The 144,179-nt window shown below is 36.8% G+C and overlaps 2 protein-coding genes across 2 annotated transcripts in view; both read left to right on the top strand.

Annotated features, from left to right (window-relative positions):
- Positions 1 to 59,751, top strand: part of LOC121313010 (copine-4-like) — a 124,422-nt gene extending 64,671 nt beyond the window's left edge. The window contains exons 4-16 of the mRNA XM_041245096.1: positions 2,233 to 2,307; positions 5,338 to 5,421; positions 10,023 to 10,112; positions 27,221 to 27,319; positions 29,016 to 29,102; positions 32,682 to 32,741; positions 38,091 to 38,224; positions 44,595 to 44,649; positions 45,375 to 45,386; positions 45,897 to 45,948; positions 53,856 to 53,989; positions 54,589 to 54,825; positions 59,244 to 59,751. Of these exons, the coding sequence (XP_041101030.1) occupies positions 2,233 to 2,307; positions 5,338 to 5,421; positions 10,023 to 10,112; positions 27,221 to 27,319; positions 29,016 to 29,102; positions 32,682 to 32,741; positions 38,091 to 38,224; positions 44,595 to 44,649; positions 45,375 to 45,386; positions 45,897 to 45,948; positions 53,856 to 53,989; positions 54,589 to 54,825; positions 59,244 to 59,375 (1,251 nt within the window). The 3' untranslated portion in view covers positions 59,376 to 59,751. The remainder of the gene's footprint in view (positions 1 to 2,232; positions 2,308 to 5,337; positions 5,422 to 10,022; positions 10,113 to 27,220; positions 27,320 to 29,015; positions 29,103 to 32,681; positions 32,742 to 38,090; positions 38,225 to 44,594; positions 44,650 to 45,374; positions 45,387 to 45,896; positions 45,949 to 53,855; positions 53,990 to 54,588; positions 54,826 to 59,243) is intronic.
- A 13,950-nt stretch (positions 59,752 to 73,701) lies between these two features.
- mrpl3 (mitochondrial ribosomal protein L3) lies at positions 73,702 to 139,398 on the top strand. Its single transcript, XM_041245095.1, has 10 exons — positions 73,702 to 73,948; positions 74,935 to 75,113; positions 89,009 to 89,100; positions 89,657 to 89,755; positions 103,197 to 103,296; positions 104,017 to 104,077; positions 119,253 to 119,364; positions 123,591 to 123,668; positions 124,942 to 125,019; positions 138,996 to 139,398. The coding sequence occupies exons 1-10, from the start codon at positions 73,860 to 73,862 to the stop codon at positions 139,143 to 139,145; spliced, it is 1,038 nt and encodes a 345-aa protein (XP_041101029.1). The 5' UTR covers positions 73,702 to 73,859; the 3' UTR covers positions 139,146 to 139,398.
- The last annotated feature ends 4,781 nt before the right edge of the window (positions 139,399 to 144,179 follow it).

Raw genomic sequence — 144,179 nt, 5'->3', positions numbered from 1 at the left:
ATAACATTTCATGTAATGCAAAGGAAGTGTTGATGTTGGGAAGAAATGAGTATTGATTGCATGGATATTATTTTCTAGGCATCTTGATACAGAGGACATTGAATAATATTTAATCCAGTCACTAAGTGGTAGGATGTACAGTACCCTTCTTTGCTGGTGATGAAATCAAAGGAAACAGTAGGAAAATTCTAAGTAGCTCGGGAAAGCATGAGGCCACTGGTACAAGTAAGCCTCATGTGAGTGATTTGACAGTGACACTTAAGAAAAGGATAATATTATGTACACTGTCTGCAAACGTTTTACCAATTCATATATATATATATATATATATATATATATATATATATATATATATATATATATATATATATATATATATATATATATATATATATATATATTTGTATGAGCTTAACATGCAGCCTACAGCACTCAGTATTCCCAGGTGGTCTCCATCCAAGTACTAACCAAGCCCAACATTGCTCTGCTTAAGCATTGCATGGTAAGTTCTATTTGAAGAGCTTTTTGCCATGAGAGACGTTGCCCAGGGGTCACTACAAGGAAGTTGCTCTTCTTGACTCCCTTACCAATTCATAATAAATACAAATAATGATGTAAATGTAATACAATTCATAATAAATTTAACGCTTTATTAATTGGGGGTATTTATCACTCTTTCGTGACATTAGCGGTGAGATGTATGTTGGATCTAATTAAATAAATATTGGTTTAACAGGCAGATGAAGGAACAGTCATAAAGGAATTCCCTAAGTGGATCCTTAGCTTGCAGGGGTGCTGTACCTATTGCTGTGTGGGCTCTATCAACCCATCCTGTAAAAACTCAATTTAGATCAGTGTAAAAAGATTAGTAATGTAACTTATCTACTGTACATAGCTCAGTTTCCTAAAAAGGAACTTGTCTTAGAAGCTACATGAAAATCACTTGATGTACTAAACAGAGGAAATAGGGTAAAGTTACAACAGACCGTAGCAGAGTAGAATGAGATTCCTAGCATTCATGTAAACCTGTTGTTGACTTACATGTAAATGTATATGCATCTAAAAGTAGACACATCAAACAACAAATATTTATTTTTAAATAATGTGACATTTGAAAGATTAGCCTGAACTTAATTTGAACAAAACACTACATTCCAATTTAATTACAAATTGTATTACTCTGTGTACAATCTGAAAATTGTACAAGCACTGTAAATAAAAGGCATGTAATTCTGAAGCTGGGTGCATTTATTAATTTGCATTTTGTTGCATTTTTATTTGTTTAATTGTTAAAAATGCTAGGAGTTAAATCACCCCAAACACCAACAAGACAAACAATTATTATTAAATATGTTAATAAGTAAATGTCTGCCTGTTGGAACAGAGATGATAAGTCTTTTGTAGAGTGTAAGTTTCTAACGCTGTTGCCATGCCTTTCCTAGTGCTAACTTGTGGATTAACATTCTGATAAGCATGATAAATCCAGTAAACATGTGCCTTTCATTTTAGCATGAAAATGTCTCCATGATGTTTCCTCTGATGATATGCAAATGGGTCAGCTGGAACTATGTAGATTTTGGGTCGTGGAGAATTAAGTTATCACACTGATCTTGTCACTCTGATTTTTAATGTGAGAATGGCAGCATATGGTTAGGTCATTAAACGTAATATTTTTACTGCATGGACTCTACTTTAATGAAGGAAACTGAGACCGAGCAAGAATATAATTCAATATTCATAGTCAGGACATAAACTCAAGCTTTGTTGCCAAAGTCTTTCAAAGGGTGAAGTCATGAAAGCACTATGACAGGATGACAAAATTGGACTTGCACTGTAACCCTCATTCCTGCTTTATTTAAACGTTAATGCAGTCATTGATAGTTAACTGACAAAAGCTACAGTCAGGTCCCCTGAGTCGAAGGTGAGGGCGTTTTATGAAAGGCCAATTATTTATCAAGTAATGACTGTTGAGAAGGCCAGTAATGCTATCACAGCAAATGTTTTAGTGTATGACGTCATTTTTAAAAATCTGTTTTTAGGTTTGCTTAGGCTTCTTGCCTTTATGAGTTGGGTGCATGCACAGTAGAATTATGAGGCATGTATTTAGTCTTGTTCTGTTTTTAACGCACTTTGAGATAGCTACAGTATATCACAGTAACCTTGGAGATTGATTCTGGTCATCTGATCATCATCATGGGAAGAATTAAACGTTAAGCACTCTTTCTCATTTAGGTGATTGCAGAAGAGCTATCGGGGAACGATGACTATGTCGAGCTGTCATTTAGTGCAAGGAAATTGGATGACAAGGTAAGAGATTATACTATGCCCTAATCACCTTATTCAAACCCATTATGGAGGGTTTAATCAAATTCCCTTGCTGTTAATTATTGCTAAAGACATTTTAAGACCAAAAGGATTAGCAGTAAACGGTAGCTCAATAACGCAGAAAGACATTCTTAATTAAATATATTATTTAAATACATCAAGCAGCTTAAATGAGCTTAAAGGAGACAAAATGTCTACTCAATGTGGAATTTTATCCAGTGTAGCTGATTTTGTTTTACTAAATCCTTAATCAATTCTTTACGTGAAAAATATCCCTTTTGTAGCCACATCCCTTAAACACTTAAACACCTTGCAGATGTTGCACTTTGAATCAGTGCAGTCCTGACTGGAGTCCTAATAAACTGCTGACTGCTCGGCAGATTGTTTGAACATGGCAACACAACTGGCAAAATATTGCCTATGGAAACAAGGTGTTAATGGTACAGCTGTTTGAATTTGAATTTGAATTAATATCTTTTCAAAAAAAATCACCGATCATTTAATATTTTTTATTTCTCAATGGTCACTTCTAGAGCAATTAAATGTATTTGAAGCCTTCAAGGATTCATGAATAATTGCTAATTAAAAATCAACACCTGGGGATCCCCAGGTGGCTCACCTGGTAAAAGCACAGCCGCATGGTGAGTCGTACAGCACAGGCTTGTGTCTTTGCTATGCAAAGTCACCAGTCTACACTGGGGATTCTGAAAGAACCATCGCATTGGCTCAGGTGCTCCCGTGGGTTAGTGTCTCCTCATCATGCTACAGCAAACACCTGCAGGGCTGGCCTTTGTCCTCTGCAGTTTGATAGATGCCTGATATCGGCTCTCGAGTTTAAAAGAGGAAGCTGGCCCGGTCATGGGACCGGAGGACGCACACTGAACCATCAGTTCTCTTGAGCTGTGTGGGGAATTGCTGAGTTGAGGGGGAAAAATTAGTGGACATTCCAAACTGGGCAGAAAATCGGGGGTAAAATAATTGGGCACACTAAAATTAAAAAATACGTAATAATAAATTAAACAAATAAATAAAATCAACCTCTGCTCCCAATTATTACCTGTAAGTTCTCTCCTGACGCCATTGGCTAAAAGAAGAATTCTGTCTTTCAGGGGGGGTTTAGCTCCTCAATTAGTGGGTCTGCTACTCTAGGTAAACACTGCAGGCCATATTGTTTGTCCACAGGGACCATGTTGTAGTGCTTCCAGGCAGTGTGTCGAAATAAGGAAGCAAATATACTGCACACACTGTATAGAATGTTGACTTGAACAATTCTTAGAATGCCTCAATACATCAAAATTCCTGAAGAGTACATGTGGGCAATAGCAGAAATCAACTCCCTTGTTGAACAGTATGACAAATAAAAGCCCTGTTTTTGACCATGTACAATCAAGAATTAAAAAAAAAAATTAAATGCTGCAAAGATCCTGTAGTATACATATATTTTTGTAATGTTTACAATACATTAGGTTTGTCTTATAATATGAAATAATGATCTGGTTCAGCCTCTAAACGTGGCTTAGAAATGCTATTTGTCTAAGTATAGATTATTAGTGTGACATGTGCCTCTCTAGGGACATAACCTGAATATGATGTCCTACAGTTGCTCCGATGTTTCCTAAATAAGATACTGTAATATCAGCTTAAATTTCAATCCCTTAAACCCTGAAGGTGGCTTTCAGATAAGTTTGTTGAATAAAAGTATACATTGTCAAGGCAGGGTCCCTGATTAGAACTGATTCAACGGTTAGCTTCATTGATTGAAAAGCAAGCTTCATGTTTCCTTCAAAGCAGTGGAATGAATAATTCAGCGGAGCATAAGTGACATCGACCTGTCATATAGCAAAATAAGAAAGTTCACTGATCTGTGACAGCCATTACATAGCAGATCAAGAAGAGTGACAGGGCTGAGAGAAGTGATACAGGGGCTGGTTAAGCCAGTTAGAGAGTTTGTCATATCAGCAATGTATTATATTTAAATGTGCAGTTCCCTTAGTTTACCTTGCTTAATCTGCACAGCAAGTTTGCAGCTTACTATGTTTCAACCATGCTTATATCATCTCTTTATAAGGATTGATCTACATGTGTATATACAGTTCAACTTGGCAGATGCACTAAAATACCTTTATGCAAAAAAATCAATTTCCAAATAGGTTGTGTGAGGAAGACCCATTTCCTATTAATATCTGACAGAAACACTTTATTTTACTGTAAAGGATATCTTATTTACACTGTAGCTAACTACATGAGTGTATGTACAGAGGTTTGAGTGGTTTTATTAATCAGAGCCAATGCTTTTACATTTTGGTAGCACCATGTTTCCTATTCTGACATGGTAACTATGGGTGGATTAAGTATGCAATTTCATGGAAATGGCCCAGGCTGTGGTATTATCATTTAATTACTTACAAGTAACTAATTGAGAAGTCCATGTAATTAGACAGTAGTTAATGTGTAAGAACAGGGGCACTGCTAGTTACATAGTTAACACATTGTAATTACATGTTTATCCATGAGCTCCCAAGCTTTTTCACTATTTTTCAAATACAGTGGTGTTTGATTTCCAGAAGTTTTATTTAGTAGAGGTATGAAATCTGAAAAAAAAAAACACTGGAGATGTTTTTTGTATTATTTGGATCTACCCCTTAGTCTTAAACCATACTCTCAAAAGCTTGTGTGAACTGTTTGTAGAATAGCAAGTCTTCTCCATAAGTATGGATCTAATCTATGAACTGGGTCAGATACAGAAAGATTGCTTGAAGAAAGGTTACTGCATATGGAAATAAATATCTGAGAAACCCATAATAAAAAAAGAACAATCTAGTTTTCTTTAAGGTGGACTGCACTTTAATGCAAAAACAGAGAAATATCAGATTAATGCACCCTTCCATTAGGTGTGATAGAGAAAGTTGTTTTTGTTCAAATAACTGTTGGCAAAGGCAAGAACCGCTGTCACTGTTCTTGTCGTCTAGTGTTGTATATTCTGTAAAATCACTCTTTCTGTTTATTCTAAAGGACTTTTTCAGCAAGTCGGATCCTTTCTTGGAAATATTCAGAATGAACGATGACGGCACCCAGCAGCTTGTGCACAGAACTGAGGTATAACAGCAGCTTTCAAAACATTTTCAGAGTTTACATAGCATACTTCAGTAATTTTCTTTTCTTGGACCCCAAATTATTTGGCAAAATTGCAAAAAGCCATGAGACAGAACATTTAGGGTAAGTCATAACAAGTAATACTAAGCTTTCAAAAAGCCAAAAAGGAAAGCACCATGTTTAAATATTTAAACACCTGTCATTTTGTTGATGCCCTCTAACTCTTACTCTGTATTCTAACTCAGCTGGGTCTTGCTAAGTGCTACTTTAGGTACACATAATGTATAGCTGTGACAGGAGTCAGACAGGAGTGTGTAGTGGTATATACAAAGTGAATGTCCAGACCACTTCTCAAATGCAAACATCTTTGTTTATTGGAAAACTCAGGATTTTTAAATAATAAACACGCCCCTCTGTCAATGTTGGTATCAGGGTGACCACAGCGGGTATACAGTCCCAAACAAAACAATAAACATTCCAGTACCCCACAATCTGCCTGTGAATGAAACTGCGCTCTTCGAAAGGGTGAAAGTGGTGTTTGTCCATGGTGTGCAGTGAGAGTAGTGCTGAAGGGGTTATGCTGGCTCTGTGGTGGCAGCTCCTTGCAACTAATCCTCCTCTGCAATACAAACAAAACGCTGAAACACAAAACAGAAACACAACACTCTGGCTCGAGTTTACTTCCAGTGTAAGGGGCTGTACTCACACAACTGCGTCCCCTTTGTACCACCAAACTCCTCCCTGCAATCAGCCTGTTGCCATGGTTTATCCAATTGCTGCCTACCCGTATATGATCGCAATGGAGTTGTTTACAGCACTTGAAGCTACGCGTGTTCCCCAAGATGGCCGACTTCCGGTTTCCACCTACCGTCGAGTCTGCCAGTCGAGGGGAAAACATACAACCAACCTTACACAGTGCCTTTAATGGTCGGGAAGGAGATTTACAGCTCAAATACCTTTGCTCTCTGTCACAATAGCCAACAAACAAACATCTCTCTTACAAGATAGTACAGTATGAACGTGTTAAAAAAAGGATATTTAGTCAATGTCAGTTGTAAAGTTATATTATTATAATGTTTTCTTTTTACGTATTTGTAATTAATTCTGATTACAGAAAACACAAAGAGCAGCATGTTATCATCCTGCTTTCCTACCTCGATCGTACCGCTATAGTTATGGTTTCAACTTTCTTTCAATGTCAGATGCTGTTTTTCAACCATTAACATGTGCCCATAACACAATACGCCATGTGAGAACGCTGCCAGCTCGGTGGGAGTATTATCTCTCTGCTGCCAACATCAGGGAGTTCATTTCAGGTTGCAGGCCTCCTGGTGTCCTCCCGTTTAGAAGTTATTCAGCATCGTAATTAAACCAGATTTGATGTATTATGTTATTTACAATAAAGGTTATCCATTTAATCACATGCAGATCAGTGTAATATAAAGCATCCAGGGATGATAAATAACAAAAGCAATATAAGTATAAACATTAGGATTAAATACCAATAAAAGACACAAGAATCACAAAAACTGTGTTCTTCACGGTGACTCATTTATAAACTCACGTGACTCATCTCTCTCTCCATCTCTCTCTCTCTCTCTCTCTCTCTCTCTCTCTCTCTCTCTCTCTCTCTCTCTCTGCCTGCCACACCCAGTATCATGCCATTTTTGCCCAGACAGTCTCACTGCTAATTGGTTCCCTGAAAGACATAAAAACATAGATGGTCTGAATACTTAAGCATGGACTGTTTGGGTAATGGGGCCTGAGACAAAGTGAAGGGTCTTATTGCTTTTATACTCTTATGTCACAGCACAATTAATTATAATATGTATGTATGTTAACTGCATTTATTTAGTTTTTTGTTTTCATTTTGGGTAGCGGCCTCCCGTCCACCCAGCCTCCCGATGTGGACTTCTGTTCCCATTAATTTCCTATGGCGGCATTTTCTCCTGAACCCATTCGTTGTTGTAATTTTAATGCAATGGTACATCAGCTGATACAATTATATTAATTTTTCCTCTATTGACATTACAAACTTTACGGAATAACAATACATTCAAGACGCAATATAAAAAATAAATTAGTGTGCATATTTACAAAGATAAATGATCCATTAATTCAGCAGTAATAAGTTTTTCAAGCCAGTTTTTAAAGAAATTCAAATTCTTATTGTTTTTTGTTTTCTTTTCACAAAATAAAAGAGCCATTTTATAAGAACAATAACCCACAATCGGGTGTGTGGTAAGACATATCTTACCGCACATCTGGGTGGTTGAAAGCCAAGGGCCTCACAACGCACCCAGGTGTGCATCAAGAGGTCACACACTCTGTTGTGACTTATTGCTTACATAACAAATGCTAGTATAACTGCTTTTTTACATGTCAGAAAATTCAATACAAAAAACAATGAAACTAGTTCTCAAGATATACTGTAGTTAAAACAAACATACTGATGTTTCCCTTGTATACCTGTGTCAGATGAGAAGAGTAAGTGGAAATGTTACTGAAACTAATGAAGTAGTTAAAAAAAAAAAAAGTAAGCCCACCCTTAATAAAACATATAAACAATATTCAACAGCAGATGATGAGGGAGCAGTGAAAATGTAATTGAAAATAGGTTTTCACTGCCGCCCTTATAATTGTTTAGTGGAACTTTTCCTTGTTAAAGGTGTTGTTGCTAAGATTTTAAAAATAATTATCTTACTGCTCCCCTTATCATTGAACACTACCCTGCCCATCACACATCAAAATCTATGCTAAAAGTATAACCTGGATGCAGCTTTATGGGTGGTATGGCATTTCCTGACATTTTTTGGCTTCAAGCTTAAAACCATGACTACTTTTTAATTATGTTTTTTGCAATGAATTTTAAAAAAGTAATTGCATTTCAGTTTGGCCACCCGAGCACAAACTAGCTTTGTCATCAAGTTATTAAAACAATGACAGAAAATTAAGCAAAGCAATATTGATCTGCAACACAATAATGAAATACACACATAATTCGTGAATCCATGCCCCCAGACTGCAAATTAATCAGCACTCAAGTAGATGTGAAGTGCTTTAGGAAGAAGCAGATTAGTACTGGGAGAAGCTGACAGCTTTGATCGTTTAAGGTTATTAAGGGCACATGACGAGCCAGTGGCAGGTTCAATGGCCCATGTAATGCCTGTTATTATCCATTTGGCTGCAGCACTGCTTTTTTAGCAAACCATTTAGAACCTGAGCCACTGTGAGTAATTGATTCAGATAGCTTAAAACAGTGGAATATAACACCTAGAAAAACAACAATTTCTGCTGCTGCAGAGTTTTACTGAGAAGCTAATGAGTTCAACAGCATACTGTTGCTGTTCCCTTTTAAGTATGTATTCCTAGCTCACATATTTTGTGATCACTTGCCTCTAAATCAAACAATGCTGTGGGTTCAGTCATATATTTTGTAATGAATTTCCCCATGCCTGGAATGGGCGTGAACCTTGGCTGTCGGGACTTCACATAAATGTGAAACTGCTGCTTTAAAATATCCAAGCTCCACCAGTGCAGCAGTGAGACACGCCTTTAAAGCAGGTTCATCCATTACTAAATGCTTCAGAAACATTCACACTTTGAATAGCATCTGTTGTGTAGAGAGTAATATTGTACCTCTTGGTAATGGATAGCAATTTTGCAATCTGATAGCGACTTTAAGGTAGGGATTGAAGTAAAGGTTTGGAATAGCATTGTGATTTAAGGCTTGGATTAGGTTTATGTAGAAACGAAGATGTTCTGGGAGCATTTGGCTCATGTTAAAGAATGCACGTTTTTAACATATCACTCACTACATGCTCCAGAAACTGTTACAATCTCCACAGAATTACTAAATGTTTCCTTTGTTTACATGTGAAAATGCAACCCAATACTGTAATCATTTTAAAAAAAAGATTAAAAAAATATATATATATATATATATATATATATATATATATATACACACACACACACACACACACACACATATATACATATATATATAATATATATTATATATATATATAGTACATCTACACACACACATATATACAGTATATATATATATATATATATATATATATAGATATATATATATATATATATATATATATTGTTTGTTTTTAAATGGTTTAGCTATTACTTACTTAAGTGAAACCAAGGATTGTGCACACGCTATAGATTCTAATGAATAATACAAACACCTAGGAGTGAAACTAGCTTTTTAATGTGTCTATAACACAACCCTTTCAGAAATGCAGCAATCCAGCTGTTCAATTTCAATGGCTTTGTATTAGAGGAGAGTACTGGAGGCAGTTACTAAGGGAAATACAGAGGTTGGTCTGATATAAAAATATCGGTAATAAAAAAAACAATATAAAATAGGTAAATAGGTACTAAAGAGAACTAACCAATATGCATTACAATTTTCAAACAAGTTTAAAAAAAATTACAACTTACAAAATAATGCACTAGATAATAATTAACTAATGATGCAATATATCTTCCTACTGTTGCTTGGCTTTTATTGACATACTCTTATTTAAACCTCATTCAAACACAGCTACAAGTAACCATCTCCCTTTTCTTGCATTTTCCAGACTGTCATGAACAATCTAAACCCAGTATGGAAAACCTTCAAAGTCTCATTGAATTCTCTGTGTAGTGGAGATCATGACCGCGAACTGAAGGTAAGGAGCTCAGATTGACTCGGGCCTTCTTCTTTACATAATTTTTTTCCCCCATGTACTTTTTCCACTTTTCTCCTTGACAGTACTTTTTTTTATAATGATCTATAAATCAGTTTGAAACTACAAGTTGACAGCCTTAGAAGGCAGCCTGGAAAGACACTGTAGGTTGATGTTTGTCTAGTTTTATAACACTGTTACACCACAAGAGAGGTTTAGGATCATTACTTAGGTCTTGGTCTAGTGAATACTGGTACTTAGTCTGAAGATTAAATTCAGTATTTGCTGATAAATTGTTGGTGCTAAATCTTTGGCACTGCCCAAGCTTTGAAAGACATATCTGAAGACCAACATAATGACAGTAGACTGTTCTTTTGTAACAAATAAATGCACCCAATACAATGATCAAAACTCTCTTTTAGGTGATTTTAAGTATTGTTAAATGGTTTATTATGTTTTTGAATTGTATTCAGTGTTTTTTCCTTTTACAAGACAATTGTGAATCTAGCGCTTTGTAACAAAAAGTTATGCAATAGACAGTTAAAGGGGAATCTTCAAGGGCATGTACAACAGTATTCAAAACCCCTTGTACTTAGTTTGCCAAAAATTAATTGCTCTCTGCTAGAGACAGTAATATCAGTTCTTGATGCGTTTGACTGGTAAATATCCGTATCAATTACAGGTTATTGTGCATGCTGTTGCAGGTTGTGTCAAGTTTAAACATGTACATGCTTCAGCTTAGTTTACTACTGCTATCATTATCTAAACAAATTCAAAACTGTCTAAGCAATATAGAGTTAAATTACACAATTTCTGAATGTTAGAGCAGCTTTTCCAGTGGTCACATGGTTCTTAGATGCTAGTTCTGTTTTTTTTTTGTTTTTTTAATGAGGTGCAATCAATGAATGCCTAGGTACAAGCGGTGGAGTTTATTTTTCTGCAGCTATGTAGATTCACAAAAATGTGTTTCTATAAAAGGAATGAGTCCTCTGATTTGGCATGGCAGGGTTGATGTGGATTTCAAAAGTAGTGATAAAATATCACATGAGAAGCATTGGGATGATGATCCTTTTGACTTGCAAGTCTTTAGTCAGAATTTGGATTTTGTGAAAGTTTTAAAACAATAACAAACACAACCAATATTTCTGGAAGCTCTCCATATGCACAGGAGTGCTTTACATAATAGGGGACGTGCTTGCACTGTAATAACTGGGTTATTACCAAAGATTCTTGTCTAAAGATTTGTCATTGAAAGTTTTTCTATATGATTTCCGTACAGCTCGTTCACATTCCTATTGTTTACCTTTAATTACCACTCCACTCAGGCAACAGTGTGTAATGCAGCTGCTCAGAAACAAAAGTTGTTCCTATATCTGTATGGGGAAATCTAAAATGCCAGCTAATCAAAAATGGGATGGCATTAGGTTTAGGATTACATGTAGGAGTTTTTATAGCTACATCCTGCTACAACTACGTATCATTTGGATAGCATTATAGTACCAGTATTTTACCCTGAGGAAACACAAACGACAGAACAATAATCAATCAACTAATCAACTTTCTGACAAAAGGGAAAAATCCCAACAGAGACCCAATGTTAAAGCTTATTACTATACAATTTACCTTCTCACCTTGCAGTGCATTTGCTAGATGTTAGAACTATACTCCTTTCTGGTAGAACACATGCTGTGACATTCTGCTTAACTAAGAACATTTTAAATTCACATTCCTAATTTGCATACTGAGAATCTAGAATATACAATCTATTTAAACTGAATATACTGCAAATATGCTACTTGCAGAATATAAATAGGATTTAGGATTTCCTGCCATGCACACCTTTTACAAGTGCTCAGTACTTAGAATACTACCAAAGGTGCATGTAAACAGTGAATTCCAGAGGAATTGCATATTCCATTTCATATAATAATAATAATAATAATAATAATAATAATAATAATAATAATAATAAATTTATATCATATAATATAATAAAATATATTGTGGAAAGTATTTCATTATAATTTCACAAAGTGCTTACAAATAAAAAAAGGACAGATAAAATTATAATGCGCTCATAACAATTTACAGATAATACCAAGGTAGAACTTGTTATAAAAACAGTCCAAATATCTAAATATATATATATATATATATATATATATATATATATATATGATCTATATATAATATATAATATATATATTTTATATATATATATTATATATACAAAAATCCAATAAATTTTTATATATACAAAAATGCCAATTTAAATAAATTAGTTTTTAGGTGAGATTTAAAACAGTCCAGGACTCAAAATCTCTGATCTCAGTTGGAAGTGTGTTCCACAGCCTAGGTGCATAATAAGAAAAAGCCCTGCTGCCCACTGTTCACAATGTAGTCCGAGGACAACCAAAAGTCCAGCATCAGAGGCCCGCAGAGTGCGACTAGGAGCGTAATTAAGCAAGAGGTCGGAGATATAAAGGGGAGAAATTCCATTGTAAGCACAATAAACATAATACATTTTCTACATACATACATGTAACATACTTTGTATTTATTTTATTTTACCTTTATTTTATTAGGATAATCCCTTTAAGATTAAAGTCTCTTCCAATGGAGACCTGGTCAAGAAGGTGGCATATAATACAAAAAAAAATAAAAATAAAAATAAATTCTAATGTGCAAAACCAATTTAAAAAGTTTATTAAATGACAGAAAAAATGTCTTAGCTACATATGAATTAGCCATATCAGTGTTATTTTTAAGTCCTTTAAAGGTATCAAGTTTCAATTCTTCATGAAAAAGTTCTGCTGGATGTAATTAGCAGTTTATTTATATAATTTGGGATTTTGCCAAGTCTAGCCTTATAAACAACCTGTGGCAAAAACGTACTCAAAATCAGTTATTTTTTAGTTTGTGATGATAAAAATAATCACATTTCAATTTGAGTTTGTTTTTTTGAGAGCATATCAATATGTGTTGTAAAATTACCTAACTATACTCCCACATATATAAAAAGAATTACATATGAAGATATTTATTTTTTTGTAAAAAAAAACATTGGTTTTATTTATGAGTTTAAGACATGTTTAAAATCCAGCAAATATTACTGAATAATAATAATAATAATAATAATAATAATAATAAATAATAATAATAATAATAATAATAAACCTTTATTTATATAGCGCAATTCATGTACAATACAATTCAAAGAGCTTTACATACAGAAAAAAATACAAAGATACAATAATAAACGGTAAGAAAAGAGTACAGTTATTAAAAATAGAAGTATAAATAAAACACAGAATGAAACATAAAAATGTTCTGGAAAAGCTATATTAAAAAGGTATGTCATTCATAATATGTTCAGGAAAAGCTATATTAAAAAGGCATGTTTTTAATCGAGATTTGAAGATTACAAATGAAGGTGAATCTCTGATAAAAGGGGGTAAGGAGTTCCAGTGTGTGGAGGCAGCCTCGCCCATCTTTTTACCGTTCACCCTTGGAATACATAAAAAGCCAGCATTTACAGATCTCAGAGTGTGTTCAGACTGATAAGGAATTAGAATATCATGGTATTGAAAGTTTCCTGCAAGTTTATATTAACCTGGTTAAGAGAATACAATAAAGTATCATCTGCATACAAATGTAATTTAGAATGTCCAATACTTATGTGTAAACAAGACTGGTCTGAATATAGATCCCTGAGGAACCCACTTTATTAATGTAATACTCTCTGAAATAATCCATCTACTTTTATAATCCAATCACCTTATCAGTCAGCAGCTGTGTGAAAAGCCTTAGAAAGGTCATAGGTACACATATGGTAACAAAACAATATCAACCAAAAACAACAGGATCCTTAATTTTTATCCAGAGCCAAGGTAATATCATCCATAACTTTTAGGATTTCAGTCACTGTACTAGGATTAGACCCAAAACCAGACTCCTTTTCACTATGAATGATATTACAATTTAGGCAGTGCATTAACTGTACATTAACTATTGACTCAAGGATCACAGCCTTTGTAATGATGTTGTACTGCACATGCATGTGTTTCAAAGTTAAACTACAGTAGTAAGAGGGCTGTGAAAACGTTTAGTGCTATTAGATAGCAACATGAATATTAAACCTTGGTTGCCACTATACCTCTAATAATGCTATTGAAAGATTTACCTTGGAGATAAAAAAAAAATATATATATATATAATTGCTGCAGGAATAAAAGGAAAATTCAAGAAAGAAAACGACTGCAGTACGCTTATTAACAGTAAACACTGCAGAAACAATTCACATCCATCTTAATACCTTGCATTGATGGAGCACCAAATTCACTGCTATTATTTGCAGTTTTATCTGAACCCAGGCAATGATGGAGTAACAGTTCTCACTAATAAATGCACAAATAAAACACAACTACACCATTAGCTTTCTGTAACCATGCCTTTTGTGATTTATTTTATTTATTTTATTTCACACATGATGGAAGTCATGCACAGGCAACAAACAGCGAGGTGGTCCATGGAATCATTCTGTGGCTAATGTCGAGTGTCAGCATGTGACAAAGTGCCCGCCCCTGTGTGTATTTTCTGTTATATGTTGCGTGTGATGAGCTAAATGTTGGTGTATAGTCATTGGTACACGGGATATAAACGGGTCTGTGTAACACGAGTGTTTAAAATGTATATTTGTATTTAGGCATGAGGGATTGCACAGCACTTCACTTGCAGGTAAAATGTAATATGTGAGCACGGGGAATTGCAGTTTATTAATTCACGTGCAGCTGTACCGAGACTCCAATTGAATGATTGATTAGCAATCGAGTCTTGGTACAGCTGCATAAAAACAACATGTTTTCACCCACTCGCGGTTGGGTGCTCGGTGAGTGTAGAAAGGGATAGGAGACAGAGGTAGTAATTGTAATTATAATAAGAATAGTAAAATATCTGCTCACCGTATTTTTGTTTAGTATTAGTCCGTTTTGTTTGTCTCTTTGTTTTGGCAACTTGTGCTGTGTTTGTGTTTGTTTGTACAACCTTTTTATTTTCTGTTCTGTTTATTTAATGCTGAGCGAAACATTCACTCAGCTCCACCAAACCACACCTCTCTGTGGTTCATTCTTTTTCCTGGTTCTGACGCGGCCCACTTCGGTCGTCTCTGTGACACAGCAACACTAGAGAGAGCAGATTTAGAGACTTAGAGCAAGAGATTATTAATACATCACAGATCCGTAACTCACTTTTGGTAGCAATTGACATTAACAGTGCAATTATTTTTGTCAGTAAGAAGTGTCTATTTTCCATGGAATATTGATCTCCAAACACCATCCATGTGCTTGGACTTTTTTTCTCGTAAAATCCCTTTTTTTATTTCTTCATAAATCACGAAGCAACTACAAAGTCCCAGTTCCCAAACATTCCAGTACATCTTATTTTGCAAATGTTCTTTGCAAACTTTCCTTTAAACTATACTAGTTAAAGTTTTACATTATACTCATCTTCTATCTAAAACCAAGCTTGGGTGTCATATTGTTCTTTTAAAATAAGTTAATAGGTACAGTTGATCGGTCTCATATGGTATAAGAATGTATTCTTGTGAGCACTATGGGTGCCAGAACTGCTCAGCTTTGCTTTGTGATTCTTTTACCCACCTTGTGTACACAGAACAGAGAAATGTGTATGAATCTGATAAGATCTGTTATCTTGCATATAGGCAACAGCTCAAAAACTTGTAGCATAAAACTCATGGTTTATTCTAAAGAGCCACACTTTGTGGATGTTGGTTGGTTGGTTACTATTGTTGCTTTGGAGTAGGGATGGGTATTCCATATATTTTAATAATTGAATACATGTAATTTACTAAACTATTATACTTTACATTAACATGCCACTGACTAAAAATAATGATAACAAAATACCAACATCGAAGTAATGTGTAAAATAAATAACAATCACGGTATTATTTGACAGTGCTTCAATAGTTACAAACAGGAAGTGTATACAAGTATAGTACACATAAAGCCCAACTTTTTCATTATTCACAAACAGCAATTAAAGGCAACATAATAAAGTATGTGTATCAATAAATTAACAAAAAAATATAAATAAAAGTTTACATTAAGTAACATAGCATATTAAATATGCTACTGTGGTGGGGTTCTCACCCCTGTGTGTATTTTGTGTTATATGTTGTATGTGGTGTGTTAATGTTGGTGTATATATTATATATATTATATATATAGATATATATATTATTATATATATATATATATATATATATATATGCCTAGGACATAAACTGGGCTATGTAGCATGACTGTTGTAATATGTATTTAGGCATGGGGATTGCAATCACTTCATGTGCAGATAAAGTATGTAATAGTATGTGAGCGCTGGGAGTGCACAGATTAGTTCACATGCTGGGGTTCAAGTGAATGATTAATTAGTAATTGAATTGCGGCACAACTGTATGTATAGATGCACGTTTCAATCACTTGGGCTTAGTGTGTTCGTGAGTGGAGAACGGGTGTGGAGATAAAGGAGAAAAATAATAATAATAATTAATATCAAATGCTACTCGTGCAGGAGAACTCACACAATACTTGTTTTGGGGTTTGTCTGTCTATTTGTTTTGGCCACTGCACCATTTGTTTTGTTCAGTGTTTTGTTCAACCTTTTTATTTTGTTAATAAATGACCGCAGCACTTTTTATTACCCCAGTCTGTTGTGGAATCCATTCCGTTCCTGGTCTGCCATCACCCCTACAGCCATCCTTGTGACAGGTACACACCTCCCGGTCCTGGTATACGTTCAGCTACGTTAAGCCTTATAAATAATGTAGTACAGAGTAGACGTTAAACTGTGGCGCAGCTTGATATCTACCAGCAGACCATCGGGAGTCAACAGCACAGAATGGAGCCTACTACTGTGCAGCTGCGCACAGTAACTGGGGCTGTGAGGCCAATGATGGGGAAGCGGGCCATGGAGATCAGGTCGGGGGGATGATTGTGAACAAGGAAGTCTGGGTTGCAGCCATCCAGGCCCCTTGCAACTTTGGCCTAGACTTTCAGCAGCAGATCAGCAGCCAGCTGGACCTGCAGAAGGGGATCCTCCAGTTCCAGGGGGGCCCGAGCCTGGATTTACTATTTTCTTTAAACAAGACTTCAATGCTCACATTCCTCACTGGCTGTCTTAGAAGCAGACTTTTTCAAAAAATAGTCCATGTTATTGCACAACATAGTTCGCGAATACTGAAACTCATACACAAAAAAGCTTGTCTTTGTAAAATGGTCACTCAGTTTATTGCCTTTTCATATAAGATGAACTCGTCTTTGCTTCATTGATGGACTCCTCTCTTTTATGGTTACCAGAAAGTCGTTGTGAAATGTCAAGGAAAGGACCACATGATTATCATACCCAAATTTAAAGAGACTGTCTGGTCACACTTCACAGTTAAGCGCGTAACCTCCAAAAACGTATCTGTAACTAAGTCAATTCTGGTTATGTTAAGATATAGCTGGGACCCACAGATATGAAGAAAGGAGAAGTACACATAACATACTAATTAATAGTAATATAGGGAGGGCCTTGCTGTTTTTGTAAGTCGATGTGTACAAAGGTAAAAAAAATAAATAAATACAAAAAATAATACCTAATCCTTTGTGACCCCCTTCAGACATCCCGTGACCCCAAGTTTAAGAACCTGTGATTTAATTGAACCGTCACTGCCCAGTTAGCTATCATCACCACCGACCACCAGCGGGATTGTCCATCACCGCTGACAATACCGCATTGTATGATATCTCTTTTTTGTAAAATGCCTCTATTTTGTAGTCTGTATTAATTAAATTGAATAATTTAATATAGTTTTAATATGGGCAATGGTGCATTCCAACCATCTGTTTTACCCATAGCTACAGTATTGGTATCACCCTGCACTTCTAAGAATTCCTCCTTTTTTGTCAGGAGCTTGAATAATTTTGAGCTATAGAAAGAAATAATGATTTATTTAATATTTATATGTTGGGTTGCAATGGCAGGCTTAGTGTGGTTAATGGATCTGCTCAGACCATTTATATTTGTTGCAATACAAGACAGAGTATATGATTAGTAATTTTCTAAATGATTAACAATTTTCAAATTGATTGTTCAAATAAACGATTACATGTGCCATCTCTATTTTGCAAATGAAAATTAGTTGCAATCAGTACACATTTGTTCTATCAATTATCTTAAGAGCTGTTTTGTAATACTTTGAGGAAATAATATGTATTTTGTCATTCTCGCCACCAGTACAGCTGTCACTTGAGCAACACATCCTGACACTGATGACTGATTGTGTCAAAGTGGTTTGCAGTGTGCAGGTGTAGAGTTGATGTAGTGCTCAAGATAATGACAAACGACAAAGCACTGGTGAAACGGTGGTTTTCAGCAGTAAATAAAAGGAGGGCTGGCAATTCGCAACGATGTGTATTGTACAGTTCAATAAACAACGGGTTGCAGTCCTGAAATAATAGACACAGTTATTAGACACACACACACGATCACAAGTCCACAGTAAGTGATAATGTGTAAGTGGTGAATATACAATTAATCTGTGAACAATGGTGCATTGTTGTCCTGGTTTGTGCTGGCCATAAGCGACAGCTCCGGGTTGTGGTAGCCGTCTAATAAATAACAAACAGTACAATTAGACTCGACAAAACAAACTAGATATATTTCGCTCGTGCTTTAGCATTCTCTTAATCATAATCATAAACATATCATGAACAGATCACCTGGCCACGTCCCCTCTTGTACCTTCAGTCATGCCCTCTTGGTTATCGAATGCAGTCGTTTCTCCTCCAATCCACGGTTGCCACATTGTTTTCCTTCTGGGATGATGACTTAATGTACCGCAGCTGCGCCCCCTTTCTAGATGTCCAACTTCTATCTAACCCTGGGAATGAATTGTCAGGCTATCCAGTCCAGGCCACTCTGTTCCCTTTATACTGCAACCTCACAGGTTGGGAGAGAGATTTATCACCAAGAATCATTCTGTCTCTGTCACATTGATTTATAACCTGAAAGTGCCAGCAGGGATTCGAATGACCCCATTCAGGAAAAGCCTGAGAGACCCTTGCAGTTATACAAGGAGTGGGATAGAGTGCATGCCACGAGGTGGGGGTTTTGGTATCCTTAAATAGTTTTCATATTTCTCAGCTCTTCTAATCTATAGAAATTATTTTAATGAACAAGCATTCAATTTTTTAGGAAGAACATACAACTGGGTTTGGGGCATTTGATGCCTAAGTAACCCCAATCCACCCCTTGTTCTGTATATATCATGGCATCCCTGAATCTACAGTTGAACTCTATTTAAATAAAATAAGCAAGCCGTCCCACAATTTATGGTTCTGCTACGTTGATTTGAAAACACATTATATTATTCTAGGCTATGTACCAACAACATGCAGTACATTATAATGTGTAATACAGCTGTATGATTTTTTTTTTTTCTTTTTTGGTTTTCTTTTTACTTCTTTAATATAAATAATTCTAATAGCACTGTGGGTCCACACTGGCAAGCTGTTGTAACAGATTCTCCTGTGGTATAAATGTCACACAGTACTTTAAGTGCTAATGTAACAGGAATAAGGCATAGTCGGCAAAACTGTTTATGCATGGCTTTCACTGACAAAACAAATTCAAATTGTGAGCAAAGTCTCTAGGTAGCCGTAATATTACAGAGACCCAGATTTATTTTTCCAGCCCCTGGGAAAAACAAGAAACTTCTTCAGTTGCAAATGGCTTTCAGTAGGTCTCATCTTACAGTATAATGCTAGATCTAGAAGCTTGACTTTTTTTTTTTTTTTTTTTTTTTTTTTTTTAATGTACTTTTTATTTTTGTAGTTTTAAAAATAAAAACATGTTTGGTGGATGTATCTGTATGACTGTATTGCACCAGTGTAACACTATGACTGAAACGTATTGCTTTCATGAAGATATGTTCAGAGCTATCATCAAGATACATGAAAAAAGTGAATCCAGTATCTGTGCTGGATATTAATACAATAAATGTTTTATATAGCTGTGCATGTGAGCTCCCACTCAATGACACAGTTTGCGAGCTTCCCAATAATGATAGACACTTTTTTTTTTTGCTGTAGTCCCCTTGTCTTTCCTCAGTTAATTGGTAACCCAGAGCATGTTAATAAAAATATCAAAACAATAACATGTCTCTTGATAAAAGATAATGCAGAAACATATAACAGCCCAGGGGACTTCAGTAGTAACGAGTTTGTTCTAAATAGTATTAGGTGTTCAGTATCACTTTCAAGTTAACAATGTTCATTTGTTGTTTTTTACATTTTGTATTGTAGCTTTATTTATTGCCTGAAGGTGTGCACACTTGAGCAAAAGCTTATTAAAGCTTTCATTTTTATGCATAACGGTAAAAAAAAAGAATGTGACGACTTTAAATGTTTATGTTTATAAATGTTCCCAGGCCCTGCAAAACTGCAGTTCTACTTCATTTTAAAACAGTTTGGTCTCCAGCAGGTCTGGCAACCATTTAACATTCATGCTAGGCTATAAGAGGCTGTTACAAATCCCAGTCTCCTTTAAAGAAGACCAGATGTATAACCATTACCAATACCAGTAACACCAGCACAGTGGACAGCTGCTAGAACAGCAGCTGTGACTCAAACCACTTCTGCAGTTATTAATGACACTGTTGCTGTACTCTAATCCTGCCAAAAAATAAAATTAACAATGCATGTCACAGTGGACTTTCATTCCCAGGTTGCAGCTACAGTCTGGGATACAGTTGGGCGTTCACTTTATTGTCATTTTCTCTCATAAAATCACAGTTTTATGTACCAAAATTTAAACAAGTAAAAACTTTTGCAACATGTCTCTTATCGTGTAATACTGTTCGTATAAGGGACTTATTCGACTCAGGAAGCAGGAATGAGCTAATTGCACATTTCTGTCAATGTCTTCCAAAAGAATTCCCCAAAGTGACTTGTTTTATTTACTTCATGCTGGAAGCCTAACTGCAATCCTTGAAACCACTAACAGAGTAAATTCTCATCTAACGACGCTGTTTAAACTTGATAGCTCATGGCAGATTCTGATGAGAGCCAACTATCACATACTCTATTTGACAACAAGCTGTCAAAAATTATACAGTGCAATTATTTTTAGCGTAATTAAGCAAAATTAAAGGAAATACACATGTGTTTCTTGGGGATATAGGTATTCCTGTTTCCTGTGCTAATGGATGCCATGCATACTATATTTAACCACAGAAAATTAAAGGGACACTCTTATTTTCTCCTCCAGTGTTGAAACTGTATTTTTTCCACTCTGTGTATAGTTGAACACATAGCTCCTATGCACAATAAGCACTACTACACCCTTTTGAAGAAAGCACGGTGGTAATTTTGCAGCTAGATTTTGAATTGTGTTCTGTCAAAATGTACAAGTTAATTCTTGATTTAATAGGTTTTATTAAATAGTTAAAGGTTGTGAAATGCTCTATTTATGATTGTTGTAAAACGTTATCAGTATAACAAAAACATGATCAAAGACCTCTTTCCTTCAGCGTTCTTAAACTGATGGGGTATTGTGACGGTGTAATGGGTGTGGGGTGGAACAGACGTCACAAACACAGTATAGTACAGCGTTGCATATCCGACCCCCTGTGGACTGGGGTAGACTGATATGTGAAAAAGTCACATTTACACATCCATAAATAGGTTAGTGAACAAAAACAACACGCAAACTGCTTTGAACATGGATATTTTTTGCTTTAAAAGTAAGCAAGCGTAAACGAGATTAATGATGCTACAAATACACAGTGTTGCTATGTGGTTTACTATAAGCCATCCACGCAAAGCTTTTAAAAAAAATAAAAAATACAAAACAAACGGTAAATGTACAGTAACCTGCAACTGATGGCTTCTTACTTAACTCTGGAAGTCCCTGCCTCCCTGGTTCTGCTTTCTTAATATCTCTGTTACAATACTTTGCACTCTTTCTTGATATTGCCAACAGCCAGTAAGCAGCTTGGTTTGAATATTGCTTCAGCTGTTTTAAACAAACAGATGGTAAGCACTGTGTTTATGAAGCTTGCTTTGTTTAATTCAAATGCATTTAAAAGCTACAACAACACGCTGCCAACATCTGCAAGCGTGCGCTCCATCATATAAAAAAGCTTTCTCGACTGGTGTATTGAAACATCACTGCTACATGCAGCTGACTGACACACGCACACAGCCTGCCTCGCTTACAGGGGAATGCACCAAAAGGCTGATTGCTATAACGCTTTCTTTCTGTTTCCATCGCAGAAGCTGCATTTGTTGCCAGTGCCATTACTCTCGTAGCCTACTTGTAATATGTATTTACTTATTTAGTAAGGCAGTTAATTGATCAGGACGGATGTGTGATGTTCCACTGTACTTCTGATAAAACCAGCCCTGCTACCAGCAATGGTACGCAAGGTGTATTCTATTAGAAAAAGGTCTCAGTCCAAACAAACAAAAATGAAACTCAAAATATTCCCAAGCGGCGAGTCCCTCTCAGCCCAGGTTGCCTGTCCTTAAAAAGGCAGTGAAGTGCAGTGTGTCTGGTGCTCCGTCTCCGTCACAGGTAACAAACACAGACCACACGTAATCACATTGAATGTTGTTGTTTCATTCAATTGATCTAAACCATGGTGGATCTACTGTAAGTACAGATCCTGGACTAATTAAAATGTGTGTGCCAAGTTTATGAAAATCAAACAAGACTAACTTTTCAAAGCTTTTTTGTCTAAATTAACATGACTTTTAAAAAAAAATGTGTAGTCATTAAATAATGGGGTTTTGCAACACTGACTTACCAGCCTTACAGCAGCCCAGTCATTCTGAATTGGTAACAAATGGATAACATGTAGAGTACTACTGTCTTTGTCTTGTTTATTGAGTTAGTTAAAACAGACATTTTTAAAACCCTCATACTGTGTGCTTGTATGTTTGTGTATCTTTTGGAGCTGCTGGCTCCACTAGTTGAATGGAAATTACCAAAGTCGTGTTTCTCACTCATTCACTTCAGCAGGCAATCTGTCTGTAACACTTCCAGCCTCAAGCAGGTTAATGGAGTCTCCTATTACAACACATTTATAAAATAAGTAAATAAAAATAAAGAAATAAAGAAGTAATACTTACTGTACCTCACTCATTGTTAAACTGAAGCCTTAAATCCACAAAATCAATGTTCTGTAATAAAAGTGCTTACAGATTTTATAGTTACAAAAAAGTTGTAGCCAGATGCTGTCCGGGTCCACTCATGGCCTGGTCCTGTTTTCAAAACCAGGCTGACTGGCCCTACTTCAGAAGCGACTGATGGTGGGACAGGGTGTGTAGAAATACAGTTGAGGGCACAAAGAGTGCAAGTAACCATGTGGAAATACGGCTCAAAATTGTCTCTGGGTCTGGTTCCTGTCTTTCTTTAGGTGAATGTTTTGTCATTCTAGCACAGGTTAGTCTGTATTTATTTAATAAAGTGGAGCTTGGCCATTGGGAAACAAGAGTTGTTGGTTCTGAACAGAGATGAGAGCTACTTGTCTGATCATCCTTATGAGTCCAGTGTTCTGTATTCATTCAAACTGAAGCATGATAAAAGATATTGAAAAACAAAACAAACAAACAGCCTGAAGGATAGTGTGATCAATAATGCTTAGATTCTTCTCCACGTTTTTTTTTTTTTTATTCAAAAAGACTGAAAAAAAGATGGAATACCATGCATCTTATTTCTTGCAGAACTGAAATTGTGATTTACAGTAATTCCAGTATACAATATCATGTGTACTGTAAAACCCCATTATATCTACAGCTTTTTTTTTTTTCAAGAAACTAAATTAGTGATCGAGGACACTTGTTTGTGATTGTTTGAACGTTGTTTTGTTGTTAATTATTTTACAGCATGTATGGGGTTAAATCCCCCATCCAGCTAAAACATGTGCATAATGTGACCATCTCCAAATTAATTAAACAATTATCAATTTGGAGATTGTCACATATATATAAAGAGCAGAACAGTTGCTACAACAGGGTTAGTGTGTTCAGAGGTGGAACAAGAGTCAGGAGGAACCAAAAGCAAAAGAAACCATAAATTACAACAATTGCTACTTGTTTTGTTCCATGTCTGTTTGTTTTGGCCACTGTGCCGTTTTGTTTTGTATAGGTGTTCTGTTTTGTTTAAACCTTTTATTTTGTTTATTTATTATTAAAATGTGCATCAGCGCTTCATACCCTTAGTCCTGTGTGGGAGTCCATTCATTTCCTGGTTCTGACGTCGCCCACAAGCCATCCGGGTCACACTGTGTTTTGTGGCAACTTTTAATAAAAATTAAAGACCAGTTGATAGGTTTTGCAATATTACATTGAATATTATAGCAGGGAAATTACAGTATGTGGATCATAAAGCGCTGCTGTAATTTTTGGGATTAACTCAACCTTTAAATGGGCCTGCAGGATGACACAGATAACAACCATTTCTTGAGGAAATAAAAGTGTTTATTTAGTGTTCAAATGACAGAACTAAAATATATATTTAAAAAAAAAACAGCAGGCAGGCTGCCGTGAGGTTATTTGGACTTTAGGGGGAGACAGTGAGCATCTTTACTGTCCCTTCTGGGCCTTGATTTTACAGTCCCCAGACCCCTGGTACTGGGACTCTCCGGGTTAATCCACTGTGGGTAAGTAGGGTTACAAGTAGAAAAACAACACATGCTCCTTTTCCACATCCTTCTCACAGCCTCCGTTCCCTACATGCAACTTGAAGCTTCAGGCAAAGTAGTTCCCTATATACGCAGAGACTCCACCTCTCCAATCAGCCCGGACCTATAGACTAGGATTACCTTACTAAGCTGGCTGACTAGAGAGATGTTTAAAAGGGCCGTGGGCAATAAGAAGAGTGAAGGGTCTGCCCAGTAAATCATATTTTAGAGACTATGGCCCATTTTACATCTAGACACTCTTTCAATTACCGAATATATAGTTTCTCTGGGTAACAGTTTTTTACTAAGATATAGAACAGGATGATCTACTCCTTCTTTCTCCTGGGACAAAACCGCCCCAAGACCCACATCTGATGTGTCGGTCTGTAGGACAAACTCTTTAGTAAAATCCGGACTGAAAGCAGGAGCCTGGGATAAATATATTTTAGGGTATTGAAAGTCCTCTGACAATCAGTGGTCCAATTTAAGTATTTTGTGGGTGACTAAGATATGTGGCAAACTTAGAACAGCATTAACCTTTCAAAAATCAGTACAAAAATGAAAAGGTACCATTTGGCCACTAGCACAATGAGACTGCACCATTCTCTCTGGGATGGTTCAGTAACGCTAAGTTTAAGTATATTCTCGACCTGCGTGCGGATTGCTGTTTTCCAACTTTCCACAATCCGTCGACCTGGCAGAGTGATTATTGCATATTCAGTATTGTGAGTTCTACCCGACCCATTAGAAGACACCTCACTGAACTGTTTCTTTGCTTTTTGCACTTGTTCCCTTTTTTGTTTTGTCAGCTGTTCCCCCATCCTAATGTCAATTACATCTAAAGACTTTGTTGTAGGATGATGTCTACTTCTGTGTTCTCTGAAGTGATAAAAAAAAGACCTTGCATTCTGTCCATGGCTTGAGGAGATTAACATGATAAATTTGATCAGGTTTGCAACACTCAGGCTGTCGGATTACCTGAAAGACTCCTTGCCATTTAGCACACAGTTTACTTTTTGAAGAGGGAAGGAGCACTGGTACTTTTTTCCTGAAAGAGTCGAAGTTGAGCGTCCCACTCATAATAACCCTTCTGTCTAGCTTTAGATTCTCCTTTGCCAATTGTCCAACTAATTCTAGTTGATCTCTCAGGCATAGTACATTGTTGGAATTTAGTATGATTAAAACGCTCAACCAACCATTCAGTCTAAGTATTCTAAATAGAGTAAAGTCTTAATTGTACTTGTTTAGCTGCTTCTAAAAGAAAGTCTCAGCATCTACTTTTCAGATTTGTTTTCCTGTGCATTATCAGTATTTGCATCTACCAAAAGAGCACTACAAATGATGAATATGCAGGGTGCAATAATGTACAATTAGCTACATGACACAAACTCAGCCCCGAGGAAGCAGCAGTGTGCATGGGCAACATAGACCAAATGCAGTGATTGGCTGTTCACCAGTCTATCGACCATATATAAAGAAAAATGCAGGACCACGTGGATATGATTGGTTGAATATTATTTAAAAGAAACACAACCAGTATTTACTTTCTTGGAGAGGTTTCTATTACATTCTAAAAGAAGCACAAAAACAAGCTAAAAAAACTCTGCTTATAATACGTGGACTTGGTAACACTGCTTTCCAGTAAGAGAACAAATATGAAAATAGGGATATGGAGAATGGATAAACTGTTGAGAAATTTTAATAAAATGTTGATGCATTTATATTATGCCTGACTCAAAATGTTAATTTCTCAGACAGCATGCATTTGAGATTAAAAAAAAAAAAATAGTATGAGATTTTTAACTTTCATAACGGAAGAGGTTCTCAGAGGTGTTGGGGGACAAAAGCACTGGTGCTAAGAAATAAATAATCATTGCAGTACATTCATAGAATAACATGAAGTGGAAATAACTCATATAGTCTACGTGCAACACTTCTGAGAATTACATGATGACTTTCCATTTTAGTGGGATGGATTATTACTGGATTGAGACATCTTTCAAAGAAGCCATTTGCTATACAGCAGTTTCTAGGTTGTCAAAACTATTTTCCAGCCCTCCAGAGAAGATGCGTGCAGATAGAGACATAGAGCACTCAAAATATTTTCATGCTAAAATTGGCATTCCTTTCATCTTGATTTTAGAGCGGTACCCACTGGTGGTTCATATTAATGTTTCATAAATATCATACAATTTTAATTGCCACAGTAATGTTTCTGAGCTCTATTAATGTTTCATTAGGATTACCTTATGGAAGTCACTTGCTTTTATTTTCATTGAATGCAGTATCTACAGTATTCTTTTTATGTATACAAAAAAAGAAACATTGTGTACACAAGCCAATAACTTTTATTATTTTACAGTGCATTGTTTGGGACTGGGACTCCAATGGCAAACATGACTTCATTGGAGAATTCCATTCGACATTCAAAGAAATGCGAGGGGCCATGGAAGGAAGACAGGTAAGAATTCCCAAGTTTAAAGTGTGTCTTGCAGGTTTTTTTTATCACTGAAATGGATGCAGCAGTGTTTATTAAGAATATTAGCATTATTATTTAAATAAATAAATAAATAAATATACGTCACTAAAATGTGATTAATGTGGATCACGGACCATACCTACCAAAAACACAACCTTTTTGTACCGTGTCATGCATGACATTTCAAAAGGGAATCAGTTCTCAGCCTGTATCCTACAGGTTTGTAGGCTTCTACTTGACTTGACTAGTAGGCTGTAAGATTCAACTTGACTGTTTATGTAACACAGGCATGGATCTATTACAAATTACTTTAACACTGTTAAATGTTTTTTTTTTTTGAATAAATATTGCATTGAGGTTTTATAGGAAACCACCATGAACACACACACACACACACACACACACACACACACTAGGGTTGGGACAATATTCGATAATATCGATAATCACAACAATTTTATCACATTTAAATATTATTATCCATGACCCAGTGAAGCAGGAAGCGGCTCTGCATTGAGCAGTAAGCAGCTCTGAACTGTCTGAGTGAGTAAAACATGATCTGTATGAACACTGTGTACATTGGGAAGTTTAGTATTTTTTTTAAACAATATGCTTAGGCTTTTAACTTTACGTCACGGTATCATTTTGATAATACACTGGCAAAGCATGACTGGCTGTCTAACATGAAAACACAAATATTGTTGTTTGTAAAATTAAAAAAAGAAACACTGGCTTGCTGTAAAATTACTGTAGAAAAGTGGAACTTTGAATGTAATTGCAAAATTAAAACAACAAACACAAACCCAACCATATGGCCCATGTGTAATATAGTCTAAACATTATTTTAAACTACAGTGAAGACATGAGTACTATATTGCAGCTTATATACCGCATGCAGAAAAATAAGCGGGTGCTCAGAAGCCTGTGTGTGTATATATATATATATATATATATATATACATAAATAATACTCACACACACACACACACACATCATATCTCATTATCTGTTACCATGGCGTTGCTATTGTAAAAAAAAGTAGCTACATAAATAAATTTAACTTACTCTCATTATGAGAGTTAATTTTTTTATATGGTATTTATATATATATATATATATATATATATATATATATATATATATATATATATATACACAACTAAAGGCTGCACTAGCAAGAGGGGGTTGAAAGAGGGTCAAGTATCAAAAAGGATTACAAAGAAGTTATAATGCAATTTTTAAGATTCATCCAGCAATTATCGTGCTGCTGAAAAATTTGTGTCACCTAAAACAACTGCTATTGACGCCCACTCAGAAGAAATCGTTTAGTGGTCTGTGGGTTGTCTGTGTTTCTTAATTTCCTTGCTTACCTAACGAGTAAGTAAGTTACAGTATTTCTGTTACATTACTATTTTTGACAGAAACTTTTAAAATGATATGGAGACTTTAATTATTGTGTGTGCATCATCAGAATACAACACATGTAAATAGTTGTTATGGCATTACCATATTGGAATATAAACCTGGATTTCTGCGTTACAAACAACTATCCAAACTTTACTGCATGATGTGTACCACTGATGTAATGGTGAGTAAAGAAACGTTTATTCATAATCTTCAAAGGTATGTTTTGTATATTTATGTATCTTTTAATTAACCTGTTTTTTCTGTTTTGTAGGTGCAGTGGGAATGTATAAATCAAAAATACAAAGTCAAGAAAAAGAATTACAAAAACTCAGGAATTGTAATTCTAAACCAGTGCAAGGTAGTCCTCTTTTAATATAATAGTAATATTGAAATGTATTAATGTTATTAATTTAAAATATACAGACAGCAATTCCCTCCAGCATTTTTTTATTCTCTTTCTTCAACTGCGTATTATTCTTTAATTGTGTTATTCTTTTGGTTATTATTATTTTGCTCATTTTTAAAAAATTCTTAAACTAATTTTAAAGCATACCTATGATAGGGAATGTGCAAATTTGGCTCCAACACTGCTGTACCCACCATTGCTAATATCTTGTATAACCATGTCAGCTGGTAACGCCTCTGGAAAAATCTTTTTTTTTTTGCATTTGACCAAAGATGGCTAACATATTTGGTCATGCTACTTTATTGTTTCTGAAATATAAAGACCTAAAGCTTCAAGAACTCATTTGAGTGACTTTATATATAAACCCTTCATGTTAAATATGTTGATCACATTGACTTCTGACCTATTACATTGATGGCTGCTATATTGAAGCCATGTGACTTTTAAGTTTGTGCTGTACAGTACAGTACACTTTGATTAGTCTAACTCAAAATATTTTTTAAGGAGAGCCAGTCATTTAAGCGTTAACAGCCCAATTTGTTTGTTTTGTGGTATTAATTTCATTTCTTGAGTTAGCCCGTCAATGTTACATGTTTGTACCTGTAAAGAGAGTGAGTGCGCGGTAAAGTAAAGGAGAAGAGAGAGAGTGAGTGCGCGGTACAGTAAAGGAGAAGAAAGAGAGTGAGTGCGCGGTACAGTAAAGGAGAAGAGAGAGAATGCACTGTACAGTAAAGGAGAAGAGAGAGAGTCAGTGCGCGGTACAGTAAAGGAGAAGAAAGAGAGTGAGTGCGCGGTACAGTAAAGGAGAAGAGAGAGAGTGCACTGTACTGTAAAGGAGAAGAGAGAGTGAGTGCGTGGTACAGTAAAGGAGAAGAGAGAGTGCATGGTACAGTAAAGGAGAAGAGAGAGAGTGAGTGCATGATACAGTAAAGGAGAAGAGAGAGAGTGCACGGTACAGTAAAGGAGAAGAAAGAGAGTGAGTCCGTGGTACAGTAAAGGAGAAGAGAGAGAGTGCGCGGTACAGTAAAGGAGAAGAGAGAGAGTGAGTGCGCGGTACAGTAAAGGAGAAGAGAGATAGTGAAGAAAAGCGAGAGTTGGATGGTTAGGACATTGCGTGCAGTAATGTAAACACTGTCGAACAATATCCACAGTTAAAAATTAATGATGGGTCAGTTTCACAAAACGAAGGCTGATACCAACTAAAAGGGGTAAAATAAAACTGAATATCTGACAACTGGATCCGACCGAAGTTACAGAAAATGTCTGGTATGTACTACGAATAAAATAGCAAAACAGCGTCTTGTTTAAAATAGAAGCTGGTGCATAGTGCAAATTAATATAAACTGGAAGATATGACAAGACACCTTGATGTATTTAGTATCTTCCATGACAGCAGGTATTTTGCCAGGTGTTTTTATTATTATTTTGGTGGCACAGTGATACGTGGTTATCACAGGTGCAGTGATTTGCCTTTGTTCCTAAGTAGTTCCTAATCGTGACATTGTGCTTGTTATTGTAATGGCCTAGAACACTGATGGACCAATCAGCATGCAGCATTCTAACAATTCATTTTATGATAGGAATTATTTATTTATAAATTATTAATTACATATACAAATGGATCTGCACACTAATTGTATTAACATGAACAGGTAATACGTGACTGTTTATAAATATGGGTTCTGATTTGAGATTAAACTTGATAAAACCCATCTTTTCACACATTACTTGAAGTGTTTGCACTGAATGTATATACAAAATAAAATTCCATCAAAGTAGACAGATTGGTGATTAAAAATTTACAGCAATGTGCTGTTTACTTTGATGGGAGTAATATTTGAAGATCCCAGAACAGCTGCCACCTGAGGTGTAATTATTTATTGGAAATGCATGAAAATGAATATTGAACCCACATGAGCAGATGGCTTTAATAGGAGGAAATGAGAAATGAGTGAACCCTTGACTTATTGTACATGAGTCCTGTGCTGCTTCTTTGTTTTTGCTTCTGCTCAGCATCACTGTTACATTAGCTGTCTTTTTTCATTATGCACAGTGTACTGTAAATACAACAATTAGAAAAGGGGGTTGATTAAAGTATAGTCTGGCTACTTTAGCATTGCTAATGGCAGAAACAGATTATTTCCTGTAATGGTATGATTTGTTGAATAAGTAGGTTCAAATTACATTTTCATAGTTATATTTTTCTGTTCCCTTCCCATTTTATGATATTTTTTATCAATCTAAGCTGTTATTTTTACTCAAATGCTGTGTCTGTTTTATTTTATTTTTTTTGATAAGTTTATTTTTAAGATGCTTCGACCTTCAATAGCCAACAAATGTCAATTAACATTAAAACGCTGTCTTATTACTTTCTAAGTTGCTGAAATTCATTGTATATGGTACTTCCATATTTAGCCCCACCACCATTGTGTATCTGTATGAGTAAAGCCCGGCACCACTGGGCATATTCACGGTGCGATACCGCTAGTCTGCACCTGGACACACAGCAGAGGTATCCACTACACAGCTGACATTTCCTACAATATAGACAAATGGAATGGTACAGTACAGTAGCTGTCAGTACCACACTGTAGGCTATGTACTCAAAAATAATTTACATTGTGGCCAAAAGTTTTGCATCGCCTAGTAGAATACATAGACATAATTAAAAAAAAAAAAAAAATATGAACACAGTTTCGATATTTTATTTAACATCATGCAATCTAAGAAACTACAAAATGGTATCTCAAAAGTCTACCGGAAACTGCAGTAGTAGTACAGTATTTCATGTTAGATTTAGTGGTAACTGCAGGATCAGTGTACACAGCACACATGTGTGCCTTTAAATACATTGCCCCCATGGTTTATGGTAAAAAGCCATTAGAAATATTAAATGTATGCATACCCACAGGGGTCAATATAAAGCCCAACTGACTGCAATATTTACCACTTGGTACAATATTTTAATATGTTATCTGTAAAATAAGAAATTAGTGTATACTTTATTTTGCTGTAGTGTACAGATAAACGACATGTTACATGACAAGCTCGCGGTTTTTACTGTTACATTGGGGACCTATGTGGTGACATATGGGGCTGCGTTGAAAAAATCCTAGCAGAACATCACAGTACAAAGAACAGAAATATACAGACCAGTGATAACATTGGTGAAGTTAACAAGATATAAGAAACATGATTTTAAAGCCTTGATTTATTTGGAGTAAATCCAATATTATAGCAGATTGCAACGGTCTTATATATTATTCTAGATTTGTTGGTGCAATTATCTATATATATATATATATATATATATATATATATATATATATATATAATATCTATATATATATATATATAGATATATATATTCTTAATTATCACGAAGACATTGTGGGGTACACTCTTTCTAGGAGCTTAACTATCAACTTCCCAACATCCCGATATGTTTGTTCAAGTCTTGGTACAATATCTATTTGGCTTAGGGTACATGGACATTAGTAATAACGTATTTGTTGAATATTTTATTTACAGATCCACAAGATGCATTCATTCCTGGATTACATTATGGGTGGATGCCAGATCCAGTTTACAGTAAGTAAATCTTTTCAAAAAAGCCACTTACCTCAATTTCAACCCATGTGCATTAATGGAATCTAGACTATAGAAGGATTCTCAGCAATCAATATGTTTTCATTGTTTGAGTGGGCTTCTCCATTCTCAAATCCTTTGTTTATCTATCATGTATTTTTCTAAATTGAACCAAACAGTTACACATCACAACATTTGCTTTTATTTATACATATATATATATATATATATATATATATATATATATATATATATATATATATATATATATATATATATAGATATATAGATAGATAGATAGATAGATAGATAGATAGATTTTTGTGTGTGTGTCTTCTAGTGTAGTTTTAATAAATGAAAAGGATTGATTATTGGTGAAGAAAATGTTTAAGCCCAGTGTATTTACAGTTCTTGACTGTGTTCATTTTGCCTAGACACTGTCAGTGAAAAAAACAGTGACATTTAATACAATATGGGCATATTTGTAGCCCTCTATTTGTGAAGTGCAATTTGAAAAGGAGGACACACTTTGAATAATGCATCACCCACTGGAGATGAATTGAGGTTTCTAAGTGCTTTATATATGTGGAATTTTCAAACCTTTCAACAACAGATATTTGTTTGAACCCTTTCCTTGTTGTTTTGCTATCCTGTTGGATATAAATGTAAGAAACATTTGAATATTCATATACTGTATAACTGCAAACTGTTTTCTAAGGTAAATAAAAAAATGCAATGTACTTCCATTTGCGATTAAAAAAGTACTAGTTTTGAAATGAATTTTAAATGAATATTTGCAAAATTAATTTATACAAAACTGAATATGTTTGTACATTAGTGTCTTTGTGCTACTATGTGTACGTTTTATGAAAAATGTTAAATTCAGTAATGATATGCACAGTTAACTTGGGCTAAAGCTATTAAAATCTTAACAATGACAAAAACAGATAACAAACACATTTGGTCATTTGCAGGCTCTGAATCAGGGTTATTTTTAAAATTCCTATGATCTCTCGATATCATGATATCCACAAGCATACGCTTTAATGCATATAGTTTTTTCAGGGTTCAAACCAGACCCCCCCCCCCCAATATATCAGATATGACCAAACACGATTTGGCTCACTGTTGGTGCTTTTTGATTGGTTCACCGCGTTGTCAGTCAGCTGGCGGGAGAGATAATGGTTTAGTAGCTGTGTATTTAGTCTTTAAACACTTCAAATTCACTCAAAATGCCAGACAAGTGCCATTTCAATGAAGGGTGGTTTGAAAACAAGACCGACAGTGACTGCAGAAAGACAAAAATGATCAATACAAAGAACTATTTCGGTATTGCATGAAAAGCTTCGATATCAGCAACATGGGTGAGTCGGCACTAAAAAGCCACATGAAAGGTCAAAAACATTGTGATTTAAAAGTGAGCAAAGAGGGTAGTGCAATGAACATTAAAGATTACTTTGCCTTATCAATTACATCTCTGGGTGTCGCCGCATCCTCAAGCAGTAGGCCTTCTAATTCCGATTCGAGTGCATCTGGGACAGTGTCATCTATTGTAACTAAAACTGATTGCTTAAAGTCTGAAATAATATAGTCATTAAATGTAATTAAAAAACATTACTCATTCAAATCATGTGAAGGAGTTAATACAGTTTCAGCACATGTTCCCAAACAGTGAAATAGCTAAATCATTTTCATGTGGAGAACGAAAATGTGCCTACCTTTGTTGTTTTGGTATTGCTCCCTATTTCAAGTCCATGTTATCTGAGCAAATCGGCAAAGAAGATCAGTTTGTGTTGTTATATGATGAGAGTCTGAACCATAAATCTCATTGGATTTGCATGTTTGTCTGTGGGAAAACATCAAAGTAGCCACACGATATTACAGGTACCAATTGTTAGGCCACGCTGACAACAACACCATGCTTACGAAGTTCAGTACATCTATTGAAAAAAATAATCTATGCAACATTCTTCAGCTGTCTATGGATGGTCCAAATGTAAACTGGAATTTTTGGGTTTGCTTCAAATCAGTTAAAAACAGACTCCGATACAGCGTTGTTAACTTGGACTGCATATTGTTAACTGAGCTTTTAGGGATGGTTTTCTTGCGTGTAATTGGGAAATCACCAAACTGCTATCCAGTATGTATTGGCTATTTAAAGATACCCCAGCTAGGAAGGAAGATTATACCACAGTTACAGGCAGGGAATGCTTTCCTTTGAAATTTTGTCAGCATCGATGGCTAGAAAATGTTCTTAAAGTTTGGCCTAATGTCATTAAGTATGTTAAACAGGTGAACGAAAAGAAGCATGCTGATCCGAAAATGAAATCCTTTGAACCAGTTAAGGCAATGTGCAGTGACAACCTGGTTACTGCTGAAATCAGCTTTTTTCTATCTGTCGCTAAACAAATCGCAACATTCTTTCCTACCTACCAGACTGATAAACCTATGCTGCCCTTCCTTTGAGATGATATGCAACGTGTTATCGGAGGACTCATGCAAAGATTTGTTAGATCTGATGTTCTTAAAGAAGCCACATCGGTTGTTAAACTTATGAAAGTTGATCCAGTCAAAAAGGAAAATGATGCGACCTCAAAAAAGTAGAAGTGGGCTTTGTGGCAGACATCGTTTTAAAAGTTTTATTAACAGCAAAAAAAGTCAGTGCTTGAATTTAAAATGGAGTGCAGAACTGTGCTGGCTAAGATTGTGGGTAAATTACTGGAGAAATCGCCAATTAAATATGCTCTTCTGAGAAGCATGTCTGCCCTAGATCCAAGGTTTATGTCCTCTGCTAGAGATAAGTGCTGCGAAAATCAGAAAAAAAATTTGTAAGAAAGTAAGTGTGATGATATACTTTGCCAGTTTGAAGAGTTTATGAAAGTGACAGTGACTGAGTCACCCACAATTTTCAAAGATTATGAAATGAGTGACAGAGTTGATGCCCTTCTGTATGAACACATGCCCAATAATCCATCTTTTACAAATTTGTGGAAGATTATTCAAACATTACTGCTGCTTTCGCATGGCCAGGCAAGTGCTGAATGAGGGAGTTTAGTGAATAAGGGGCTTGAAGTTGAAAACCTGCATGAGAAATCACTAATATTGCAGCGCATTCTCCTCAATCACATTCAGTCAGTTGGTGGAATACTAAATGTGCAAATCACAAAACAGCTTTTGGACAATATGGCACATCTTGAAGGAAAAAAGAAAAAAAAGGAGCAGCCATGTCAGAAACGAAAATCGGTGATGGACGAGGTAGAGGATCTCAGAAAAAAGAAAAGGAGAAAGGAAATGGACATTGACAGTTAATAAAATCGGCTGATGAATTTACTGAGAAAGCAGAATCAACAGGACATTTAATGTGGATTAGTAAATCCAACAGCATGAGGAGACCCGCTAAAGAAAAAAAGTGAGACCTCTCTTCAGGATAAAATTAATGAACTTTTCCAAACATTAAAAAATAGTAAAAAGTAAACATCCAGGCAAGATTGTCAGTTAATATATATTTTAAATATAATATACTAAGTCTGTGCTTTTAAATATAGTATTGAAATAATAGATGAGCAGTATTCATAAATCATTTTTTGTAAATTATAAATAAAATATTATTTTATAATCAGATGCCTTTAGTGTAAGGCCTGCTCCTGCTAAAGAATTTTAGTTTTATTTCTTAACCGCATCTATAATTAAAATCGAACGTGCAATTTAATACGCTCCTACAGTAAATAGTTGTTTTAGCAGTTTTGTGATGACTTTGTGTTTCATAGTGTTAATGTCGTGTCTTTATAATTGTAATGTATTGAATGTGCTGTTACATACGGAGGGGGTATGTTTATATTCAACAGGTGTGTGACGTAGTAAAGCGCCACCTGTGGGTTAGTGTTACTTAGAGCTGCGACTGAGTTAGAATGTGTTCTTGTTCCGAAGCCAGTTATTAAACACAAGTTACTTTCATTGTTTCAAAACTGGGTTTGCGTCTGCTATTCAAAGAAGAACAACACATACTGGCAGGATTTAATAATGAGCAACTGGTATTTTTTTGTCATTGTATTTTTAATCATTGCAATGCAGCTGGAGTAACAGTTGCATTTTTGACTAAAGTGAATTAAAGACGCCCTCGTATTGACGCCACAGTCATATATCAACTTTATAATAGAGGCTGCCCTCGAATAAACGCCACTATCAATAAAGAAACATTAAGGTATTTTTTTTTTTCTCCGACTACTAAAAACACACACACAGTAAACAAAAGTAAACATAAACTCGCAACACTGACTATGTACATGTAACGCCCCCGAAGAGACGGGAGCCTCAGTCTAGCACGTACATTACAAACTAATGTGTACACACATAGTAAGCACATTTTATTTTATGGTAGTACAGTTCTGAAAGAAAATCCAAGATAAACTACATAAAGAACAGCAGTCCTTCTGAAGTTCTTACAAGTGGTTTTGCTGTTTTGTTTTTAGTTCAATTGTAATTCCCATACTCAATCCCGTACGAATAAAAACAATGTGCTTACTATCTATGAGAAGATTTTGTTTTGATTTCTCTTGCAAACAAATTACAAACAAGCAAGTAGGATATACTGTAGTTTTAACAGAAATTAAGCTGATATTCTGAGGTAATGTTTGGTGCAGAAAAACATCTAGGCCACACCAGCATTGTCCCGCCCCTTAACAATCAATACACCCTCCTGATTCACTGGTACAGTGCTGCCCTGACCTTCCAACTCCAGGCTTTCGGTAACTGTCACTGATAAATTTACAGTAGTCAAAGTAGGTTAGCTACACATGCAGCAGGTAGGGTTCTGTATTACAGAAAATAAGCAACCGCGACACTTCTGAAATGTCATAAATCATGTAATAAAATATTGCAGCGTTTGAAAATCGCACTATTATTAATAAAGGTCGCCCTCATATAACAGCCGTCCTCTTTTAAGCGCTGCAGTCATTTGGATCAAATGAAGTGATACGGTATCTACTTTTAACACACTCTTGCAGTTTTCTCTGATCATTTAATAGGATTAAAATGAATATATCAATACAGCAAATTGAGCTACACTGTATTTGAATAATGAGAACATTTTCACCAAGTCTAGATTAGAAAGTAGTTCTTTTTAGTTAATTGTCAGGTGGCATTAGTTAGAAAAAGATCATTTCTGTTTTCAGACTATTGTAAAGGGCATAGATTAGAAATTAACGGCAGTTAAAACAGATGCTGTGTCTCTAGTAGCTGTTCGTTAGATCATTAATGTAATGCACTAATGTGTTTTAGTGTATTTATCTTTATGAGCAAATTAGAATTAAATTGATGGTATACACCAAATGTGATTAATGCTTGTTTTTCTAGGTAGCTATAGATTTTACAGCATCAAATGGAGACCCACGGAACAGCTGCTCATTGCACTACATCCATCCCTATCAGCCTAATGAGTATTTAAAAGCATTGGTTGCTGTGGGGGAGATTTGCCAAGATTATGACAGGTACGTTTAATCAAGTTTTAAATGTGTACCTTCAATGTTTTTCATTACCTCCTTATTAGATTTATTAACATACTTTTGGATCTTTCTTGAAATTGTATTAAAGCTGCACAACGCAAAAGATAACCTTTTGCATTCTGGTATGTTTGCTGAAAGTCACATGGTGTGGTTGCAGCTAGACCACCGATGTGGAGGGATTTTTAACTGTATCAGGTACTAGGAAGCAGAAGCAACACTTCAGCGATAGTATTATCTTTAAAATATCTTTATGTTCCATTACACATAACCTAAAGATCTTCAAGCGAAGAAGGACCAGTACTATAATACAACATGTAAAACCTCAGTTAGAACTCCTTTAATTGTTTGTAAATAAATTAAATACACTAAAGAATGCTGTTATTAACAATTACCACTTTAAATGTGGAGGGTATTCATTTTTCTCTTTTCTTCCTTTATTTGCAATCACTAAATGTTTGGTGGATTTGAGAAGCCCTGGGATTTGCTTCTGGTAATAGGTTGTTTGTGTTGGTTCCAGGGGATGTATCAGAGATGACCATTCATGACATGCTTCTCAATTTTACAATGAGTGTAACACCCCAATCAAGGAAACAGTCACTTGGGGATATTAACTTTGTCTAAGATTAGCCTAAGCAATATACTATATATTGATTGTTTCACCAGCCTCTGACACAGTACAAGATGTGTTTGAGCAGAGTATATTACAACATAAACAGTGGATCAATACAAAATGTTTCACACAGCAAAGTTTACCACAGTAAATTTGTACAGAAATGCTGTAGTTTTCCAATGGTTATACACTATGCATGTACCTACCTCTCAGGGCTTTACCATGCTTACCTGTAATTTACCATGTATTCAGTATGCTTTATTACACTTTGCTATGCTTTTAGTATGGTAAACATTAATGACTCTTGTGGTATCAGGAGTAGCTTCAGCATGAGTTATCAGTGACTGATCTAAGTGCTGTTTGGTCCCAATTTAACCTGAAAGTCAAATATTCACAATTTCTATTTTTTTATATATTTTTTTAGCTTATTTAGTCGTACACATACTAGATACAACAGCTGTTTTATCCTTTATAGGATACTTTTTTAAGTTACTTTTCTGTTTAAGCACATTGCTCATTTTAATTAAAAAAAAAAAACAGAACCTGCAGTGCTTCTCTCTAGACCAGGGGTGGCCAACCCTGGTCCTGGAGAGCCACAACCCAGCATTAAGGTAACCCTTAAATCATCAATTTCTGAAGAATGCAAGTTGTTGATCAATTTAGCAAGTTAATGTTTTCAGTTAAACCAGGAATGGTCAGCTCTGGTCCATGAGAGCTGCAGGATGTTCAGGTTTTTGTTCCACATTATCTCTAAATTACTTAATTGAACAAGTTACCTACTTGTTATTGAATACATATTCTCTTTCTTTAACAGTAAAAGTGTGGTTATTTTTTATATGCTTTTGCTTTTACAAAAATGTCCCAGTAGTTTCCAGAATATTAGGAAAACATTACCAGTAGGATATAAAATCTATACAACTAAATAGGCGTTTTACAATTCTTTCTACTTTACAACAGAGACTTGTTTCTTTAACTAGCACTGTTGCTGGCTAGGCATTCTCTATTGCGTTAGGTGAAATACCCATCCCCCTTTAATGTTAAGACAGCCTAACATATTCCTGGAAGAGTAATAAGCAACAATAGTGTTGGTGACATAGTTTGCAGCACACTTGTTTCTGGTTCAAAAGGTTAAAGGTTTAAATCTAGCCTGGGCATAATCTGATTGTGTTCCATCTAGATCAACACCACTGAGTGTAAAGACTAAGGGCCTCATTCACTTAATGGCGGTAAATGACCAGAATTACTGCATGTCAGGAGGAAGAAACACAGCGCGCAAAAATGAAGCAGCGGTCGCTCTTCATTTGCAAGTTGTTACAAGGAATTTTACAGTTTCTTTTGTATATTTTAAAGCCATTTTAAACATAGTCTACTTAAATATCACAAGTACATGGTGACTATATGGATATATTAACATAGCCGAAAGGGAAATCTTTAAAAATGAAACAAACTTGCTGGAAAGGAGTCATTTAAAATGGCCTGTGCTGGTTGCAAAAAAAAGTAAAAAGCAGACAAAATAGATTTTTTAAAAAACAACCCTGAATGACATATTCAGCAACATTTTCGAGTTTTGTAAACCTTTAAAACATATGTTGACACATTCATAACAATAACTGTGTAATTCCCATAGATAATTTTGCTACCTTTAATATTAAACACGGGAGAAACGTTAGCTGCAAACCTGAAATGATAAAACCGAAGCTTTTGTGTTTTTCTTTATAAAAACAGAAATTATTTTTTTATGAAGTTTTAAAACCACATATACCATCAACTTATTAGTAAATGATATAACATCATATATGCCACGTGCGCTACACTTTAGGGAGATGCTCTCATCTGCATGTGTCACTGTTAGGCACAGCTCCACAACTGGAGATTTTTTTCATTAAAAAAAATGCATCATATTTCGTTGACCAGCCGTTGTATCGATATGTTTGTTGCACTAAGGCTTCCACTAATTCAAACATGTTGACATTACATGTGAAACAATCCTGTGTTTGTGACCTGCTTGTTTGGTAATTGGTGGTGGACTGTATACAGCTACTGTAGCGCTGCTTCTACTTGATAAAGGTATGAAATGAACAGAGGAGGTGAAGAGTAATGTAAAATACTGTAAGGAAAATAAAGTGCATATTTTTCACGGTAGGCAGTCAAATACATGATTTCTTTGAAGAGGCACTTGGTAAAGTTAGCACCTTTAAGTGAATATGATTTTCATATCAAGCACCTCCCTCGTGGAATTAGGGGAAACAATTTCAATACATTTCCATAAATTAACATTATTAATTGTATTTAAATGACTCACATGCTGTACCTCTTTACACGTGATTCATTCCACGCGCAAGGTCGTGTGCTGCTGCCTAGTGAATGCAGCAGGTGCGCAAAACACGCAGTGCAAAACACGTTACCGCTAAATTGATTCACCAGGCTCTCCTGCTCCCATTTGTTTTGTGGTTCTTACAAATGCTGCAGCACTTGTCATCAAAAACACAAGTATTGATCCCAGTCCCCCCTAAGTAGCTTTAGATTGCTACCTCAGGGAAAGGCAGGAATTCACTGGAAATGTTGCTAAACCGCATCCATGTATGTAATAGATTCTAATAACTGCACGTTATACTGTGGTGCCAAAAGCAAATTAAATTGACCTGAACATCCTAGACACTCAGTGTGACAAACCGGGCTGAGCTTGCTACATACAGGAACGTCTTCACTTGTCTTTTTGTGTAAAAAAAAAAAAAAACAGCACCCCACAAGCACAGGTAGGTTTTTAAACAGGACAGGCCTGTATATTTATTTTAAACATAAAACAAAATGAACAAAACAAAAACCTAACTCCTTCCAGGAGTGCTAACTAAACATTTCCTGAAAAAAAAAAACAACAACTCCTCCTCCTCCTCCTCCTCCTCCTCCTCCTCCTCCTCTTTGTTCCAGCTCCCTGGTATTCTCTCCAAATGGAGCTTTGAGCTCTCCTTTTATAGGATGTTCCCAATTAACACCAATTATTCTTTTTAGGAGCAGCCACATTCTCACATTTTTTTTGGCAGGGACAAGAATTAACCCCATCCCTGCCAACTACCAACAAAACACACAAACACCCACACTATCTACAGGCAGAGCTCTTACTCTGTCACACTCAGTTATATAAAAAATAGTTAATGCTCATCAGGGTTATTAGTTAATTGGTATCTTTGCTTCTTTCCTCTAAACAATAGATGTTTTTTTTTTTTAAGGAGTCCGTGAAGAAATTAAATTCAAATCAGGAAAGTAATACTGCCTCGTACGCACACACACAGCCTAAATGTGGTTGCGAGTTCACCTTTTGCTCTTAATATGGTTTAAGTACACACACAGTTCAGTTGCAAAAGGCAGCGAAAACCGTACTAGTTAATCCTGTTCGGAATAAGTATCGAGTTCACTTATTAATTCAGTTTGGTTAGTTAATTCTCAGCAAGTGTGTGTGTATTACAACTGCACTAAAACAACCACAGTAGGTGCTTGGTGGATTTCTGTGCAAGTAGTGATGTCATCATTTATCAGACATTTCCGTGTGATAAACATGGCTAAAAAAAAATAATAGGTTCCTGATGAGCTTAGTTGATTTTGTAATATTGATGAATAGTAAAATCATAAAAATAGTAAATAGTGCATACATATAATATACTTTATTTTATTTAGTCAAAGTACAGTTGTATAATTTTCTGTTGTAAGAAAAAAAAACACAAAAATTTTATTTTTGGTTTTGCAACTTAAATAAAATAATAAGGGATCATTCGTGTCCCCAAACACCACAGTGTGACCGCAACTCGTTTTTCCACCGATACTGAATGTCTCATTGGTGTGTTTTGGCACTCCAGGAAAGGTCTTAGTAAATGACAAAGACTCATATACGACTCCTTAGACATGTGTACATTTTTAATACAGTCATTTGGAAACCACTCAAGTCGCTCACACCAGCCTTCTGGTCGGAAGATCGCCCAAATGTTTCGATCTACAGTCATGGTACTGCAGATCGTCACCACTGTATTTAGCAGTGCAGAAAAAGCAAAATGGCATCTCTGCTGGTTATGATGAAAAGAGCATAGCTGCTCTTGACGAGCTCTCAATCGATTATGTACAGTACTTTCTTCAAAAAGCATAAACAAAAACACAGTCTCCGTGATGCCACCACACAAACCTAACGAATGTCATGTAATGGTAGTCCCAGTTCAGCTGTTTGTTTAAACAGGGAGTGCACTCACTTCAGTAAGGAAAGGCATGTGTGTGCAAACAACTGCAGTGAGTGCAGTTTGTTAATATGGTTGTCACTCTAACCGCATTGTGTGTGTATGAGGCCTTAGTAATAGTAATACAGTAGCTAATCTAATCCCTGATTGTCCAAATTGACCTGTAATCTAAACCAAACAGTCATAATGAAATGTAAGCAGATGCAATTGTGAAAAAAAAAACATCACCACAGTCCTATAATAAGAATGTAAAATCCTTCCAGGTGGCAGTACAATGTGTGCTGCACAACCATAAAAAACTGTGTGTATTGCTGATTCAGTTTATTGGCTTCAACCTGGGTATAGTTTTCCATTTGTTATACAGAAATCTATTCAAGTGACCTTGACTTTGGCTTAGAATAGCTTAAGCCAGTTTCCATCGATCAGTATCTCATGGCTTTCTTAGTAAATTTGAAACCAATATCCAGGGCCAAACTTATGACACACTGTACGGTTCACTGTTAATACACCGCTTTTCATTATTTATCATATTTTGGATCTAAAAAATACATTGGCATCTGACTATTAATATATTAGCTTCACTCTTAAAGAAGTGTTAAAATTCACTGTGCTTGATGGCAGACAAACGTCACATCCAGTTTTGTGACCCATTTTCAAAAGTGGTTTCATTCTGCCTGAAAATGAAAAATAACTGCCCTCCCCACCATCAAGTTCTCCTGGTTTTTTCTCCAGTGGATAAAGTTTCATGGGATAGGGTTTTATGCATCACTTTCAGTGTTTTTATTGGGAGCTGTAATCAATTACACTATGTAACACAATTTTTGTTCCTGGGTAGTAAGTGTTATTTCCTAATTGCTTATGCCTCAAAAGTATAGAAAATATGAGTATAGAAAGTGAGTAGTTTTTTCGAGATTTACGATTATACTGTATTTACTTTACTTCTAAATCTTTTGTAGTCATTTTTGCATTACTTTAGTATAAATACATGTTAATTTGGATTCATATGTTGTTTTTTTCTGACTTTATGTGAACGAAAAGACATACATTTGCCCGTTTTCCCATTGGAAATAGTGATATTTTGAAATATCACTGTCCTGGTCACAAAAGCAAAGTTTGTGGGGAATAATAGCCATTTTCTATACTTTTGAGGCATAAGCAATTAGGAAATAACACTTACTACCCAGGAACAAAAAAATAAATAAATCAATTGTTATACAGTGTTATTTATGAACAATTTTCCAGTTTTATATGTTGATGTACCTTTCCAGGTGAAACCTTTTTGTTCAAAACTTAAAACTTCAAAACTTGGAGGACAAAGATCAGAAAAATGACAGAAAATGTTATCAAAACCAAAGAAGTCCAAGAAGAAAATAGGGAAGTTAGTCTTATCCTACACAATCCCTTCATTTATATTTGCAAAAGGTGTCAAGATATATAGAATCATCTATAAAATTACAGCATATGCAAGGCTTAAAGTTGTCTCTATCCAATTCTAAATATATTCATTAATTCCTTTTAAATCCAGTGACAAAATGTTTCCTGCCTTTGGTTTCGGAGCAAGAATACCATCTGATTTCAAGGTAATGTTTTCCTTATTCATTTTTTTCTCCTTTTTTTTTCAAAGAAGCATGTCTTTAATGATATAGTATAGTACTGTTATATATGTTTTATATGAAATAGATTATATAGGTACCTTATATAATGTACATATTTTTTACATTAAAAGTATTACCTTTTAAATGTCCCATTAAGTGTGCATGCTTCTCTATAGTTTTGGCTTATGGTTTCAACAAACATAAACAAAAATGAAGAAGCTTACAGAACACATTTCATGAGGTATTTAACAGGTAAGACATTAAACATTAGGATCTTCTCCTCTGTTATGTTGTGTGACTTTTTCTCCACCTGCACAGAACAGAATGGGGCTGTTGCACTGTAATAAATAATGTAACAATGTAGAGACGTAATAAAAACACCTAACAGAGTTTAGAACAAACGTGTGCCTCCTGTGCGCGACATAATCACAGTTATTTCAATCTATTTATTAACGTGCTCTGTGACATTAATAAGCTGCAGAATGTACAGTATCTACGTTTATAACCAGGATTAACAAGGATTAGGTTTTCAGCTGCATTCCCTATACTGGTTTATATACCATGGCCCAGGATACAGCAATAGGTCCAAATGGACAGCATTTTCAGATCACTGCCATAGTTCTATGGTTTTCATCCTCGTCTTTTATTTGTTACACATTTTTGTTCCTTTTTTTCACTTTTATTTCACATTTTTGTTTCCTCTATTGCAGCAGACATTCACGGTTAGTAAATAAGATGGATTTTGGAAAAATGTCCTTTTGGCAGACAGCACAACTGGTATCACAACTTTGGGGGCATTAGCCCCATATGTTAGTAAATTTTTGTGTAATTATTAATGGTGATTTGAGGATGTGCAGCTGATAGAAATGATCTGGATTCCTGGAATAAACAGCACAAGTTGCTGTCTTCCTAGCACTGCATGTTTTATTTACCAAGTCATGATTGAGTAGTCTAACAAACAGCATTAAATAAACAGAGCAGTCGTTATAAAATCCACACCAGGTTATGTTTTTAGGTGTTTGGACATAGTGGAAGATATACAGTCTGATGAATTACTATCTTTATGTTATTAAAAGGTAAGCTTGCATTGTAAAGTTAGACAAAATTAGATGTAATAAAATATTAGTGCCCTAGAACAGTGGTTAACCTTGAATCACATACTACAACCTTTGCAAACTGTAACTATGATATAACCACATTTAAATCCTAACTGGATTTTATTTTTCCACCAGGTCTCCCATGATTTTGCAATAAACTTTAATGAAGACAACCCAGAGTGTGCAGGTAAGACTTCAACACATATCCAAGCTCAATGGATAAGAGCCAGTGTACACAGCCAGTGTTGTGTGCAGTAATCTGACCTCTAAACTCACCAGATCTCAGAACGTCAGGAAGTTAGCACTGTACTTAGATGGGAAACCTCCAAGGAAACTGATTTTATAGGACGTGGAGTTGGGTTTACTCTCCCCATAGGGTGAGAACTCACCCAGTGCCTCTGCAAAGTGTTAGAGTGATTGAAGCACCTTCGAAGCAGAGATCGAGGGTGATACTACATGTAGCTTCAAAAAATCAAATCACAAAGCATATTAAGTTTGATCAGGTTAGCGCTGCTGAATCTTGATCTAATTTGACAGGGTGGTGGGATCAATGCACTGTAACCTAGGGAAAGCACAAGCAATTACATTTTAATGGGGCTGTAAAATGTACTTTCAAACTCAGTCATTGGGTTTTCATAATAGACGTTTTAGAGATTACACTCCAAAGCAAAGCTGTTAAAAACAAAGCAGTGTGTATATACTGTTTTTCCAGCATTGTCATGTGATACAGTTAAACCAATCACGCGTGTGATTTATTCCAAGCCTTTTTATAAATATAATATTTGCTCAAAACAGAGCCCGGGTGCTTATTTTCTCAATCTTCTCTTTATCTGGACGGTTATTTGGATAGGGGCGTCTATTAGACAGTAGGTGGTAATTGGCCTTGTGAAATCAATGCAGCACCACCAAGGATCCTGCAGTAGCCTACATGACCAGGGTAGAGTATTTGTCAAATAAAATATTTTACAGTGGTTGAATTGTGATGTACACATTGTATTAATTCCTAAACTTAAACCTTTGTCCAGCGGCTCAGACAAGCCTCATGTGCAGATTTTGCACTTGATCTCATCACCATCAAATGCTGTAAATGCTTCAGCTTCATTTAAACAGGCTACAGTAGGATATACATGTAGATATACCATATAGATTTTAAATGGGAAACTGACTTACCAGAACAGAGATATACGGACAGAGTGAGCTTAGGGCATCACCTATCTGCTGTTCAGTCTATTTTTTCCACAAATACTGCTGAATTAGTAAAAACTTGTTAGTACATTTCAGTGAAAACAAAACGATGCTAGAGCCAACGAAGCAAAAAAAATAAGCATATTGAATTAAATGAACTAATGCACACCACAGGCGAAGTGAATGACACAGAATCTTAAATCTATATATAGCCTGGGCTTCAATTATTTTTTCGTTTAGTTCAATTTCGGTGTGCATTGGCCCTTAAGTGTTTATTACTGTTCTCATGCTTAACCTAATTGAATAGGTATATTAATTATTGTGCATTTCAATTTTAATGCCATCAGTGGTCAATTATGACTATACTGCATGCAATAGCTAGAGAATGGATCCAAGAAATGCCGGGACAGCTAAACCTGGGAATTACGAGAAACATGTGACCAATAAGTCTGGGTTTTCAATAAAAATAATTCAAGAAAAAAATGACCAATTGAATTCACAAACTAGCAATGGGTGTTTCTGACTTGTGAATAAGCGACTGGATTCAGGATTTTGAATTCTAACATTCAATTAGAATAGTTGCTGAATAATTCATATTTCAACTCGTTCATCATTATAACCAAATATGCGCTTCCATATTTTTGGATTTGCATTCTTTAAAAAAGTCTGTTTAGGTTGTGTAACAGGGGGGTTTGTTACGTGTGTGGGTCGTCACTGAACAATACTGAGGCAGACACAGAGCATTGGGTGTTGACATACCACACAGACGCGCAGATTTAATTAACACAAGTGCTGACACTAGTGTACCAGCAATGGTAGTCCTAGTGTCTCATTTAAGAAACAAAACAAAACAAAACAAAGCTAAAAATAAAAGCCACACAAGGTGATTGCTAGAAACTTCCCGCTCCAGGAACCTACTACACTACGCAAACCCTCTCTACACACTGTTTGGGATCAACCTTCCTTAAACTAACCTACTTCTGGGATCCTGGAATCCTAGCATCCTCACAGTGACTCCTGTCTCTTCAAACGGCCTCAGCTGGGCAGTGCCTTCATGAGCAATTAGAGGGTTGCATAGTAGTTAATCCTGCGGACGGACGCTGTCCTCCTTGATGTCAGTCGCCTTGAGCTATGGTGCAGACACTTTTTGAGCTCCGTGCAGCATCTCCGGGCATGCCCCCAGCCAATCCAGACCTCCCAACCAGCTCAGTCCTGGGCGAACCTAACTGCTCAATTGGTTGCCCAGCAACGCATTCCTGTTCCGTGTCCCAGTTGCACATATTTGCACAGGAACCAGCGACAGAGCTCTCCCTTCACAGGCAGCCACAGAGATGACATAAAGATTTACAACTCTTCACTGGAAGAAAATTGACCATTTCCTCTATCTAAATTACACTACAAATATAATTAGTGTTCCATAAAGAGGAATGCTATTCCTTTTCGACAGGCTGTTAAACTAGGCAGAATCTTTCTTGACTTTCTTGACTTTCTTGACTCTTTCTTTCCACTTGCAAGAGGTGTACATCTTTCATTGAATAGGAAGGCAACTCAAGCAGCATCTTAAAGATCCATGTATCTATTGTTGACACTAATCAGGATTTGGGACATTAACAGAAGATCAGGGAATAAAATAGTTTTGTTCTGTTGGCTTGAATCATATTATATTTATTGGCCATGCTTTAAAATAATCTGTGGAGTAGATTTTGGATACAAAATATTTATATTAGTAAATTAAGAATCAGCATGTATAATGTTTACTATCTGTTTCCCTTCAAATTTGATTTTGGTTAACTGTGCTGCATTTTATAATGACAGTGTGTTTAGATGCCCTCTTCAGTGATCTATGAATCATGGCTCAGATGACAGGATTAACATTAGAGTAACATAATTTGGATAGCAATCAAGGAGGTTAACCCTGACTAATGATAGTAATAACCCCACTGTGTGATGTTAATGAGGTACTATATTAGATATTGTTAGGTTATTATCATAACCTTGGTTCCCAGAAATATAAATGTAACCATTACCTCATGGGTATTTAACCTAAAGACATATCACCTAAGATGTATCAAAGCTGCACGTAGTGCCTGTGGCGCAGTCGTGCCCCCCTCCCAAGGGCATAAAAGGACTGCTGACACAAATATCAGCATCATTTTTCCTTCAAGACTGTGGTAATCATGGATGCATTGACCTTGAAGGTTAAATGTCTATTTCAGGGAACCAGGGTTATGATAATAACCTAACCTAATAATAATAACCTAACCATCCCCATCAAGTACGAAATGTAACCATTATCTCAAAACCCCAGACGGCTCAACCCTAACCCTAACCCTAACCCTAACCCTAACCCCAGGCTCGATGGGTTGGGATGCCACAATGTTCCCCGCACCTGACTGAGCAGGTCACGATGTTTGGGCAGGTTCCACGGCTGTCCGCTCAGGAGCTGCATCAGAGCTGAAAACCAGAGTCTCCTGGGCCAATAAAGAGTTACTAATAGCACATTGGCCCAGTCATGTTTGATTTTCTTTAGACACAGCGGGAGCATGGCGAGTGGTGGGAAGGCATACAGCAGCTGCCTCAGCCACTAGTGTACTGAGGCATCTATCGCCAGTGGGTCCTCGGCTCCTGTTATGGAGATCCAGTATGGACAATGTGTCAATTCCTGGATTGTATTTTAATTGTAGATCTAATTCTATCTCTGCTCTCCCAAACCGTTGCCAAATAAGGCTTATCACCTCTGGATGAAGCCTCCATTCTGAGGCACTGGGACCTCTCCTTGAGAGGAGGTCCACCACCCAGTTTATCACCCCGGGCTGGTGCACTGCTTGCAGGAAGTGGAGGTGATCATGCGCTCAGAGCAATAGCTTGTGGGCTACTTGATGGAGACTGGGGGACCTGAGGTGTCCTGGTGGTTTATATAAGCCACCACAGTAGTGTTGTCTGTCCAGACAAGCACGTGTCCTCCTTAAACCTCCTGTAATTCTGCAAGACGAGAAACACTGCCTGCAGCTCCAAAATATTGATATGGAGATGCTGCCACGGGGGGTTCTGTACCCCTTGCGTTTACCTGCCATTCCACACAGTGCCTCCTTTGTGTGATACTGCCTCAGGCAGGAAGAGCATCTGTTTGTCCACAGGCAGGTTGGCACATGGATAAACCCTAGTCATTATGCAAATAGCATGGAGTGTACCGTAAGAATGTAACTGGACATTCAACAAGGCCTGCTTGGTACCAGATTGGGGATGGTAAAACCCTAGTCGGTAGGAGGTCAGAACTGGGACTTTACCGAATGGTATTGGTCGGCTTGGTACCGGTTTGGTGCCTGTAGCACTGGGTTGGTACAGTAGTGTACAGTACTGTTGCTGCCCTCAAGAGGACGTCTGCTCAATCAGCAATGCCGCTGTGCAGTAATGCCACAGGGCAGACGCTCTGTAGACTAGGGGACCTGGAAGACCGCAGTGGCCTCTTGATCAATGGCATGGTAACTGCAGGGGATGTGCCACCTAATTACACATCCTCAGACAGGAACACCAGCTCCTAGAGACACAAAGCGTCTTGGAGAAATGCACACAAAACTCGCAGAAAAGCAGTTTGATAAAGATAGCAACTGGGCTGACAACAAGGCCTACTTGGTACCAGACAGGCAGGCTGGCCTTGCATATGTCATAGGGATAAAACCCAGGCATAATGCAACGAGCAAGTATTGTACAGTAAGAATATACAGTTGCTGTTTGGTACCAATTTGGTGCCTGTAGCACCAGATAGGTACATTTGTGCGCAATGGGGGTTACACATCCCCTATGCCCCCCCTCCCCCCCCAGCCATTCTAGACAGCATCCTAGCTGAGGCTGGACATGTCTGCTCAAGCAGCAACGCCGCTGTGTAACAGGGCGGGAGCTGCAGCTCCTGTATACAGTATACTTACTGTAACAGGGCTGGTGCAGTATACAGTGCATGTATCGAAAACCAAACTGTCTCAGACAACACAAGCAGCAACACTGCTGTACAGTATGTTACAGGCAAAAGTACTGGACCAGGGATGATATCACTGTTTTGTTCACAGCCGCACGTGCCTTGCACGGTGCGGTTCGGTGGTGGTACACTCGGTACGGTACCTTCGGTACTGTATGGTTCTCTGGTACACCACTTGGTAGTTGTACCTCCAGTACGATACCTTCATTACGGTATGGTTCGGTGGTACACCCAGTGGTGGTTCACCACTCTGTGGTAGTGCACCCGGACGGTTCCTTTGGTACTGTCCGGTTCTGTAGTACACTTGGTATGGTACGGTTCAGGTGCCCCGGTGCAGCAACCTCATTTGCTGTTCGGTACGTGTACCGGGTCAGGCATGGGGCAGGTCTGTGACCCACAGTTACTACAGAAGCAATATATGGGGATGCCCACCTATATAGCTTCAGGTAAATCAACACAGCCCTAAGACAAGCAGGGACCAAGGTGGCAATGAAACACTGCAAGCAATCACACCCGACGCAGAGCTAAACTGCATAGTGCTTTGGAGTGATAACCTTGTTTGTTGTACAGTACTTGTACTGGTGGTAACGGGTTAGGTCTGGACTTACAGTTACCACTTAAGCAGAGTATAGGGATGCCCACCTGTAGTGCTTCAGGCAAACTGACACAGTCCTAAGACTGGTGGAAGCCTTATCGGAAAAAGGTAACCCCACTCATTGTACAGAGTACCCACAGGAACAGGAGCAGGTCTCGGATCGACAGTTACCACAGGAGCGATTTATAGGGAAGTGCTCTTGGCTAACCAGCAGCATAAGCTTTTTTCTTTAACCACTGAACCACACAGCCCTTGGTGGGTGTGTATGACTGCGTCACAGGCAGTACGTGCAGCTTTGATATATCTTATTCAGGTTTCAGAGCTTAATGGTTATGTTTCATACTTGATAAGGAACCCTGTATTAGATGGCATGCACATTGTTGTCAAAGTAATGATGAAACCATTTAAGGGAATTCAAAATGAGAATGGAGTTGACACTACTTACTGCAGCAAAAATGGCCAGAAAAGCCCCTGGGAGACTATTGAATGGATAGATAAGGAACAGATCTATCCAGGGCAGTCACAGCTGGATTAAAGAACAAGAAAAGATGAAATGCACACCACACTGGGAAATGGATGCAATTCCACCAGTAATGAAATGATAAATTCAGGATTATGTTGAACTCAGTGGCAGTGAACTTAAATTGGTTTTAGACATATATTATTTCTGGAATTGTAGACACCATTAAAACGTCATTTTTTTTTACTTTTCACATATTATCTACTGCAATAATAATTGTATACAGTAAATTAAATACCATAACCACTCTGGTTGTTGTCTTGTCTGCTTTTCCTAACCAAAAGCCTGGTCATTCCTGCATTTTGTGTATGCGTGTGGCAAAGTGGTTTGCAGTGATCAGGTGTAGTGGCGATGTGATTATGAAACAGAAGACAGACAACAAAGTTCATGATCCAAATGGGTTTTATTTTTCTAATCCTGGTCTGGTGACCACAAAGAATAATCTCAGGCAATACACAGCAATGTGTATTGCACTGCGCCAAAACAACGGGTTGCAGTCCCTAAATAATAAGACACATAATAGTGCTTGTGGTGTAATACAATTTAGCCGTGTACAATGGTGCAGTGTTGTCTGGGTTTAGTGCTGGCCTTAAGCGACAGCTCCGGATCATGTTAGCCATCTAATAATAACAAACAAGTAGAGTTTTAGACACAACAAAACAAACAAAACACTCACGGTAATTCACAGTACTCCTTCCTGTTCAGCTTAACCATAAACAAAGGAACAGATCACCTCGCTACGTCCCTTTATATACCGTCAGTCACGCCCCCTTGGTTAACGGGTGCAACCATTTCTCCTTCCAATCCAAGGTTGCCATATCACCACAATGACTTGGTGTACCATAGCTCCGCCCCCTTTCTATATGGGCAACTTCCACCTAACCCTGGGAATGAATTGTCAGGCCATCCAGTCCAGGGCACTCTGTTCCCTTTACACAGCATCCTGACAGGTCAGGAGGGAGATTTATAACCAAGATTAATTCTTTCTCCGTCACAGTGCTATTTATTCACTAATTCATTCATTTTTATGATATGGTACATTACCGTAACATTAGTAATAATAATAATAATAATAATAATAATAATAATAATAAATAAATAATAATAAAGACATTTTGAATTAGTCAAATATCAAACAACTTTCCTAAAATTATCTATTATTGTTATTATTAGGATTATAACATTATAGTAATCATTGCTTTGCCTGGCAGACTAGACATTATCTTTTATATTTTATTTTGCTAAAAGAGGGAAGATGTGGCACCATGGGAAAGTCTCTGCTCCACCCAATAAGTTATAAATGGATAATAGATATGTATTGGGTATACCAAGCCTCTACAAAGAAGCATTCAGGACACAGAAGATAACAATAATTTATTGCTTGTCATGTTGCATCTGTACTAACCAAATGTACAAAACTGTCTGATCAGATTTTATGTTTTTTTTCAGTAGCATGTTATTTTTGTTGTGTCAAATTAAGATGGTATCCACTAAATGTATACATCTTTAAACTGGCTGTATTTTAAGAAATACGTGTAAACACAACACACGTTTTTTACAACAAAGATCTTTAAATTGCCAGTTACACGGTTCTATATTTTTTCTATAAATTAACAGACATGTGCTATTTGAATATTCACTCTTTCACTTTAACTATAAAGCAAAGCCGAGTTCCAACTGCTCACACAAACAAAGAAAACAAATAAACAATAAGAAATATAATTATTATATTAAATCATATTGCACTGTAATTCAAGGAATGGTTTTAACCCTTTAAACACATGTTTTTTACTGCCATGTTTCAATGTGTTCTCCCTCAAGGTATACAGGGGGTTGTAGAAGCTTATCAAAACTGCCTTCCAAAGATTCAACTCTATGGACCAACAAATATTGCCCCGATTATTCAAAAGGTGGCCAGCTCTGCTTCAGAAGAGATGCACACCAAGGAAGCAATGGTACAGTGAACCTTTATTTTTGCATACATGACATGAAGTGTTACACTAGTAATGTGCTGTTAAGAACACATTTTTATATATTTTATTAAACAGATCCTTAAGCTAAAATATGAGTAAGCCGTGATACGGGGAATGGAGAATGTTGTGTTTTCTTTAAAAAAGTGCTGTGTCAGTCAGGACCTTTATTAAACATCTATTTCAGAGAAAGTCTTACAACACAATACATCTGCTCATTAACTATATATGAGTCCTGCTGGGGTTTTCTCTAGGGGTGTTTCTTTAATACTTATTAATTAACACAGTGAAATGAGGTTTGAGAAAAATTAAGTTTTAAGTGAACTGTGTTAGAATCCTCTACTGTTTCATTAAAAGAGACTCCAATGTGGAAGGACTGATTGGGTTCTGAGCCATCAAAACATATCCAACATATCCCAAGATGCAAACTCAGAACTCTGAAGTAGAAAGAAAGTGCATTTACCCATTCTGCCACTTAGCCCTTCCCTCTAAGGAGCCATTTTTGTTGCTGTTTCTCCAATGTAATATCCTTAAAACAAGCTGACAAGCTATACTTTTTTTTCCTGCTTGTATTTCTTTGTCAGCAATACTTCATCCTGCTGATTCTGACGGACGGAGTGATCACCGACATGGCTGACACCAGAGAAGCGATAGTTAACGCTTCTCACCTCCCCATGTCTGTGATCATCGTCGGGGTCGGCAACGCAGACTTCAGCGACATGCAGATGCTCGACGGGGATGATGGCATTCTCAGGTCTCCCAAGGGGGAGCCGGTTCTACGAGACATTGTGCAGTTTGTGCCATTTAGGAACTTCAAACATGTATGTTTTTCTTTAATTTATTTATAGCATTTAATAGCAAGCTTAATCAAGCTTAATGTTTATTAGCCTACAAGTTCATCCCACAATGAATGTTTTTTTTTTGGAATGAGAACAATAGAAAGTATCAAATGATCTTTAATGACAATGCTTTGCACCGAGGGGAAATGGTAGCACATTGTGGGTAGCTACAATGTGTTGAGCCACTGAGAGAATATCTTAATGTTTTGACCAAATAAAACTATGATGAACCAATTTACGTTATTGATATATTTCAGTACCGTGGTAACATCCCTATTCGTACTAAATTTCCGCTGGATCCAAACTCTGTGCTATCCCTGTTTTATTTTTCCAATGTTTCTGTTATGAAGGAAGCCTGTTAATTGCCACCCTACCAATTTTAAAGTGTACACTCAAATGATGAAAAGAGCTCTAGTTATCATTTTCCTGTGCTCTTCTAAGCATCCAGTGCATACATGTGTGCAACACTTATTACTGCATGTTTTTGCTGTAATAAAACATGAATTTATTGCTGAAAAAGGTAGCATGAGAAATGAAACCAGTCTGGTGCTTGGGTCTTACTGGGATTATACTCTGAACAAGGACATAACATTTTTTAAACATTTTTTTATTTGGAATGGCCAATTATTTTTCCTTATTTTCTCCCCAATTTGGGAAGCCCAATTATTTTTTTATTTCAACTCGGCTCACCACTGCTACCGTCGTGCTGACTCGGGAGAGACGAATACAGACACGTGTCCTCAGAAACGTGTGCCGTCAGCCGTCTGCTTCTTTTTACTCTGCAGGCCCACCGTGCAACCACCTCAGAGCTACAGCTTCAGAGGACCATGCAGGTCTGGGCAGCTTACAGGCAGGCTCCCAGCAGCCTGGCCAGTCTACAGGGGTCACTGGTGTGTGGTGAGCCAAGGACACCCTGGTCGTCCTAAGCCCTTCACACCCAGACGGTGTTCGGTGAATTGTGCACCGCCACCACCCCCTGGGAACTCCAGTCCATGGTTCGCAGTGGGCTAGCCTAGACTCTAACCAGCAATCTCCAGGCCATAGGGCACATCCTGCACTCCAAAGTGCCTTTACTAGATGTGCCACTCAGAGTTGGCAAAACACTTTTTTATTAAAACAGCTTACAGTTTGTGGTTCTGCTTCTCTAATATTGAATCTCTTTTTCAGTGATTGCTCAAATAATATTTGTTGTCTACTGTCTGTAGACCTTGGTTAAAAACAAAATAATCATTACCCTGTGATATTTCATGTCTATTGACTCCATCTGCTCAATGGTTCAGTATAGTTGAAAGGTCTTACATGATTATTCTGGAATCAGAAAGCACACAAGCAATTACTAAATGACTGAAGGATTCAGCATACAAGCTCAACACCATTTACTTTCTATATTAGAGCAAGAACTCAGTTTGAAGCTACAGTGCATATGCCCTTTAAATTCTGTAATGACCCTGTGAGGTTGGCAGTGCCAAGAAAAAAAATAATAATGATTTGCTACAACAGGGGACACAGCTGCTTGTACATGTGTAACTTAAAGAATGTGAAAAATGTATTTTAGTTTTGTGTTGTTTTGAACCACCATATAATCCACTGGTATAAATCTACTTTCCCAGGCAGCTGATTACTGTCCTTTACCTCATCACTGCAAGAAAACAATGTGACGTGTCTCCCTCTGAAGGTTGTTTACTATAGTGACTGTGTAAGAGTAATATGTCATGCTATACTAATGCTGTTTTAGCACGTGTTTTTATATACAAATAAAAGGGTTATTTTGGCCCACCATTGGTTTGAAAAAAATGAATATGAAAAATGTGAAATTGATGGTAAATTAGAGATTTTATCAGTATTCATATCCAAGGAGGACATCTTCATACCTCAGCTCAGGTAAGCTGCTTTCCCCATTATATCCAGGTTGCCTAGCTAGTTTTCAAGTATAGTAGAATGTTACATAAAAGAGCTGCAGACAAGCACTTAATGAGTATTTTCTTTGAAAGGCTTATCAATTACATTTTGTGAGTATTCTAAAAAGTCTGTCATGGGTCTTATTGACATGCATCCTTTGTTCTAGGTCGCTGTTTTTTCCTCTAGCATGAGATACCATACTAATAATAATACAATTTCCAAAACATCCATACCCTAGTTATGTTAGGTACCCAGGTAGCTAAAATAACATTAGGTCCTTCAAAAGAGAAGTCAAATAATCTCGCACTGTTCTTACTACTTGCCTAAGGATTGAATTTATCTCTTGGCATTGTCTATCTTTTGTCTTTGACTACTGTACCTGGGTGTCAAACACTATCTTCACTCACAATGCTAATCCATTACAGCACCAGTGGGATACTGTTTCTGCAATATTTGTTTCAAATCCATTGGGTTACAAGGGCTTAGGTTTGCTAATGGGGTCTGATGGGGTCTCGTAAAGGTAATATGCCCAAATGGTATTTTTCAAACGTTTCTGTAAGAGGAAGTTTATTGTTCCACAAGACATGCTAATGAATCCCTGTGGAAAGCCTCAAAATGACACACATAGAGTTCAGGGTTTGAAATAAAAATGAAGTGAAGTTTATTTACACAGAAGCCACAAAAACTATTTGCAAAAATAAATGGGTACTGCCTCTTTAAATATACAAAATATTTACAAAGCTATGTACACAAATCCTGGGATGGGGAAGCCAGCACATGTAGAGAAGCGTATGGTTAGACAGTCTCGCTGTGTTTGTTTGCAGCACACAGTATCACTGCAGCTGCCTGGGTATCTTGGTCTTCTAAAGCAGAGTTACCTTGTTACTCTGCAGGAGATTCAGCAGGAGTGTTTTGTGGCACCGTAAATATGTGTTGGTCTCGTGTCCCCGGTCCCAGGAACACTGTCCTGACTGGTGGAGAAGCTGCCACTTTTGTACACCTTGGCTCCGCCCTTACCTGATTACCTGGGCTCCACCAGCCTCCTAGCAGGCCAACCACTATGGAACATAACCCTGCAGTTGCCAGAACCCCCTGGATGGACAGGTTCCTCCAGTTCCCCCTATTTTTCAGTGCAGGGATTTCATCTACCCTGTCACAGTCCAAAAGAGGTAATCCAACATATTCTGCTTGACAACGAGACGATTTACATGCAGTGAGTGTTGGGGTACCCACAGCTGCCCCTTCAGGTGTCAGTATATAAAAGTGATATTTGAGTATTATTTCAAGTTACATGATTGTTTATATTTGAATAGCAGAAAAGGCTGTCTATATTTAATCTATTCCACATTTTGAATTCATCAGTCAAATATTGGGCTGTCCTGCTGCATAATTTCAAAACCAAAACACCTACACACTGCTCCCAGCACAAAGTTGTTTTTTCTTTTTCTTTTTTTAGAAAATCCATTTTATCAGGTATGCAGCTTCAGATTGAATTTGCTTTATTTCTAGTTACAAGCAACTGCCATAAACTCTGATTTGTCTGAGTAATGATTTTTAAGTGTTTGTAACTAACTGTGCAATTGAAAAAAGTACATGTTAGAGCAACAATTTACCAGATTAAAACCCTCAGCTGGCTTTCCATACTCTGTCTCTAACGGTTTCACCTTATTGCATTGGATGGGGTGGGGGGATTTTTTTCAAGAGTGAGGAAGTGCAACAGTAAAACTTACAAACAGATCTGTCTTTTAACCTAACATATTACTGGATATGTCTCTTTAAATGAAATGACGTTTGCAATAGCGTGCTTCTTTCAAATCTGCACATTTGAGACCTATACGGCAAAATAGAAGTGGACAACTGGTTAGAGTTATGGAGTGGTTTTGTAATCTACAAGCACTCTTAGAAACATGATCTTTTCCAATTTTTACAGTTGGTCATTTTTTTTTGTCTACACTGTTAAACATCTAGATGTCTAGATTATGCAGTTAATGGTAGCTGGGATAGGCTCATAGCTGTGTATTTGAATTGTATATCTGTAAATACATATTTTATATGTGACTGAAGTGACAAGTGAACCTAGGCCCCTGTTGATTTCGATCTTCATGCTCTGTGAGTTGGGCTGACTTGTTACCTGGCTGGCTGTCTCAAATTGGGTTTAATTTCCATTTTCTAATAGCACAGAAATGCAATGTTTTAAAGATGCAATTGAAAGGGACTAGGTTGTACAGTCAGCAGTGCACTAGACATGTCATCTTTTTAAATCCTTTACGGTTTACAAGGTGGTGTCAGTTTAGCCCACATCACAAAAAAGCAACTGGACACAATTAACACGCGTGGGGAACAATTAACACATGTGGAGATGTTTGCATTGGATTTTTGATTTCCTTTGTCAGAAATGACTGTACTTCTTGTGTATTTTGCTAAAATATTTTTATGGGATTTAGATAAGCATGTCAATAAGTTTAAGGCAACATTAATTGTATCCTTTTTTTCTTTTTTAGGCATCTCCTGCTGCACTAGCAAAAAGTGTTTTAGCAGAGGTTCCAAACCAAGTGGTGGACTATTACAATGGGAAGGGTATCAAACCAAAATGTCTGTCTGATTTCGAGTCTTCCAGGACACTCGCACCCTAACATCTCAGCACACTTTTACATAGCTCAGAGAATTAAAAAAATAGCACGTTTTGGTAATTTTGAACTAAATCGTTGTTTTGCATGTGTAGCCTTAAGGCTTGCATCTGTTAAGCAGTTGTATTGGTGATACCATTTTTACAAGGAAAAAAAAACTGACTTCTTTACATAAGAGCATGTCGCCTTGAAAATAATTAAAACACAAGTTATCTGTATCAGTTTTTATACAGGTTTGTTGAGATTTTGCTAAATTTCTTAATATTCTTACACTGTAAAGCATTTTGGATGAACTATTGAAAGTTGATAGCTATCTGTATTAGTACCATCTGCTCCAAATGAATGTATTGTTTGTTTGTTTTTTTTCAGAAAAAAAAGCAGGTGCATGGACTGTATTTTGCATGTTTAAAATAAAAAGACACTGTTTTTAGGTCATTGTCCTTTTTTGTGTTGATATAAAATAAGATGCTTCTAATAAGCAGCAGGATTATGAGGACAGTATAGCAAATATATCACATGCATTAATTACACATACACTGTTGCAGCTTAGAGTTTGGAGTGCAGTAGAATCCTGAGGAGTAGACTGGAAAATTAACTATTATAATGAACAGCCATCTCAGCCCATTAAACTGGACGCAAGGGTGGACATAAACCGTAAATCATGTAGTTTTAAAACAAACGTTTCACTATTCAAATAAAGAGTAAGCTATGTTGAGAGGTTACTGTATCTTATGCTTATGCTATCAGCCACTAGAAGGAAATCAATTATGACATACAGCATATATATATATATATATATATATATATATATATATATAATAATATAAGATATCTATATATATATATATATATATACCCACACCCAGCACACACACTTCTTCCACCTCAGAGCTCGAGGATAGGCAGCTCATTTTTGGGTACTGAGAGGTGGGGCTCTGGTTCACATTGAGTCAGAAAGTTAGTTCTGCTCCTGGAAAGTAACAAAGACCATAGCTATTTTTTGAAATAGAAAACTTGAAACCATAAATCAATCTCACCCGGACTTTAAGCTGTATTGCCATGTTTTATATTCCTGGGCGCTAACATGAAAATGAAGCACAAGTTTGGCTATGCAATATCTAGAGCCAAATAAGTAAAATGTTGTCATCTAGTTTAAAAAAATCATTGGTACTGCCTATTGTAGCAGGCACCTCCCTGAGGAGAGCTAAATCTTTTCTCTTATCAAGTGTTTACAGCACTCCCATTAGATTGGCCTATAAAATTGATGGAAATCCCTGGTTTCAAACTGTTATTGGCATTGTTTATTTTATTTATTGATTTATTTTTCTCTGGTTGTCTCTCTAAGCAATGGTGTATTGCTAGGCTTGAGCATTAAAAATACATGCTTTCCTGCAAGGGAATCATACTGCCAAGTCACTGCATTTGAAAATATGATATCAAACAACCAGTTGGAGAAAAAAAAAATACTTAACTTTAAACTTAGCTTTAACCTGTGATAAAATACCAAAAATTGACTTCACATCTGACATTCCATAAAATATATTGAACTGTTTGGTTTGCATGCCATTGTTTCTGTCTTCAAAATATACTGGAGATTTAGAACTATATCATTTTAGGAATGTGAAGAGAACTCCTGTCATACTACTGTTTTGTTTCATTGTTCCCCTCCAAGTGGAATTTTGTTTTAAACCTTAACATATTAAGTTATGTAATGATTGCCACCTATTTAATTGCTTCCGATAATGAACGTTGATGACACCTGCTGCGAATCTGTGCAGTCTTGAGCACAAAATATGTCTGATGTGCAGTCTTGTTCATTGTGACTGAAACTTCTGAGATTTGCAGCTTTTATATATTGATGAAAACATTTCAGGGTTACCATTAACATAAACTACTTTCATGTGAGGGACAACATGTTTACTTACTGTAATGTATATCATGGGTGTTTCTATTTTATGGTGTTCAGCTCCAGTAGAATTTAACAGAGAATAATGAATGTGTCACTTTTTGCAGTCTCCTTAGATGTCATGTGTGCCAGCTGTTGCATTGCACAGCACAATCTTTCTTTTTTATGGCTCATAGATGGCAACATATTTTAACAAACTTGACACTTTTTACCAATATATTCGAGGAACTGGTAAAAATTATGATCTTTGTCAACACAGAACTTTCTGCATTAGAGAACAGCCTCAGTAATATGGTTAAAGATGAGCGGGCAAAACAGTTTGAAATCCAAACTTTTTATAACTCTCAAAGTGATTTTTAGTCATTATCCATTATTTCCTCAGGTGACGGGTTTATCTGTCTTTGTTCTGGTGCCAAGTTTCTCTTCTCTTTTAACCACTCCTCTCCTGTCAAGCCTAATGTCTATCACTATTACCAATATGACAACATTGCTGAATATTTGAACAGTGTAACTCGAGGAAAAAATACATCTGAGGTCAAAATATTTAAAAACACAGTGGACGTAGAAAGTTTATTAAAACAGTTTATTGACTTAATTACTACCGGTATGCAATTTCTGACTATTTTATCATTTTTAAATCAGATTAGTTAAACTAGTGGTAGTGGTAATAGATTATTTGACTGCCTTATAATGGAACACAATAGCTCCAGATCTTAACCTGGTATATTTCGTTTTGCATACATCATTTACATCCTTATTTACATACCAGGTCTTACACTTCGCCACATATAGTTGTGGAGTCGAGAATCTTGCAGCTAAAACACAGCAGTCGGAGCACATTTCCTTTGTGAAATTTCTTATTAGCCTCAGGTATAAATTGATGGGTTGGACAGAACATCTTCATTTGTTAGAGGTAAGTGTTTCTGGAAATGTGAAACTGAATCCATTACATTCTTAGGATAAAGGGAGAAGGTTATGATTTGAAATGTTAGCCAGGAAAAAAGTAAAGTACTTTTCAAGTAAAGTTTGATCAAAATGTAGCTGCAAAAGAAAGTATTTACCCCGCTGACCTTATTTTACAAGCAGGTAATTGAAACCAGAAAATTCAATCCTAAAATAGTAGCAGAAAGAACAAATTTCTGTCCAACAGTATGGTGCTTAATGCAATTACTGGCATTCAACAGCACGGAGCAAGGCAGCCAAAGAAAGAATATGATTCTCAGTGGAACAAGTCAGAGTATAAAGGGCTGAAACCCAAATGGAAACAAATCTATACAAATAAAGATCAGGTGAAAAAATACGACATGATTAATCATCTTTACAAAACCACAGGTAATATAATTAGAATAGAATGCTCGCTGCTTTGCAACAGTGTGAAGTAGAAATGAACAATGCAGCCATCAGGAATGATTTAGCCATAATACCCTATGCTATAGACTATGCTATAACACATCTTGTTAATAGAGTCACCAGCATGGGTCTGGATTAACTGCTACTGGGGAATAAAGTAGATGGAAAAACACCAGGGACACAATTATTCTGAGATTAAGCTCCTGTATAATGGTCCACAGCTGCCTTAACAACCTGTGTAACCAGTAGAGTCTTGGAGTGAACTGGCTTCTTCAGTGTCCCCAAGCAATTTTCTTACCCACTGTTCAAAATACACATTTGCATAGGTAGATACCGTAATTTGACTTTTACGTCATTACCCTGGGGTCTTACCCACTGGGTATCGATTAACAAAGTCGTACCACCTACAAGGCGGCTCATATGAGACAGTGGACCTCCAAGGAAAATCATTTCATTCTCCAAGCTAGTGCTAAATCAATGCTCAGAATAGTCTTTGAGGTGCCAAATTTTAAATTAAACATTAAACCAAGGTCCTGCGTTTATTTAAACTGGTTGTCTCTGTCAAGATCAATAAAACTCAAACCTGGCTAATTCGCCCCACTTACTCTGACTAATCCTTAAAATGCAAGTCTCAAACTGGGTACCTGTGCTTATTTGATTCAAAGTAAATATATGTGATTGATCGAATCCCAGATCACACACAAAATTATCAGACTAGAAAAATCAATATTCATGATCCATCAGGAGCTGCTTTAAATTGCTTTAAATCATTAGCATGAATACATTGTGCTATCCTATTTGGACTAATTATCTGGCCCTAATCAAAAGTAGAAGGGAAAAAATAACTACTTATATTGCTTTGAAAAAAAGGGACATTCAAAATAAATGTAAGAAACCACACACATTTAGGGGGTGATGTAAGTATAGGCACATTGCAAATAATTGCAGATGCAAAATTCAAATTGCAGCCCTGTAATTATTGCACTGTGGCCTATGTAAGCTTGCAAATTACAAAACACCCACAAATAATGACCCACAATTATGATAATGAGGGTCTCAATGAGCGCAGCGGTCTATTTAGCAGCCACACTTGCAGAGTTAGGAGTACAGAGAGCAGTAGGCGCTGTATGACATTTGTGGAGCACGAAAATACAAACCAAAAAAGAAGTGTCAGAGGAATGACAGCAAAGTCCTCTTGGAGCACGGAAAAGAAAATAATTGTTTTCAGAGGAGGAGCTTAGAGTCCTTATGGCTGAGATCACTCAGCATAAAACAGAATTGTTTGGAAAAGCCACAGCCAACATCAGTTATACTAGTATCCTTAGGAAAATATATGTATTGGCCTTTTTTAACATGACATCCAGAACTTTGCCTAGCACTCTGGAAAAGGTGGACTGGGCTATCCCTCTAGACATTCCAACTGTGGTCTGAAAGGAAGCTAAGTGGTGCAGAGAACACAGCATTATCACATGTGCAGGGATAGCGGTCCCTAGATTAATGCTGGGGTCTAGTTCATCCCTCAGTTCAGCTATTAGGTCTAGGATAACCTGCAGAGTGAGATGATAACGCTTTAGCACTGCATCATCTGACATCCCAAACAAAGTGACCTTAGGATTAAATATGCAGGGTCTTCTTCATCTTACCCTTTTCCTCTGAACGTGTTCCTGCCTCTCCTCAACAAGAGCCGCATCAGGAAGTGAACCACAGCAGACATCCTGGAGCCACTGACAGGTCTCTGCAGGTGTTTGCTCTTTCGTTTCTTATGTTTCGATAGTAAAGGTTTTCAATGGCAATGCCAAAAGGAGTTCAGTTCAGCAGTCTGAAATCAAATTTTAAAAAATCTGTACTAAGACTAAATGAAAATGAAACCAAAATACAATATTTTCAGTAATATAACAAACATGAAAACATCCTTATATTGAGCTTTTGCTTTATATTAACTACAGCATGTCCGTAAAAAGTAACATTAAAAAACCTGAATGTTAACAGATGTATTTTGATAAGCATTTACAAAGTCACTTCTGAAAACAGCCTGTCACTTCCATTTGGAGACCTGAGCCTTTATTTGATAAAAGCACCTCTTTGAAGTCCACACCAGCAGGCCTTCAATTAAACCTGATATCATGCATAATTAACAGCATACCTTTTCACTCATCATTCCTGAGACAGACCCACAGGGGCACCAAAGGAACCATTTCAAAGGCTAGAATATTAATGAGGAGGAGAGTATATTATCAGCTGCCGGCATTAGTCAGAACATTCACGATTATATTTGTCTTTAAAACAGCAGATTACTTTTGCATTGATGCAAGGTTGAATCCTTAATTCTGCCAATCACATCGTTCTCTGTTGTAAGGGGTAACATTAAACACCTTCATCAGGTTTGTAAAAATCGATTCTAAAACCTTGAATACATTCTTGCTAATATACGGAATGTGGAACATTTATGTATTTGTATTGCAGCTGCAGGCTGCAAGAATTGTGAAGGAATGACAAAAGTTGATAGATCTGAGCAGACCAAAATCTGTTGATTTGCCTAAAAGGTTGCAGTGCAGTATCATGATACTTGGATTTAATGTTTTGTTGACTGAAAGCTTCCTGGATTTTAAAAGTGACAATCCATTACAGTAAGCTTGACATTTTAGTGTTACAAAATCTTTTAACATGTTTTATGGCTTATACATTTTGGGAGAAATCTAATTTTGTTCCATTTGTATCTGTACCATGGCCATCTACTTGAAATTACAGATATTTTCACTCAATAAAAAGCCTTCTACTTTGTAAAGTGGCTGGTCTATGCTAGCCTGTCAAACCACTTCTCTGGCTATAACTTGCCTTTCCTATTGAAGACCAAATGAAATATAAACACTGGTGATGTTCAGTAATTCCAAATCTTCAGTGAGTCCAACTGCATAAAATGCATTTGTAAGTCATTTATATGGTTTTGGATCAATTCCCTGAGAATATAAAACTAGAATGAATTCCTCTGGTATCTGCAACCATTGCCATAATCAGTCTTCATTATGGAATCTGAACTTCTGCTTGAAGGATCAATAGTAACCAAGTTTGTACCTAACTATGTGCCTACACACAATTATGGATAGGTTAGAGCATTGGTTTTACACCAGACAATAACTTAGGATATATATATATATATATATATATATATATATATATATATATATATATATATATATATATATATATATTTTTTTTTTTTTTTTTATGGATGGATTGTAAACACGAAAACTACAGTGTTTTATTCCAATCTAATAAGGTTAATCTAGAGAAAAGAAAGTGATATGCCGTGATATTGTTGCATTTAATTAATTCTGCTATAAGTGGTGTTAAGTGAGCTGGCAAATTATTAAAAATAGGAGTTTTTCAGAGGAAGTCAATTCTAGTGGAGATCACCAGGCAAAAATAATGTAGATTTTCTTGGAAATCTAATTGACATTTGTAATATATGCAGAGCGTTATTTATTTGATGTTCAATAAGCAATCTAAAATCTGCCAGTTTCTGTTAGTTGAAATGTAGTCTTGCATTACATCAAACCAGATCATCATCTTTAAAGAGTAACTTGACATGAGTATGACATCCGAGTTATTCTAAGCAATGTATTCCCCTTGTTGCTTAGATTGCAATTGTAATAGCAATTTGAACTCCAGTAATCTGAATTTACCTATAATCAGAACAATGCTATCACAGTGAAATGTATGCTGATAGCAGCTGTAAAAAATATCATAATTCTGAAGGTATGTACCTGTAGCAAAGATTATAACAAATACTGCAAACAAGTGACTCATCTGAAAAGTCCAGTCCCAGCTGATTTGGATTAGAGAAAGTCAACTTTATCATTTTTCTATTTGAGTCATTAAATCCTGGTGACTTTTTTAAAACTCAGAAGTCCAAACACCCTTCAGTAGTGCTGTCAGAGTCATGTCTAACCCTTAAGTATATATTTACCACTCGCCTAATCTACATTAATGATTTAGATTCTGGTATAGTAAGCAAACTTGTTAAATTTGCAGATGACACAAAAATAGAAGGAGTGGCAAACACTGTTGCAGCAGCAAAGGTCATTCAAAATGGTCTAGACAAGATTCAGAACTGGGCAGACACATGGCAAATGACATTTAATAGAGAAAAGTGTAAGGTACTGCACGCAGGCAATAAAAATGTGCATTAGAAATACCATATGTGGAGATACTGAAATTGAAGAAGGAATCTATGAAAAAGACCTAGGAGTTTATGTTGACTTAGAAATGTCTTCATCTAGACATTGTGGTGAAGCTATAAAAAAAGGCCAACAAGATGCTCGGATATATATTGAAAAGTGTTGAATTTAAATCAAGGGAAGTAATGTTAAAACTTTAAAATGCATTAGTAAGACCTCATCTAGAATACTGTGTTCAGTTCTGGTCACCTTGCTACAAAAAGGATATTGCTGCTCTAGAAAGACTGCAAAGAAGAGCGACCAGAATTATTCCTGGTTTAAAAGGCATATCATATGCAGACAGGCTAAAATAATTTAATCTGTTCAGTCTTGAACAAAAAAAACTACGCGGCGAACTGATTCAAGTATTCAAAATTCTGAAAAGTATTGAAAATGTCAACCCAAGCGACTTTTTCAACCTGAAAAAAGAAAGGACCAGGGGTCACAAATGGAGATTAGATAAAGGGGAGGCACTTTTTTTACACAGATAATTGTGGGAATCTGGAACCCGCTCCCAAGTAATGTTTTGAAGCTGACACCCTGGGATCCTTCAAGAAGCTGCTTGATGAGATTTTAGGATCAATAAGCTACTAACAACCAAACATGCAAGATGGGCCAAATCTGGAGTCAGAGATGGTCTTTGAGAAACCGTCCAGGCACACAATATTTATTTGGTGCTTTGCAACCCTCAGGGTTACCACCAGCAATGGTATCCTTCTGATGTACTATATGTGATTGAATAATAATCCATAATGAAAAGGGGAGCTCAAAACATAAAAGAAAACTACAAATCTAAGTGCTGCTTTTAAGTAGGGTCTCACTACGTCCGCTAACCTGCAAGGTACGAGCTCTTAATAACTTTCTCTTATTCCTCAATACTTTATCTGGGGAGCCCATCTCTCCCTGAGCTAAACTATATATAACGCCCCTGGGACTGTATGTCACCAGTTTGGAGTACATAGAAACTACTCTCCCGACTGTTGACTTCAGCCATCTCCGCTACTGGCTCTTTTTCTTCACTGCCTCCTGCTGCTGTGAGGAACAGGCAGCCTTCTTTTTTCTTCTCAATTCGTATCTGTCTCTGGGGTATTCCACTCCTCCTGCCTCAGCATTACTTTTATGGGATCGACTGTCCCCCGAAGACCTGGCCTTCAACCAATCAAAGAGGTCCTAGCAACACACCCTCGCTCAACCTCTTTGTATCAACGCCATGATTGACAGGCTGTCAATCCCCCCTGCCACAGTCCTATAAATGCTGTTAACACTGTCCTATAAATGCTGTTAACACTGTCCTATAAATGCTGTTAGTCTGTTTTTTAGCTGCAGTTCCACATCCACCTGCATGCAAGTCATTTGATCAACATAATCCAATACATGTTAATATTTCCTTTAAAGATCTGCACACCACAATTGGCTCTAAACATCATTATTTCAATAACAGGTTACTGAACTTGACAGGTTAAGCAGGCAAACACTTCCCTGTGAGTGGTGTGCTTTCAGATGTTGGTCAAGGGAGTACTTGCTCATCAATAACTTGCAATGCAAATTCGCAGCACACCAGTAAATGCCATGTATTTAGACAAGATGTCAAGATGTTAATAATAACAGTTTATTGTGATATGGTGTTTGCAATCATTCTGAGTCACTGAATAATTTTTTATATATTGTTTTTCTTCTTGGGGTTAAGTTTGCTTTGAGTTTGTCTGGAGAAACTTAATTGCCAGGACCTGAACATCTTCCATTATTTTACATATTGTATGATGACGAAAACAAAAAAAGAGAAACTATAGAAAATTTTTAAAAAATGCATAAATTAAAAGCCATATACTATCCATAAGTTATAGTAGCTTTCTTATTTTTCACAAAGTTTAAGATTCAGCAGCTGGTACCTAATTATCTCACCTCATCAGCTGAAGGTCACACAGAACCAATCGTTAGAATTTAGCTCAGACCCATAAAGATCTAAATACAACCTCAATTTAACATGTTTAATTCCGAAACAAAATACTAACAATACAGCTCACAGCACTTTAACACTACTTCAGCTGTTTCCCATAGGGAAGCTATGGGAAACAGCTGAAGTAGTGTTAAAGTGCTGTGGTCTGTATTGTTTCTTCTTCTGTAAAACATTAGAATGCAAGCATAAGGCTGCAATGCATTTACTGGCACATTAACGGTTTCTATCACAAGATTTTATCATTTTTCCACTTTCTCTCAATCTAATTGGCTGCCATGTTGCTTAAAGGCCAGTGTGTTTTTGCTATATAAACACAGACAATAGTATCGGAAGTCACACCTGCCAAATATCTAAAATAACAATAATAATATTCTGTGTACTAGAAATAACACACAAGAAGCCAGGAGTTGTGTTTAAGGCACCTGAGATGATTTATTAAGGCTGCTCAAACAGTAAGCTGCCCGCAACAAACTCGAAACACCCGATCCTAACCAACACAAACACCCTCATGAAAAACAGTGCCAAATTACAAATCATTATAAATGTAGACCCCAGTCCTGCCCCTAACGGTGATGAATCCCATATGAGCTAATCACCCCCAAACCCAGCAGCTCCCCCCTAGAACCCCAGAATTCTTCATGCATTGCACCTCTGCTAACTGCGGCTGCTCCCAAGTAACCCACCAGATGGTGCTACGCAACACGCTACAGTAATAATAATAATAATAATAATAATAATAATAATAATAATAATAACATTGAAAATAAATTGATTTACGTATTATTTATTTATTGAGTACCCACAAAATAAATACATATTTTGGTGATAACATTTTTAGGTCCAATTGAAAACCACTAACTAATGATCCATATTATATAGTATAGAGGTGAATATATATATATATATATATATATATATATATAATATATATATATATATATATATATATATATATACACACACACACACACACACACACACACACACACACACACATATACACACACAGTGCCTTGCAAAAGTATTCAGTCCCTCTCACAGTTTTTACATTTTGTTGCTTTAAAGCTTGCAGTCATGACACTTTGAAGTAGTAATTAATATGTGTTATATACACAACCTACTCCACACATTCAAATCAAAAGCAAAAAGAAAGAAGTAAATAGATAATTAATATGAAATAAAAATGCAAAAGTCATGCTTGCATAAGTATTCAAACCCTTTGCTGTGGCAAACCTAAATGAATTCAGGTGCATAAAATGGCCTTAACAAGCCACACAATTAGTTGAATGGCCTCTGTCTGTGTGAGATATTAGTGGTTCTCATGATTTCAGAATAAAAACACCTATCTCTGTGAGGTTCCTTGGTCAGGTAATGAATTTCAAGCAAAGACTCAAAGCAAGTCAGGGATAAAGTCATTGAAAAGCACAAATCAGGAGAAGGGTACAAAAAAAATAAAAAAAAAGTCTCTGAATATCCTGTGAGCACAGTCTACTCAATCATCAAGAAATGGAAGGTGCATTGTACCACCCAGTCACTGCCTATTGTACCACCGAGACACTGCCTAGTCGGGCAAGAAGGAAACTGGTGAGGGATGCCACTGTGATGCCATGCCAATGACAACTTTGAAAGACCTACAGAGTTCAATGGCTGAGATGGGAGAAAATGTGCATCAGTCAACAATATCCAGAACACATCCCAAAAGTAGCCTGTATGGCAGGGTGGTAAGAAGGAAGCCATTACTAAAAATAAGTCATCTCAAAGCCTGCATGAAGTTTGCAACAAAGTACCTGATTGATCCTGCAAAAATGTGGTTGTGGTTGTGGTCAGACGAGACCAAATTGGAACTTTTTGGTCTAAATGCCAAGCGTTACGTTTGGCGCAGACTCAACATAGCACATCTCCTAGTCAACACCATCCCTACATTCAAGCATGGTGATGGCAGAATCTTGCTATGGGGATGCTTCTCTACAGCAGGGACTGGAAAGCTTGTTAGGATTGAAGGAAAAGTAGATGGAGCAAAGTACAGGCAAGTACTAGAGAAGTTTAAGTTTGTAAAATAATTAAAACTGGGGCGAAAATTTACCTTTCAGCAGGACACTGATCCAATGCACAAGGCCAAAGCTACACTGGAGTGGCTTAAGAATAAGAAAGTGAATGTCCTTGAGTGTCCCAGTCAAAGTCCTGACTTGAATCATATTGAGATTCTGTGGAAAGACTTGAAAACTGCTGTTCATAAGCGATCCCCAATCAACTTGAGAGAGTTTGAGCAAATCTGCCAAGAAGAATGTGCACAAATTGCACCAAGCCAGTGTGCAATGTTGGTCGAGACTTACTCAAAAAGACTTGCGGCTGTAACTGCTGCCAAAAGTGCTTCCACCAAATATTGAGCTGATGGGTCTGAATACTTATTGAGCTGATGGGTCTGAATGCAATCAACATATGTCAGTTTTTTTCTCTTTAGTTTTCGCTGACATTTACTATAACTTATCTTACCCTTAGTAGTCTTCAGTTTAGCACACCAATGATAAGGTGCGTTAATGTGGTAAATGTACTTTTTTATCACCCTGTAAATATATAAAGGTCATATCTTTATAGCAAACGTAAATGCAGCGAACACCTGCGCTATTTTGTTTTAACGTCACACTCCAGCAATCAAACTCAATCGAGCACCACTGCCAATACTTGATGCATTACCCAATGGTGTAAATGATACCAGCCACTTACTTTGATTGAAACTGGCCTAGGTAGAGAAGATGTGATGTGGAGGGATGTGCAGGCGTAGCCGGGGACTTGCGTGACGAGCGTGGCTTACCTAAGAGATGTCAACAAGGGTGGGTCTGGAGTGAGCTCAGGGGAGGCCGCCAGCTGAGGGAACAGCCACAGGGCTTACTAGCAGTGAGGCCTCCATTCATACAGGGAGGCGGTGCAGTCACAGGCCCTGAGCTGGGACACTAGCCCTGCAACCGTAGCCTGGAGGCTCCCATTAGCCGCCCCGTGTGAAAGTGGTGAAATTCGATGGCACGGATAGTTGGGAGGCATTCTACTGTGTGATTGAGGCTATCGGAGAGGCTAATGGGTGGACCAAACAGGAGAAAAGAGCCCAGCTTGTTGCAGCATTGGGGGGTGTGGCCCGCAACTGTGTGCTCACCCTACCCCCGCATAAAAGGGACCAATGCAGTTGCACTAGCTGTTGTACTGGATCAACAGTATGGACTGACCCCCTACCAAGCAGTGCAATCGACCAAGCTGAAAGAGAGACAGAAGCAGCCCGGAGAGTCCCTGGGGGCGCTGGGGAACAATATCAAAGCCCTGTGAGAATGAGCGTACCCCTACTGGCCACTTTTCTGCTGAGACCACGCCACGATGGAGGTGTTTATAGGGGCTGTGACCCCTGCTGCTGTGAGAGAACACCTGCTACTCAAGGAGCACAGGTCACTTAAAGAGGCCATTGCTGAGGGCCGCCGCCTGGAGCACACAACCTCAACGCTACACATATTCAGATCTTAACCTTTTCAAAAGACTAGGCTACTATTTACATTTACCCTATCCAAACAGCAATACAACAATTTTGCTATTCCTGTAATGTGTGTGTGTGTGTGTGTGTGTGTGTTATTATCCATTAAGTGAAAAAAGAAGTGATACCTGAAACAAAAACACATTGGAAATGTGAAAAAAACACCAATTTATCAAAAGTGCCCAGCCTTTAAAAGTAGTGATATTAAAAACACAAACCAACTTTCAAGAAACCATTGGGCAACCTTGCCCAGCACAAAGCAAATAGGCACAACTGTAAGGCTGATGGGGGCCAAGGTTACCCCAATTGTTTCTATTAACCTGATTTGTGTTTTTCAGGAACAATAAAAGCGGATCGAACTTGCATCAAAAACACAAGCCAAGCCAGAGCTGTACTTGGAGACCATCAAGATGTAAATTGTGTTAAACGAACATTTTTAATTTAAATGATGAACATCTTAAGTAACGCAATGCAATAGGTATTTACGCAATATGTGTTCTAAAATGTTGTCTTGAGAAAGAATATTGCATAATATCGAAAACTACAATAATGTATATATTGTAGTGATCCTGGGGAAGAGGGAATGAATCAGGACAATGTAGACTAGAGGATATGTGTGCGTGAAAGGGGTTGCATGTTGTGTGTGGGCTTGCACTGGGTGTGTACGCGTGCAGGGGCTGCATGTTGTGTGTGGTGGAATTGAGGTGCAAGTTTGGCGTGAAAGACGAAGGGGCGGAGGGAGCGATGGGATACAGGGGGTACGTGGAAAAGACCGGGTGAGTGAAAAAGAGTGAGAGAAAGGTGTGCGTGGATAGATAGCGAGAGAAATACAGGAAGCATAAAGAAAAACAAAAACTACTTGTAATAATTTTATTAAATTTTTGTCTCCCAGTTCCCTTCCATCAACTTATAATTGCATTTAATGAATTACGTACAGAAATAAACCTCTTGCCCCTTCATTACTCACGTCTTCAGTCTCGTTTCTGTCCCAGAAGAACCAGAAAACGCTACAATATATAACATCTATCTATCAGACCATTATAAAAGAAAATAAATAATACACAGTCACCATAACAATCCAACTTATTAGATTCTGTGGTAAAATGAATTGTATAATGTTAATGCTCTGTCTAACAGTGTGTACGCTCTGCATTCCTCTTCCTCTAATAGTGGGTACTCTCTCGCATTCCTCTCCCTGTCTGCTTCAAACCTGCACCTCACACTGCAACCGTCGCCTCTCAGTTTGTATCCAATCACAGCAGTCTTTCAGTTGAAACCACACCGCTAGCTTCATTGGGTCGAGTCTGTTCAGGAATACTGGTAGGGAAAAAAAATGTGGCGCCCCGGACCGATTTTCAAAAAAGCTGCGGGGACACATTTCTTAGACGGACTCGGAAATAATTCCGGTTACATTTCTACTGTAGGACAAACGTGGGTTCTGGAGTGGCAGTCATAGTAGAAGGGGTTATATAAACAAGTACAGTAAAATAAATAAATACATAAAAAATAAAACCTCTATATCTATACGCAATTTAAGTAAATCAGGATGGCAGCCTGGAGCTGCAGACTCTTCAGGTTGGGAGGCTCGATGGTTAGAGGGAGTCATGTCCTTGGTAAATCGACAGCAGCAGTGAGGTTTGAAATATTTATTCATTGTTGATGATAAATTCATGGTTATTTTTAAATTGTCGAGTTTGTTGTACGGCATATATTTGTCTCATGCTCTTTAGTCTGTTGTAATTAAAAGTGTTGCTTGTTGACAGATTCGTGTGAGAAAGTAAATTACACGTTGATACTCTGGCAGATTAGGCTGCATATGAATTAAAATGTAATATACTCTTTTTTAAATCAGTTTAACCTTAATGCACTGCAATACGAAGTACAATATTGACAGACAGTACTTCAAATGGGGGTGTTACTTAGTCTTGACTTAGGGCTCTCGTTTACCCAAAATACATAGGTACAGTAGTGATCAAAAAAGAAAACAAGTTTATTTATTATATTGACCAGCTATTTTGTACCGTGCTTCACAACTTTAGAAACTTTGAACACCTGTGCCAGACTTGATCTCTCTCACTGGCCCTCTTCCCATTCTTTTTTCCCGAGGGGCATATGACATGGTCGGCCATATTCCATTAAATAAAGCTTTCCTTACTTTGTACTTGTAAGACGAGTAGCATCTGTGCTAAATAAGAAGGTTTTTCTCTTAAGTATTATTTGGGAGCTGGTCTCACAGTTTTGGACAAAAATGCAATAATTATTTGTTAGTTATTTGTAGGCTGATTGGAAGGCACTTTTCAAACACTTTTCTAATTTCAGCACTGAAAAATATTGTACCCCCACCCCCCCAAAGTCATGACCTGAATTTAACCTAAATAAATATCTTCAGTTTTGATTTAAGTTGATAATTTGTTTTTGATACACATTTAACACACCCATGTTTGGCAAAATCTGAGTTGGAGACAAAAAAAACTGTATGGCATGCTGTTTCCACATGTAATAACCCCAAATAGTGAATTCTTATGTCTTAGGTTAACCTAACAGTACACACAGCTCTCACAATAAAAAAAGATGAAATGTGCAGTATCAATATAATTGATTTACTTGTTTATTTTAAATAGGGCACCATGTGTACTTTTTGTCAGAAGTGTTAAGAGTAGTACTTGGTGGGATGAACATCTTTCAGAAGAAAACAGTGAGTTTCTCAGAAAACTGGTTCCAGAGGAGTACAAGAGCCAAACCACAAGCAAACTGTGTCCACTGAAAGATGAACCCTGGCCTAGGGAAGCATGGGAATCAGGTATTTGTATATGTTATTATGGGACAGTTAAATTACTATTAAAAAATGTGTATTAATATGTTACCCTTAAGTGTGCTTCTTTAGAAAAAAAGATTGTGGGGGTGGAAATTGAGATAGTAGGTTGTTACAGAGGGAATCTTTTTGGAAGGTATGATGAGGAATTAGGCTTGACCTGTCTCCTTTTAAATATGATCATAGCATTTGTAAGTTAGAGATGCTTAACCTAATTTTAATATTTAAATTATTTGCTGTGTCAGTCAAGTCAAGGCCAACGTGTATGGTGGTGTGTAATTTTGGTTATGAGTCATATATACAGCTTATTAGCCACAGAAAGAAACAACACATTTTAACTTAACTATTTATTTATTAAGAAAAGTTCAGTTTTTTTGGTCAACCAGCAATATAGATTTGAGCCTGCAAGGACACCACTAATTATCTTATCACTAATTAGGACTTATCACTAATCCATGTCACCACTTCTGTTATAAAATACAACTATAAAATGTTTTGGCAGGCACTTAATTGTGGTGACCTTTATTTTTATTTAGCGGCTTTCATAGTGGACCACCGTTTATCCACCATGGTCAACCTCCTCAGCAGCGTGAGTTTATTATTGAACAGAGAAGATTAGTTCAGATACTACATCCTACGAAAGTTTTCGTACACTGTGGTGCATGTGCTCTGTATGTGCACTGCCATTGCTGGTAGTGTCACGTGAGCTGTTCAGTGTCTTGATATGTAAATAAGTCTTGTTTGCCTGCGGGGTGTATCGACGTCAACACACACCCAAGCAGCAGATGGCTACTCTGTCATAAGCAATAATACCCTTTATCTTTCTAAACAAGGGATTTAGGGGAGCTCCCTAATAAAAGCTGAATCTCAAAACAATAATTTTGTGAATATAGTAATTGTTGCAGCTGTGTATAATGGTATTTAAAACAGGATTCATTCATTTAACTTTTTACATATCTGCTTGTACGCTGGTCCCACCGCACAGATTACTGTGTTATTCTTCCCGTCTTTCTGCGCACTGTCAGCCCTTGTTAAAGATATAAAATAATGTACCTGATCCGAAGTGAGTGCAAAACTTGCCCCAATATTTAATGTAAAAATATAAATACAATATTTTAAAACTAGCAAAAAAATTACTTGGTTGCAGTAGCAGTTGTTACAGTACTGTTTAAAGTTATTTTATTATGGACAAACCTTGCCCTGTAACTCAATGGACCATATTCAGAAGCAAGCACAAAGGCAAAGACTAAATTTCTTAGAAGAATAAGACCATTTTAATGGTATAAAATGAGAAAAAAACTCTTGGTTGGTACCTCCTACAACTAAGTTTATACTGTTTGAAAAAAAAGAAGTCAGTAGTCTTTTTTATGTAGTAAACCAGTGCTTCTGACATTTGTAAGTATTTTGAACAGTCTTACTCAGGGAATATTTACCTTCAAAAGAAGAGTTCTTGTTTTTTTGTTTGTTTAACACTTTCCTTTAATAAACTGCATGTGGAGATTCCATTTGTAGCACTGCAGAGACGCCATTGGTACTGGTTGTGTCATTTGGCGCTACTTGCATGTATGTGTAATGAATGAGTGCACAGTAAGTACATATTTACATGTTACATTTACACATGTTACATTTTATGCTGAAACACCTGCCCGATTTTATTCGGTTTGCAATGAAAATTAAAAAATCAATACATTTCTATGATCTGCAGTTAGTCAGTTTGCCCCCAACTTTTTAACAAAGTTACATGCCTATGATTGAGACAAATTATTGGACTATTGGAATGAAACACTCGCCTATAGGTACCAAAACAGACTCATTGTTACTGAATAAGAATGTTTCTGTTCCAGAGCTTATCTATACTTGAAAAATGAGAACAATTTTGATTTTTGTTATTATACAGTTAAATAAACTTTAACATTTTTACAGTTGGTTATTAGTTGTCAACATTGAAAACTCCTTAAATTAGGTTTTTGAAAATTGTCAAAATGGTCCTTGAAGGTCTTTAAAGTCCTTGAAATTTGTATCAGAAAAACTGTATGAACCCTGTATTTACGACAAGATACGGTTCTTTTCAACACTAGGAAAAGATAGCTTTAGAAAGTTGTTGAAAACGATCGACAAGAAATACCAACTCCCAAGTTGCAGGTATTTTTCACAAACATCTTTGCCAACATTGTATGATGACTGTCATGGGCAAGTAGCCGAAGAGTTACTATATAACACAAAAAACTAGCAGCTTTACTGTCTAAAATACGTAAAATGCTGCAATCAATCTTTGCGCTTCTTTTTGTTTTAATGTGCAGCACATGTATGATTACTATATTTCACGGCACATTCATTTTGTGGATTTTTAATAAACGCAAAATTAGCAAACATTTGCTCTGGAAAAGTTATTGTTTTACAGTAGTTTAAATAAAAGCAAACAAGCAAAGGACTGTGCAATTCAAAAAGTTAACATTTGAAACTTAACATCTGATGTTCCACTAAAAGAAAACATTTGTGCTTGTATGTGCATAAGAATTGCTCAAACCTGTAAAATAGTACAGATGAAACCATAAATACTTTATTTAAATGCAGATACAATATGAGCAGATTTACTGAACTTTTTCACCAAAATGTTGTTCATGGATAAAGTTCAAGCCATGTTAGACATCTCAAGAAACAGTGACTCTACTTAACTGAAAGGCACAGTTTAGCTCTGTTACAACCTTTTTATGTGCAGTCGTAACATCTCTCATGTATGCTGTCCTTTAGGAGTTCCATTTGTAACACCAACAGGGCAGTTGCTAGGAACTTTGGGCACATCATGTGGAGAACATAATAGTATCCAAGAATGTAAAGAAGGCTTTCGGGTAGCTTCTTCCTTGGAAAAGTCGTGACTAGAGTTGCAGCTACAGAAATAAAGCAGTTATCTTTATTCACATTTAAAGGGCAAGTGAGAAACCTTTTCTTAATGTAGTTGCCATGGTCCTTAGATTCATGAAACATTACAAACACATTTTAACTATATAAGAAGAAATAATTTACAGGATAAGAAATTAGCAGCAATCCAGCATCCAAATCTTTATTTGCTCCCTTTGTAGTTTTAGCTCCTACCTTGGTCTACAGGTCACTAATCAGTTACCTTTGTAGTATCTAGGTAAATGAGAGGAACAATTTAACAATTCAAAGCAGACTACAGAAACCTGATTGCTAAACTTTCTGGCTACTGGCTATGTATGTAATATATCTAAAGAAGGGCAGTTTTGTAACCTAAGAATGGGTGCCAAGTTACTTATAATTTGTATTTGATTTAATGCAAAAGCCCACATTTCTACACAGTTTTTTTCAGATACATAAGAACATAAGAACATAAGAAAGAACATAAGAAAGTTTACAAACGAGAGGAGGCCATTCGGCCCATCTTGCTCGTTTGGTTGTTAGTAGCTTATTGATCCCAAAATCTCATCAAGCAGCTTCTTGAAGGATCCCAGGGTGTCAGCTTCAACAACATTACTGGGGAGTTGATTCCAGACCCTCACAATTCTCTGTGTAAAAAAGTGTCTCCTATTTTCTGTTCTGAATGCCCCTTTTTCTAAACTCCATTTGTGACCCCTGGTCCTTGTTTCTTTTTTCAGGCTGAAAAAGTCCCTTGCGTCGACACTGTCAATACCTTTTAGAATTTTGAATGCTTGAATTAGGTCGCCACGTAGTCTTCTTTGTTCAAGACTGAACAGATTCAATTCTTTTAGCCTGTCTGCATATGACATGCCTTTTAAGCCCGGAATAATTCTGGTTGCTCTTCTTTGCACTCTTTCTAGAGCAGCAATATCTTTTTTATAGCGAGGTGACCAGAACTGCACACAATATTCAAGATGAGGTCTTACAAGTGCATTGTACAGTTTTAACATTACTTCCCTTGATTTAAATTCAACACTTTTCACAATGTATCCGAGCATCTTGTTAGCCTTTTTTATAGCTTCCCCACATTGCCTAGATGAAGACATTTCTGAGTCAACAAAAACTCCTAGGTCTTTTTCATAGATTCCTTCTCCAATTTCAATATCTCCCATATGATATTTATAATGTACATTTTTATTTCCTGCGTGCAGTACCTTACACTTTTCTCTATTAAATGTCATTTGCCATGTATCTGCCCAGTTCTGAATCTTGTCTAGATCATTTTGAATGACCTTTGCTGCTGCAACAGTGTTTGCCACTCCTCCTACATATGATTGCTCTTAGTTTGGTACATTTTAAAGCATAAAGAACTGTTACAAGTAATTTTGTATAAGGTGAAATATTAATATGAATACAGAAGCTAGCATTAAGCTGTCACCCTTCTTACAGCTTTCCAAATAGCCAACATTATTGCCCTTACTTTTAAGACAGGGCATCTGCATGAGTACTATTGTTTGGTAAGACCCTCTAGAAAACTACAATACCTTTTAAAATGTGTATTATTCCCTCACATGGCTTCATTTTCTTTGGTAGAAGGGAAAATATGTGGCAATGCCTGGAACAGTGAGATGGCTCTATCTTATATTTTAAAAAAAAAAAAAAAAAAAAAACCCTGAGTAAATATTTCAGATCATAAATATGTTTTCCTTTTAGAAAATATGAGGAATGTGCTGAAATTGTGAAGTGTCACCTAAATTAACATTTTATAAACATCTGTAAATATAACAAACCCAAGGATTGTATTAAGAGGCAAGACACGTGATGAATGTGGACAAGATGGTAGTTGTATGTGATGAGTAACATTCCTCAGACGGGTGATACAGTACCTGGGTTAAGACTACTTGGGGGGGGGGCATTAATGTTTTTTTCATTAGGCTATAGTAGAACAACTGATCTTGAAAAACACACCATCTCTGTTTTCTTGCAGAATTGTAATTCAGGTCTTCTTTTGCCACGAGACGTATGACCTCATCTAGTACCTGAAAAAAAAAAAAAAAAAAAAACAAACAAAAAAAAAAACTCATGCAAATATTTATGTAAATCTTTACACTTAGCCCGGTGGTTACGTGCATATTACTAAGACAACCTACCTTTAAAAGTACACACTAGGAGCTTTCCAGTGACGTATTCAGTGTGTGTATGCTGCACTCCTAGCAGAAAATACGATTGCCTGAAGTTAAGCCCCTCATCATGTGACAGAGTTCAAAGCTTAGGTTTCGTTTTGAGTCCATTGTTCCTACCATTGTTAATCATTGTTAAAATAAAAAAAAAAAAAAAAAAAAACAGTTACATGCATAAAAAAATGTTGGACTAAGTCAGGGCGACCACGGCAGGTATTGCGGTTCGGACACCGAGCATGCGCACATGACGCATGGCTCAGGTCTCGCCGTGTCGAAGCAGGGTAATAATGCAAGAGTCGTAATTGCCTTGCATCATAAATCGAAGCATCGCAAGTCGAGGATCGATAAAAAAAAAAAAAAAAAAGGTTTTTTTTTTTAAATATATATATTATATATATATATATATATATATATATATATATATATATATATATATATATATATATATAAACGAGGCAGTCTTCCCAGCGACAGCGAGTGGGAGAAGTACAGGCGTGGAAAAGTACAGAGCAGTTTAGAAGCAGTAAGGAGAAATTGCATCTTTAATTGCTTTAATCAGAAAACACAGGACATTGGGGAAACACAGCAGCAGCTCAAAGTCAAACAGCCGCGTGTGTTTTTCTGATAACAAACAAGCTGAAACTCGGAGCAGCTGATTCAAATTCAGCACCGTTCTGAGACACGGGCGAGGGGAGGAGCCGACAGCACAGCAGAACAACGCAGTTAAACGAGGCAGTCTTCCCAGCGACAGCGAGTGGGAGAAGTACAGGCGTGGAAAAGTATGGAGCAGTTTAGAAGCAGTAAGGAGAAATTGCATCTTTAATTGCTTTAATTTCAGAAAACACAGGACATTGGGGAAACACAGCAGCAGCTCAAAGTCAAACAGCCGCGTGTGTTTTTCTGATAACAAACAAGCTGAAACTCGGAGCAACTGATTCAAATTCAGCGCCGTTCTGAGACACGGGCAAGGGGAGGAGCCAACAGCACAGCAGAACAATGCAGTTAAACGAGGCAGTCTTCCCAGCAACAGCGAGTGGAAGCGACAGCGAGTGGGAGAAGTACAGGCGTGGAAAAGTACAGAGCAGTTTAGAAGCAATTTGAAAGCAGGTTGACGGCTGCAGAACAAACTAAACTTAAAAAAAAAAAAACCCTCAACATGGTCTTCAAGTCAGTAATCTGTGACACCTGCTTGATGTGGGAAATCCGAGAAAACCAAGTGTGCGTAAAGTGCCGCGCGATCCAGGACTTGCATAAACTAGTAAGTATGCTAGAAATGGAGCTAGAAGAAGTGCGACAGCAACAGGATCTTGAGGAACTGGTACACCCACAACTCATGGAAGTCTGCATCACCCCTAACAGACTGAAAGCCACCAGGGAGATAGAAGGTCAGAACAGCTGGGTTCAGGTAGGCAGAAGCAGGGAAAAAAAGAAACTTCGTCAAACACAACCACCAGAAATCAAAACAACCAACAAATTTGAGTCACTTCAGAATTTTGATGAGCAGAACCAACAACAAGAGAACGAAAGGAACAACATCCAGGACCCTATTGACAGTGGTGACCAGACAGCAAAAAGAAGGGAGGTCATGATTGTTGGGGACTCCATATTGAGAAACACAGCAAGTTCAATTCGCAGTTTGGACCCCCTTACTACAACAGTGTGCTGCCTTCCGGGAGCCTCGGTCAAGCACATCACTGAGAATGTGGACAGGCTCCTAGAACGAACAGGAGACGACCCGGTAGTAGTCGTCCACATCGGTACAAACAACATTGGAAGAGACAGACCAAAATCCCTGCAAAACAAATTCAGAGAGCTAGGAAGGAAATTAAAAGAGAAAACCAAAACTGTGGTATTTTCTGATATACTACCGGCACCTTGCAAAGGACCATATGGACAGCTGGAAATAATTAATCAAAACGCATGGCTGAAGATGTGGTGCACACGGGAAGGCTTCACCTATCTTGATCATTGGACCACATTCTACAACGAGGACTATCTGTATAGACGGGATGGACTGCACTTAAATAACAAGGGAACCAGTCTACTTGGAGAAAAGATCCTCGAGCAGGTTCAGAAGCATTTAAACTAGAAAGGAAGGGGGGAGAAATCAACAAAAAAACAGAAGGGAGACCGCATCAAAACAAGAACAACAACTCAGGTAAGACAACCATTAAATGTATTTATCTAAATGCTAGAAGTATCAGAAACAAAATTCTAGAACTTGAAGCTACTGCACTAACAGGTAACTATGATGTGATAGGTGTTACAGAAACGTGGTTGTCTGAGAGTGATGGGGACGAATATAATATTTGTGGGTATACACTATATAGGAAAGACAGGCAGGACAGAAGAGGAGGAGGGGTAGCGCTATACATAAGAAACAGTCTTGAAGCCCAGGTGTTAAACCTGGACAAAGAAAATAAAACCGAATCAATATGGGTCAGAATAACGGACAAAAATTCAAAGGGCATAATAATAGGAGCATGCTATAGACCGCCAGATTCAGACGGTGAGCAAAATAATCTGTTATACAATGACATTAGAAATGCGTGTAGCAAAGGAGAAGCCATACTAATGGGGGATTTCAACTTCCCCCAAATAAAATGGGAAAACCCGGTGGGTAGCACGAAGGATGAAATAGAAATGGTGGAAATGACAAATGACTGCTTCCTAACACAATTTGTCAAGGCACCGACTAGAGGGGAGGCATGCCTTGATTTAGTCTTTTCAAATAACGAAGATAGAATAACTAAAACAGAGGTCAGAGAACCACTGGCAGACTCAGACCACAACATGGTCTCATTTGAAGTGTTTTTTAAAACCCCAAAAGTAATGACTAAAGCTAAGGTTTACAATTTTAGAAAAGCAAACTATGAAGGTATGAAACAGAGACTAACAGAAGTAGATTGGAGTAAAATAGAGAAAACACCCACAGAAGAAGGATGGTTGTTCTTCAAAAATGTAGTACTAGAGGCACAAAACAATTATATCCCTAAAGTAGACAAATCTAAATGTAAAACTAAATTGCCAAAATGGTTTAATAGATCAATTAAAAAAAATATTCAGCGAAAAAATGGCACTTTACAGAGCATTAAAAAAGGACCAAAAAGAAAGTATGCAGAAAGAGTACACAGAACTGCAAATGCAAGTCAAAAAGGAAGTTAGAAAGGCCAAGAGAGAAATAGAAATGAACATTGCTAAGGGAGCTAAAACCAATTCCAAAATGTTTTTCCAATATTACAACAGCAAGAGAACATTCAAAGAGGAGATTAAATGTTTAAGAGATACAAATGGCAAAATCGTAGATGAAAGAAAAAAAATAGCAAATATATTAAATGATTACTTTTCACAAGTTTTTACAAAGGAAGATACTGACAACATGCCCCACATGTCATCCAGTTCCTATCCAGTTTTAAATAACTTTAGCATAACTGAGGCAGAAGTGTTAAAGGGACTAGGAGCTCTTAAAATAAACAAATCCCCTGGGCCGGATGAGATCCTCCCAGTAGTACTCAAAGAAATGAAAGAAGTTATTTACAAACCGCTAACCAAGATCATGCAGCAGTCTCTTGACACAGGGGTGGTACCGACAGACTGGAAAATTGCAAACGTAATACCGATCCACAAAAAGGGAAACAAAACTGAACCAGGTAACTACAGACCAGTAAGCCTGACTTCTATTATATGCAAACTTATGGAAACTATAATAAGATCCAAAATGGAAAATTACCTATATGGTAACAGGGTCCTGGGAGACAGTCAACATGGTTTTAGGAAAGGGAGATCGTGTCTAACTAACTTGCTTGATTTTTTTGAGGATGCAACATCAATAATGGATAATTGCAAAGCATATGACATGGTTTATTTAGATTTTCAGAAAGCTTTTGACAAAGTCCTGCACAAAAGATTAATTCTCAAACTGAACGCAGTTGGGATTCAAGGAAACACATGTACATGGATTAGGGAGTGGTTAACATGTAGAAAACAGAAAGTACTGATTAGAGGAAAAACCTCAGAATGGAGTGTGGTAACCAGCGGTGTACCACAGGGATCAGTATTGGGTCCTCTGCTATTCCTAATCTACATTAATGATTTAGATTCTGGTATAGTAAGCAAACTTGTTAAATTTGCAGACGACACAAAAATAGGAGAAGTGGCAAACACTGTTGCAGCAGCAAAGGTCATTCAAAATGATCTAGACAAGATTCAGAACTGGGCAGACACATGGCAAATGACATTTAATAGAGAAAAGTGTAAGGTACTGCACGCAGGAAATAAAAATGTACATTATAAATATCATATGGGAGATACTGAAATTGGAGAAGGAATCTATGAAAAAGACCTAGGAGTTTTTGTTGACTCAGAAATGTCTTCATCTAGACAATGTGGGGAAGCTATAAAAAAGGCTAACAAGATGCTCGGATACATTGTGAAAAGTGTTGAATTTAAATCGAGGGAAGTAATGTTAAAACTGTACAATGCACTAGTAAGACCTCATCTTGAATATTGTGTGCAGTTCTGGTCACCTCGCTATAAAAAAGATATTGCTGCTCTAGAAAGAGTGCAAAGAAGAGCGACCAGAATTATTCCGGGCTTAAAAGGCATGTCATATGCAGACAGGCTAAAAGAATTGAATCTGTTCAGTCTTGAACAAAGAAGACTACGTGGCGACCTAATTCAAGCATTCAAAATTCTAAAAGGTATTGACAGTGTCGACCCAAGGGACTTTTTCAGCCTGAAAAAAGAAACAAGGACCAGGGGTCACAAATGGAGTTTAGACAAAGGGGCATTCAGAACAGAAAATAGGAGGCACTTTTTTACACAGAGAATTGTGAGGGTCTGGAATCAACTCCCCAGTAATGTTGTTGAAGCTGACACCCTGGGATCCTTCAAGAAGCTGCTTGATGAGATTTTGGGATCAATAAGCTACTAACAACCAAACGAGCAAGATGGGCCGAATGGCCTCCTCTCGTTTGTAAACTTTCTTATGTTCTTATGTTTTTATATGTTACACTTAATGTGTATATATATATATTTAGAACTTACATGGTCCAAGTCTTTAAAGCATGGATAAGCCTCCAGTATTTTAATTGGCTTTTCTCAATCTTTAAGTATGTCTGAAACTATAAAAGCCCTTCTGGCTTCCAATTCTAAGTCAGGCAACTGTGGTACCACTTCCTTATTGGATTTCTGCTTCTTCATGACTCCCTGAAGAGCTCTGTAGTGTCTTGCTTTGGCCTGCTTACTGTCTTGGGGTCAGCCTCTTTGAATGTCCTGAAATCATAACAGACCGATGAAGCCCACTGTATACAAGAAATCCTCCAGTTTGCTTTCATCACATTCCACTCTGAAAACTTGTTGCACAATTCTACAGTTATAAGCTGGCATACTCGCCTCCTTCAGTGTCAAAGTCATTGCAACTTGTGCCAGGTGAAAGTTTTGTTGGAGCATCTGTTTTCTCTTTAATTTGAGCTTCATGCTTCTTCCCGTTGCATGAATCAGATTAACTGTTCATTTCAGAATTGTCTGTTGAGCTGTTATCTTCCAAAATCAAAGTTGAGCAGCTGGAGTCTCCCGCTTCCTGTTCATCTGATGTGAATGAATTGCTTTTAGCACTGGTTACATCAGGGTTTGTAGCATCCCACTTGAGTTTCTTTGCTGGTGCTCTTTTAGGAGTGTAGGACTTTGCCTCTTTTTGGGATTTGTATGTTTTGCAGACTTTCATGAGCTGCTGGGTCAGCAAAACCCTTTAATAAAATATGACACTTTGTTATTATGTGTGTTTTTTGCTTTAAAAGTTAATACATAAGTGTACCCTGTTGCCCCTAATCCACGTATGTACATAAAGGACATATTATATCACCTATACGTAGTTTAATATTTATCGGCACCTTCTGAACAATATCTTTATTAGATTAAAATATTGTGATATCTCAAACATAACAGACCAAGGAGACTCAAACTTTCTGTTGAGGGACCACTTTCAATGCAATTTTGCACAGGCAAATAAAAGCAAAGGATACATTTTCATTAATTTAATTTGTATTTCAGGTAAATAATATCATCCCCTAAAATAACAATGAGGATAAGACTTATGGTGAAATTGTAACATACATAATCTAGGTATACGTACGCAAGGCTCAACAAAAATATATAAATCATTTTGTAATATTGGAGTGTTCGGTCAGTCTCTTTGACATAAGTTACTTCATGTTTAGAAGGATATCTGGCATCTTCAGCTGTTGCTCTCAGTATGAATACCTTCAGCTACTTCTAAGAGTACTGGAAATTTCTCAGATAATGTTTGCACCAGTGCTTTCCTTGATGACTGTGGCAAGGCTTACGTTACTTATCAAAGAACATTTGACACATTTTAAATAACTTTTTCCAGACAATAACATCATCCCAAAGTAACATTATTTGCTTCATATACCATCACAAATAAAAACTAGGTGAGGCATATGTGCATGAGATTTGAGTCCAAGCATCGCTATTTTAAAAGATGGCCTTCCAAGTTGAATTTAAAAAATGTCTGCAAATCATTGATTAAACATAATCGGATTTGAGTGCTCTCAAAATGTGTACGATTATCAGCACTCTATTTTCTCAAGTGAGAAAGAAATCGGCCCACTTTGTGCAAAATGTGCAATATGTTCAAGTAAAGCTAAAGACTTCTTCAATATGGGTGAAATACAACACATGGTTTCAACTAAGTGGCTTATTCTAAATGGAAATACATATGCAACCAATCTTTTAATTTTAGCAAAAGTTAATGACCTCCCAGAATCTTCCATTATAAAAAACTTTGCCACTGTTAACAGCACTTTCATAAGGTTGAATTTCAAAGCAAATGAAGCAATTTGCTTTAACTCTGATTTCCATGCTTATCAGATTAACATCCCATGCCTCGCACAGGCCATTGAGTTTGTTGATGCTGAAAAACTAATAGATTTTACACCATATTAATCATTAGATCTGAACGGTTCAAAATACATTTCCTTTTGAAGTACAACCTCAGTGGTATAATAGCTTTTCTGACAACTCTCTTCATACTTTAAATTATGTTTTGATTTAAAACAGAACATTGTTTTATATGAATCCATCCCCCGCGGCACTTTTATTTTTCAGTTAATTTGAAAAATGAATGTATTATAAAAACTGAAAGTATCTTCCGCTTAAAACAGAAAACAGTATTATCTTAAATTAAGAACCACATCATGACCACTTTCTAAAACTGAAATAAAAAAATTTCAGCTTTTAAAATCTATAATGTCAAAGAAAGTCATAGCCTGGTTCTGTCTTGAGTTGTTAAATCTTAAATTACAAATCCAAACCTCTAAAATAAGTGTCGTTGCCCTGGCAAGATAATTATCTTGAGTTACAAATCCAATGTTACATAAGTTGACTGTTAATTGGATCATTTATTACGCGTCCTGTTTTCTTTAAATTCATTGGTTCTCAAATTAGTACAGTCGCCACCGCTTAGAATGGGCGCGTTTGTGTTGACGTGATTCACCAGCAGTAAGCGATAGACGGTATAAACTCCCACACAATAACCTGACGTTGGAAGTGCAAAAAAATAATATAATAAGTGCAGAAATGCACAGTACAGATAGGCTACATTATTGCATATTGTTTCCAGTGAAGAACTCTGGACAGCAAACTTTTGTCACTGTTTTCTAGAAAATCCCAGTTCGACTCTGTACGCGGATGCTGCTCTATAGCATCCCGCAGTGTTAAAAGCACAGCACGCACATACTGAGCCAATCATAAAAAAATGTCCCCAGTCATCCAGGCAGCTCCATTTGCATAGTAAACCACAGGCAGGTGGTTGAACTCCTCTAAAACAACTTTGGGGTTTTGGTTTGCCAATCACTAGCGGTCACACTTTTCATTTCCAGCCATATTACAGCAAAGCAGGGCTGAAATTCTTTCATTTTCTCTTTCCAGCCATGCTTGCTGCCTATTGCAGTCAGTGCTGTTTTTTCAAACTATAAACCAGACCCTGTGTACAGGGATTAAATAGCCGAGGTACAGTACTGGTGTAATCGCTCAATAATAATGTGCAAACAGCTGATTGATTGGTCTGTCAGGCTTTTACTACAGTAAAGTGCTGCCTTTTTATGGAAATCTATGCAAATGGCAAGGTACTGAGGTGAAAACAGTTGATTGGTGGATTCTTATGTTCATGTAAACGCACTGAGTGATGTTGAATTACAGAGCCTTTAGTACAAAAAGCAAAATAACCCTTTGCATTCCAAACTGTTACTGTACTGAATCCTGTCTTTTTCAGAAAGGTTGACAGTGTTCGAAGGAATGTTTAAATCTGCAGCTACATCTTTTTTAATTAAATGTTTTTTTATGGTGGTGCCTTGTTCACAATTTCAACACCTCCAATTTTACCTGCAAGGACAATGCATGTTTTTGTTTTTTTTGTTTTTTTGCATTGGTCAATCCTTCATGGAAATATCATTGATGCATGAGCACAATGGCAACTCAATGTATCATGGGATCAGTAGTCCCAAAACTGCAATACAGTACTAATCTGGATGTAAGTTAGTGGATTTCCCAATATCCTGTACACTCGACTGTTTGAACTACTTAATTTTATTAATTTGTTTCTTCCCTGGGGAGGCTCCAGAATAGTGGTGTTATGTTTTCTTTTGCTGCAAACAGGATTTTGTTGTTTGTTTTTTTGATAGCTCTAACTTCAGTTTCTGAATATGTGGTCAGAACTACAAATAGAATTGTATTGTGAATTTAATTACAATCGGTGGTAAAAAAAAAAAAAAAAATAGTTTTCACATTTTTAAACTTACATTACAGGAAGCCGACGAGTTGGTTTAATTGCTGTGAAGCTGGGAATGATGCCTATCTGGACAAAGACGGGAGAAAAGCACGTTGTCACAATGCTTCAGGTAACCTGTTTGTTATATCTGGATATTAGCTAACCGATGTAGATGTACAGATTCCTGCTGACAAACAAGTTATTGCAAAGTGAAAAGGATTTGTTTGCAGCACATTGTTGTCTGTTCAATTGCTCTAAACTGTGGTAGATCCAAATACAAGCACTGCTTAAGTATTAAAACTTTACTCCAGAGACTTGCACACACTAGTAGGGATGTTGGTTTTTACAAAGCCCATTTTAAAGATGTGTACTGGCAGTATTTAGATGATATCTGTTGATCCCATTATGTTTCTAGGTTCTTAGAGTGTCCGACTGGGTCTCACTTGTGGAAAGTCTCAACCTGTTTGAGTTCTTCTCTGGTCCAAGACTAAGATTGTGATTTCAGTACTAAGATTTGAACTTGCATAACTTTTTGCTGCAGGGTAAAATTGCTGATGTCCCAGTACTTTCTTACGAGGGTTATTGTTGTTTAATAAGGCTTACTCATTCTGCGGGTACTGGCAATCCCCTGACTCCTTGACATTAACTGTGTATGTAATGCCCTTTTCTTCTCTCTTGTTGTTTAGGTACAAGATTGCCATGTCCTTAAATATACACCAAAAGAAGAACATGATGGAATATCTGCTGCCCTTGTTGTTGGAGCGAAAAATGTATCTCCATTTCATGTAAGTTTAAAAAAAAAAAAAAAAAAAATATTGTGCTTTGCAGGTTATTTGTGCATTCGAAAGGAAAAAAGGGAATTTGACTTCCACCCAGACTGCGCAAATGGTGCTGTCTGAACAACTCTAATGACAGCTCCTTTTGTTCTACTCAAAACAGCCAGCTGTTTGTGGTTTAAAGTGCAAAATAAGTTGCGTTCTGAAATGTTAACTGGAATACATTAGAAGTACAGAAGAAAAAAAATGACAGAGCACTTAAGTAAAAGAGAAATTAAGCTGTAAAATAAATACATCGTTATGGGGTGTTAATGCCATTCCAGTGTAACCCCTTTTGGGGAGAGTGACTGTGTGGAGCAGCTGTCAGAACTTAAGGTTTATTTTTTTATTCACAAATCCCAGTAGGAGAGCTCTCTGATCTTTTTTGATGCTGTAAAATTATTCAATACTAATACATCTGTAGTACTTGCGCTCCCGACCATATGAACCTGTTCCAATTTTACTTCAATTACTTCAGTGCTTTGACAGGCCACAGGAGCGTGTCTATTTATAAGCTATATAAAACTGAGTATTATTAGCAGTAATATTTTACTGCATATGCAAACTTTTAGGTTTTTTCTATTTACTACTTTTATAAAATGTTTCTTTTTTAAAATACACACACACACACGTACGTATTGGGTATATATTGTGGGATTTAAGAGATGGGGCTTTTTTATTCATCTAAGATTGTTTGTGGTATGACATTAGATGCAGTCTGGCTTACTTCTGGGATCTGCAGTGGTAGCCATGGTCAGCTATAAAAATTGTGAAGTGTGTTGCTTTGTGCGACATGGTGAAATTGAGGTCAATGCGATGTGCAGTTTCGTTAACCTTGGGCCCGTTTCACAAAAGCGATTTGGGACGATTCACAAGCCCTTCGCAAATATTTCTCAGGCAAAACATTCTGATGACAATATGAACTTGTCTCTGTATCTTATAACCCCCTCCCCCCCTCCCCCCCCCCCCCCCCCCCCCCCCCCCCACACACACACACCAAAAACCTTATATTATACAAAAGGTTTAAATAATTAAAAAAATAGAATTATGACATGTAACTCAGTTATGTGGGTGAAAAATAACAGTAATAGATGCAAGGTCAAGTTGTAAAAACAAACACGGTTTATTTATTAAATACAATCATATACCAAAAGTACTGATTTATCTCTCATTTAGAAAAAAAGAACATCTGTGCACTGCAATGCTTAACCCCAATGAGGTGCTGACCATATAAGGCAATTTGTATATAAAAGAAAGTCTGTTTGGGGTTACGCTCACTACTCGATCCACCAACCTTGATTTATAGATTGAAGTCCAACAGACCAATTGGACGCAAAACTCAATATCAGGACAATATTTACTGTAGTCTTTAAAAAAAGATTTTCTTCATTTTATTAGTTAGTTTTTTACTAAACCGAGCAAACAAACTAAAAAGGTAGTAGAACTAGGTGTTTTGACACATCAGGTCTTTAAGTTCACATCTTCTTCTTTTTTTTTTATTTTAAACTTATTTATTTTTATAGTGAATTACAAATACAGTAATCATTTGCATATTCAACTGTGTTGGGAGCCAGTGTAAGGGTGGATATGTAAAAAGGCTGTTAAATGAATCCTGCTTTAAATACCATTACACACAGCTGTAACAACTGCTATCTTCACACAGTTATTGTTTTGAGATTTAGCACTTATTAGGGAGCTCCTGTAAATCCCTTGTGTAGAAGGTTACTGGGTATTAATGCTTGTGACAGAGTATCTGCCATGTGGGTGGGTGCATTCGCTGCTGAGTGACAGGCAGGAGATGGAGACGGGGGTTGAAGTTGATACACCCCGCAGGTGAATAGGATTTGTTTATATGTCAATCCACTGAACAGCTCACGTGACACTTTGGTAGGATAAACAATATCTGAACTAATCTTCTCTGTCAATGATAAACTAATGTTGCTGATGAGGTTGATCATGGCTGATAAACGGTTAGGGCAGATATGTAACTGGTGGATACGCAACAGATTACTGTATAGTACTTTTTATTAATCCTCTGCACTAAAAAGCTGACTTTATAATATCATTCTGTTTGACATGTTTTAATTGATACTTATATTCATGAACTGCACAGTTGTATACATTTATTTGCAGAATACTACTGCAGTAAAAAAGAATGGCCAGTATTAAAATAAATAGTTTTGCAAAAGCTTAATTTAATTCAGATATGCTTTTAAAAACAGTAGCGGAATGTAACAGCTGTATCATCACCGCATGGACTTGAAACATGAATCCATCTTTAACTGTGCATATGAAACATTGCCTCTAGGAACCGAAGTATTCAAATTTAACAAGCACTTAAAAATAAATAAAAAAAAAAAAAAAAAACATTTCAAATTGTGCTGCAAGTCGAACGACTGAAAAGTTGCTATATTCACTTGCTAAAGAAGTTACGTGTTACTGGAGGCTTTATGTCGTGCTTCATGTTAACAGTGATTATTTCAGTTCGTGTTGATTTAAAACACTTAATACTATAGTAACAGTTACTAAAAGGCATACGATGTGTACAGAATAAATAATACATGGCAGAGAAGACAGCAAGACTGGTTTAATTAAAATAATTGCATAAGGAACATGGATTAGTGCTTAAAAGTGAAAAGAAACACAGCAGTGTTATAATGTCGCATTAACCTCAAGGGCTTCATTTGAAAATGTAACTTTTTCACATTCTGAAAATGTATTTGCATACATTGACTACAACAGTTGGAAACTGCAATGATTCAGGAGTAATAATTACTGTTTTTGCAGTCGAAGGTGCCTTTGACCTCATCTAACAGTCCTACAGCTCACATTCAGGTATTTTGTAAAGGTTTATATCCAGGTTGCAATCGTTGCTTTAATGGCAAATGTAATTTATAACTAGTCTGCTATTGTATGTTTGTTGGAATTGGAGATGGAGAAAAATGCTTTTCTTTGGTCTGTTCTTTTATTTATTTATTTTAAAAGGATTTATGCAGGTGGGAGGGGCTGTAACTGTCCCACTTCTAGCATCCAGCAGAACCAAAACCTTTTCCCTGATAAAAATAATATGTAATAAGTTAGAGCAACAGTATCTGTCACGTGTTCAAAAAGTTAACTTAAAAGAAAGCAAAACCAAAAACAACATTAAAGAATAATAGAAGTAACGTCTTTAAAATATTACATTGCGTGCCGTTTAAGTCAAGTATAATCTAAGTTGGTGTTTCCCAACCCTGTTCCTGGTGTGACAACGTGTTTGCTGGTTTTTGTTCCAACGCAGCGCTTAGTTCCGTAATTGAACCCTTCATTGAACTAATAAAGTGATTACCTGGATATTTTCCCGTTATGTTCAAGCTCTTCGTTTGTTGATATGGTTCAATTAAGCAATTGGGTTCTGCATTGGAACGAAACCCAATAGACACGGTATGTTGCCAGGAACAGGGTTGGGAAACACTGATCTAAGTGGAAGCCTTGGTTCAACACACTGGTTCATTTTTTCTCTGGGGAGTGGGTGAAAGCCAGTCCTATACAAAGCTACCTGGTCTTGAAAACGCTACCACACAATTACTTAGTCACTATGGTCTATATAATAAAAAGAATTGTAATTTTAGTTTTTTTTTTTTTTTTTAATCAATAAAAATGTGCACAGACCAAGACAAACCTGCCTGGGGAACTAATTCAATGGGAAATGTCTTACACATGTTTCCTCATATTATAATTATTTTTAATGTGTAGATTATAGAGAGAGAGTAATTGTGTGGTGTAGTTGTAAATAGGATTCAAATGGTTTTAGTTTCCCTGTAGGCAGTTTTATCTTGGTCTGGCTGTCTGAAAGCCTGTTCTTTCATTCTGCTCAGTGATGCTCATTTTTATCTTTGTGAAAATGAATGCGTGGTATGTGCTATGATACATATTAGGTCTCCATTTGTCAAATAGTGTTACGAGTAAATCTAAGCTTTTGATCTTATTACCTGGATGTCTACCTGGATTTTGTAGGGTACTGAAATGTGATAATTCTTTAATGTAATGTAATTTTTTTTTAAATTGTAGGTATTCACTGGTTTAATTAAGGTGTAGTTTATTTATTTGTCTTGTACATAGTAGTCCAGTACATTTACATTTCGGGGTCCTCCAATACATTGGAGAAAAATGAAAAAGTAATACAATCTGCCCAAGGGGCTGAGGAAATATTAAACGTGTCCCATGTAAAGCCAAAATAAAGAAAATTAAAGGATTCGCTATTTTCATAGCATATAAGTTGAATGTACGTAACCTTGTATAACTTTGATTTTCCACACCCCGATTTATAGTACATTCCATGGAAAATGTCACCAGTACTATAGTAAACTTGCGTCACCTCTAGGCACGTCACAGTATACTGTAGTTATCATATGGTGCAGCTTGAAGTGTAAAACCAATATTTTTTTTTTTCCCCTGCCAAAGTTCAGCAGAGAGCTTTTAGGAATTTCATGGGAATTAATTGTCATGCCATCCAGTCCAGGGCACTCTGTTCTCTTTACACAGCGTCCTGACAGGTCAGGAGGGAGATTTATAACCAAAATTCATTCTTTCTCCGTCACAGTTCTGTATTAACAAATGTACTGTATTTTTTAATTTGTTGATTTGACAAAATGGGATGGGATGCAAGTAAAACCAAATCCACTGAACAGCATTTCAATTTAAATAGCGTTTAATACGGGCAGGAGAAAGTAATTAGTAATAGTTTTGTTTTGCTTTTGTAGTCTTATTGCCAATCAGCAAATGTAATTATAAAAATACAGTGATAAATACAACAAATGTACTTGTTTCTGCATTTTTTATATATCCCATGATTGTAGTAGCTTTTTAAAAGTAACACAAATAAAATAATGATATCTGTTCATTGATTTATGACAGTACTGCATAACATGTCAAATAACATCTGTTATTTGTGTCAAGTGTTTTTTAATTGCTATTTGCTGTAATGCATATCTTATCTATCTGAAAAAAAACTCTGCAGTTCATTGGAGCATTGTAAGAGAAATGTTATGGTAGAATAGGTATGATAGGTAATAATAGGTATTTTAATTTGGAATACTGAGCACCCCCCCAGATCTATTTTATTGCGTTGAAAAGCTATTGATAATCTTGTTATTGTCAGTTACCCAATATGAGGCTTGTGTGTAACAGTAGTTCTGCGTTGAAGCAGTAAGTGGCACTGAACTGTCTGCGTGGGCGTAAATGCCCTTTCACAGCAAGCACTTTGCATCAAATCGAGCTTAACATTCATATTTTAAAATAGCTTTGCATCTTGTGGAGGCTTTCATACAGGTCATGTGGCGTAGAACAGACGGCGTCCGGTTTAAATGTACCCACTTTAACCAATAGATTTATAAAAAAAATATACATCAATGGAGAAAACAACTGTTTTTATTACCATATTTAAAGTGAAACTATTTTCCAACCCCTTAATAATAATAATAATAATAATAATAATAATAATAATAATAATAGAGACATTCAGATTTTAGAAAGGCAGACGATAAAAAAAATACAGCAACCTCTTGTTTTATATACCATTTGCAAAAATATGTTTACCCATTCCGAAGTATTTAATTGAGCTGCGTTTCATTTTGGATAAAATTTGCATTTAATTTCAACAGACTAGGATGGACCAGGGGAATAAATGTTATAAAGATACATGGAGGGGCGAAGCAGAGGGGTAGCATGAGAGAAGTGTGGTTGGAAGAATACAACACGAGCAGCAGAATTTTAATGAGCATAAGGGGGTGGATAGCTGATGCAGGAAGACCAGCAAGGAGAGAGTTACAGTAGTCCAGTATAAAGAGCACAAGAGCTTGGACCAGGAGTTGGGCTGAATAAGTAATGAGAAAAGGATGGATTCGGTAGGTGTTGCTAAGAAAGAAGTGGCAAGTGTGTGTCAGGGAAGAGGGAAAGGTCAAGAATAACAATAGTTTTTTAGCAGAAGGGGATGGGGAGAGAGTAATGACAGTCTAGATACTGGAGAAGAGTCAGAGTCTCCTTAATTATTAATAATTAAGTTGATCAGTGTAAAATAAATTTATATTATATATATATATATATTAGAGATATATATCGATGTGCGAAACATTACATTAAACCCTAATGACAAAATAACTGTTTTATTAATAAATCATTATATTGTGTGTTTTATATATATATATATATATATATATATATATATATATATATATATATATATATATAGACATACACACACACACACACTGAGTGTACAAAACATTAGGAACACCTTCCTAATATTGAGTTGCACCCCCTTTTCCCCTCAGAACAACCTCAATTCGTCAGGGCATAGACTCTACAAGGTGTCGAAAGCGTTCCTCAGGGAAGCTGGCCCATGTTGACTGTAATGCTTTCCACAGTTGTCAAGTTGGCTGGTAGTGGGTCTCTACTCCAAATAGCTTGTTCTATCTCATCCCACAGATGCTCAATTGGATTGAGATCTGGTGACTGGGCAGGCCACTGCAGTAAGCTGAATTCACTGTCATGTTCGTGGAATCATTCCTGGACAATCCTAGCCTTGTGGCATGGGGCATTATCCTGCTGAAAAAATCCATTAGCAGATGGATACACTGCTGCCATGAAGGGATGCACCTGATTGGCAATGATGTTCAGATATCCTGTGGCATTCAAACATTGCTCCACTTTTATCAAGGGGTCCAGTGTGTGCCATGAAAACACATCCCATACCATCACTCCACCACCATCAGCCTGCAATGTTGACACACGGCATGGTGGATGCATGTACTCATGTGATTTTCTCCATACCCTAGTTCTCCCATCAGCGTGAAACAGCAGGAACCAGGATTCATCAGACCAGGCAATGTTTTTCCCTTCCTCCAGTGTTTTTGTTCCTTAGCCCACTGCAACCGCAGTTTCTTGCGTTTTGCTGAAAGAAGTCGAACTCTGTTAGGTCGTCAGCTGCCATATCCCATTCTTGTCAAGGTACGACAAGTTGTGCATTCTTTTATGGGTCTTTCGGCACCAATGTTGTACTGGACTGTTAGTTGACTAACTGTAGCCCATTTGTTGCTCTGCACAATTCATGTCAGCCTCCTTTGGCCTCTTTCATCAATGAGCCTTTTTCGACCACTGGCCTGCCGTTGGCTGGATGTCCTTTGGGTGGTGGACCATCCTTGATACACACGGGAAACTGTTGAGCGTGAAAAACCCACAGCGTTGCATTTCTTGACATACTCAAACCGGCGCGCCTGGCACCTACTACCATACCCCGTTCAAAGATACTTAAATCTTCTGTCTTGCCCATTTACCCTCTGAATGACACACAATGTGTATGAGTTAATACAAAGTCTTATATTAGTAGTAGTAGAATACTAACATTTGATGTATACGTTAATATAGGCTATATTGCAAGTGAGAAGTTCTGAAAAATGAGAATCTAGCATACTGTACTGTATGCACAGCTCGTTGTGTTTAATACAAAGATGGATGAGACCACAGCATGAAATCTGAACTTGGGAAAACTATTTAGCCTACTTGACAACAAGACTATAGAACCCCCCCCCCCCCCCCCCCCCACCTTGCTCCCTCATGAGGTCAGCTGTATAAGACCTACCTTAAGCGATAATAAAATTTTCATTTCTTTTGTAGTAGGCTTGTGTTTTGTTTTATGCTACAAGCGCTCCCCTCATGATAGGCATTGTTGCAATGTAACATACACCTATTATTGGTATAATAAATATCATTTTGTTTAATCAGAACATCTTGCAGACCTTCTGTCCAAGCTACAGTGATAGCCACAGCCAGCTGTTTACCTGCTGTGGTGCAACAACACAAAATGCTGTTTTTTTTTTTACTACATTAAATAAGCAGCACTTCCATAATCCTGCCAACAGGTTGAAAATGAGAGTGGTGGAAGCTTAGAGGCCAATAGTGCATTTTGTCAGAGCGTTGCTAAAAGGTACAGGGTCTGCTCTTACCTCAATTGATTGGTCACACCTGTATAAAAATTGCTTACAAGTATAAGTACCCACAAAACTCAGCTTTTTTTTAACATGATCAGCAGCAGGAATCTCAAATGATCTGCAGCATCCTTTTTATATTCGTGTAAATATGTATACTACTATGTGTTCTACTACCTGTACAGTAATTGTACACTTCCAGCTATAATGATTCACTAGTATGTACCAAAAAATTTATACAGTCCTGTTAATTTTGTTTTTGTTAATACTGTATACATGAAAAGTGGAAAAATGTAAGCACTGAAGTCCTGGAATAATCAAAAGCACAACAGTTTGTATAGTCTTAAGATGGCAGTGGCACAGATCCTTGCTATGTAACTGGAGTGTAGGAAATTGCTATATTTTATTATGCGATTGGTCATAACAGTATTGAACTGTGACACAGCAGTCGTATATAATATATATATATTATATATATATATATATAATATATATATATATATATATATAGATATATATATATATAATGGTGACTTTAGCCAATCGGTCTTGTGTTTTAACATGTCCGTTGTCTCTTTTTAAATGCAAGGTACTGGAGGCTACCGAAATGACAGCATGTACACAGTTAAACTGAATTCCCAAATTAATAGTGTTATTTTATGTAGAACTGAATCAATTCTGTCCTGCTAAGAGCTACATTTACTTTTTTTTTTTTTTTTTTTTTTTTTTAATTTAGTAGTTCCCAATTTTTTTTATTATTATTTTCTCCCAGTTTGGAATAGCCAATTATTTTTAGGCTCAGCTCACCTCTACCACCCCCATACTGACTCGGGAGCGGTGAAGATGAACACACGGCCAGACCACAGGGGTCGCTGGTGCGCGGTGAGCCGAGGACACTCTGGTTGACCTAAGCCCAATTGTGCGCTGCCCCCTGGGAGCTCCTATCTATGATCGGCAAAGGAGTAGCCTGGACTCAAACCGACGACGTATAGGCTATAGGGTGCATCTTTACCGCGCCTTTGCTGGATGTGCCGCTCAGGAGCCCCCCTCCCCGTTTACTGTCGGTTTTAATTTTTGTTTAACAGCTCAAAGTAAACTGCAGATGAAAAACAAACACAAAGTCTATCACATCTGTACTTTCCATCTGTACACATGTGCATTTTTGATTAAGTGGATTTCCATTCTGTTATTGGGGTGGGTGAAGCAGGCGTCTAGCGATTCTGCCTATGGCTTTGTGCTGCTCATGATCTTTGCTGTTTTCTACTTCTGTTTGTGAAACTCATACTTGAACGATTTTTGTTTTATTTATTAATTTTAGTAACAGCAATAGTGGCTGGTTGAATTTGTTTTCAGTGTTTGAAATGGATACATTTCTTACTTGCAAAAGAAAAACAAGAAGAAAGTGCAAGTGTCAAAGTTATGTCCCTTTGTATAATTTTTATACAAAAAAAAAAGTTTTATCTCGAAGTTAATCAGAACACACATTAGCCGCTGACTCTAGCCTCTTCTAAAACTCTTGCACAGTTCACATCCAGGTATTTTGTAAAGCTGTATGTCCAGGTTGCAACCATAGTTAGTTATAAAATTAATTACATATTTATATATACAATTAATATTAAGTGAGAGTAAACCTCTTTCTCATAGCTGACTTTGCTTCTGAACCAATAAAATATGATTAGAGAATGTTACTATATACAGTACTGTGCAAAAGTTTTAGGCAGGTGGGAAAAAATGCTGTAAAGTAACAATGCTTTCAAAAATAGACATGTTAATATATTTATCAATTAACAAAATGCAAAGTGAGTGAACAGGAGAAAAATCTACATGAAATCAATATTTTGTGTGACCACCCTTTGCCTTCAAAACAGCATCAATTCTTCTAGGTACACTTGGACACAGTTTTTGAAGGAACTTGGCAGGTAGGTTGGCCCAAACATCTTGGAGAACTAACCACAGTTCTTCTGTGGATTTAGGCAGCCTCAGTTGCTTCTCTCTCTTCATGTAATCCCAGACTCGAAGATGTTGAGATCAGGGCTCTGTGGGGGGCCATACCATCACTTCCAGGACTCCTTGTTCTTCTTTACGCTGAAGATAGTTCTTAATGACTTTCGCTGTATGTTTGGGGCCAATCAGATGCCTCCCTGATGGTATTATGATGGATAAGTATCTGCCTGTACTTCTCAGCATTGAGGAGACCATTAATTCTGACAAAATCCCCAACTCCATTTGCAGAAATGCAGCCCCAAACTTGCAAGGAACCTCCACCATGCTTACTGTTGCCTGCAGACATTCATTCGTGTACCACTCTCCAGCCCTTCGGCAAACAAACTGCCTTCTGCTACAGCCAAATATTTCAAATTTTGACTCATCAGTCCAGAGTACCTGGTGCCATTTTTCTGCACCCCAGTTCCTCTGTTTTCGTGCGTAGTTGAGTCGCTTAGCCTGGGTCCCACTGGTTTCTGCCAATTCTGAACTGATGGCGTTGCTAGACATCTTCCGATTGTGAAGGGAAGTAAGCATGATGTGTCTTTCATCTGCTGCAGTAAGTTTCCTTGGCCGACCACTGCGTCTACGGTCATCAGTGTTGCCTGTTTCTTTGTGCTTCTTCAAAAGAGCTTAGACAGCACATCTGGAAACCCCTGTCTGCCTTGAAATTTCTGCCTGGGAGAGACCTTGATGATGCAGTATAACTACCTTGTGTCTTATTGCTATGCTCAGTCTTGCCATGGTGTATGATTTTTGACAGTAAATTCTCTTCAGCAACCTCACCTTGTTAGCTGAGTTTGGCTGTTCCTCACCCAGTTTTATTCCTCCTACACAGCTGTTTCTGTTTCAGTTAATTGTGTTTCAACCTACATATTGAATTGATGATCATTAGCACCTGTTTGGTATAATTGTTTAATCATACACCTAACTATATGCCTACAAAATCCCTGACTTTGTTCAAGTGTACCTAGAAGAATTGATGCTGTTTTGAAGGCAAAGGGTTGTCACACCAATTATGGATTTGATGTAGATTTTTCTTCTGTTCACTCACTTTGCACTTTGTTAATTGATAAATATAAATTGTTAACATGTCTATTTTTGAAAGCATTCTTTTCACACCTGCCTAAAACTTTATATATACACACATACATACAGTACCAGTCAAAAGTTTCAGTACACCTGCTTTTTCATGATTATCTATGCTTTTGACTGTATAAACTTGTCTATAAACACTTTTAATATTTCATCATATCATATGTGTACTTATACAAGCTGATAATCATAAGTGAATTGCACTCAAAAATGTAATTTTTAAATAAAAATGTAAATCTTGTCAATTTCAATGAAATGGTCACCCAAAGCAAGGGGATTTCAGTCTGAAGTCCAAGTCAGTTAAAAGTCTGAAATGTATATAACACGGTGTTAGAACACTGGCCCAAGTATAAAAGTGTCTTTGCTAGACGTTCTCTGAGTTAACTAGCATGTTACGTAATTAATCTTTTGTCGCCAATTATTGTTAACAGGTGAGGGTCCATGATTACTATAAATACAGGTAGCATAGGCACAAGTTTGTTATTCCTGAATGTAAGGGAGCAGAAAATGGCAAAATACACTCAGTTAAGCAAAGAAAAAAGTCTGTAATTACTTTAAGAAATGAAGGTCAATCTTTAAGACAAATCGCAAGAACTTTGCAAGTGTCTGTAACTGCTGTGGCCAAGACCATGAACGATTTGAATAAACTGGCACTCACAAGTCTGCGAAACCGGCGATTAACTGCTCCAGAAATACAAGCTCAGCTAAATGCTACTAGAAGTACAGATGTTTCAACATCAACTGTTCAGAGGAGATTGCGTGAAGCTGGCCTGCCCAGTCTCGACCTCAATCCCATAGAACTTGTATGGGATGAACCGGACAGAAGAGTCAAATCAAAGTTACCCACAAGTGCCGTACATCTCTGGGAATTGCTGCAGAAGAGCTGAGAAGACATGTCGGGTGATTTTCTGCTGAAACTTATTAACCGAATGCCTCGTGTTTGCGAGGCTGTTATTAAGGCAATGGGTGGCTATTTTGAGGAATCCAAGATTTAGAGACACTTGTAACATGTGTTTTCATTTTCAAGTATTTACAGAAACGTATATGACGTAAAACATTGTCAATTATGAAAAAAGCCTAGTTTCCAGCAAGTGTACTCAAACTTTTGACTGCTACTGTGTGTGTGTGTGTGTGTGTGTGTGTATATATATATATATATATATATATATATATATATAGAGAGAGAGAGAGAGAGAGAGCTAGCATTATTTAAAAAATCTGTAACAAATCAGTTTCTAGTCAGATACATCTAGCATTCACATTATGCAAAAAAACTTAATCAGGCTGTGCCAGCCTTTTCACTCTGCATAAAAGTAGCGCACTGCATTGAATATTCCTAATTTGCTTGGAATGACTAAATTGAAACAAACAAACAAAAACCCTTTCAAACCACAGTTTTTCAACAATATAAAATGTGCTACAGTGTGCCAAGGATGTAGGAATATCCATATTTCCATATTATGTTTTTGGAGGGGTTGGCTGCATATACAGAAGTTAATGTGTTGCTTGACTTGTGAACTGTACCGTAGTGTGTGATCGATTTCAGCACCATGTTATCGTATGGGTTTATTCAGCCAGGTTTAATATCTCGCATAACACTATGCCAAAAGGAAATTCTCTTAACACTATTTCTGTTCTGATGGCCTCATATTTAAACAAAATGCTATAAATCCTGTCGACTGTGCGTCACTAATCCTGTTTAATTTACACATCACAGCCCACCAGAAGTGGATATAACATCTTGTACACTCTCCAATCATTAAGTTTTTCAGGTTGCTTCCCACCCACCTCGTCTTTGTATTAGGGTGTGTTTTTTTATATGTACATCGAGAGAAATTGGAGACTCAGTCAGTGCAGTAAGTTGCGTTAGAAACAGACAGATTCATTTATTACACAAAGTAATGTTTGTGGGGACCAGCACTGGTATTTATGTTTACTGGCTCCGAGGATGACCCAGTGCATTATTTGTCGGGAGGTTTTGTCAAACAAAACCATTAATCCTGCAAACTTAAGATGCCATTTATCTGCAAAGCATTCAGAATGAAAAAATAACTTTTTAAAACAAAAGAAACAGGGACTTTGCCATCAGCAACTTTCAATGCGTAAAATAACAACATTCCTTGATGAACTGGTAGCGAAGATTCAGGCCCAGGAATCTCAGTAAAGTAGGTATGTTATATAGGCCTACATACTTCACTTTCCACATGTACATGTACACATACAAGGTAGTTTCAAAATGCTGTTAAAAAATGAGTGGCAAGTGGCCTGTGGGGAAAATCCAAGGGAGTCCTTAAATTTGAGTTTGTAGTATTAGGATATTTTCCTTTATTGCAGCCATAATTTCATTTTGATTTATTATTTGTTTTCTTTAGAGGACAGAAGATTCAATGGAGATGTTTCGTAATGCCGGAGTACCTCCAAAACAGAAAATAACATTTTTTAAGGTGTCAGACAATGCTATAATTAAGCCAGGTAATTTATTTATTTATTTAATGGAATTAAAATGTGTCCTTGATTGCTTTTTACTGATTACTTGATTTTGTGATAAGAGTGTTAATTAAATGAATTACATCTTACATCAGAATAAAATAAAATGAAACAAATACCAAAAGAAGCTTTACTGAAGAGATTCATAAAATAAATACTTGAAGCAGATTACTTTTCTATAAATATTAAAAAGAATGGATACAATAGACTGCAAATAATGTGAGAGACATTGAGGGAGCATTATGATAAGGACATTCTGTCACATGTTATTAAAATCTCCAGGTTATATGGAGGTTTTGTCTGTCTGCCCATATGTAGGTTAACACAGGTTTCATCTTTCTTTCTCGATTCAATTATTAGACTTGCTAAGGGCATTGTTACTGAAAAATGGCAGAATATTTGAATGTATCAAATCTTTTTTGTGTTTTTTAAAGATTTGTAAATAGCAGATCACACACTTACTATATAACCAGAATCTAGAAAATCTGCTTGGGGGTGGAATACATGCATACACACAATTGCAGGCATTGAAGGTTACTATTATATAAAGATGACGCTGCCCCCCACTGGCTTCAATATTACCAAGTAAAAAAATGCCAACCGCCAAGCTTCATTCTGTTATTACAATGCTATGAATATGTATTTATTTTTACTGCAATAACCATATAAAGTATTTGCATTGAATATTTTTTTTTTTAAATATAGGTACACCATTGTATGCTGCCCACTTTCGACCAGGACAGTATATTGACGTGACTGCAAAAACGTAAGTAAATCTTTCTGAACATGGATCTGTACTGATGTTTTCACTGGATTACATGCCCTTTTTACCACTGCGCTGAAAATAATGTAGTCTTCATCTTTAGTGGAGTGCGGTCCATTCAAAAGTTTAAGAGAACTACTGAGTATCTTAGTGGATATCCCTGAAAACAACAATTCAGACTGTGCCAGAGCCTCTGGACATGGTTTTAGTTTCACAAGAAAGCCAGTCAATGTCAAGGATAGGATTTAATTCTCCACAAATTAGGCACTCTGAAAAGATACATTTCATTATGTCTGCAAGTCTGCCTAAAGACATGCGAAAATAGATTTTCCAGCAGTGGTTTGAGATCTGAATTAAATGAGTTGGAAGGAAGTCAAAACACTACATCAGCAGTGCCCCCAGCTGTTTTTGTACATTTTAAAATTGATTTGCATGTTATATTAGTATCTAGTGCTCCAATGAAACAAAAGTAGAATAATAAACTTTGCAAGTGTAGGTACCATGCCTCAATTTTCCATTTTGATATTGATTCCAAGATGCTACTGTAAAAAACAGATTTTTTGTGAACTTTTATCGGAAGAGTCAAATACAGCCAGAAAACGCCTGGTCCTGGGGAAGCATCCCACTGAATAATGCTTGGTCTTGAAAGGGTTAAATCCATTTATGTACCATTTGTCAGTGGTGTTCACTGTTACTATTGGAAGGTACAGCAGTGTTATATCTATATGTTGGTGTAGTTTGACATTGCACTTAAATTTGCTTCAACCAATTATTTTGAAAAACAGAATAGTTTCTGTTAGCAATTTAACTAAAAACAAAAAACAACAATGTCAAATTGAACACATTGTTGTGACAGGTTTTTTTTTTGTTTTTTTTGTTTTTTTTTTTCAAAATGAGTAACATTGCTTTCGGTGGCTTAACTAGACAAGTGGCTAGAATTAACAAGTTAACAAAGAACTAACAAGTCAGCAACTTAATGAAATCCAAGAAATTGCTTGAGCAGCAGCTGGTGCTTTTATTGATTAGATTAAACAAACAGAAATGGTAATCAACTTAAAAACAGCACTGTCGGATATAAAATGTACCCTTGATCCGAAGCAAGTGCAAAACTTGGCCCAAAATGTAAAGTAAAAAATATACATTTTTTAAAACTAGAAATAGATGACATACAGCATTTACGCTATTATGGACAAAATTTGCCCTCTACCTCAATGGACCATATTTCAGAAGCAAGCACAAAAGGAATAGCACAAGAAACAACTCTCGACTGGTCCTTCCTGCAACTAAGTTTGTGCTGTTAAATGTGTATTGTTGAAATGGTTTTATTCAGCAAAAATGTCTTTGCATTTGCTTCAACTATTTTTTTTGGGCCACTGTCAGCCACATACATGAAAACACAAGACAGTTGAGCTGCGTTTCCATCGTCTAAATCTACCATTACAGCTTCGTACTTGGCTTCCTGCACTTCTGCTTTTATTCATTCTGAATCTTGTTAGAGGTACCCGAAAATACTGTGGCTATTGACAAACGATTGCTTAACTTGCTATCATGGTCAGAAATCGGAGAAAGTAATTCTACATAATTACCTCTATTTGGGGAATTGGTGCCTTCCTCATGCCCTCTGAAAGCCAGTTCTTGCTTGCCCAGGTAAACAACAGAATCAATCAAGTGTTTAAGAACATCCTGATTTTATTCTTACTTGCTCGTTGTGATGTATTATATCCCTACGCTTCTGCTCATTCAATTGAACATCAATCCAGGTTTGTCCAAAAGTCAAATAAACTGCTTAGCCTTCCATTAAAATTTGACTCTCTTCTATTTATGCAACTACCCTTTTTTACAATAACAACACCATGGGAACATGGGATGGGATGGGATAGGATAGACTGCAGGGTAGTACTCATGTAGTGCTCATGTCTTTACTGTAGTTTAAAATAAAGCAGCAACTAAGTTGTTTACGCTATATTAAACATTTGCCATATGGTTGTGTTTATTTATTTTTTTGTTGTCTTTGCAATTACATTCAATTTATGTAAAAAAAAAAGTTTAAATGTTTGTCAAAAGTTCCACTTTTCTACAGTAATTTTACAGTGAGCTAGCCTTTTTTCAATTTTACAAACAACAATATTTGTGTTTGTTAGAAAACCAGTCATGCTTTGCTAACATATTCTCAAAATGTAACCATGTAAATTTAAAAGACTAAGCATATTGTTTAAAATCAATACTAAACTTCCCAGTGTACACAGTGTTCACACAGATCATGTTTTACTCACTCAGACAGTTCAGAGCTGCTTACTTCTCAATGCAGAGCCGCTTCCTGCTTCATTGGGACACGGACAATAGTTATGATTGTTGATAACAGTTTTTCAACGTGATTAATTTATCGCTGCAAAACAATTACTGTGATTATCGATATCATCAATTATTGCTCCAACCTTATATATCTATAGTATGGCTGTCACTTGATTATAAATTTTGATCGGTTAAATTGTTGGCATTGATTAATCGGTGCACATTTTTAATAAAGGTTGATCATATAGCAGCTATCCTGCATAGTAATACTTATCAATACAATCTAAATATCCGAACCTGCGGATGGAGGTGTCTTGGAGTTGCAGGTCCAGCCTAAGCACTGTTCTGGCCTGCTGTTCATCCCAGTGGACAAAACTGTGTCTGAAAAATCCACACAGATGCTGTGAATAAAAAGTTATTTAGCGTCAAAGGTTGAATGCAATCACTACAAACACAACAGTGGTCAATAAATTAAAGCATGGCTCTTTGTAAACAATATGAGTTTTGCTATTGCTTAACAGGTATATTTACAGTATGTGTTCTCAAAATCAGGTGAATTGTCAACACTTTAGTTGCAAAATATTACAAAGACATCACCTAAAGTAGGGTTCTACCTAAACACAGAAATCGTGAAATTGAGCCTCTTGAAATTAGCCTCTTTTAGGGCCAATGCATATGGACAAGTACGGAGAGGAAAACTTTATTAAATGAACTACTGCACAACGCAAGCGACACAAACTGCGTGTCTTCTTTCTGTGGATAGCCCTTTTTTATTCCTTCACTGTCCTGTGTGCATTGCACTTAAGCGAAAAACAAACACGCAAAAATCGTGCGTAAATAACATTTACAAAAAAAATTCTCCAAAACTGTTAACGTTCTTGTTTACTACTCAAATGACAACAAAGTTTTAATTATTAGAATATCAAATATTAGAAATGGACGACAAAAAAAAGCAAAGTATATTTTGGCTGATGATCGTTTCAAGACATTTCCCAAAGAAACTACATGCAGACTGAGGTAATTGTTTTGCATATCTTAATGGGTCTGGAGAAAATACGATCAATCGCTATTTAGTTTAAGAATTACACATTAAACAAACGGCTACGCTGATGCTGCTGAACAGAAAGTAAAATAAACAGCTTTCAGAAACCAAACTGGAAAATCAGCCCAGACAAAAAGTATTTCTGTCTGCAAGTTAAATCAGTACTAAAACGATCTATCACAGCCACCTGCTGCTTACTGTTTCACAGTTAGAATAGACACATTTTCTTTGTGTTGACTCTGTATTAATAAAATAAATTATCGGATGGGACAAATAACATGACAACGAACATGCTGCATACATTGCCTTTATTAAAGTATGCCAGATGCCCTTCGGTAACAGAGTTTTGTGGCTATTTCTAATCGATTTCCACATCTGTATAACTTGGCAAAGCTTTGCCCTACACTTCCAACCAATTCAGTGGATGCAGACATGCCGTCTCAATGTAAGGGGGAATGCTACATGCTTGCCTTTAACAAGTGACAGCCCTCAGTTTTAGTAAGGAAGCAAGTATCACTATTTTCAGGCTTTATAGTGTTCTGAAATACTGTCTACTTAGGTTTATTTAATGTTTAAACAGGTCCGCAAAATCCTAGTTTTATTCCATAACCTACCTGTGAAAAATACGTAAATTTACCGAGCTTTAAGTAGACCCCTAGCTATAAGGTAACAAAGTAGGTTAAAGAATGTCTTTAAATAATCAAAAATAATTAGACATCTTCCACTGTGGTTTAGCTCTCACATTACAACCATTCAATCATAGTAATTTATATCTGTTTTTGCATTAGGGATGAATCGATTTTTCAATATTGTGAATATGAATATTTGTGATAATCGTATAATTAACATTTTTAAATTATTCAATAATCATAGGAAACGATAGTCGCATATTCACTAAACGTGGCTGGAAGCAGAACAGACGCTTTTCTCTCCAAATAGGGGTAAAATCATCGGTGTGTACGAGGGCTGCTACGATTAAATCAAAAATCAATTTTTCGATCAATTCCATTCTTCGTTATATACATGGATGTAAATACTGGATAATCGATTCAATAATTACATTTTTGTAACGCGCAAACTGCGCCGAACGCCCTGCCTTGCTATTTACAGTATTTCTACCAGACAAACAGTGGGAGTTCTTTTGTTTTCCTGCTTGTGTTAACTAGCATTCGATTTGCTGGTCCAATCCTACCAGCGAATTAGTTTTGAAAATTCTTTGTAAGTACGCCCCTCTGTGTATTAAATGTGCAAAATAAAAAAAAAAAGCGCCACCTTGTATCCAGAGCAGGACGACAGGCTTGTGTTACTGGCAAGCAGCCTGTAAATAAATTGTGCACATTGAAAAAAACTTAAATAAATAGCTTCCACTGCTTTGGAGTTTCAGAATAAACTGTTATGTAATGAATGTTTAACAATAACTTTAAAAACAAATAAATAACTGACCAGTAATGTTAAACGCAATTTTGAAGTAAGGATCAGCTATTAGCGGGTATGCAATTTGTGCTAAGTAAATCATATAATTATTATTATTATTATTATTATTATTATTATTATTATTATTATTATTATGATTATTATGTTTTAGGCCGATATTTCCGCATTGTGTTTCACAGATAGTGAAGGTTAGGTGGTACAGTATTAACAAAATGCAATGCGTGATGATGCAGCTGTCGCTGAATTAAAAAAAAAAAAAAAAAAAAAAAAAAGTTTTAAATTACTGTAATCTGTTTGGAATACGTATTTTACATATTTTGGTAACACTCCTATACTATGTTAAACTTGCTAGCCTCGCTGGAATGCTGTTTTTTTTTTCCCTCGATGCTACCCAGGCGTAGTTACCCCTCGCATTCAGCTGTTGTGCACAAGCTTTTACTGAACTGCAATGATATTAGGTTGATAACATCACTGAAAATGTGTGGTACAATCATTGATATTTACAAGAACGATTACATTTTGTGTGTCCAATTAATCGATTGCTATTTTGAGGATTAACTGACAGCCCTAGTGTGTACTTTCACTACAAAAAAATATATATAGCTGGGAAATACAGTACCATAGGATGTACAAATGTGGCAAAAGCACAACAAAAGCGGGAAATAGTTGAAAATTGTAACTTTGTATATAACTGTATACCAACCATACTTAAACAGCATACATGTATCAATTTTACAATCTGCTTGGTCTGCTTTAACATCTGTGTGCTCAGTGTTGGGGTCGTTACTGATAAAAAGTAATATATTAGTCGTTATTCGTTTCTTGAGAAAAAAGTAATAATATTAGTATTACATATTAGTTCATTTAAAAAATAGCGCACTATATTACTCTTTATATTACCCACTACATTCCTTTTGCCCTGCGAAACAATTGTGACTAATCTCCATAGTCTGGTAATGCATTTTTTAAAGGTATGCCACACAAATAAACTGTAAGGCAGTGGGTTACCTTAGTTCTCGGGTCAGTAGTGTAGACAACAAATGAATCAGGCTGGGCAATATTATCTTGCTTCCACTCAAGCTTTATTAATCAGCAACTTCATTACAAAGGCTCAGCAATAATAGAAAACAAAGCAATCTGCCCGTAGTATGTTCTAAACTGTGTTACAACTAAAACAGTAAATAAAAATAACATGGAAGCACAGTAGGGATCGTTGTGCACTCCAAAACATCTCCTGCACGAATTCACACTCCTCACAGCATTCTCATTAGCTACGTAGGCTATTAATGTACAAAATAAATTAACACTGTAAAATCAAACTAAATATTGCAATTTGCTAGCTTCATTATAACAGTTCACAAAACTAACAGCACTTAATCATTGACTTTAATTAAGATAGCCTTTAAATATATGTGAATGCAGACATTGAAATAGTGACACTTATCTTTAACTCACCAATATCAGGAAACAAATTTAAAAAGTAAAAATCTTGGCAAAGGCTTATGGTCACTGTTGTCTGTATTAAACTACATGAACTTTGAACAAAAAAAAGTTTTTTAATCCGTCCTCATTTTTACTGTGTATGCAATTTGAGTTCTTCAAATCGTAGGTTCAACGTTTAATTTAAAAATTCCAGTAATCTTTGTTGTGTCGCGTCAAGCAGTACACTACAAGGCATGGTGTTATTTTCTCAATACCGGTAGGCTATGTTCTTTTAATTACCAAACAGTCCAAGTGGTGCCGCTGCATAGACATGACATGCTGTGTGTACTTGTACAGTGATTTTGATATGGCGCACATAAGTAAATAAGTCTTGTTGAATTTACTGCTGTTTGCTTCTGATTTAAACACCACATCATTTAGAAATGATCCACCCTCAGACAGGTTAGCATTCACACAGGGCAAAAAGAATAGATCTGCACCAGGGTCGATTGCTCAAACGAGCCGAGACCACCTATTCTTCTGATCTCAGATCGGCTCTTTACTCTAATTCACATGGGAGCGATCAGAGGCTCTCTTGAGGCCCTGTAACAACAGCACTTACTTCATACTGCACTGTAACATTTGTAAATTGTGTTGGATAAAGGCATCTGTTTATAATAATAATAATAATAATAATAATAATAATAATAATAATAATAATGTTGTTGTTGTTATTAACAGGTACCTAATCTGCATCGGATCAGTTTTGCGAGACATATCAAAACATTGACAGTATATGTGCCCACACAAAGTGTAGTGTTTTATTTATCATTTAATCCAAGAAACTACAGAAAGATATTACAAAAGTCTACTGGAAGCCATAATAGTTGTACAATAGTGTTTAAAGCAATTGGCAAGTCTACTTTTAGTCAAGACAACATACAAAGCAAAATTGTGAAGGCGCAAAAAACATAATTACACTGTCAGGAGATAATACCTTTTTCAGCATCAGCAGCATGCATTAACCTTAATAAATATGTGCTGGAGGAATAAAATTGGTTGGTAGATTTTACTTTTCAAATCAACCCAATTCACCAATTTGTGTATGTAAAATAGAACCAAAGTTTTTAGATTTGCATCACACTTCAATGCTAATTAACTCTGTTAGTTTCACTGGTTACGTTCCAGATTTTTCTGAATGGATTTTAAGTATGGCTCAAGAGGTTTATTTATTAAGATGTCTCAGAGTTCGATTGATAAAAACTTTTTGCCCAAACGGGGAGCATATAAAATATATATATATATATATATATATATATATATATATATATATATATATATATATATATATATATATAATAATATATATATATTTAGTGAAAAAATGGAAAACAATTCATTAAACTTACAGTTACCTATAGTTTAGTCTGCTGTTTCAATTGGAGGGAATTTGGGGATGGAATTTGGTGAATTGTGAATTCCTAAGCAGAGACTGCACGCAATGACATAGGAGTAATTGCACAGCAAGTAAGTAAAGAAAAAATACAAAATAAAGTTGGTATGTGATTTGTAATCCAATACAACAAAGTAGAGAGTAACCGTCATGACAAAAATAGATGATCGTTTGGGGGGTTTTCTTATTTTTACTAGTAAACCAAACACACGTTTACATGTCAAGTGTGGCAGCCTTATCTAGAAGTACAGTGTAAGGGGCTTAATTGGACCCATTCCTTCAGCGTTAGTATGGTCAGGTAGATGCGACTCTTGTTTTGAACTCCAGAGATTTCATTTCTGCTTCAGAAAAAGAATAAAGAGAAGGAAATGTCACAAAATAAGAGCTGTCATTTCTTGTGAATGGGAAAAAAAAAAAACATGGTCATCTCTCAAGCCCAGTATTCCTGATCTGTTGTCGGAAGTCATTATATTTTTTTTTTGTGAAAAGACTTGCTTAGCCCTCGTTTGTTTTATTTCTCTGGGTTCATAGATGTGAAGCAAGGTGTTCGGTTTCACATGTGTGAATGGCCAATGCAACTTGAAAATCACTCTTGCCACATATCAGGGTAATTGAACACTCACCGGCCTCTACTATTTTATACAAGTAGAACCTGTTTCTGAAATTGCCTTTCAATTTCTAGAAGCACGTCTTTTAAGGAGGGTTGCCTCTTCATTTGAAAATGGCTTAGACAGGTAAAATATTGAAGCCGTCACTCAATTCCAGATCCCCGGGGATTATGGTAGTTGATTTAAAGTTGACAGACTTGTTTTTATAACCATTGCTGACTTAAATTATTTTCTTTAATTTAAAATATATTTTAATTTGACCGCACAGTTAGTTTTAACTTAATGGGTTAACAGCAGTACTCTGTTTTATTATAGAAGTTAGACTAGACTATTTTTCAAATCTTTTTTTTTTTTTTGCCATATCTTTAAGATGCATGGTGCATATTTGTAATTATTTGAATGTAACACATGACTGTGACACTTGTCTTTCCAGTCATCGATTCCATTGAGTATATGTTTAGAAAAAAACTGTCCAATGAGAGAACTTTCAAAGTTTTTTGTTTACAAACTTTTTATTTCTTAGGACTTTAATGTTGCAAATGTTCAGTCTCATCTACTGCACCTGCTTATTGCCTTCCTTCAGCCCCCCATATCAGAGCTTTAACATCTGGCCATGGGCAAATCAAATTCTTTTGCAGTTTTCATTAGGGTAAAAAAAAAAAAAAAAAAAAAAAAAAAAAAAAAAAAAAAAAAAAAAAAAAAGTACTGACACTGATGAAGCCATGTGATTGATTGTGGTTATTACATTGCTCTTAAGTGTTTCCACTTCTAATGACTTGGGTACATTTATATATAGCTGACTGAAGATAGATCATAGGTTCCCTGCTTAATGAAAGTTATATAGAATACCGAGCTGAAATTCCGTGTTGATCCCTCTGTCAATCTCTAATGAAATATTTCATACTCCAGGTGGAAACTAATCTATCTGAAGTTGGTGTTAAAGGAAAATGCAAAAATAGTAGTGCTTTAAAATGTGTATAGAAAGTTATCAGTGTCACAACATCATGTAATTTACATAATTTAAAACATTGTGGGATTGCTTGCTGTAAGTGCACTGGTCTTAAAGCTGACATAAAGGGAAGATGTCAATCACTACTTTAAAAAAGAAGTACTTTGTAAACATGTTTGTATAAATACTTGACAGAGAGAAGGCTAGTGCAGCCCGGGTAAAGTAATATTAAAATAAAATTAAAATGGGATTCCCCCCGAGTGGTTCACCTGGTAAAAGCACAGGACATTTCTCAGTTGTGATTGAGATTGAATTTTTAAAGGAGAGTATAAAATTTAGATAAAACACCGAAAACACTGATCTTAGCTGAAGGGAGCATCGCATTGGCCCTGGCGTTCTAATGGGTTAGGGCGGCAAAACTGCCAGGGACTGTACTGGCATCTACTGAACCTGCTTATTCAAAGGCAGTTGATTATCAACATGGGTGAAAGTTTATATATACAAGTATGTGTGTATAGATAGATTTAAAAAAAACACAAACCTTAACCTCCTTTAGCAAATGCATTTTCCAGTTTAGTATGTGTACAGATCGTGCAGCGAAATTTTGACTGTCTTTCTATATTGAAATCGTTAACAAGCCAAGTACATGTGTCTTCCCAATCAGGTATTCTTTTTGTGAGCGAGACCCCAGAATGTTACTCTATTACTCTGTTATTGTTGCTGCAACAATATTCTGTCCGCTGTAGGTCTTTCAAACTGCATTACTAAGAAAGAGGAAGGAGGGTCTAGTATCATTATTTTTGTAACGTTTACACAAACTAGACAGTTAAGAGACAGCAGAACTACAGGGTTCTAACTACCAAAAGTATAGTTTGGGAGTAATTGAGATGTAAAGTTTTCATAGACCACATCTTAACATTAAGTAGCATCGTTACCTGCTATATCCCTGTGTATTCAGTACCTGAAAGGCAATTCACAGCCAGATAACCAGCTTTTGCAGATAGAACCATATAGCTGAGATTTTTAACAAACAATTTAACATTTATTTATTTTAAAACGGGCAATACATGAAAGGATTTCATTAGGGCTTTTTTAAAAAAAAAAAAAATTAAATAAACCTCTGAGCTGAGGTGCTATTCTGTCTTTTCTACAAAATGTAGCTTTTCACTGTTCATGCATAGCATATTGCTGCCGAATGGTCGTTTAGAGCAGTGATACTTGTTTACTACAGTATGAACAGGAAGTCATTTCAGCATATCTCTTCAAATTGAGTTAGATATGTCAAATACATTCAAGATATCACAAAAGCAGTGAGCACAACTTAAGGCCCTTGTCCCCTTTATCGTATATGTTGCATATAGTTTTATAGTACTCCCTGTCCACAACCCCATGAACTTCATCATGGACTTTAAGTCTTTTTGTTTGGCCTCAGGAAGAATGTCAGATCAGTGGGTTTCCTGATTGTGTGCCTATATTGTATGGCCGAATGTCTGCTTGAACAGATACAGCTGACTCCTGATGAGGTGTTTTGTAGTTAATGTTGTAAGGGCAGTGTGTGAAGGTTAGTGATACAGCAGCTGAGAAAGGAATCACTTTGTACTTGAAGGTTTTGGTGCACGCCTTGAAATCTTGCAATTCATTATTTTTCATCTGTATAACAGTATGTGGATGTTTTCGGTTTCCCTTTAGGAGCACTCTAAGAAATGACATTGGTGAGAAAAACTCTGAAACTGCCATTGCCCTCTCAATGTTACTGCATGGTGATTTTCTGAATCCGTGGATGCTGGGACATAAAAGAAGCAATTGCAAAGGTCATTATAGAGTTGTGATTCTGGGGAATACACTTATCACTCCATGTAGTAATCTCAGTCACATCTTCATGGTCAGTCACTACTTTTTCTAGGATCTTCACAAAACAACTTGCAATATCATTTCCAGAGCATCCTGACATTGCTTCACTCCACACAGCACAGTAATGTTTTCTTGTAAGAGAGCTGTGTGCTGTCAGATTATACAGTTTTAGTTTCCGCTTATGGAAGAATGAACTAAACTCGGCTTTGGGGCATTTTATAACATTTTCAAGGTCAAAAGTTACTGTCAGCTTTTGCAGTCTTTCTGCCTTTCATTGTACATATCTTCCTTTTCCAAAACCTTGTCCATCAGCAGCCTTATATTCTTCACACCTATCACACCTATCTGACTTTGGTACATGAGTTGAAAAATTAAATTCAGTGCTGGTGTCACAGGAAATAATTTAGCTGGGAAATAAGTTAGCGTTTGCCTTTTTGTGCCTTTCTATGCATGCGCAAATCTTAGAGCTTAAAGGCAAGGTAAAGCCGCAACTTTCTGTCTGTGTACTTTTATTCAGAACAGACTGTTATTGCGATGTTTCCAGTGTGTCTATTAGATTGTTTTACTCTTATTGTTGTCAGAATCTTTATTAAAAGCTACAAACAGTGTAAACAGTACTTGCTTTTCTTTGTTTAACACTCCTTAATAAACTACATGTGGAAATTCTAGGTGTAGTATTGGTTATGCTATTTGGTGCTGCCTGCATGTATTTGTAATTAATGCGTTGTCACGTTCGAGTCTTATAAAGGTAAAGCTCAGGAGAAACAGTACTCCTGGTGGTTTAAGGATGTTTTTTATTCATGCACTGGGCCCCAGTGAAATGAGCCCAGGAACCCAATTAAACTTGCTATGAGGAACAGAAAACAAACAGCACTTGATCTTAGGATAACAGCCTCTTTCAGAGAGGCTGTTTGTTAAAAATGCAAACTGCTGCTTTCAGCAATACACTTTTTCAATTTAAAAAGTTAGTTTACAACAAATTCTTATCTGTTCAGGAACAGAATCCTATTTTAGAAAAGTTTAAGACACTAAGAAAGTAACTTCCTTTAAAGAGAGCATATTTATTAATAGTTAATATAAATTCCAAAGCTAAGAACACTTAGTTCACAATATGATCCTATTTTTCAGGAATTCACTCTTATTAAAAATTATAATTAGTACTTCATGTTATGCAGGCATACTTAACAATCTTATCCACCCTTTTTAAAAACTTCTAACTAATACCATATAATAGACACAAGCCAGACATTCTTACCCCCCTGTTTGTGAATTAGCTACTTTCAGAACTGGCAGGTGATGTCAAATAGCTGAGTGTGTTCAGGAAGGGTTTTCAATCATTTTCAGGATTTCAAAGGGCACCCTTTGACTCGCAACACTGAGGTAGAGATTGGAGGTCAAAAAAGAGAGTGGTTTTGTATAGCTTGACTTAAGTGTTTATATCTCACACCATCATTACAACTGATGTCACTACATTCTCTCAAACTTTATGTGGTTACAATGTGTCTGAAAGCTGATCTATTTCTGTGATTCATTAATAAAGAATGCTTAAAAATTACTCATTTAGTAAAAATGCATATAGTGCAATAGCTTTTGGATTGTATGAGCATTGTTTCTTTTTAATATTATTAAACAAAGGTAATTAATTTAACAATTTATTAATTTAATGTTCGGAATCAGACTACTGACTGGATCCTGCACTTGCTTAGTTGAGATAAATACCTAGACCATTCAGTCAAGGTGAAACATTTACTTCAATCTCCTCTCCTTGGCAGGCAGCAGAACTGGCCCCTGTAATGCACCAAAACCTCCTCTGTGTTCTCCCTATACTTTATGCACTACTAAATTAGACAAAGATCCTGCCTGAACACCTGTGCTTATTTTGTATATTTTCCACAAGGCCAGGCCTAAGCATCTTAACTAGCCTTGTGACATTGTGCTCAGTAAGTATATAGTGAACGTTTTATGCTGAAACACTTGCCCAATTTTGTCAGTTTGCAATTACTGAAACTGTAACTCCACAACAGCAAGGTTTGCTCTGTCTTTTAGAGCTCTACACACTCGGCAGTTAGTCCTTCAGTATGCACCCCCCACGTTTTAACACAGTTAGGTGCCTATGATTGGGACACAGAATTATTGGACTACTGCTTCTGACGCTGATTAAAACACTGAATTGCTGTACTGCTTTTAGAATGAAACACTCACCTACAAAAAAAAGTTTACTGGTCCAGAGCTTATCTATGCTCTCAAAGTGAGTATAATTTAGGTTGTTGTTCTACTGTTAAATAAACTGTTAATGCAGAAGCTTTATTTTCACAGCTGGTTATTAGTTATCAACATTGACAGTTATGTCAACTCCTTAAATTAGGTCTTTGAAATTTGTCACAGTGGTCCTAGAAATTTGTATTGGAAAAACTGTATGAACTCTGTATTTACAACATCTGATTGAGTTAAGCGGATATTGTAACGGTATATGATTTTTGCAGCTGATTTTAGCCTCGTGTGATTTTATCAGGTTGATCCATCTGGTAAAATGACAAATTGTTAGAAGTAAATTTCTGGATTTCTTTTTCTACAAAGTCAAGTAAGTGGTCTGAAATTGCTCAGAGTACATCTGAGAGCATGTACAACCCCAGAGCTTCAGCCCCCAGACACCCAGCCGAAAGATTGGTATTGCCTCAGGAGTTTGTCAAAGTCGTTATTGGCCACTTTTCACCCATGTGTTTATAAACATCTTGTGTTTTAGTTCAGACAGTCCTTCAATGTCCTTCAGTTTAGTAACACACAAAACAACATTTATAATGCAGTATTTTATGTTCTGAAAAGACATGTCTGTTTGCCAGAAAAGAATATGAAATCAGACGTAGGGATGTCACGATATGAAAATTTGCTCAGACTAGCTGTGGTGACCCTCTCCTTACAGGTTTTTAAAATGTTTCTCATTGTCATTCAAAATTTATATATATATATATATATATATATATATATATATATATATATATATATATATATATATATATATATATATATATATATATATATATATATATATTTGTTTAAAATAGGCGAAATAACTGCGTTAAGACAACAGATTGTAGGACCACAATAACAAGGACGCTAGGAGTCAGAATGCAGGGGTTTTAAAATGCAAACGGTTTTATTGCTGACCTGTACATCATCAAAATATTAAACGTTAATGTTCAAAAATGCTAATATTTAGTTTAAAACAAATAACTAGAAAACAGCCGCAAGGATAGGTTTAGTATTTACAAATTTACAAATTGGACCACCCTCTTCAATAACTTGGCCATTGTCTTTTTAAGAAAAACAAAAAAACAAAATGATGCCAGATAACTGATTGTATCCGTTTTGTATGAGGAAATAGTTTGTTTCTGTCGTTCTCGCTATCCTCCATATTTGTTGTGCTTTTCTCTTGTCGACTATATCAACCCAGTGAAAGGTTCATTTTTCGCCATCTACTGGATGTTCCTATTATAGTTTTTTTCTGTATACTGCCCAGTTGATGCGTCTTTCTTGGTGTGGGCAAAATCATAAATATAAATAAATTACCACGATAATTAAAACTTTTCCCAAGAGAATAATCGTTAGAATTTGTATCGCGATTATCTTTTTTATCGTCATATCGCAACACCTTTAGTCAGAAGTTAAGGGCACTGTGCAATAATTTGGAATAATTCTGAAATGTATTCATAAATTATGGCTAATTGTTATTCTTTATTCCATTCAAATAATTTTCTTGACGTTTAAAATGCAGTTTAAACTCCTTAATAACAATTGCTCAAAGGACTGAACGTGCTTCTACAAAATAGAAACCTTGAGTTTACATCACTTTTAATAAAATTATTATGTACGATTCATTTCTGCAATTTTTGTGTTTTTAATTTTTTTGCAGCGGTTATACAAAATCGAAAAAGGCATGTCTTGAGCAAGGAGACGAGATTAATAGTTTAGAAAAGTTACACGCATCGAAACAAGGGCAAATAACATGTTGTCCTGTAAAAAACAGCTTGGTCAGTAAAAGCAGATGTTCTTTTTAAATAGTTTTGCCTCCATAGTTACAGTCATTGTTTAGCAGTAATTATAATCTTTATTTCTTTGTCCTCTCTTAGCATTGGCAAGGGTTTCCAAGGTGTAATGAAGAGGTATGGGTTTAAAGGCCAGCCAGCTTCACACGGACAGACCAAAACACACAGAAGGCCAGGGGCATCAGGCCCTGGTGGTGTAAGTATATGTTATATCCCATTCTAAGCCTATTAGCAGCAACAACACTTACAGCTCTAGCCAAAAGTTTTGTATCACCTAGAATTTTAGGATTGAGACACAGTTAAAAACAAACAAAAAGCCAGAACAGAATATAACATATAATCAAAAAAACTACAAAATTATATCGCAAAGGTCTACCGGAAGCCATAATAGTAGCACAGTATTTCATGTTAGATTTCAAAATAACACTTTTTTTCAGTTTTTCATTTACAAGCAAAATGTACAAACGAGATTGCAGCATGTTAATAACTGACTGATCTTTATTAAAGCAATAATGAAAAATAAAGTGTTTTATTCTGGACACACTATTACAATCGCTATGTGTAATTGTATTTGCATTAATAAAGATGTGTCGCTTCTGCTTTTAAATGAAGTAGTAAGACTTATGATTTTAAAAGCCCATTTAGTTGTTTCACAAAAAAAATGGAAATTAAATCAATTGCATTTTTAAGGGAGAGTAAAAAAAAAAAAAAAAAAAGTTGGGGGTAAACCACAAAAAAACGAGAAGCCCTAATTTATATTATTATGTTCAGTAAACAAAAATATTCTCTAAAATGCAAGAAAAAAATTATGTTTTAACAGTAACTCTGGCTACTAACCACAGTGCTAACAGTAGCAGATGACATGATTTGAGCACAGGTTTTAATTGGAGCCCAGAGAGTTTTTGCCTCAGAGGAGACAAGCCTCCATTATCCGATCTGATATAACCATATGGCTCTGGCTCTGCATTTTGTATCCCAGACTCTGCTCTTTCATCCCTGGCAGGGAAAATAGATTTTGTACTGACAATGTCTTTCTACTGTAAAATGTCATTTATACAGGTAATATTCAAACATTTTGCATATGGTATGGCAATTATGTGTACATGTGTACAGTACACTGTCACTCAGGTTTTAGTTTTTCATTTAAATATTGATTAGGAATCAAACATTTTGTTTGGCAAATTGTTTGTAGCATTATAAGTGTACATTGTTGTTGCCTTTTAGTTATCAATAATAATAAAACGTGTTGAACGACAGTAAGATTTGCATGGTGGCAGATGTTAGCATATTAGTATTGTATCAACGTGATTTACTACAGGCTTTCCTACTGTATTGTAATTTGTGTATTTTATCACCCCACTGGAAAGTTGACTAATTGCACCCTGTATGATAGTGACGTGGTCTTGAAATCTAAATCTCTATATGAATACACTGTATACAGTGCATTTTGAAATGTATGCTGGCAGTGTATAACAGTTAAGTTTATTTGAGTAAACTATGATGGGCTACTGTTTTATTTTCACTACTGGCTAGTGGAGAAATGTGTTTAACAGCCAACTTGGGGTAAAATGTTAAGATTTGAAGTGTTGTCAGTCAGAATACAATAACAAGATTCTACTACTGTTGGGGGTTTAAGGGGACCCCAAGCCCTCTGACTTTTTTTCTACGTGTCTAAAACATGGTACAACTTTAATGAGTGGGTAAATCGCTTAGTAAAAACTAGGTGAAAAAATACCTGTATCCATTGTTTTTGTGCAGATTCTTAATCCATCAGGCAAATCGCCAAAAACCAAGGCACTCTTACAAACTCATAAGTACAAAACCTTTATTAATGGGACATATCCAAAAACGGAATGTTAAAAATAGAACACGAAGCCAGCATATTCTAATATGCGTATTGGCAAAACTAGCCTTCATCAGGGTATAGTCTCAATTGGCAACACAGCAATACATAAGCAATCACATTCAGGCATGAATTAAATTAATTACACAAGTAAATTCATTAAACACAGCTTAATCAAAGAATTAGTGGAACAGCAGTCAAAAGAATAAATATTGAAAAAGAAAAAGAGCCTATAGAAAATAAAATTCAGTTCATAGGTAGGGTCTATAATCTAACTCTTCATTCAATCCTGGAAATTCAGTAGTTTTTAATTGAAATTTCCAAAATGTTTCCTGCTGTAAATGAGATTTGAGTCTGTCACCTCCCCTTATTGATTGATTAACCATTTAAGTCCCTAACACTAAGGTTATCAGAGTTACTTCCGTGAGCAACTTTATAGTGTTTATAGGTATTCTAAGTTACCAGTTCTAATTGCGTGTTTATGTTCTACTACCCTTTCTTTTAGTTTTCTGTTAGTTCTCCCTATGTAAAAAAAATCACATGGGCGTTCCAAATGATAAACAACATAAATGTTGCAATTAATGACGTTATTGATCTCGTCTGATCTATTTATCTTAACATCACTAAATTGTTTATCTTGCACAACATTTTTACAGTGATTGCAAAACCCACATCTGAATGTCCCTTTTAATTGTCTTGGAAGCCAGGAACTCTGTTTCTTATTCCCTGGTAGGTAACTATGAACAGGTTTGTCACCGATAGTTTGAGCACATCTAAAACTTATCGTGGAGGGGGACTATTCCTTAAAGTGGGATCACTCTTTATTAATTCCCAGTTTGTTTGTATAATTCTCTGCTCAATTGTTTTGCTTTATTGCCAGCCTTATCAAGTATTCCATGTATATATCCCCTCTGTTGAAATCTTTTTTGCATAACTTTTGATTGTATATTGAAATTGACCAAAAGGAATATTTAAGAAATAACCCACAACAGGGTGTGCGGTAAGACAATTCTTAGTGGGTGCATTGAGAGTCACAAGGCCCCAGGCCGAGTGCCTTCAACCACCCAGGAGGTGTGGTAAGAATATATATTATGTATCCTTTTACTGAGAAAAAATAGTCCCTGAAGACTGTTTGTAACATATATTTTGTACTTTTTTATTTGCCATAAACATTACATTGAACATTGCATTTATAGTGAAATTTTTCGAGCAGGCCAAGGAGGCACTGGCTAATTGCAGCTTATGGAAGTTTTGTGCATCTTTTTCCAAACACGCTTGAGAAATATTTATCCCGCAGCTGTACGGAGCACTGGGCTCCGCCTGTCCCGTCTACAAGCGCAGATTGACCACAGGAGGACATAACTGTCCATCACCACCTCGGAGGAGGTGGCTGAACAGTTCTCGTCTGAGGATGTGGAGTCTTCACAGTGTATCCCCTGAAGTTAAGCTGGAGACTCTGGGTTTAAACCCTGATGCAGCTCCTGAGAGGCTAGCCGTGGAGACTGCCCAAGCGCCATGACCTGCTCAGTCAGGCATGGGGGACCTTATGGCATACCGACCCATCGAGCCTATGTCTCCGAGTCTGGCCCCTGAACGGCAGCATTGAGCGGTCTGTCTGTCCAAAAGGGTAATTCTCATCTTACAAAATGCCAGAGCAGCATCCACATGTTCCCACTATGGGTACAAGTGGTGTGTCTTACAGACGTGGTGTCTGCCTTGTGGGTTCGACCCCATGACCTCTTCCATGGCTGTTATACTTCAATTTTGAAGGACCTGTTTGACGAGGGGAATTCCTCATCTAGGTTATAGGTCTATCTCGCAGCTATTTCAGCTTGCCATGTCAAGATTGACTCAGTCTCCCCAGGAGCTCACTTCTTGGCAGGGCACTTTTTAAAAGGAGCTAGGATATGGTTTCTCATGGGAAGCTTAACGTGCTGCTTGATGCACTCATGAAACCTCCATTTGAGCCCTTGCATTCAGCTGTGCTGAAATTTGTATTGCTCAAAGCGGTTTTCTTGCTCGTGTTAAGGGCGGCTTGAGGGTCGACCCTTATAACATATTCATAGACGTGAGCTTCTTCCTCAATATTTTAACCCTAGCTACTGTTACTGCGGTACCGTATGGTAATGCGCAAAGCAGCCTCTCAGCTTAGCTTTGTAGCATTCCAGTCGTTCTGCAACATTGCCCTTGCGACGGCTCTGGCATACTCGCCCATACAGTAATGGTTACATTTCGTACTTGATAGGAAACGTTATTAACATAACTCTGGTTCCCTTAAATAGAAATGTAATCATTAACTATCAAGGTCGCTGCGTCTATGATTGCAGCAGGCTTGAAGGAAAAATTATCCTGTGATCTGTGATGGTTATATTACTATTTCAGGGAACCAGGGTGATGAGAGATAACCAAACATTATCACACATTTTTAGCAGAAATGCAGCTGCTGGTCTAAAAAATGTGTGTAGTCTCAGTTACTTATTGGTGTAAAATGTACTGTATGTTCTCCTTTCATCCAGTGTCGTCCTAGAACAGAAGAAGAAATGCTGTCCTTAGAAACATTTTATTTTTATTTTTTGTAGGATCCTGCCAGAGTGTTTCCAGGGAAAAAGATGCCTGGGAAAATGGGAAATGTCTATGATACTGCCCATGGGCTAAAGGTTAGTTTTGATGTTGTTTTTGACATCTTTCCGACTGCTGAGAATCAGTATGTATTTAGTGTTATGCATGTAGCATTTCTTAAATTACGATGGTCTTAATTCAAGAAATACTGTAAGCTATTTTATTGTTATTTATTTTAAAATGTTTGTGTTGTCATAAATATGTATTGGTATTGAGCATGTTTCTGAAAATGAACTATTCCTGTAGTAAAGCATCTTGCTCATTAAAAAGTCAGTCCTTTTAAAGAATTCTTCCCTAATGGTATACTTCTCTTCCTGTCAGTATATTGTGTGATTAACTATACAGTCCCACCATACCCCTGGTAAATAACGTGTTGAATTAAGCAGCAGAACCCCTCTACTTGATTTTATGCAGCACTAGTTTCTGTTGCTAATAAATACAAATGCTTTCCTCAGTATTCCATGAGTAATGCGGTTTGCTCCATTTGTGATCTGGTAGCCTTCATTCTTCATTATCCCAGCATTGGACTATATCACATTGTGGATATTTCCAGTAGTTTGAATAATAACTCAATGCAAAAAAACCCCCAAAAAAACAAAAAAACTTCTAATTAGATATAGCTGTTCTTCATCTACCTCTTAAAAATGACAGCAAGGAACCAGACTTTAGTTTACATTGACAGACAAAATTCAGAGGTTGTGTACTTGAACAGAGATTTTCTTTCATCAAGAAGAACAAAGTGAAATTACATAAATGTAATACTGTATTTACATATTTTCCAACGGATTGGTTTGTAACAGATGAAACATAGTTTTGAACAATAATTTTTGAGGTCCTTTACCAGAGATTACCAGAGATTACCGGTTCAAATCCCAGCTCAGCCAATGACTCATTGTGTGACCCTGAGCAAGTCACTTAACCTCCATGTGCTCTTTTAGGTGAGATGTTGTTGTAAGTGACTCTGCAACTGATGCATAGTTCACACATCCTAGTCTTGTAGAGTTCTTTGTGATGGTGGTCCACTATGAAAGGTGTGTTATAAAATAAAGATTATTATTATTATATAATGACCAATCAAGTTAAAGGAAATCTCTGATCCAGGTTTTTAATACATTATAAATCACCTATGGAAAAAAAAAAACTTATTTAAACAACACGGTTGTAAGAGCTTAGAACAGCAAGGAATTAAACAGACATCAAGGAATTACATTTCCATCTTAAATTGATTGTTAATCTGAACTGGTTAATTGGTTAGTCTGCAAAACATTAATTTATCTAATTTATCTAATTTAACTTTTTTCTTATATTTAGGTATGGAGAGTGAACACCAAATCTAACATTATCTATGTAAACGGCTCTGTCCCAGGCCACAGAAATTGCTTAGTGAAGGTGAGTGCATTCTAACTAAAGGATTAATTTTGATACATGGTACTGTACCAATGTTTTAATGTGATAAACTCAATATCCTAACCTGCGCGTAACACCACGCATCTATTAAAAGGGCCTGGAAGAGCCAGCCTAACTTGATTAGGATGAACACCTTGTAAGAAGATAGCCCTTTTTTATCAACTAGGAAATGTGGCTGTGGAAAGGGTCTATTTAATATTGGTTTTGGTGTTATTGATCATCTTTGTAGGCCCTTTCTTTTTTGCTCATTAATCAGAATTTTCCATTTCAAATGTCCCAGTAAACAGTACTATTTATTACTATGACACTTTTGTTCCTACGTTCTTAGCCCTGACATCAACTGTACCAGATTGATTGCCATTATGAAACTTCAAGGACTGCTGAACAACACTTTTTTAATTGATTTTCCTGCCTTTTATTAGACTTATTATCCTTATATCTGTTCCTCTTTTATTGTGCTGAGAATCTGTTTGGTTCTTCACTTGCTTTTTTTAATGCTATGCAAATACAGGTGAACCCGTTTTATATCACATTGCTTAATATCATACCCCATTTATTTTCATGATTTTTCAAAAACCACTCACCATGCACCCTAAGTTCTTTGAAAAAAATACAATTACAGCAATAAATAAAATTAAGTGTATGAGGCAAAAAAAAAAAAAACAACATGCATATAGTCCAATGGTTGGAAAGTAACATTAGTTAGGGGCTGTAACTAAGCAATATTATGAGGAAAGACTTTACATTAGTTGATTGTAACCTCAGGTCAAATGGGGAGGTACAAACTGTACTGTATTTTCGTAGGGGGCAAAGGGGCAGGGCTAAAAAACAGAAAAACAGATTATTGAAGCTTTAGGTTACACTTCCTTTTCAACACACCACAGGGATTTAATGGCACACACTTCAGATTTTTACATGACTACTGATGTCACCATTACATTTTTACATATCTGGGCTCTATAGTGTGACCAATTTAGTCGCGTATGCGTTTTAGGCACATATGTGCGACCAGTGCTTTCATGACTTCTAAAAATTGATTAGAAATTAAAATTGATTTCAGCTACAAATACAAACTCAGACAAAACCAAAGTTTTCTGGATAAGTTCTAACTTATGAGTGTTTTTATCACTGTTGTAGTCCCTGGGATTGTAGCTGGGATTGTATTCTTTCTTCCCTCCGCAAAGAGTGAACTCCTGGTCTCCATCTAGCTTGGGATAGGAGAACTCTAACATCATTCAATATGGTCCTTTTTGGCGCCAGAGTCAGTATCCTTCTCCCATAAAGCCCTGTTCCAGATAAGCAATGTTTTTCTTCTGCGAATGCTTGGGTACAGACACTGTATAGGCATTTTGTGTTTTTTGTTCTGTAAGAAAAGAAACAAAGTTAATGTAGATAATAATACTTTCTTCCTTGCCCTTTTGCTGGCTTTCAGCTAGTTATTTTTTTTCGTAAATTATTTTCTTTGTTATTGTGTTTGTCTTCCCATGCCCTCTATTTATACTTTGTGTGGTTCCCTACTATCACCATCTTGCAGTAGGGATTTCTGTCTAATGTGTATTGACATGTCGGATACACAGGAAAAGCTCCATCACCCTTGCCTCAGCGATCTGATAGACCTCCACTCTGCATCCTCCTCGAGGGATACAAAAAGACTGGGCAGCCCAAAGGAACAAAGAAGCTCCGCCATGTCTCCCCCGAAGAAGCGCTCCAGTAAATCTGTGCATGGGCACGGCAGCAGGGAGAGAGACACGCCTGCAGTGTCAGCTGCAGCCGCTGCAGAGACTTCAGCCAGTGCTGTGCAGCTGTCTCCTTCGCAGGTCACAATGCCTCCCATAACCAGGGATCAGTTCTTCCAGTGCATGGGGGAATTAAAAAATCTTAAACAGGCTCGACCTCCACAGCCTGTAACCAGTGTGTCGAGTTCTGGTACTCCAACGCTGACAGATATGAAGAGTCAGCATTACTCCACAAAGGTGCCCGATCTGTTGTGGGGTGATTCATCAACTCCTTTTCAAACAAACTGGCTGAACATAACATCTGACTCCTGGGTCGTGGAGCTCATACAATACGATACGATTCCAAAATCCCATTCCAATCTTATCCTCCAGCAGCAGGCATCATCAGACTGATAGCACTGATGGATTTGGCACGCCCACAGGGGAACTTCCTACAACAAGAAGTCAAGTCCATGCTCCTTTCCGTGCCATAGAACAGGTCCCCTTATCTTCTCAAAGACAGGTCAATTACTCAAAATACTTTTTAATTCAGAAAAAGAACAGGAAATTCAGACATCAGGGTTCTGAACAGATCCATCCAGTATCCCTAACCACCATTACCAAGACAGTCCAACCAGTGGACTGGTTGATTTCCATAGATTTAAGATCCCTACTTGTATCTCCCTATACACAACAATTACAGGAGTTATCTCTGTTTCTCCATCCAAGACCATCATTACCGGTTCTGAGTGCTTCCTTTTGGGATTTCCACAGTCCCCAGGGTGTTCACCAAGGTGATGGTTGAGGTAGCAGGACATCGCAGATGTATGGGTATCCACATCTATCCCTATCCCGACAATTGGTTACTAGGGCTCCCTCCAGGGAAAAAGCCTTGGAGCATAGGGACAAGACTCTTCTGCTTTTTCAGAGCCTAGGCCTACTCTTCAATCAAGAAAAAACATCAATCCTGACTGGACAGAGAGCGACAGCTCCATATGCTCTGCCCAGTTTGGGCCCTGGCTTACTATGTTGACAGGACGAAAATTTGGAGATAGTCCGAACAATTTTCAGTCAGGACTGCTTATGAACTGGTCAACTTGCCCCCTCCAGAAAAGCTCACTGCCCATTCCACCAGGGGCATGGCAGCTTTGTGTGCTTTATTCCAGGGTGCATCTGTCAAGGACATTTTTTAATGCAGTGTTGTGGACTATTCCCCATACCTTTACTTTCTACATAATGCTGTGGATCCTCAAAACCCTGGTTTTGGTAGTAGAGTGTTAAGGGTGGCTTCACAACTGACCCTTACAACACAGGCATAGAGGTGAGTTTCTCCTTCAGATTTTCACCCTAGCTACTTGTTACTGGGGTTCTATATGGTAACACACAAGGCAGCCCTTCAGTTTAGCCTTGTAGCATTCCAGTCGTTCTGCAATGTTACCCTTGCGACGGCTTTGGTAAACTTACCCATACGGTAATGGTTACATTTCGTACTTGAAAGGGAATGCTAGGTTATTATCATAACCCTGATTCCTTGAAATAGAAATGTAGCAATTAGCCTTCAAGGTTGCTACGTCCATGATTGCAGCAGTCTTGAAGGAAAAATGATCCTGTAATCTGTGCGGGCAGTCCTTATATGCCCTCAGGGGCGGGCATGACCGCAGTCCTTATATGCCCTCAGGGGTGGGCCAAGACTGCGTCAGAGGCTTTACAAGCAGCTTTGATATATCTTATTCAGGTTTAAGAGGTAAATACCCATACGGTAATTGTAACATATCATTTTCTATTGAGCAGAATTTGGAATTTCATGGCAGTAATGTATTTGCATTAAATGTAAAGGGTTATTTTAACAGAGCTCAGCTTGGCTATTACATTTCTATGCCTTTTGAGTTTTGCTGACTGAGTCAGCACTTAGCATTTTCAAGGTCTTTGATATCCCCGCTCCCAGCTCCAACTTAGCTACTAATGAAAACTAAAGGAAGCATCATAAGCTGAAATGGGATATTTTTTTTTCTGTTGCAAGAACTGATTTTATTACAGAGGAGAAAGTGCAATAAATCCATCTCTGAGGTTATCACAGCTTGGAGAATTGGCAATGTGAAAATGCCATCCTATGGTCTTTGTGCTTCTAGTTAAGATATAAAAATAACTGTACACTTGAGTAGTGTATCCCTACCCAAGTGTAAATGCAGTATAAACTAAATCTAGTGAGCCCACTATACCCAAATCTATGCATTGTTCCAAGTTTATTTTATGTTGCCATTTTTGCCATTACCAGTATGTGTGAATTCTTTCAATGCTAAGCTGCTAACACACACAGTCGCTATACTGTCTCACTAAGCTAAACTTTGTCCCTTTTCTTTACAGTCTTCCTTACCTTAATTTCGCTTTTCTTTCTGATCAAATTAACACACTTTAATGTCAGTGCTGCAGTGTTAGAAGTAAACAAATATGATCACTCTTTTTTCCGCCTTTTGTAAATCCAGCTTTGTATATAAGCGTTGGAGCACCTGCTTTTACAAAACGTTATGCAGGAGGTTTGATTCTACACATTTCTTCCTTGTCAACACAGGTTCATTAAAAATAACAATCTAGCCTTTCTGTTACATGCTATGTGGAGAGCAGTGAAGCTTTTGGGAAGTGCAGAAATTAGCAGCTTTGCACAAGAGAAATAAATACATACATATGCATCTGGCATGTGTGCTTCTAGTTTCTGCTAACATTTAATTGGAAAGGCACACTTTCAGTTTGGCATTTGGTTCTGGAATGGGTGTATTTTTAAAAGTAAATAGTTACAAAACATTTAGTAGGACTGAAGAATAATATGTGAATCTGAGCAGACATGACTTAATTCAAACCCGAATCTTTACCTCATGAAAAGGTTTTTAAGTAAAGTTTTTAAGTAACTATGATTCAGGGCAGGTTTTACAGGTAGTTTTTAAATACAGTAACACAAAACTTGAGTCCCGGGTTTTTTCGCAAATACAAAATAAAACTAAACGCAACATGTAAAATAAAATACAATAAAATAAAATAAAATAAATTGTAAAGCAAACATAGAATAAAATTTTTTGAATTGGGAGGTTTATATAATAAATACTTGCAATCATAGTCTTCAAGGCTTACTGGAGCAAATGCTGTTTTGGTTTTGAATTAATGAATCTGCTTTGCTTAGTGTTTAAATACTGAGAAACTGCAAGCTTATTGTATAGCCCTGTGATTTGAAATACAATTTCTCTCTCTCTCTCTCTCTCTCTCTCTCTCTCTCTATCTCTCTATATATATATATAGCTCAAAGAGCCAGATGCCCAACGTTTCGATATGTTGTACATATCTTTCTCAAGGGAGCCTGTGTTTGAATCAAAACACTGGAGGTATTTATAGGTGTTTTGACACATATAAATATAAAATATATATATATATATAAAATGCCTTGCAAAAGTATTCAGACCCCTGACCAATTCTCTCATATTACCGAATTACAAATGGTACATTGAAATTTCGTTCTGTTTGATATTTTATTTTTAAACACTGAAACTCAGAATCAGTTATTGTAAGATGACATTGGTTTTATGTTGGGAAATATTTTTAAGAAAAATAAAAAACTGAAATATCTTGCTTGCATAAGTATTCAACCCCTGTGCTGTGGAAGCTCCCAGTTTGTACCGATGAAAGAAATTGCCCTAACGAGGACACAATTACCTTACCATTGGCCTCCACCTGTGAACCATTAAAGTTGCTGTCACATTTTCTGGATAAAAAACCCCACTGTTGAAGGATCATTGGTAAGGCTGTGAATCTGAAGGAAAGTGAAGACCAAAGAGCATTCTACAGACGTTAGAGATAAAGTAATACAAATGCATAGATTAGGGAAAGGGTACAAAATAATATCCAAGTGTTTGGATATCCCAGTGAGCACAGTTGGATCAATAATCAGGAAGAGGAAGCTGCATCACACCACCCAGGCACTGCCAAGAAAAGGCCGTCCCTCAAAACACAGCACTCAAACAAGAAGGAGAATTGTGAGAGAAGCCACAGAGAGGCCAACAATCCCTTTGAAGGAGCTACAGAGTTCAGTGGCTGGGAGTGGAGTAATGGTGCACCAGTCAATCATATCAAGAGCTCTGCATAACACTGGCCTGTATGGGAGGGTGGCAAGAAAGAAGCCGTTACTCAAAAAATACCATTTGAAAGCACGTCTGGAGTTTGCCAGAAAGCATGAGAGTGACCCAGCTGCGATGAGGGAAAAGGTTTTGTGGTCAGATGAGACCAAGATAGAGCTTTTTGGCCAAAACTCAAAGCGCTATGTGTGGCGCAAACCTAACACTGCCCATGCCTCAAGACACACCATCCCTACAGTGAAGTATGGTGGTGGCAGCATCATGCTGTGGGGATGCTTCTCATCAGCAGGGACTGGGCATCTTGTTTCAATTGAAGGAAGAATGGATGGAGCAAAATACAGGAACATACTGCAAGAGAATCTGCTTCAGTCCACTAAAAAACTGAAGCTTGGGAGGAAATTCACCTTTCAGCAGGACAATGATCCCAAGCACAAGGCCAAAGCAACATTGGAGTGGCTCAAGAACAAAAAGGTGAATGTCCTCCAGTGGCCCAGTCAAAGTCCTGATCTCAATCCCATTGAGAATCTGTGGCACTATTTGAAAATTGCGGTCCACAAGTGTTATCCAACCAACCTGAACAACCTGGAGCAAATCTGCCAAGAAGAATGGGTCAAAATCTCACCGACACTGTGTGCAAAGCTGGTACATACTTACCCCAATGGACTTAAAGCTATTATTGCAGTGAAAGGTGGCTCTACCAAATATTAATGTTTGGGGGTTGAATACTTATGCAAGCAAGACATTTCAGTTTTTTATTTGTGTTTAAAATATTTCCCAACATAAAACCAATGTCACCTTACAATAATTGCTTTTGAGTTTAAGTGTTTTAAAAAAAAAAAAATATCGAACAGAATGAAATTTCAGTGTACCATTTGTAATTCAGTAATATGAGAGAATTGGTCAGGGGTCTGAATACTTGCAAGGCACTTATGTACTGTAAATAGGCAATTAGTTAAAAAGAGTGGGAAACTTCACACGTCAAAATGTTTAAAAAAAATAAATAAATAAAAAAGAAATTTAAAAATATGTATATAGCCAAAACATGATGTATACTTTGTTTTTATTTATATACATATATTTGAGTTATTTTATTAATGTGGATCTGTAATAAAGCAAAATAAAACTACATTTTAAAAAAAAAAACGCAATTATAAAAAAATAAAAATAATTTCATGGGGCTTTACCTATAACCCATAACATGAATTTCAATCCGAAGTTAAGTCATTAGCTTCATGAAGAAGTATGACCTGTGTGTCTCTATGTCCCTGGACTCCATAAGTTTAATAAAGCAGTGGCTCTGTTAAAAGTGTGTTCCTCTGACCTCACCTCTCATGTGTTCTATGGGTAAGACCTTAAAAAAAAAAAATAATAATAATAGTGTTTTCATAAGTTACAATATGGAGGTGGCTTGAGTGTATATGTAAAAATGTGACAACAAACAGTACATTTTGACCTTCGAAGGTTCTGAACCTTTGATGGTACTAATTTGCATAATTTACTGATGACCTCACCATAGCTATTTGTTTATATTTGATTGAAAATCCTATTATTTTACAGATAAAACATTCACATGTACTTTAAAAATACATTATATAGAACAGTAATCCTGTTTTTAGAATCTAAATAAAAAACACGTTTATTTACATGTAATTGATGCTGCTTGTGATATATAGAGTAAGCCTGCATTGCAGCAGCACCAACTGCATCAGACTTAGGCAAAACAAAGCTTTATTTAACAGTCACTGTTCCAAGAAGGCTATCAGTCACAGTCACATTTTACTACTACTAAAAATATGAATAATAATACTAATAATATGAGCTTGCACTTGTCAAGTGACCCCAGAGATTGGTTATGCCTCCATGATACTAGTCGCTTGCACAGTTTGCATTCAACTTCTGTTTTTGGGTCATCTGGGCATTTAACAAAAAAATCTCAAACAGGGCGGGGGGTTTGAGACATTTCTTTCAATACAGCTGAAGCTGTACAACTCTTTGCTGTTGAGATGGCGAATGAAGAAATGAAAGGTTTGCCTCTAGATAATACAAGCTTGAGGCGGTAGGGGCTGACGGTGCTTAGTTTTTGAAATTTAAAATGATTAGTTTTAGCATATATTTTGTATGCTTCAAAAATTATACCATAGCACTTCTCTCACACTTGCTTGTACACTAGGTATTCAGTACATATTTTACTGAAGTTCTACAACCGCTATTGGTACCACCCCAGTGGTTTGGAATACTATACCCTGCTCCAGTCTAAAACTCTGTTAAAATTCATTAGCTGTATGTAAAAAAGTTGCCCACCATTTCCTGTTGCCTGGATCGTGCTTTGTTCGGGGTATAGCAGTGTCATAGTATCCAGGGATTCAGCTTGCTTCCAGGATCAGTGTTCTGTAAGGATGAGTTATAGCCTCCATATCATCAAAATAAATCAAATCTGTTTATTATATTGTGTAGCCTTAAGGCTTGTGTATCATTGTGGAATCTCCCTAAGAAGAGGGGGGGGGGGGGGGTGAGCTGTATCAGTGGTAAAGCCCTGCACATGAAAAGGGGGTTTCTGTATGTATTTATTGAAATAGTATTGTGTTGATTTAAATAGTAGTGGGATTATTTTATGTGAATGTGTAATGTGGAAGCTGACACTCCCTGGAGATCCTACCAGCTGTGTGTGGTTAGGAAAGAGCAGCCTGTGATTGCTAGCTGTGGGTTCCTAATCAGCAGGTGGGTGTTCCAGGGGGGCGTCAGATATGAAAAGGTCTCGATTTATACACCTCAGGGCTTCTGTAAAGCCATTATGATCAGAGCTGCTGTTGCAGAACCATGAGACCATCTGTGCTGTTGAAGGACTGGGTTTCAGGCAACGAAACTCTTGCAACGATCGGGGGTATAATCTGGGGTTGGGAGTTTGTGTGTACAATCCACGGTTGGGGTTGGGTGAACTGCCTGAGAGACGGGAAGTTAATTTCAGGATAGCAGATCCCACCAGTATAAACCCAAGGACACACATCAGCGGTACGGCATTGCACAGAAAAAGCAGCATTTTGTATCTCATCACTCACTATTTGTTTCTATGAGACTGAACTCGCATTGATGAAAAAGTACCGGAAATGTATTACAGCTGCAGAATTTTAGAATGACAAGAGATTGCATCATATGTGGTATCTGGATGAAAACTTCAGAATATCCATCAACATGCATGAACCACTTAGAAGTTTTGCATCACCCAGAGTTATTTTGATCCAAAGAATAGGTACTACAAGGACACTGAAAGGAAAAACAACATTGTATTTTAGAAATACAATTAAAACGGCATGGGTTTTACTGCCACTGAAGCACATACCTACAAACAATAGAACATTCCACAAGGTCGAGGTTTACTGTATGCCTGGAAGAATTGTGTGTCCATAATTTGTGGCCAGTTTGGCTGTATTGGTAGGGCCATGATTTACTTTGGAAACCACCGCGGCATATGCTGTTTTATGTGTGTCCACCAATTTTGCGGTATCGCCCCTTACCGCCCCACGCTAGCGGTGCCACGCTGCTTGTGAGTGCCCCAGGCCTTAGGCAGACAGATGTGCAAGCGGAACCTCCACTTGTTAGTGGAGTAGCACTAGCCGTGTTCCCGACACCTTTTGTTTGTAGTTTTTGTTGTGTTTTTATTTTGCCTTTTGTACACAGGGCTGTATGTCCTTCGTGAACTACCATTGTTGGTAGCATCACGTGATCTGTGTGCGAGTCTGTATCTGTAAATAAATAAATCCTGCGGGGTGTGTCAATCCCATCCTTCAGACATCAAGCAGTGAATACACACACACAAGTCTTTGCTGTTACAGTGGTTCCCTTTCAAGTACGTATGGGTATTAACACGTCTCCACAGTGGCTTTCTTAAATTGTGTTTTGTTTAGTTTCCTGGTGTATTTTTTCAAATAATCAGTCTGAGATGCAGCTTGTTGCCAAGAAACCAAAAATGAAGAATGTGGCATGTGTCCTTGAATAACTAACCAGAGCATACTTCGTTGCACTGCTATTAAAATTATGACTCACTCATATCACCACATGGAAAGAGGCATGGGAACCACACGGACTACAATAGTATTGAATTTACCTACTGTCTCTGTAATCACATCTCGTTTGTTTAATCCTTCGTCAGCAGCAAATATATCCCAGCATGTAAAAATCTCGTAATTTTTTAACGGTCAAGGGACATGTGATAAAGGGGGTGAGGTGAAATGGCAGTAATCCTTCATCAAAGTGCACATGGTAAATGTATGGGGTGCATTTGCATCCTTTTCCTCCTTGTTTTTGGATAGAAGCTTGGAAGAAGCTGCTTTCAGGGCATTGATACGTGCATTGTGTACTTGTGTTTGTAACCCAGGTCAACCCTGCTTCATCAAAAGCAGTGTGAAACCACATATATGACCCGCATGACACCGGGTCCTGACCCAGGTAGAGCATGCCGGTGTGAAAGGGGCTTTGGTTGCACTAGCAGCAGTTACATAATTGGTTTAACTTATTTTATTATGGGCAAACTTTGCCCTCTATCTCAATGGACCATATTTAGAAGCAAGCACAAAGGCAATGACCCAATTTCTTAGAGGATTTTTTTGCTGAATAAAACAAAGTCTTTGTATTTATATATATATATATATATATATATATATATATATATATATATATATATATATATATATATAAGTCAATGCTCCTGACATGGCAAGTATTTTGAACTGCCTTACTTGGCGAATACTTACCTTAAAGAACAATACTTGTTTAACACTTTCCTTTAATAAACTACACCTGGGAATTCTAGGTGTAGCACTGTGCAGAGATGCCATTGGTACGGGTTGTGTCTGCCCAGTTGTTGGTTTGCAATTACTAAAACCGTAACTTCACTAGCTTTACAACAGCAAAGTTTGCTTGGTTTCTTAAAGCTTCCTAATTAAATTACTGAATAAGAAAGTTTACTGATCCAGAACGTGTCTAACTCAAAATTAGTATTTCAAATTTTGTTATTAATACAGTTAAATAAACTGTTAATGCAAAATCTAAGTTGGTTACTCGTTATCAACATTAAAATGAAGTCAAACTCCTTAAATTAGGTCTTTGAAAATTGTTAAAATGGTTTTAAATTTGTATCAGACAAACTGTATGACCCCTGAATTTACATCTGATTGAGTTAAGCAGAGATTGTATACATGATTTTTGCAGCTGAGGTTTTATAAAATGTATATTATGGGAATTGGGCATACATGTAAAACTGTGTTTAGCGAGCCCCATGTGTGATTTATCAGTTTGATCCATCTGGTAAAATGAAATATTGTAATTGAAGTAATTTCTGAATTTCTTTTTCAATAGTCAAATTCAATTTTGCTACTGAAAGTGGCCCAAAATGGCTCAGAATGCATATAAGAGCATGTACAACTCCCGAGCTTGTAAAAAGGTTGACTGTTAATGTACATACAGTGGCTCTCAAAAGTATTCACCCCCCTTGGACTTTTCCACATTTTATTGTGTTACAACATGGAATCAAAATGGATTTAATTAGGAGTTTTTGCCACTGATCAACACAAAAAAAGTCCATAATGTCAAAGTGAAAAATAAAACCTACAGATTGTTCTAAATTAATTACAAATATAAAACAGAAAAGAATATATATATATATATATATTATATATATATATATATATATATATATATATATATATATATATATATATATATATATTCTGTCACGTAAATAAAACTGAAATTGGCATGTGAAATATGGAAATAGTTTGTATTTTTCATATTTAAAAAAAAGCTTAAATACTTTAATGTACTTTAAATTCCATAATATCAGTGAAAAATAAAATCTACAAATTGTTCTAACAAATATAAAACAGAAAATAGTTGAGTGCATAAGTATTCACCCCTTTTGCTGTGACACACCTAAATAAGCTCTGGTGCAACATAACTAGTCACATAATTAGTTGAATGGAGTCCACCTGTGTGCAATTAAGGTGTTTCACATGATTTTAGGTTAAATACACCTGTCTCTGGGTGGTCCCACAGTTGGTTGTTACATTTCCTAACAAAAACGACATCATGAAGATGAAGGAACATTCAAAGCAAATCTGGAATAAGGTTCTTCAGAAGCACCAATCAGGGGTAGGATATAAAAACATTTCCAAGGCATTGAATATCCCCTAGAGCACAGTAAAGTCCATTATTAAGAAATGGACAGAATATGGCACAACTGTGAATCTGTCTAGAACAGGCCGTCCTCAAAAAGAGTATCTGGGTGAGAAGGGCACTAGTCAGGGAGGCCACCAAGAGGCCTATGGCAACTCTAAAGGAGTTACAGTCTTCCCCAACTCAGCTGGGAGACACTGAAATTATGGCTACAATAGCCTGGGTGCTTCACAAAACTGGCTTTATGGGAGCGTGGTGAAAAGAAAGCCATTGATGAAAAAAAACTCACATCAAATCTTGGCTAGAATTTGCCAGAAGGCAAGTGGGAGACTCTGAGACCAAGTGGAAGAATATTCTATGGTCTGGAGACCAAAATAGAGCTTTTTGGCCTCAGTGCTATGTTTGGCGTAAGCCTAACACCGCACATCATCCTGAGAACACCATCCCTACCATGAAGCATGGTGGTGGCAGCATCATGCTATGGGAGTGCTTCTCTGCGTCAGGGCCTGGAAAGCTTGTGAAGATAGGGCAAAATTAATGCAGCAAAGTACAGAGAAATCCTTGAGGAAAACCTGCTGAAGTCTGCAAGAGACATGGGACTTGGGAGAAGATTCATCTTCCAGCAAGACAATGACCCCAAACATACAGCCAAAGCCACATTGGAGTGGCTTAAAAACAAACAGGGCAATGTCCTGGAGTGGCCCAGTCAAAGCCCGGACCTCAATCCAATGAGAATATGTGGAAAAAATTGAAAATTACTGTACACCTAAGGTTCCCTTCCAAATTGAAGGAGCTTGAGCAACTTTGCAAAGAAGAATGGGCAAAAATTGCAGTGTCCAGATGTGCAAAGCTGGTAGAGACTTATCCAAATACTCATGGCTGCCAAAGGTGCCTCTACCAAATATTGACTCGGGGGTGAATACTTATGCAATCAATTATTTTCTGTTTTGTATTTGTAATTAATTTAGAACAATTTGTAGATTTTACCTTTCACTTTGACATTATGGACTCTTTTTGTGTTGATCAGTGACGAAAACTCCTAATTAAATCCATTTTGATTCCATGTTGTAACACAATAAAATGTGGAAACGTCCAAGGGGGGTGAATACTTTTGAGAGCTGCTGTAAGGTGACACATAAAGGAAATTGGTTAAAAAAAAAAAAAAAAAAAAACACACATCAGGTATCTTCATAACCATGTAGTTTTCAAAAGTTATATTGTCAACTGCTCATTATTTAGCTGAGCTAAGAAATGCAGTCAATTTTAAAGAGCAAGAGTAAGTCAATTTAAAGAGCTTTTCAAAATGGCTTTAGTGCACTAATGATTGTGTAAGGATTATTGCCCACATTGTCAAACAGATAAAACAGCTTTTAACGATTCTTGATGTGGTACGGAACAAAAGCCAGAGCATTCATTATGTTTTTTTTAATCGCTCTTCCTGCAGTGATTTAGACAGATCTCAAACTCCAGTGCACTAGAGTGGCTGTTTTGAATAGAACTTTGAAACAGAGGTTAAAGTTATAAGTGTAAGAGTTGTCAGGATGTTAACAGTGAAAAGAAAAATTACAGGCAAGTTATTTAAACAGTTGTAGCAACACGTGGGGACGTATAACTATTTTTCGGAAACCCACTATTTACTCTCTAAGTTTATTGATTTCTGTTTGAGACTAGTTGCTGTGTAGATTATCATTAGGAATTTAAAAACATGTTCAGTTTATTTTTTTTAAATCTGAAGGTGTGGGAGTTCAAGCAGTGTCCCACAGAAGGTAATTGTGCATCACTGTTTCATAGTCAGTGCTGACTTTGCAAACTTGGTTCACAGGGAAAGGAATGACACAAAACACGCTGAATGATAATTGGGCAGTTATGATTTATAAACCTTTTTATCTTTATTGGCTGGGGAGGACAGGTTGATTTATCATGAATGTTCTTTTTTTTTTTTTTTTTTTTTTTCTAGGTCAGGGATACAGTCCTACCTTCGCACCTGGAGAAAAATCTGAATCCACCGTTCCCAACCTTTTTTGCTGATGGGGATGAAGAGCTACCAGAAGATCTGTATGATGCTGAAATGTTTCAGTTCACTGAACCCTCTGTCACTTACAATTAAAAAAAAAAAAAAAAAAAAAAAAACATTCCTTTGAATTTCTTGCTCTGGAAACCTGGATCCTACTATTGCTGGTAGCTTTCGGGAATGGTTGGCATTACTTTTTTGGTTGCTGCCACTTCCTACAGTAAAACGCACATACTGTGAAGATGTGGAAGGGAAAACTGTCATAAAAAAAGTCAGTAAAGAGTGGATAATTAATAACCCCTAATAGCTGTGCACCATCAATCTATACTCAATAAAGTATTTATACAAACTGTTTGTGTCCACCTTTATAATGTCACAAGTGATCTGCAAACCCTTCTCTCCTGTATAAGGTAGTGGTTCCATTTGAATGGAAGGCATGTGCTGCTAAAGTATATTGCCCCTCGATAGAACCAATGTAGTTTCGGCGGGAGGGGGGTGATGGGTGATGATAATGAGGCTTGGGATTCATCTGATATGAAAAAGTCAATTCTGGCCAACTCGGATATTTTGGATGGAAGGCATACCTAACAAAATAACCCTCTGTGATCAAATTGAAATGTATAATCAAAATGGTTATCAGTCCATAATCATTACTCACTGTGGGAAACTCTCTGATAAGGAGGACAGAGTGGCATGTGTCCAGACTACTGTGTGGATGTCAGAAGTACTGGGCTGCCATAAATAGAACCAAAATGGTGTCCTGCATGTACCCATATGGTAATGCATTGTGAGATAATGTTTGAGTGTGCCCCTGATGATCCACAGGCATTATCCTTTTCCCATTTAAATGTTAAATTAAATGATGTAAGGAGAATTGAAGTTTGGCATGTGATGAAACTCACCAGGTGAGATGGGGATTACAATGTAAAGATAGGGAAATTGCTGCAAAGGTTCAGCTATCCTGTAGATACCAGGCAACTGATTTAGTAAAACACATGATACCAGGTAACTGAGTTAGTAAAACACACTTTTAAGGAACCTTTAAGAACAAACCAGAAAATGATTTCAAATCCTGCTGGGATATCTCCAATAGCTTGGATGCAAACTGGATACTGTGTTCAAAAGACCATTGGAAGAAATGTAACTCCAGCCGTGGAGACTACCGACACACCGCGACCTGCTCAGTCAGGCACAGGGGACCTTATGGCGCTTCGACCGATTGAGCCTGCAGCTCTGAGTCTGTCCCTTGAACGGCTGCATTTGAGTCATCTTGGACTTTGCAACAAGGTTAGTGACACCCTACTGAATGCCAGGGCACAGTCCACGCGTTCCCAGTACGGGTACAAGTGGGGCGTCTTCCAGACGTGGTGTCTGCCTCGTGAGTTTGACCCGACGGCTTGTCCCATGGCAATTATACTGCAATTTTTGAAGGATCTTTTTGACGAGGGGAAATCTGAAATCTGATTGATTAAACAGCATCACATGACCATGCATATATCATGGCTTGCATACTAATGAGGTGCTTCACACTAAATAAACCACTACGCACTACTGCATTCTAAATTCCATGACAAACTGATTTTATTTGTTTGTTAGTTACAAAACCAATGCCAAAAATGAGTGGCGTTTCACCTATTTCCTTTAATATATTTGGGGATATATTTTGAGAATCCACATAACTGGTACAACACCAACTTTCTGAGTGAAGACCAGTCCATCTGAAAAAAAAAAAAGATAATAAAATAAGTGTACCAGCAAGAATAGACACAACAGTTGATGAGGAACAGCTAAATGAAATAGAAGAAAACAAAGATTGAAAAAACAAAACAAACAAAAAAAACTACAGCATGAGCTGGTTAATGTACTTAAAGAAAAAAAATCCAAAAATATCTCAACAATGTAAGGGAATTTTATGCCATTGCAAGAAGTTAAACTAAGGACCAGTATTCAGTCTCCAGTTTTATAACGCTGAGCTGGACTAAACACATATTTTAACAGTATAAATTTAACATCTCTGCTGTCCGTGAGTTTAAAACCAGCAGTAATGTATTCATGTCAGTCAGGAAAACACAGAAGAGCAGGTAATGACAAGGCCAGACACGACCCCCCGAATTACCGGCCAGGATTTTAAAGATCACGGGAAACTGAAGTATTCTCGCCTGACACTTCAGTCAGATTGGTGTGTAAAATCTGGTTCGATCATCAACTTAATCTGGTACGACTTGAACTTTATAGTAAATGCTTGCATATAATGAGTTAACAAACTCACTTCAAGATCCGGCTTCAGTCTCTATCGCAGCTGCTCTCTTTACTTCCTTAGTATAATTTGAAACTCTGCCCATCTCAGCCCTCTTGTTTCTAGTGAGATGGCACTTTCGATATTATTATTATTGAGATTAGATTTATTCTCAGGAATCATTGTTTTCCGAGAAGGAAATATGTTCTTATTGAGTAGGAGAGGGTGATACAGGGAGAGCGATGATCACAGGAAGTCACATATTGACTTGGAACAGTGTGGTGCAGCACCCCCTCACAGCTCTGTGGAAGAAAGGGCTTCTAGTGAAGAGCATATGGTTCAGCATTACTACTGAATAAATGGCCGAAAATAAATGTGATTTCACTACTGATACAAATATACTGGTAGTTGTTGAGCATAGGCTGTGTATCAATGCAACATTGAAAAGTGTTAGTTCTTTGTAATCGGGTGCAAAGACTATAAAATGACCACAACATATCCCATAGGAATAAATTGATAACTAGAATAGGTTAAAATAACATTAGCGACGTTGTTGCTGGCTCACCTACTATTTTGTTGAAAATCTTTTGCATCTTTACTTGTTTTAGGGATATTCAAATATTTTAAATATCGTGCTATATATTTAAGTTTAAATGACTGCTTCATAATCATATCCTGTGTTGTAAACATTGTAAAGTTTACTGTTGTAAAAAACATGTCAAAAGTGTAAAAAAAAAAAAAAAAAAAAAAAAATTGTAGGCATGATATAATCACATATAAGTGCTGTAAAGCATTCTGAACGTGGTTAACCATGGTAAAGTGTAATACATGTAGACACATGGTAAACTGTGTCTAGTGGTAAATGCTGTCTGATTGAAGCCACACAGTTGGAGTAAGACTACATTACAACACAGGAAGTGATTAAGCTCCAGGAAGCAGCAGTTAAATCAATAACTCTGTAGGAGAAAAAAACGAAATCAGCTACTTATTCTTATTCTTCAGCACAGAAAATGAGAGCCAGTAGGCATGCAGCCAGTGATAATAAGATTTTAAAGCCTTTGAAGAATGGAATAAAAATGATATTTGATTTCTCAGCTGGGATCATACACCCTGTGTTTGTTGCCCACTTATCACTGGCTGCATGCCCACTGGCTCCCATTTCCTGTGCTGAAGAAGATATGGTATGCAGATTTTGCTGACATGGTTAAATGAGTTTACTAAACCAAGAGCATAGGAGGCTTGGTGGTCCAGTGTTTACAGAAAGGGGCTTGTTATCACTGGGTCACTTAACTTCCTTGTGCCCTGTCCTTCGGATGAGATGTAAAACAGAGGTCCTATTGAAAGTGACTCTGCAACAGCAGTTGTAATGCATAGTTCACCCCTAGTATCTGTAAGTCACTTTGAATAAAAGTGTCTGCTAAATGACTAATTAAAAATATAATAACACAGGGTCATTCTAAAAGTTTACAATGGTAAAATCATAGAAAAGGGCATTGTGAAAGCACAGTGAAGCATAGGTCAGGTTTGTAAAGCTTTGAGAGATATGGTAAAGCATATTTCAAAAAACATGGTAAATGTATAGTATAACCATGGGAAAACTGCAAAATTACTTTCATAAGGGTGCATGTTTTTACTATTGGCAACAAAAAAAACAGTAACATCATTTTTGTGTCTTTTCTAATGCCTATAGGGATGCAGAACAGAAAAAAATAAGCATTATTAGGCTTCTGGTTTGCAACATAGCTTATATGCAAAAATGTATTTGAAAGACAAAAAAACCCTGGGCTGTTTTGGTAATGCAAATATATATTTTAAAAACTCCCAAGTCTCTGTTGTCACCTCTTGTGATATTATAAACAGACCATTTCCAGTTCTAGCTGCTAGACAAGGACATTTAACCTTAGCTGTTTACTGAACCTCAGTTATCAATTCATTTATCCTGGGCGCCCAAGGATACTCTAGTATGTCAGGACAACAGATTTGTCAGTTTTTCATTGCTTTCATGTTGGAAATCTTATGACCAATAAAAAAAAATGTTGATATAATAACTCGGCCCTGGCACTTAACCCCTTCTCTGAGGAGGCTTTTGTGATTTTTGATTTTGTGACAAGATTTTCTGATTTTAGGAGTCCAAAATTACCTCCTTCTTTCAGATACCACAGGCAAACTATATATACAGTGCCCTGCAAAAGTATTCAGACCCCTGACCAATTCTCTCATATTACTGAATTACAAATGGTACATTGAAATTTCGTTCTGTTCGATATTTTATTTTAAAACACTTAAAATCAATTATTGTAAGGTGACATTGGTTTTATGTTGGGAAATATTTTTAAGAAAAATAAAAAACTGAAATATCTTGCTTGCATAAGCTCGTGCGCGATACCTCTTAGTGATGTCAGAAGTGGCCAGAAGCTCTGCCGTTGGGGTCAGTCACCACTCAAGCAGTGATTCAAAGGCTGGATTCATTGTTTGCTCATTGGGGTCTATCAGATATCATTACCACAAACAATGGGCCCCAATTCATCTCAACCGACTACCACTTACCTGGCAGAAAAAGCTATCAAACACATAAGAACAGCCGTATACCACCCCCAGGCTAACGGAGGTGTGGAGTGGCCTAACCACACTAAAGAATGGCATTCGTGCTTACCTAACCGAGGGCTGGCAGTTTAAAGCAGCTCTCCTGCAAACCATCCTATACTTATGTGCCTCTAAGCACACAACTCCAGGGATGTCTCCAGCATTGCTGAAGCTAGGAAGGGAATTACAACTCCATCTCGATCACCATAGTTTTACAAAGAGTAATCCTGCACCATCAGCTACACGTTCGCAGGTAGAAATTCAGCAGCAGCGTATGAAGCTGAGGTTTTTACCAGTCAAGAATGGCCAAA

The sequence above is a fragment of the Polyodon spathula genome, chromosome 3 (assembly GCF_017654505.1).
Source record: "Polyodon spathula isolate WHYD16114869_AA chromosome 3, ASM1765450v1, whole genome shotgun sequence".
NCBI lineage: Eukaryota > Metazoa > Chordata > Actinopteri > Acipenseriformes > Polyodontidae > Polyodon > Polyodon spathula.
Note: the sequence above shows the minus strand (reverse complement) of the source record. Positions and strands in the feature narration are given on the sequence as shown.

What these genes read in the sequence shown, in the direction of transcription:
- mrpl3 (XM_041245095.1), top strand. Translation starts at nt 73,860, where the DNA reads ATGGCAGCCTGGAGCTGCAGACTCTTCAGGTTGGGAGGCTCGATGGTT. An exon ending in ACGTTGTCACAATGCTTCAG is followed by an intron (nt 89,101 to 89,656) that starts GTAACCTGTTTG and finishes CTTGTTGTTTAG; the next exon opens with GTACAAGATTGCCATGTCCT. An exon ending in GGGCATCAGGCCCTGGTGGT is followed by an intron (nt 119,365 to 123,590) that starts GTAAGTATATGT and finishes TATTTTTTGTAG; the next exon opens with GATCCTGCCAGAGTGTTTCC.